This window comes from Papaver somniferum, unplaced genomic scaffold, assembly GCF_003573695.1.
Source record: "Papaver somniferum cultivar HN1 unplaced genomic scaffold, ASM357369v1 unplaced-scaffold_158, whole genome shotgun sequence".
Taxonomy (NCBI): domain Eukaryota; kingdom Viridiplantae; phylum Streptophyta; class Magnoliopsida; order Ranunculales; family Papaveraceae; genus Papaver; species Papaver somniferum.
In genome coordinates, this window is record NW_020625264.1 from 3,801,560 (window position 1) to 3,945,738 (window position 144,179).

The 144,179-nt window shown below is 35.7% G+C and overlaps 11 protein-coding genes and 1 long non-coding RNA gene across 21 annotated transcripts in view; 7 read left to right on the plus strand and 5 right to left on the minus strand.

Annotated features, from left to right (window-relative positions):
- The window catches only part of LOC113336999 (subtilisin-like protease SBT1.4), a 2,575-nt gene extending 2,309 nt beyond the window's left edge, over positions 1-266 (plus strand). Inside the window, exon 1 of the mRNA XM_026582699.1 lies at positions 1-266. This exon is cut by the window's left edge and continues 2,309 nt beyond it. Within this exon, the coding sequence (XP_026438484.1) occupies positions 1-60 (60 nt within the window). The 3' untranslated portion in view covers positions 61-266.
- A 25,384-nt stretch (positions 267-25,650) lies between these two features.
- Positions 25,651-28,569, plus strand: LOC113336988 (F-box/LRR-repeat protein At1g06630-like). 2 transcript variants are annotated; one of them, XR_003354070.1, is made up of 4 exons: positions 25,651-27,054; positions 27,177-27,341; positions 27,588-27,919; positions 28,170-28,569. XR_003354070.1 is itself a non-coding variant. In XM_026582683.1 (4 exons), the coding sequence occupies exons 2-4, from the start codon at positions 26,299-26,301 to the stop codon at positions 27,720-27,722; spliced, it is 1,056 nt and encodes a 351-aa protein (XP_026438468.1). In that variant the 5' UTR covers positions 25,651-25,883; positions 26,208-26,298; the 3' UTR covers positions 27,723-28,144. The 2 variants fall into 2 exon arrangements, 1 of the variants encoding a protein (XP_026438468.1); XM_026582683.1 differs by lacking the exon at positions 28,170-28,569 and having other exon boundaries at positions 25,651-25,883; positions 26,208-27,054; positions 27,588-28,144.
- Positions 28,570-32,202: 3,633 nt separating this feature from the next.
- On the plus strand, positions 32,203-34,759 carry LOC113337002. The gene is made up of 4 exons (XM_026582700.1): positions 32,203-32,599; positions 32,792-33,790; positions 33,925-34,089; positions 34,237-34,759. The coding sequence occupies exons 2-4, from the start codon at positions 33,521-33,523 to the stop codon at positions 34,531-34,533; spliced, it is 732 nt and encodes a 243-aa protein (XP_026438485.1). The 5' UTR covers positions 32,203-32,599; positions 32,792-33,520; the 3' UTR covers positions 34,534-34,759.
- LOC113337207 (F-box/LRR-repeat protein At3g58930-like) lies at positions 32,813-33,202 on the plus strand. Its single transcript, XM_026582908.1, has one exon. It carries the CDS (start codon positions 32,813-32,815, stop codon positions 33,200-33,202), a length of 390 nt encoding a protein of 129 aa, XP_026438693.1.
- A 9,143-nt stretch (positions 34,760-43,902) lies between the features above and the next one.
- LOC113337013 (guanine nucleotide-binding protein subunit gamma 3-like) lies at positions 43,903-46,907 on the plus strand. Its single transcript, XM_026582715.1, has 5 exons — positions 43,903-44,521; positions 44,840-44,892; positions 45,051-45,095; positions 45,185-45,229; positions 46,484-46,907. The coding sequence occupies exons 1-5, from the start codon at positions 44,300-44,302 to the stop codon at positions 46,857-46,859; spliced, it is 741 nt and encodes a 246-aa protein (XP_026438500.1). The 5' UTR covers positions 43,903-44,299; the 3' UTR covers positions 46,860-46,907.
- A 665-nt stretch (positions 46,908-47,572) lies between these two features.
- On the minus strand, positions 47,573-48,900 carry LOC113337153. 2 transcript variants are annotated; one of them, XM_026582843.1, is made up of 2 exons: positions 48,475-48,900; positions 47,573-47,859 (listed from the first exon to the last, which is right to left on the minus strand). In XM_026582843.1, the coding sequence occupies exons 1-2, from the start codon at positions 48,817-48,819 to the stop codon at positions 47,836-47,838; spliced, it is 369 nt and encodes a 122-aa protein (XP_026438628.1). In that variant the 5' UTR covers positions 48,820-48,900; the 3' UTR covers positions 47,573-47,835. The 2 variants fall into 2 exon arrangements, with proteins under 2 accessions (XP_026438628.1, XP_026438627.1); XM_026582842.1 differs by having other exon boundaries at positions 47,573-47,862.
- Positions 48,901-54,221: 5,321 nt separating this feature from the next.
- LOC113337208 lies at positions 54,222-56,685 on the minus strand. Its single transcript, XM_026582909.1, has 4 exons — positions 56,195-56,685; positions 54,996-55,532; positions 54,447-54,761; positions 54,222-54,369 (listed from the first exon to the last, which is right to left on the minus strand). Exons 1-4 carry the CDS (start codon positions 56,683-56,685, stop codon positions 54,222-54,224), a joined length of 1,491 nt encoding a protein of 496 aa, XP_026438694.1.
- A 2,027-nt stretch (positions 56,686-58,712) lies between these two features.
- Positions 58,713-65,452, plus strand: LOC113337127. Of its 3 annotated transcripts, XM_026582806.1 has the most exons (10): positions 58,713-58,825; positions 59,809-59,926; positions 62,080-62,197; positions 62,718-62,756; positions 63,615-63,705; positions 63,993-64,078; positions 64,176-64,243; positions 64,331-64,365; positions 64,885-65,036; positions 65,160-65,452. In XM_026582806.1, exons 5-10 carry the CDS (start codon positions 63,624-63,626, stop codon positions 65,184-65,186), a joined length of 450 nt encoding a protein of 149 aa, XP_026438591.1. In that variant the 5' UTR covers positions 58,713-58,825; positions 59,809-59,926; positions 62,080-62,197; positions 62,718-62,756; positions 63,615-63,623; the 3' UTR covers positions 65,187-65,452. The 3 variants fall into 3 exon arrangements, with proteins under 3 accessions (XP_026438591.1, XP_026438592.1, XP_026438593.1); XM_026582807.1 differs by lacking the exon at positions 63,615-63,705; XM_026582808.1 differs by lacking the exons at positions 62,718-62,756; positions 63,615-63,705.
- A 9,697-nt stretch (positions 65,453-75,149) lies between these two features.
- LOC113337209 lies at positions 75,150-75,608 on the minus strand. The gene has a single exon (XM_026582910.1). The coding sequence runs from the start codon at positions 75,606-75,608 to the stop codon at positions 75,150-75,152; it is 459 nt and encodes a 152-aa protein (XP_026438695.1).
- Positions 75,609-101,007: 25,399 nt separating this feature from the next.
- Positions 101,008-104,632, plus strand: LOC113337290. Of its 6 annotated transcripts, none has more exons than XR_003354165.1 (8): positions 101,008-101,344; positions 101,562-101,787; positions 101,890-101,988; positions 102,386-102,460; positions 102,603-102,701; positions 102,837-103,024; positions 103,764-103,862; positions 103,962-104,632. It is a non-coding gene; the product is annotated as an uncharacterized LOC113337290 (long non-coding RNA). The 6 variants fall into 6 exon arrangements; XR_003354166.1 differs by having other exon boundaries at positions 102,606-102,701; XR_003354169.1 differs by lacking the exon at positions 102,386-102,460 and having other exon boundaries at positions 101,562-101,632; positions 101,724-101,787.
- A 10,584-nt stretch (positions 104,633-115,216) lies between these two features.
- Positions 115,217-117,686, minus strand: LOC113337210 (subtilisin-like protease SBT1.4). Its single transcript, XM_026582911.1, has one exon. It carries the CDS (start codon positions 117,684-117,686, stop codon positions 115,320-115,322), a length of 2,367 nt encoding a protein of 788 aa, XP_026438696.1. The 3' UTR covers positions 115,217-115,319.
- A 10,486-nt stretch (positions 117,687-128,172) lies between these two features.
- Positions 128,173-136,823, minus strand: LOC113337212 (subtilisin-like protease SBT1.4). Its single transcript, XM_026582912.1, has 6 exons — positions 136,751-136,823; positions 133,475-135,764; positions 130,466-130,766; positions 129,327-130,094; positions 128,564-129,229; positions 128,173-128,460 (listed from the first exon to the last, which is right to left on the minus strand). Exons 1-6 carry the CDS (start codon positions 136,821-136,823, stop codon positions 128,173-128,175), a joined length of 4,386 nt encoding a protein of 1,461 aa, XP_026438697.1.
- Positions 136,824-144,179: the final 7,356 nt, after the last annotated feature.

Sequence of the window (144,179 nt, forward strand, 5' to 3'; positions counted from 1 at the left end):
GCTTTAATGTGGCCATCTCCAGCTGCTAATGCTTCTACCACAAGTTTGACTGATTCCTGATGTTTGCAAGAAACTCAATGAAATCGATCACTTATCTTGTGTGAAATAATAAAATTTGGCCAAGATTCTTCTTTGTCCCCCACATGACGGACCCCTTTCTTAACTACACCATGTGTTCTTGAATTTTTTGACTCTTTTCCAGATTTCGTGGGATCTTGAATTCCATAATACTCATTGAATGCCTTATGTTAGGTTAGTGGCAGCTGATTACCAGCTGAGTGCGCAGTGAGCATTGTTGGAAAATGATTACTAATGATTTTAAGGTTTTAATAAAATTATAATTTATTGTTTTTTTTTGTGAATGAAAAATTTATTAGTCCCATATTGTGGAAGTTCCACTTTTTAGTTGTTTTAAGAGACTATACAAGCTTTTTAGTCCCACATCGGGAAGTTCCTATTTTTAAGTTGTATTATTCCATTATATAAACAAATTTACTACTTTTGTAAAATTTAGGGGAAAAGGGTTGCTCTATATTTTAGAGGGACTTCTAAGGGAAAATATTTTATAGCGTTTCTTAAGCGTTCGCGATTTTCCTTAACGGTTTTTTCAGATTTGCCAAGCTCAAGTTGAGCATCTACTACATATGCTAGTAGTAGGTGTAGTAGGGTGTTTTATCCTGGAGATATCCGTCCTGTGAGGGCTATAGCATCACTCTTGAGTGTAGTCGGGCGCTAATGTCTTAAGGGCAACGTGTTGAACACGTGACTCACTCTGTTTTTTCAAAGTTTTGCGTTGTTGCTGTTGTGGAGATATGGGAAGCTCGTTCGTTTCATCAATCGATCACTTCCATTATAAATGAGCTAAGTATCAATAACTTTTGCTTATTTGATTTTTTCTTTATTTTGATTATTGCACCCAACAAGCATTTCCAAAGTTTAAACTACATAAGTCATTTAGCATTTAATGACCATCGGATTTCAAAATACCAATCCAACCTTAGCGGGATACCAATAAATATAAAACAAAATAATCGTGTCCATTCGATATCTAGATATCTAGATATCAAACCTAGAGGATGATAAAGAGTATACAAGAGAAAGTAATGCGACGTTAGAAAGTTGCGAAGAAGACATTGTTATTTGATTATTCATATTTCTTCTGAGCACTTCATTAGTTTAGCTTCACCTTAACTTACAACGATCAACTACTTCTCACGATAGATTTTATTTATATTATCTATCACATGCATGAAATAACCACTAACAATTCCAACAAACATCTTTAACAACCAGCAAAATCAATTCAAAATAAAACGTGACCGGAGGTGCAGGGTGACTGTCTCCCTGCACGCGGTTGCACGAACTCCATATTCTTCGGCCATTAATGTCCAGATAAAACTTTCTGTATTTTTCAGTAGCCTGTGAAATTGGGCAGAAAATTCCATGATAGTGATGACAGATATGTAACCTGATTTAAGTATCTGTTTGCAGAAAGAACACAGTACTTTTGTTTCGTAAAATCTCGTTTATTAACATGAGAAGGAGATCATGACTTGTCTCCCAATGACTGACTGCATCATGTCAGGGGTAGTACTTTTTTGTTTCTAAAATGTCTTAATTTTTAGATATGTATCCAATATTTCATAAGGCGGATGAAAAATTAGTAATCCAAGTAAACGTCACTTTCGAAGGTCCTCATTTCGTTCAACCTAGAGGTATACCGTACATAACAACCCATGATTACTATTTTTTAAATGGTTTATTAATTACTACCAAATGAATGAAGAAAACTGAAAAAAAAAAGCAAGAAAGCAAATGACACTACTACATGCAAATTAATCCTTGCTAGTGAGCTGCGCATTCTCTTTATTCCCCTTTCTAGAGACTAATCTTCAGATTCATCTATAATTTATAAAGCAAATGACACTACTACATGCAGACCACCCGCTTGTTGGCGCAATGCGGAAATGTGATGGGTTTTATTGAAATAATTTGGAAAGAGAGGTTGATTAATTGAAAAGTGAGGCTTTGATTAATATGAAAATGAAAATGTTACAAGAGGCTTGTGTAGCAACTTTGGCTTACACAAGTTGTTTACAAAGAGGTATTTTGGCTCTTACTCTAACTCTAGCTCTCACTCTATACTAACTCTTGTTTACTCACTTGAGTTTTTGATTTTTGAATACTCAAAATGAACCCATTGATTGCCTATTTATAGTAATTACTAACCAACCACTTATACTCTAGACAATTCTAGAGTGACCTACTAACACCAAGTAAAAGAAAGGTCTGGAGAAAGAATTCTTTAGAATTGTTGACTATGCTTGGAGGACCTAGATTAGTCTAGATGACTAGTTTATCTAGATTTCTCTAAATTATATTATAAAATCACAAATTAACCAATTTTTTAACACCCCTTCTTAATTTGTGATGTTAAGCTTTTCTCTAAAATGGTTGAACTTATCCTCTGTGACTGCTTTTGTGAAAATCTCCGCATTTTGTTCTTGTGTTGGACAGAATTGGAGCTCGATTTCTTTGTTTTCCACTAGTTCTCGGATGAAGTGGTGTCGTAGCTCTATATGCTTCGTCCGTCCGTGGAAGACTGGATTTTTTGTCATTGCAATTGTAGACATATTGTCACAGTATATAGTTGTTGGCTGATTTTGCTTTTGTTGTAGGTCGGTCATTATTCTTCTCAACCATACTGCTTCACATGCTGTACTTGTTGATGCTATGTACTCTGCTTCGGTTGACGATAGTGCCACCGTACTTTGTTTTTTAGAACTCCAAGAGATATCTTCTGTTCCCATACAAAAAGTATAGCCTGATGTGCTCTTTCGGTCTTCAATAGAACTTGCCCAATCGATATCTGTGAAGCCAATTAAATCATTATTTTTTCTCTTGTATCCTTGATGCCAAAATTCTTTGTTCCCTTGATATATCGGAGAATTCTCTTTGCGGAGGCTTAGTGTAACTTGCTTGGATCGCTCATAAACCGAGAAACAATGTTGGTTGCATTGACGATGTATGGCCTTGTATTTGTTAAGTAGATCAGTGAGCCGACTAGACTTCTGAATAAGGTTGGATATCAACTTTTGTCGCTCCATCATTTTTTACCAACTTCTCATTAGTATCCATTGGAGTTGCAATTGGTTTACAATCCATCATGTTGAAATTTTTCAGTAAGTCTTCCGCATATTTTTCTTGAGAAATGAATATTTCTTCTAGAGATTGTTTTACTTGAATCCCAAGAAAATATCGCATAAGTCCTAAGTCTGTCATCTCATATTCTTTCATCATCTCCTTCTTAAATTTTTCTGTCATCTCTTCTTTTGTACTGGCATAAATTAAATCATCAACGTAGAGACAGAAAATTAGGAAGTCCGTACCTTGTTTTCTGATGTAGAGTGATGGATCACTTGGACTTTTCTCAAATCCATTATCTCGGAAATAATTGTCGATTTTGCTGTTACATGCACGCGGTGCTTGCTTAAGACCGTATAGTGCTTTGCAGAGACGATATACCATTTTTTCTTTTCCTTTTCGGATATATCCTTGAGGTTGTTCAACGTACACCTCTTCTTCAAGTTCTCCATTTAGGAACGCCAACTTTATGTCCAATTGGTAGACTTTCATTTTGAGTTGAGCTGCCAAGGCTAACACCATTCGTATTGTTTCCATGCGAGCGACTGGGGCGAATGTCTCGTTGTAGTCAATTCCTGGTTTTTGGGAATATCCTTTTGCAACTAGCCTTGCTTTGTGCTTTTGAATTGACCTATCTTCATTATATTTTATCTTGTAGACCCTTTTCAGACCAATTATTTCTTTGTCAATTAGATGATTAACAAGCTCCCATGTCTTATTTTTCTCGATTACTCGTATTTCTTCTTCCATGGCGTTTCTCCATTTTTCTTCTTTTGCCGCTTACTCATATTTTTGAGGTTCTAGTGATATAAATGCACAATTAGATACATTATAAATATCTCTTAGGGAACGCACCTTCCTATGTGGGGCACTTGCTTCTGATGAACTTGGACTTTGTTATGTTTGACTAGGAGACCTCGGGCTTGCTGGTGGAGTACTTTCTTCTTGATGTGGCTGATCTGGCTCGTCTTCGATGATTAATGGCAACTCGTAGTTGTCTGGTTCATCATTCCAATCCCAGGATTTGAATTCATCGAAGATAACATCTCTTGAGATTACGAGTTCCTTTGTTTGTGGCTTTAGAAGTCTATAGGCTTTAGACTCTTCGTTGTATCCGATAAATATAAGCTTTTCTCCTTTTTCAACGAACTTTTCTCTATGTTGGGATGGAATATGTGAGTATGCTACGCAACCAAAAATTCTGAAAGAAGTTACCTCGGGCTTTTTCTTATGCCAAGATTCATATGGAGTCTTGTTGAGAACTGCCTTTGTTGGAGAACGGTTAAGGATGTAAACCGCTGTGTTGACTGCTTCTGCCCAGTAGCTATGGGGTAGCTTCCTTGCTTTTAGCATACTCCGATCCATTTTCACAATCGTACGATTTTTCTTTTCCTCGACGCCTTTTTGTTATGGAGTGTATCGAACGGTAAGCTCCTTCTTAATACTGTTTTCTTTGCAATAGTTGTAAATTCATTAGAAGTAAATTCTCCACCATGGACTGTACGAAAAACCTTTAGCTGATGACCACTTTGCTTCTCTTCCAACGCCTTGAACTCTATGAATTTAGTGAATGCGTCATACTTTTTCTCGAGAATGTACACCCACATCATCCTTGTATAATCATCAACGAATAAAAGAAAATATATTTTGTTGTTGAGTGAGTTTGTTCTTGTCGGATCGTAAATATCGGCGTGCACCAATTTTAGGGGCTTTCTTGCTCTCCACGATTTGTTTGTAAATGGAAGTCTACGAAACTTCCCAAGAATACAACCTTCACATATTTTATCTCCACCGCTGATATTAGGAAGACCAATTACCACGTTCTTAGATTTAAGAACCTTCAAGGATCTGTAGTTGAGATGCCCGTATCTCAAATGACATAGCTTGCATTCATCTATATGATTGGTACTCATTGCACAATTTTCAATTGATGGTATATAGATAGTGGAAAGACAAAATTCGCTGACATTTTCACTTTTTTCACCAATTAATTATTAATTTTATCGTAAATTGTGCATTCTCCGTCTTCGAAATGTAGTGAGTACCCTTTTCTTATAAGTTACCCAACACTTAATAAGTTTTGAGCTAGGCCAGGAACATAAAGAACATCAGATATGTATCGAGTTTTACCTGACCTTGTACGTACGGATATGACTCCTCTTCCTTCAACATTCTGGAACTTTCCATCTCCGAGCTTGACCGGTGGAATCTCTTGTTCCTCCAATTTTACAAAATACTCTTTGTTTCCTGTCATATGGTTGTTGCATCCGCTGTCGACATACCATATACCTTGCGCTTCTTGTTGTGAGGTGAGGCAGGAATAAAATACTTGATTTTGGGAATCATTTTTCTCGGAATAATTAGCTTCATTAAGCCAACAATCTTTTTCCATGTGATTTAATTTATCACACTTGGTGCACTTGTATTTGCAATTTTCGGTTGCATGGCCAAACTTTTTGCAGACATTACAATGGAGATTTGGGGAGTAATTTCTTCTGTATCTTTGGTTGTTGTTGTTTTTATAACCTCCTTTTCCACGTCCGCAGTAGAAATTTTTGGGACCTTGATTTGACGTGGATCCTCCCTCGTACTGCGAGTTGGATGATGATTCCCCTCTGGAGCTTTCTTTTCTGGCTTCTGTATTTTTCTTCTCACTGAAATTTATTTTTGATTGAAATGCCTGCTCAAATGGTTTCTCCGCGAACCTATTTATTCTTTTCTCGTGCGCCTCGAGTGAACCCATTAATTCGTGTACCGAAAGAGTCGATAAATTTTTTGACTCCTCAATGGCAGCAACGATATGGTCGAATTTAAATGATAAGCTTCTTAAAATCTTTTCTACAACTCTTTTATTTTCGATGGTATCTCCATAACTACTTATTTGATTTACTATTCCAGTAACTCTTGAAAATAAATTCTGGATAGTTTCATTTTCTTTCATGAGTAAATTATCAAAATCTCGCCATAAATTTTGTAGTTTAATGGAGATTACCTTTTCTGATCCTTGGAATGCTACTTTGAGAAAACTTCCAGGCCTCCTTTGAAGTTTTCGCTACCGGAATTCGATGAAAAATAGCTTTGCTTACGCCCTATTGTAGAAACAGTAATGCTTTAGCATCTTTCTTCTTATTTTTCTTATACTCCTTTTTCTCTGCGTCCGTCCATGACGACATAGTTTCTGCTGACTCTGGTACTTTATAACCTTCTTCTACAAAATCCCATAGGTCTTGTGAAATGAATAATATCTTCATTTGTAGACTCCAATAATCGTAACTCTCACCATCAAAAATTGGAATTAGACTTTGGACATAATTGAAACCTTGAATACTTTGGTTGATTGTCATGGGTAGAGTTTTAGGATTACTGGGTTAAGTTGGCTCTGATACCAAATTTGTTGGCGCAATGCTGAAATGTGATGGGTTTTATGGAAATGATTTGGAAAGAGAGGTTGATTAATTGGAAAGTGAGGCTTTGATTAATATGAAAATGAAAATGTTACAAAAGACTTGTGTAGCAACTTTGGCTTACACTAGTTGTTTACAAAGAGGCACTTTGGCTCTTACTCTAACTCTAGCTCTCACTCTATACTAACTCTTGTTTATTCACTTGAATTTTTGATTTTTGGATGCTCAAAATGAATCCATTGATTGCCTATTTATAGGAATTACTAACCAACCACTTATACTCTAGACAATTCTAGAGTGACCTACTAACCACGTAAAGGAAAGGTCTAGAGAAAGAATTCTCTAGAATTGTTGACTATGCTTGGAGGACCTAGATTAGTCTAGATGACTAGTTTATCTAGATTTTTCTAGATTATATTATAAAATCACAAATTAACTAATTTTTTAACACCGCTTTGGTATAGTTTTCCCACACGGTCTGTGCAACTGAAACGAAGACACCAAGATAACCGTGGACTTGGTGTCAAGTCAAGTGCAGTCAAGTCAAGTCACCTACTAGAAAATAGGATCAAGTCAGTTGTTAATCCGGTATTTTAGATATACTAGTTTTACCTAGGTTTAGTATCCTATCATCTATAAATAGGATTAACTAAAGCAAATTTAATCATCTCAGTAATCACATTAAAGATCAATAATATCATTCACCCTACGGGTTTCATTCGTGGACCTAGACGTTAGTGCCGAACCACGTTAACTCTTTCGTGTTTCGATTTTGTTTCAGTAATCGATGACCCTTCTAGGTACCCATAATTTATTACATGATTAACGAGTTTGCGCTAGTGGAAAATAGGATTTTTAAGTCTGTTAGTGTTTTATAAAAACGGCTTCCGTTGGATTTCTTTATACGTGAAGATTCCTAAGGAAGACGTTTTGTTAAGAAATGAAAATTGAGTTCCCGTAGCAGACATTATATTTAAGGTAATTTAGTAAATAAGGCGAGCTTCTAGAAGGAATAGAATGAAAACTTTCATAGAAACTAGTTTCCGTGGTCCTGTTTTATTGCTCTAAGTTATGGATTAAGTTCTGGGTTTTGTTGAATGGATTAAAGCTCTGATTGTATGCGATTTCCTGCCATTTTCTTTGTATGTTATTGATATTGTGTTGCTGTTTTTGTTGGGTTTGGTTGTGGATGTATAATCTAGTGGTGGTAAATGTTTTCTTATTCTGTTTTATGATTGTTGTCTCTTTTGCTCAAGTTATTCTCTTTTCCAATCATATTTCAACTATCTGTATTTTGAACTTTGATTAGCCTGCAGGCTTGTTGGTTAGAACGAATGAATGACTTAGATTTTCACTGATTTTGATTCTGTATATGCTTCTAATTGTTGGGTCTCTACGTGATTCGGATTTGCAGGGGACAATTGGCTATAAAAGGTGTTGGAAACATTTAGCAAAGGACATATCTGGACCAAGACAATCCTGCACTCTACTTGCTTCCATCCACCACCGTCACCACTTCATTCACATCATGTACACTTCTCGACCTTAGAGCTTCCCCTTACCTGTTTGTGAAAACACTCAACAACTCATCTCCAAAATTCACCGCTAGTTCACCCTCGCAACTGAATTCAGCCCGTCACCACCGTAGAGTCCACCTTCACAGACCACCAACACCTCCACCAATTCATCACCAGTTCCTTCACATCATCACGAATAAAATTCCGTATAGTTGAGGTCCCAAAAGATTAGTTGTGTCAAATAGGTGGTATGTTATTTTCCTTGACTTTGTTTAGAATCTTTTTTAAATTACCAGAATTTTTTGTTTTTTTCATTTGTTTGTAGTTTGAAATTAGCTTGTCTAATGTTGAATGTTTATATCCAGGCCATCAAAATGTTTACCGCTAGGAGGAAAATCGCGAAAGATAAGGGTGTTATCACCCATAAAAAGACAAACGCCACAAGAGTTCGTCTTCCTATCACATATTTGTTCCTTAAGGTGTTTTCTTACTACTTTTATTTACTTAACTAGTAAGAGTTCTTTCTCTTTGTCACTGCTGACGAACCAAAATTTGATGCCTCCAAGGAAAGAAGAAATCGTGTAACATTAGCAGGTTTCCTTTTAGCACATTCCTGTATTGCTGTACTGTCTCAAGCCAGGACTGCCATTTTTATTTCTGACCAAACTTTCATCCATATGTAGGTTGCTCAAATGGGTGGAAGATAACATTTACCTTACATGGTATGATAGCATTTCATTTATTTGCTGTCATCAAATATTGCCATTGAAACATATTTACTGCATGTTTTCTTTGAGCAACCACTGCCAGTTTGTATCTTTTTGATCATATGAACGCTTTCATAAAAAAAAAACTGTATTGAGGATGTTAAATAGTTTTCAAGTCATTAGTTGTGCTTTCAATGGATCAACTGTCTTTGTTTATTCAAGATGTCTTGTTGATCAACTGTCTTTGAATTTTACCGAGGAATTGACACTGAAATCATTTTGGTTTCATGCAGGTGCATCTCGAACCAAAAATATGACGTAATTGAGCATCCAATCGTCCAATGAATTTCAGAACCACAGAAGGAAATTGGATGGTGGGACTTACTCTGACTTGGAGGATTAGTTCAGCATTGCTCGAAAGGCAGAAATGATGGAAAATATCAATGAAGTCTTGCCTTCAACTTAGTGTCAATTCTTTCTGTTTGTTAAGCTTGGAATAGGACTATAGGTTGAGCATTTTCAACTGAGTGTTGAAGTTTCAGGTTTGGAACTTAAGGTATTTTAGGTAGTTTAAGTTGTAAACCGAATACAATTTTTAATATAAAAATTTGAATCAAGAGTGATTTGTATAATAAGTTTGGTTCTAATAATATTGTTTCGAATTTATTGTTCATTTCTATCATATTGGATTTTAATTTGAGATTTTTTAATTCTAGTACAAGATTTAGCTGAATCAGCTTAGGATTCAGCTGAATTAATTTATTTACTTTTATGAAATATGATCCAGCAATAGGCTGCTTCAATCAGCTAGATCAATGGACTTTTGACAGCAGTCGTAATTTAATAAATTTAAGGAGTCTCAGGCACAGTTTTTTCATAAATAAGACTACAATATTAGAGCCCTCATAAACAGACTTGTTTTATCTGTTTTAAGTTTTTTTCTGGCACTTTTTTTTTTAAAAATTCCACTAGTGTTGGGTGGTGTACAAGTTTGGAACAAAGGTGTGGATAGGTTCTTATTTTCCGCAATCTTAGTTAACGAGTGCCGACCAAGAGAAGCGAGGGAGGACTTTATATATGATGATTTTGTGTCAATGTGGTAGATAACTTTTTTTCCAAATTGAAACAAAAAGATTGGATTTTGTTTGGTGTTGGTAACCAAAATTTGGTGTCCCATTTGAAATGACGCGACCGTCCCTCCCTTTTAGTCCAATTACTATAACTCCTTAAATATCCTACTTTTTAAGGCGTATAATTAGAAAGCAAACTAGAATATAACATATATAAAAATATGTGCCTTAGAATTTTAAAAAATTTATCTCGTTGGAAAGCTTTAAAAGAAATCTACGCAATGAGTACAAACAACAATATTAAATTTAGAGTTTTTACGAAAAATTTGGAGGTGTTTATATTTTAGGCACAATTTTTGAAAATTGAATGCATAGCCATTATGCAAACCACCACTAAGGATGCATAACACATTATGCATCCATATTTTGGTTTATGCATCAACTAATTTTCCGTTGCAACTAAGAAAATGATGTGCTCCCTCCATTATAGGAGAAGTGCTATTTCTATTTTAGGCACAATTTTCAATTACATATCCATTATACAAAATTTAGTTTTGCACCAATTTTCTCGGTCGGCCGTCCAACCGTGACAACGGTCATCTAGTAATATCGTGGTTCATACTTCATATGATTGTATTGCTAGACGCACGCATATTCAACAAAAATTAAAAGTCAATATCAAAATTTAGATCAAAATGTCAACATGAAAAGCTGTGACGTTTCCTTGTTTTGGAAGCCATGGTACAACACTTTAAGCTCGTTACTATGCAAGCGTCTGAAAACCAAACTCTCATCTACAATTTCATGGAATCTACGGGTACAAATAAAATAGTTGGTGTTGTAGATCCACCAGTTCTATAAACAAATGAACCTCGAAGCCTCAAACTACTGACCTCAAAAATAAGAATTGGGTTAGCTCTTTAGCGAGATCAAGCTTTGATTTTGGATCTTAAAGAGTTTGACAAATTGCAAACTCAACAATAATAAAAGTCAAACCACGTTTTGGATCTCTCAAAGTCGTACACTTAAAGAGTAGCCTACAATAGATTATTGACTACTTACTCTATATATAGATGGACTGGATAGATGGCTCTAACAACAAAACGTATAGCAATCAAAATCACATCAGAGTATCAATCCAATTAACTAGTTTCAACATCGTCAAAACAAACAATCTTTCTAGATATAGATAAGCCGACCATTTCTTTGTCATAGTAGAAAATCCGATTTGTTCATCCACCTAGCTTAACAGAATCTTTGGAAAAGTTATCTGCGGTTGTCTCCCTGAACTTCCAAAAAATAAGCTCAACAGGTCTCGTAACTTTCTTCACCTCTGTTTCGATCCAACTCGAATTCTAGCCAATTTGGGTTCAATAAAACCACTGTATCAGGCCTGTTTAGGTATAAGAATTAAACCCAATCAATTTCAGCCCTTTAGTATTCTTAGAGCTCGATCGAAATCTCAACCCTAATTTCTGTCGTGAAACCATTATTTCCCGCCTTTTTTCTGTTTGAATTCGAAGAAGAAAGGGTCACCCCTTGTCCGAAAGCAGAATCCCTTTAGCAATTGGGGCGGAAATAGTAATTTCTGGGTGTGTATAGTAAAATTCCTGGGTGCATTTATAACTTTTCTGGTGTTCCTTTAACACTTGGGGTGCCATAGGGATAAATAGTAAGTGAGTGTCCCTTAGTAATTGTGGTGCCCCTTATCCAAATGAGGGGTGCCTTTAGTGGTTTTCTCCCACGAGCGCAAATACCGCTTTTCGAGCCAATTTTTCTGCACATGTTTATTTCTCCCAAAATACCTACAAAGAGATAACATACCAAAATAAGTACAAAAATGGGTACTAACAATATAGAAAATCGAGATCAAAATAGACACATAAATAAGTCTATCAGCAATGCTTGCAAGTTCGACCGGAGTATCAGTTACCACCTCAGCATCAGTTTCACCTCTCAGTCTATATCGATTAGCTTGTATGGTTAAAGATACAAACTCACTTACTTCTTTCTTAATTGTAGGAAAACGATTTTTTATGTCGCATAGAGCACGACGACTCGGATTATGGGTGTGACTGCAGAACCCGTCGTGAATAACCACCCATAAATTCACCCATGGATAGTTTGCTGAAGCAAGCTAAGTAAATAAAAAAACATAGTTTCTGCAAATAGATTCATCTTCTTTTTCTTTAGTATAAGGAGCGCGCCGAACTAAAAAGGGCCGAGACATGTTCAAGAATTGAAAAATTTGTTGATGTTGAAGAATTTATTTTAAGCTTAGAGAAGAGTAAAGAAGACTAGATGTGTGAATGTGAATTTGGAGTTGAAATGGAGAGTATTTATAAAACTCACAAATTATAGCAGTTAGATCACAAGATTTTTTAGCCGTCCAGATTCAGCTATTGGCGCTGTTACGAAAGGCGTCATCGTGTGAACTAACAACGGGCGCTGGAAAGAAAAGCGCCAGCGTTGTTGGCTCAGGCGCTAGCATTTTAGCAAATCCCTCCCTTCCTTTCATCAAACGCCCGCTAGATCTTCCGTCTCACTCAACAAACCAACAAATTTGTTGGTTTGAACATCCATTATTCATGTTTGTTGAGTCCATGTGGAAGCAAAATGAAAAAACTCTGAGTTTTTTCATTCCATAGGAGCTACTCTATATTGATGTGAACGGGAGGTTTGAAATATCGAGAAACATAATACATGTGGGAAGATACCATCATCTTTTGGGAGAGTGCCAGAACTACTCTTTCTCCCTCCTTATCTTCTTCCTCATATCTTAAAAAATATAAAAATTATAAATTAAATATCTTCCGAACTACTCCCTCCGTTCCATTTTAGAAGATGTTTTAGGGTTTTTTATATGTTCCAAAATAGATGAGAGTTTAGCTATTTTCTCTAAATTCTCACTGATTTACCCTGCTTTGGGATCACAACATAACATTCACTGCCTTTGTCATCAGTGAGAGTAGTTAATCTAATTTAAGATTTTAAATGTATTCTCTATTATCTTAGGATATTTGGTCATCCAAGTGGAATTACATGGGGATTCATGATTTATACTAGAATCCAGAAACAAAAAACTAGGAAGTTTAAAATTTTAAGAAGGTATTAATATGGGCAGATTTGGAAAAAAAATTACTTTCTTTGATGTTTCTTAATCTGCGTGAAAAACTCTACAACAACATCTAAATTGGAACGGAGTACAAGTTATAATTTTAAAATGCTTATAAGTTCTGAAAATTCTCTACGATATTGATACAACACGATAGTATCAATTCTTTTTAGTTTTCCAAAGCTATGATTTTCATGATATTACTTGATTAAAATTAACTACCGTTGATATATTAGAATAGTTATACTCTAACAGGGCTAGGGAGTCTCCAAAAGAGAGGGCAAACTCATTAGGAAAATGGGGATTTGAGGACTAAGGCCCATGTCCAATAGGGTATGTCCATGAAATAGCAAGGATAAGGATGGAATTAATGGAAAATTAGAGACTCATCGAAGTTATGGATCAAGAAGAAAAACAAAGTATTACACGCATATCATTTAGGTAGTAACCGCAGCACTAAAACACGAAGGCATGACTAGCAACTTCAGTCAATTGCACCAGACACCTCTATTTCCATCCGAGTACCTATGGACATTGTCGTCGTGTCTATCAAAAATACAGCTTTTCTTGTGGAAATCATTGACCGAAGGCTTTTCGACCTTCGACACCTTCCACACCAACATCCACCACCGATGCTACTCTGATCTGAAGAATGTTGTTGTGCTCCAATATCATGTTAATGCAGATTCTTGGCTTATCAATCTAAATCTAATTGATGAATTTCCGTGGTATTATGTACACCTCATGTACTTTAATAAATTCATGCTTCAAAAAGAAAAAAGAAAAAGAAAATGGTGACCATAATAGTAATGAGAAGGTTCCAATGACAAGTGGCATGATGTCATGAGAAGGAGAGATTTTGGGAAAGGGAGCTCTTTCTCTCGTACTATTCTAGGAAAAGGTGTAATCATTGTTGTCACTAGGACGTGTAGGACCAATATCATCTTTACCTCTCAACATTTGGCGACCGCACCCGGAGGGTCGTATCTCGTCCACCATGACATACCCATCAATTACCAACACGGGTGCGCTATAGGATCAATCAATCGACCAGCCTCTCAACCTCGATAGCGAGTGAGTAGAAGTTGGGCGTGGAGGAATGGTAAAAAGTCTGATTGTACAAGGAAGAAGAGCGGAGGTTTCACAAGAAAAGGACAAGCAACAAGCGCCGGGAACTCACCACCCATGCCACCAACTTTACAAGATATGCAAAGAGTGTTAGAGGATCATGTCAGAAGAGAGCAACAACTGGGAAAATTAATGAAGGCAGCTGAAGCAGAACAAAGCGTTGCTAAAGAAGCAATAAAACATGTCGGAAACGGAGAAGAAACGCCAACGATCATGTCACACGAGGCAATAGCAAAGTACCTGAAGACAAACTACTGAGTGGTGAAACAAGAAAATTATGATTTCTACCACCAATAGGCATCAAACAAGATGTAAAGTATTTGATATGCTACCACCAGTAGGCATCCATCCCGTGGCTACCAAGAAAATCATTTTGTCCAATCTTTGTCCTTGTGCTTAATTTTCCACGATGATAGTATGGCTAAGTTACATACAAGCAACTTTGTTTAATGTATCATATGGATCCTCGCCAGTTCTCCCTCTTCCGCACATTCCCATAGTCCAGCCACTGTAAGTAAGTCAGAATTCGAGGTGCTCAGCTTGGTGGATTGTACTCTTGAGGTAGCATAGTACTCGGTCATTATGGAGCCTTATAGTTTTCATGGATTCAAGATTCCCATGACACAAAAATACAAACCTGCAACCTACCGCGACTCGATTGACAAGCCTTAGACCACCGGATATGAGTTTTCCATCACTCAGAATCCCCAACTGTATCAAAACTCCTATTGCATAAAACAGTGACTTGCCTGAATGTTTGAACGAATATTTTTGCTACAATGTTAATGAATTTTGCAACAATTTTCGAAACAGTTTTTTATTCAGACTCTTAGTTACGAATTGGTATTCCAATTACCACCTAGCTCAGCTGGTCATCCCCGTCCCATAGAATTTTTGTGCCCTCTAAGAGGTCTCTGGTTCGAGTCCTCGATGACGCAATATTATAGAGTTTAGTATGGAAGGTAGAGTTAGCTTGTCCTCCTTGCGACATAACCATAACCCCCTATCCGCTTCGGCTCCCATAGCTTAGTTCTCATGAGGCTCGCTGCTAGGCTAGCATGGAAACCTGTTTTATCTTGTTAGGGAAATTCCTATGGCATGCAACAAAATTCTTTTTCTATTGAGCCAGGTGGATGAACAAACCGGGTTTCCCACTATGGCAAAGAAATAGGATGATCATCAAACACTCGTTCTTAAGAAAATCGTTGGTTGATAGAAACATTTTTATGTCTACATTTTCCTTATTTTTCTGTATTGTTGGTACTCGATTTTGTACTTATTCTGGTGTTTTATGTGTGTGTAGGTATTTTTGGGAAATAAACATTTTTGGAAAAATCGGCTCGAAAAGTTGTCTTAATGCACCCAAGGGACAAGTGTTATACGGACTCCAGCAACGGATAAGGGGAGACACTGGATAAAGAGGTGACCTTCTTCTCAAATTCAAAAAAATATTTTTCGCGGGAAAATATTTCACTTCTCTGGCAGATTTTTCGATCAGATTTTGGAGGAGTTTTTGTGTGATTCAATTGCTTAAACTTCATGGGTAGATGTGATATGTCATAAAAAAGCTGGTATGGGTGTTTGTTTCGATCAAATTTGGCTGGATAATCGAGTTGAAGAAAACAGGGGAGTACGTGGTTAAGAAAAGATATTCACGGGATTGTACGTGTTTTTCTGTGCATGGCGTGAGATGGAAGTGTGTGTAACTACATCTGAGGCGTGTACATGATGATTTGCAGCGTGCTGGAAGAATTTTAACGCGTGAAAATCAATATCAGTGATACAAATGGAAAGAAAATAACCCGAGTAAATGAATATCATTTGGTGTTAATGGAGGAGATTCAATGGTGCAATTACGTATAAATATGTTCCTAATTGGTTGTAGAGAGGTTGTCGAGAGTCTGTGGGGCTGAGGAGAGCCAGAGAAGAAGAATTTCAAGTTTTACCAAACTCAGTTTCTGCTGCTGCTGCTCCTGAACGAAGAACAACATCGTAGAAGGAAGAGAAAAGTTGTAGAATACCTATTACGACGTCCAGAGAAGAAACCGTTACCTATTCTTTCAAACCAACATCTTTTATAATAATTTTTCCACCAATTATTTAGAGTTCGCAACAGTTCTGTAAGAGTTTATTGAAATAGTGGGTTCTGTAACAATTATTACTGGTACAAATTCGCTGTTTTATATGTTTTCTCCTAATTCTTCAATGAAGACACCTTTTGATCCATGTATCTATATTTTGAGAGTGTTTTCGACATGAGGATCTAAACCCCAGCACTGGGACAACGGAGGTGACAGGGCGTCATACATGGATAAATTTACTTTATTCTCTATATGACTTTTGCACTTATTTAAAATTGATTTATGATTCAATTTAATAAGTTATCATTTTATTTGATGGGGCATGCTTACTTAAATGTTTCATGTCCCATGCTTACGATTTATAACAAATATTTTGAGAATCTACTTTGGCAAAATAAGAGTCCATATATTTTATATATTGAGCGATAATTGTTGAGAATAAATAATTGAGCCTTATGTTATAAAGATTGGTCGAATCCTTAGTTCCAGTACCTCTTGCACCACTTTGTTAATATTTTTGTATATAATTTTATTAAATTTAAAAACTCGAATCTTCACAAGTCTTAGAGTTCAAATCATATTTACCACTACCACAACCACTGTAAAAATAACATCAATTTGGCGCCGCCGACGCGGATTTGTCTTTAGGCTAGAGTTTTTAGATTTATTTTTTTCTATTATTATTTTTTGTTCCTTTTTACGTTTTTGGTTTTTATCTTTTGTCTACAGGTTTTGGAATCGTAAAGAAAGGTGAGCCAAAGAATTGTTGGTTCGTAAAGATAGTGAAATATTAAAGCCAAAGAACGGAAAAGAAGGCATATTTTTTAGTTTATCTTATTTTTGTTTTTTAGAATTTTTATTATTTTATTTTATTTAATTATTATTTTAGTTTACAAAAATATGTTAGGGTTTCTTTATTATTTTGTAATTTTTCTTTTCTTTTTGGACTTTTGGACTCTAGACATTATTTTTTTTTATACCCTACGGAAGGGTACCCTTAAATATAAAACTGTTTGCAGGGAAGGACGACGATTACGATATTTTCTCGGCCCCTCGAGTTCCTACATGACATAGGAGTCGTGGCCTCAGTCGATTACAACTGTTTCATCCCCCGTCTGGTACGGAAGGTAAGCTTCTAAACACCCACGAATCCCCTGTCAGCGGGTTTACTGTCTTCCTTAAGGTGCATATATGTTGAGGCTTTGAATACAGACTTTAATTTCCTAGTAAACGGCAAGGCCTGGCCAAATTAAGATAAGGACTCAGATTTCATCATCGTTTCCTTCTTGCCCGCCTTAGGAAAACAATACCAAACGCGAACCCAAGCTTAATATATTGACTATAAAGAGACCTATAGGGTAACGAGCTTAATAGGAAAGTCGTTCGAAAAATATTGGTTGCTCTTTTAAGCATACTTTGAAGTTCAGCAAGATTATTGTAAGTCGATTAGAGCCGCCTCGTAGCCCAGGTCAAAGAGGTGGGGGTATCAAAGATCCTCTGAGCTTCCCCTACTTCTCTTCGATTCACTTTATTCGGATCGATCCAAAGAGGTTTGCTTAGATTGCAACGTACTCCCTTTCGAAAGAGTTGAAGCTGGTCTAGAAACAATCTAAGTGGAGCCATCATGCTTGTTGTTTGCTAGAAATATTTAGGTTTGATTTGGTCGAGTCAGCCTTGTTTGTGATTGTGTAGAATTCCCTTGCAATTAAGAATGTCGAACTGGTATGATAGAATTGGATAGCCAATACAATGATTATCGACCTAAATTTGACTATGGACATCATCATTTTTATGACTATAGTGTGAATAGTGGTTGGGAACACCAAACTTTTGAAAGTTATGGTCCATATCAGGGTGAGCCCAATTACTATCCACACACGAATTGGTCTTACGAGAAAGAAAATCATGAACATTATAGTACTAGTTACTCGTATTTGGAAAATACATTCAAAACTAGTCCTTATTATGATAATTATGAACCTGTTCCATATCTAGAATAGTCTCTCAAGAGTTTCAATGAATCAATGGAGAAAATTCATAATATTCCAGAAGAGTCCATAGAGCAGTCAACTAAGATGTCTCTAGAAGAGACTCTCAAGCGATTTACTGAAAGTTCAAATAGGATGGTGGAAAAATTTGCTCAATATAGTCTTAAATTTCAATACAGTTTTCCCAGTTTCACCCTTGAAAATGAGAATAGTTATTATTCACCCAACAAAGATGATGAGGTTAGAATTGGAGACACTACTTTAGATGATGTTCATGACAATTATGATGAAGAATCTGAAATATGTAGGCATAGTGATCAGGAATCTATTAATCTAAATGATCTTTATAATGATTATATTATTTCTAGTTCAAATCCAAATAATTTTTATGATTATTCACCTATTCAAAAGGACGAGGATTTGATTAGGGATACCATCATTTTAGACGACGTAGTTTTTCCTTTTGATTACGAAGCCGATAGTGGTTTAGAGGAATGGGTTTATTCTGAAAATGTTGTTTTAAGTCTAGCGGCTTAGAAACAATAGTCTTAGACAAAGAAGATAGACCCGTAGATATGAGTAAATATGCACTACCTGATAATAACTTAGAAGAATCAATTGACCATTTCCAAGAATCTGATGATCTAGAAATTAGGGAGATTGTAACTAGTCTAGCTAGATATACTGAAAACTCTAAGTTTGGGGGTGATTATCACTTTCCTAGTGCCTTACCTTTAGCTCCCAGAAAGTCCTCTCACTTACGACTTGATATATGTGCATCGACCATTTTACAAGATTACCTTCATACACGTTTTCCCGAACCAAATGATTTCCATGAAGAAGATCATTCGTTAGAAACCCATCCTCTAGCTTATGTGGTTTGCCCAGACTATGATACCCAGATTGACTTTGTTTTCCCACCAAATAGTTTTCTTGCAACTGTGGGAATGTTTATATTCCAAATGTGTCGAATATTAAGTTGCGAGACTAAACCTATATGCTTTAGGAAATTAGAATCGACATACTTAAGAATGACCATCACTTTTATCGTGGTCCATTGTGTAAGTCAAATTTGATTGACTTTAAGGATCCTCAATTATTCAGGTTAATATTGTGTGCTTCTAAGTTTTAGTTGAGTTTTTCCAGACTTTTAAACCTGAACTTTTGGATCTTAGCTATGAGGAAATCCAACCCATGAAAATATTTTATCTAGATCCTTTCATAGAGCCTGAACCCGAACCACAACTAGATGTAGTTTTCTTAAACATGAAACTAGATAAGGGTATGCATCATGTGTTCATTTTCTTGGCTTTTTCCAGGTTCCTTTTATTTGTGATAGCTTTATTTGGTTTCGATAACCCAAAATTATTTAGGCTATGGCTATATGATTCGAGGTGACTAGTCCTTTCTTAGTCTGTCTGAAGACTTTAAACTTAGCACTTCTTGGGAGGTAACCCATGCTCATGCAACACGGTAATATATTTCCTTAACTCTTTTGCTTCAAATGGTAACAGTTTCTCCTTGCTCATGCTTTTAGTTTCATTTTTAGAACATTGAGGACAATGTTAGATTTAAGTTTGGGGGTGGGGTAGAAACTTTTTGTCACCTTTTTGTTGCAATAAATAAACTCCAGAGCCTAGAAATTTATGCTTATTAAGGATGTCACTAACCAATCTAAGTGGATGGAAGCATTTTGGTTTTAGGAGTTGAGGCCAATCTGACTAGATGGAAACATCTAAAGAATCTATTCATAAAAGCACGGAGATCGGGTGTTAGAAATAACATGATAGTTTCACCATATCTCGTTGAGTCCTTTTCACTTTTGTTTTTATTTTATTTTCTTTTTAAAATATGTTTCTCTAAGTGATTAGGTGGGGCTCACAATTCAAGTTGTTACCACTGCTAGGGTGAAATAGAGTGATTGAGATATATATAAAAAAACAAAAAAAAGACCAGACCAATCGGAATAAATATTAACACTTGGATAGCAATATGTGTGTTCTCCCTGTCTCCGTCGCCTAAACAAGCCTGAAATGCAGGGTCCACAGAATTACCATGTAATCTACTAACAAGAAGCATGCGCTTGGATCCACAAGATCTAATCATGTTGTTAGTTCTTAGAAATAATAATAATAATAATAAAAAAAAATGTGTGTTCAATAAATCGACCGTTGATTCCCTTGTATATGCCAGAGGAGCTGATCTAGAATTAGGATTATCGACCACTGGTTCCCTTGTATATGCTAGTTGTGTTGATATTAGTCAGACTAGTATCTCAGTCATTTAGGATAGGTTCATTTTGGCAGTGGCCTTCAGACAGATATGGGAAACACCGTTCACCTTAGTTAACATCAAAAGCATCTATGTTTTTCTCTATTTCCATCTTCATAATCTATCCATGTGATTTGTTTGATTTCGTCCGTAGTGAGGCTATCTGAGTAAAGCTCTGTCACTTATATATGAATTTAGTATGCTTGAGTGCAAACTCGTGTACAACAATTGGAATTTCGCATCAGGGTACTTCCTCACGTAATTAATAAGTATGCCAACCAAGGAGGTTCTTTAGTGTCATTCCAAGGTTCTACGTAGATAGCTAGGGTCTGGAGTAAAGGTTTTGTGGGTACAACTCTGGTAAACCCTCCTGAGACTATAACTCGGTCACTAGGGCCACCTAGTGAGTTAGGATTTTATTGTCAAGATTAGTTTTGCTCAAGAACTAGCAGATAATAAGTTTAGGGATATATTTGATAGACACATTTTTGTGTCTACATTGTCCTTAATTTTCTGTATTGTTGGTACTCGATTTTGTACTTATTATGGTTTTTTGTGTGTTTGTAGGTATTTCTCAAATTCAAAAAGATATTTTTGGCGGGAAAATATTTCACTTCTCTGGCAGATTTTTCGATCGGATTTTGGAGGAGTTTTTGAGTGATTCAATCACTAAAACTTCATGGGTAGATGTGATATGTCATATAAAAGCTAGTATGGGTTTTTGTTTCGATCAAATTTGGCTGGATAATCGAATTGAAGAAAACAGGGGAGTACGTGGTTAAGAGAAGATATTCACGGGATTGTACGTGTTTTTATTTGCATGGCGTGAGATGGAAGTGTGTGTAACTACAACTGAGGCATGTACATGATGATTTGCAGCGTGCTGGAAGAATTTTAACGCGTGAAAATCAATATCAGTGATAAAAATGGAAAGAAAATAACCCGAGTAAATGAAGATCATTTGGAGTTAATGGAGGAGATTCAATGGTGCAATTACATATAAATATGTTCCTAATTGGTTGTAGAGAGGTTTTCGAGAGTCTGGGGGGATGAGGAGAGCCAGAGAAGAAGAAATTCAAGTTTTACCAAACTCATTTTCTGCTGCTGCTCCTCCTGAACGAAGAACAACATCGTAGAAGGAAGATAAAAGTTGTAGAATACCTATTACGACGTCCAGAGAATAAACCGTTACCTATTCTTTCAAACCAACATCTTTTATAATAATTTTTCCACCAATTATTTAGAGTTCGCAACAGTTTTGTAAGAGTTTATTGAAATAGTGGGTTCTGTAACAATTATTACTGGTACAAATTCGTTGTTTACCACTACTACAACCACTGTAAAAATAACATCACTGGCGTGGAAAAATAAAATCGCAGCCATTGGATACATGACCGTTGGTGTCCGACCAACCAACACTGGCGTTTCAACCAACTACGCCAACGTTCGAATTTCCAACGCCTATAATTCAAACGATCGGCTTCCCTGAACCTATAAATTCCGGCCCCTGAATTCATTTTCAGTCACACCATTTTCAGAACTCTTCTTCTTCTACTAAAACTCTTCTTCTAGTAAACCAAAAAATTTTATACAATATGAACAACATTTTCAAGAAAGTGGCTAAAGGTATAAAGAATACAAGAGATCGAAGAAAAGAAGCGACACCACGGCCTTCCGCATGTGTCAATTTTTCTCAAAAGGAAGAAGAAATTTCTTCGCGGAATGTTGTTGTTGCACCATCGTTAGTCCAAGGTCATGTGTCGGCGCATCAAGATCGGTCTGAGGAATTTCATAGAATGAGAGGTGGATAAACAGATTTAAAGGTTGTTTATGAAGGTCTACCCCCTGCAGTCCGAGAAAGGGTTGACAGATATCCCTGGCGTGCGCTTTATGGTGTGAATCCTAGAAGACACAACAACAAAAAATCCGAAGACAGAGGTAGAAAGGTGGTGGCCGACAACGCACACATTCCATTTTTTGGATTTTGAAATCGGTAAGCTCGTTTAAATATATTTTTTAAATAATTATTATATAATCAAAAGACTAAATCATAATTAATATTGTACTTGTAATAGGAATTACGCCCCTTGATTTTTATTTCATTTGTAGGATCCCAAGTGGAATGGGAGATCCGCCTCCATTCAACCAAGACGAATGAATATCAAATAATAATTGGGAGAATCTTTTTCCCTCGTTTATAGATTCAACATTACGTGAAGATATTAAACAATTGAAAGGACATGGGATTATATATTCAACGTTGAAGTCTTTCCTTATCCAACCCAGAAACCCAGAACATGTAGATGATTATCTTGAAGTCGAAAGGGGGTTTATCTTATGGGTACTGGGTCAGATATTGTTTCCAAACTCAACTTTTTTTGCTCATGTTGTTTGCTTGAAACGTTAGAAGATCTTGACAAAGCACCAGATTATGACTGGGGATCTGCAATTTTTAACAGAATTATATCATGGGATGGATGTAGCGTCCATTGGAGGAGATAACTTCACTGGTTTTTGGGGCATCATAGAGGTAAATTTAAAAATTATTATTTTTAGTAGAAGAATACTTTTTATGAGCCAATGTAGATTAAATAAATATACTAAAATTATGAAATAATTTAAATTATTGGTGGTATACCTACTTCCATATTGGTACTCCAATCCTTATAGACGTTACCCCTGGATTTCCAATGTTGGAAATGTACGTCTCAACCAACTTAGCGAGGAAAACTGGCAGCGACATCGCGAGTTCCAGTTTTATTCAGAGGCTTCATCATATGACTCGGAGCCACAACAACCTCGTGTTCGCCCTAAAATTAAGTTTTCTCAGTATAATGGTTCTGTTGGAAGGGATGTTCTTGATTATTCTATGCGTAAAGTTATTTTTTACAGTCCGCAATCGGAAAAGAGGGGTTTGGTATCTGGGAGAAATAGTTCAGTACCAAATTCGAGGTATTTATGTAATTGCAATTAACCCGCACAACAGATGCAAACCTCTGAATCAGATTTTGATAGGCTGAGAAGAACTGGTTGGGAGAGGTATGAACTAAATACATAGAGGGATATTGATGAAGCGCAATATGTCAACTGGTACGAGTCGATTGTGAATCGTGTAGTTGGGACACACAACATGCACATCTATTGGTTTGATATCCCAGGGTTATTGCGCTTTTCCCATGATGCAAATGTCATTCCTAGCCAGCCACCTCCAAAAGAGCCATGCTTTACGACTTACCCAACCACGGGTGCAAGTTCTTCATCATCTTCGTCAGGTATGCCCGATTTGCTTTGGGAGATGCCAACTATTACTTCACAAGGAGAGACAACCAAGATCCCCGTTGTTTTCTAAGGTATGGAACGTGATTATCCTTACTAAAATGTGACAGCCAGTGACCAGGAGTTGCGGAGCCGACTGAACGATATGCATTGGCTGCTTCGGCAAACACATGGTATGCACTTGGATGCGTGTCGAAAATGGTACGAGACCTCAATGTTTAGATTGAGTCCAACTGTAAATGATGATGGGCGGCGTTCAAAGTCTTCTGATTCCGGTGGTGAGAGAAACAAAGCATGTCAGAATAGTGAGGACACATTGGTTGGAGAAACACAATATGCACATCAGGGTTTTATTGAACCAAAAACTGTGACTGTATCTCAACCTCAGGTGTTTCGGCTAGATCCTAGGCGCATTTCAACATCATTCTCGCCCTACGACCCAAATGATTGCTACAATGTTACACCACCACCACCACCACAACAACAACAAACATCTTATCTGCCTAGAGGACCGAGTGCACCGTTCCAACTATCGCCTGGTTCTTTCCAGACGCCTAATTTTGTTCAACCATCTTTGTCCCCTTATGAAAATTTATTTAATTTGTTGGCGAGTAGGGATATCCCAGGTCTATCCCCAGGTCTTGGAGGAGAATTCATGACTCCAGAAGATAAAAATTGGAGAGCTAGGGATGAGCGACATTAGAGAGAATGTTTGTAATTTTTAATTCTGCAACATTTGTAATTTTTTTAGTATTAAAAGTACGACTTTCCGAATTAAATGAAATTACATTATGTTTAAATTCAAGCGTTTTACATTAGCTTCACTGAATTACTACGACTACATTATCTTCAAAGAAGGGGTTGAAACTGTTCAACAGCTTAAGGATTTCGAAACATTTTTCAAAAGAAAAAAGCCACATTTTTCTATCTTCACCATTCAGCCAAAGATCTCGTTACCATCTCAGCATCAGTTTCACCTCTCAGTCTATATCAATCGTCTTGTATGGGTAAATATATAAGTGCACTTACTTCTTTCTTAATTGTATGAAAACGATTTTCTATGTCGCATATAACACGACGACTCGGATTACGGGTGTCACTGCAGAACCCATCGTGAATAATCGCCCAGAAATTCACCCATGGATAGTTTGCTGAAGCAAGCTGAGTAAATAAAAAAACATAGTTCCTGCAAATAGACTCATCTTCTTCTTTAGTATACAGAGCGCGCCGAACTAACAAGGGTCAAGACATGTTCAAGAATTGAAAATTTTGTTGAAGTTGAAGAATTTTTTGAAGCTTAGAGTATTGTAATAGAAGTAGATTTGTGAATGTGAATTTGGACTTGAAATGCATAGTATTTATAAAAATCAGAAATTATAGTCGTTGGATCAGAAGGTTTTTCAGCCGTCTAGATTCAGCCGTTGGCGCTGGAATGAAGGGCGTCGGCGGTTTAACCAAAAACGTGCGTTGGAGTGTAAAGCGCCAGCGTTGTTGGCCGAGGCGCTGGCGTTATAAGTTAAACCGTTGGCGCTTTACCTAAAGCCGCTTGTCCTATCATCAAACTCCCGCTACATCTCCCGACTCACTCAACAACCAACAAATTTGTTGGTTTGGACATCCGTATTTCATGTTTGTTGAATTCATAGTGGGAGCAAAATGAAGTTTGTTCATTCTATAAGAAGTGCTCTTAACTTTCAAATAGCTATTGTAATAATACTCTTTATCCAATAATTAGAAATATATCTTATTAAGATATTCAGATATGCATCTGGTTAGGATTACATATTGACACAAGACCAAAGTGTGTGCCTCACTCAGGTTTAAGGCCAACAATGCCATATAGGTGTAAAAGTGGTGTATATATAAAAAAAGTTGTTAGTAGTAGTAGACTGAGTGAAGTCGGCTCGGATGGAGTTTTAAGGTTTAAGCATTTCTATACTCGAAAGGGGCTTCCTTTTCCGTATTTTACTTCTGGGTTTTTCACATTCCACTTATTTCTCCAATTTTGGGGGTTTTGAATAACAAATGTTGCTCGGATTGAAATTGGGGGTTTAGGATTTTCAATTCTGCTCAGGATTTGTTGATTCATTCAAGAGTAATTTTCATCTGGTTGATTGATTAGAAATTCTAAAAGAAATTATAACAGGAAAGAAGACATTGTCTGCCATTTCTACACTCAAAGGTACTTCTTTTTCCATCTTTCACTTGTGGGTTTTTGAACTACGAATACTAATGCTGAGAAAATTAGGATTTTAGGGTTTTTGTTTCTGCTCTGTGACGATTCATTGCAAAAATTGGAGATTAGGTTTCTGAACTACAAATTTCAGGGATTACTTTTTAATTTTGTGGGTTCTCTTTACAATTCGGGGGTTTAGTTATCAGTTTAGGTTAACAATGGTGGAAACAAGAAATGCATCCCCGTATTCTAGTGGGGAAGATAGAATCAGTAGGTTGCCTGATAGTATAATTCATCATATCATGTCTTTCAATGATGCTAAATATGCAGTTCAGACTTGTGTTTTGTCGAAACGATTCATATCTGGAAGTCTCTGCCATTTCTGAATTTCAAAAGGAGTTTGTTTTCGGAAGATGAAAGCATGTTGGTAGATGATGAATCTGATATTCAGAGATCCGCTCTGAAATGGTTCAATATTAGATATGCTGATATAATGAAAAAACATGTTGGTAGATGGATGGTTGATGCTGTAAAACATAATGTTCAAGAAATTACCATACAAATCTGTAAAGATCATTCGGCATACAAAATTCCACATATCCTTAATTGCAAATCACTGAGAAAGTTGTCAATGCAATTGTATGGTGCTGTCGGATATGCAGATATTATTCTACCAAGTTCAATGAGTTTACCTCAGCTTAAAGTACTAATCAGACGTGGATTATCAATCTCCAATGTGGAATCATCCAAAAGACTCTTTTCAAGTTGTCCAAGTCTTGAAACGTTACACATAGTTGATTGTGATATACAAACTGATAACCAAAGAAATTTCACTGTTGATATTCTCAGCCTTAAGCAGTTTGTATATGGTTGTTCGTGTAGACGTCTTTTGCCGCAAAATGGTAATATGGCTAACATTATCAAGTTATGTGCTCGAAATCTGGAACTCTTCGCCTGCAGATCTTTCTTGGCTCAAGATTATTCTCTAAATATTTGTTTTCCAATATCTGAGGTAATTTTTCAAATGTTTCTCAAAGAAAACGAAGAAGATGAGAATGCAGAATCATATTCATATCTCTATTCAGAGGAAAAAGAAGTGTATGCTAAACGCGTGATGCAATTTTTAGAAGCGTTTTATAAAGTGGAAAATTTGAGCTTATCATCCGGATTCCTTGAGGTATGGGTGCATCAAATGAACATATATGCAGATGTGATTAAGATTTTTCTTGCCTTGTTTCAAATAGTTTTATTGCCTTGTTTCAAATAGTTTTAGTGATTAAGATTTTTCTTTTTCTGAAGGTTCTCTCACAAGATCTTGACTTTTTAGACTGTCAACCACCTCGCTTATGTGATCTACAAACTTTAACATTGGGCATGTGGTCTACAAGAGGTTGCTTGCGGGCTGTCATATACTTACTCAAGATATCTCCCTATATAACTCAGTTATTCCTTGAGTCCAAGGAGGTAATTGTTAACCAAGCTCTTTGTTGTTTAATTTGGCCTGTGACACCTTTCCAATAGTCATTTCCAATAAAAACAAAAATACCATTCCAATAGTTCTAATACATGATATATGTTTTTCACATGTCTCATTTGGCGACATTTTAATATTCTGCGTAACAATTTTGGAACCTCTGAGGTGTTTCTTACATGTACTATTTGTCTTTGTGACTAAATGACGTACCACTTGTTGTGATTGTTTGGATACAGTTCAATTTACCCGATGTTGGAGATGATTGGGAATCTGGATTTTCATTTCCAGGAATATTGTCTCGCCTCATGCTTGTCCATTTCGTAGAAGTGGACGGATGTGATGCTGAGCTCAAACTTCTGAGTTTTTGTTGAGAAATGCAAAAGTACTGAAGAAAGTTGTTATACACTTTCGTTCTAGTGGTTGCTCACCTGATAGAGTGAGACGAGTCGAAAAATTTAAAAATAAGCTAAGAGCAGTTTCTACAGCTTCTTCAAGTATTGATATGGCGTTCAAAACTTAGTACGGGACACTTTGAGCTTCACTAGGGCCTGCAACCAAAAGTAGCCAGGTTAGTAGTTATCAAATGCAGTTACTTAACAACAAATACTTGTATTATTCTATACCCAGTCAAGAAAGAAGATTAGCAACAGATGCATTTTGAGCAAGACGTCTCTTGCGAAATCAAGTAGTTTAGTTTGGTCTCTCCTCCTTGTTTTTGCAGTATACACGTCTTTTTCAATGAACTCCGAATGACTTTGTTAAATGCTATTGTTATGGCTGTGCTTTAACGCTAGTGATCTTATCTTTTTATTTACAAGGGCTTTCTGTATATGCTGGATGGTTTTCATGAATTGTTAAGGACCCATCCGGCGGAAGTCCGACAGCTTTTTTTTTCCGGTAATCGCATGAAGAAGTGCTCGATCTCTGTTTAGTCGTTCTTCGGATGACATCCAGAAACTGTAATGTTTTTTCTTTCTACAAGTGAGCAAATTGTTGTTTGAGTTTCATCATTAGAACTTGGACATCATAGGTAAGCCTAGACAGTGAGTGTGTTCAAGCATGGGTGTGTTCTTAGAATGACCCCAGCCACTGAGAGTAATATTGTCCAAATAATATTGTCCATGAATCATTTTCCTCTTTTTTATAAGAACAATTTTTTGGGGACTACTCCACAAAGGTGGGGGACTATTTTGTGATACAAATGTCCATCCTACATTATAAGTGGTGTCCTAAAAGATTAGGGAAGCCTAATCTGCCTTTATTTTAATTAAGGTTATAACTAACTCTAATAACTTACTAATCTAATCTAGGGCTGCACATGGGTCGGTTTGGGTCGGGTTTGGCCTCACCCACCACCCAACCCACTGATGGTGGGTAGCAGAAGTTGTCACCCACAACCAACCCAACATAACAATGGGTCGGTTTTCACCCGACCCACATTATAATGGGTTGGGTCGGGTGGGTGGTGGGTTACCCACCGTAAAATACACATTACAGTTACATTGCATCAAAAAAAAAAGTTACAGACTTACCTAAAACTCTTACATATGACAATTAAAGAACTGACCCCAAGTCAAGTGTAAACAAATGATAATTATAATCCAGAGAAGTAAGAAGTTGGTGCAAAGTGCATACAAGGTACAAGAAATGAGCTCAATTGTTCGAAGCTCAGAAGATAAAAGACTATTCAAGGAAGTGATTGAAGAAGTGAAGACTGAAGTGAAGTTAGCGATTTAGGTTTAGGCATTATATATCACTACTTCAACGGCTATGATTCATCTAGGATAGGTCATCTAAGGGTTAATATTAACTAAGAAATATTTAGGTGGGTAGGTGGGTTGGGTCGGGTGAGGGAAGCTTTGACCCATAGTCGACCCACAATACTATGGGTTTTGATGTTGTGACCCATAGTCGACCCGCTCCTAGGTGGGTTGGGTCGGGTGTGGGTAATTTCAGGTGGGTGTGGGTTGGGTCGGTGGGTTGGGTCGGTCGGGTTTGTGCAGTCCTAATCTAATCCACTACCCACTAATCTAGCCCACTAATTAAAATCTAATTAAAACCTAAATTAAAAGAAAATAAATCATTTTCATTTTCTTTTCTTCTTCTTCTTCTCCTCTTTTCCTCTTCTTTGTTAACATCGACGTTAATCGTCCATTCGAAAAAAAATTCATCGTCGATTAATCAATCTTTATAAGCAATGCGTGTCAAACAAATACCCAGACTTCCAGGATTGAGTCTGGGACTCCCACATATAGTGAATCTCCCAAAAGAATTGCTAATTAATAAACAACTTGAAGCACCGTTCAGAGGCAAAATCAATCATCCAACAACAACCAAGAAGTCGGATTCAAGTGAAATGCAAATCCGCGGGTAATTTTCTTCATACCCGTTCTTTTCAATTCGTTATTTGTTAAAGAAATCGATTAGAAATCATTAAAACCCATTGAAAATTGTAGTTACAGTAGATATTTCGGCTAGGAGAATTTTTTGTGTAACCCTAGAATTGCTAACCGAACTTCCAAAAATAAGAGAAGTTCGGTGTGCTCACAAAAAATAGACTAATATTTGGTGACCGAACTATGGCAAAAAAAAATATCTCGTAACCGAACTCAATTTTTCCTTTGAAAGAATGCGGTTTTGTCGATAATTTCTCTTTCTAACTGAACTTTTGAAACAGTTAGTTCGGTGTGCTTTCATAAAAAACTCTCGTAACCGAACTAAAATTTTCAAAAGTTAAGAATGAGTTCGGTTTTATCGATAACTTTTTTGGCTAACCGAACTTTTGAAATATTTAGTTCGGTTTCCTCGCATTTTTTTCAGGTAACCAAATTATAGTCTGTTAAATTTATTATTTAGTTCTATTTTATTTGATAACACAATATTCTCTTATATTTAGCTAATACTTTGGTTTTTGTTCATTAGGAACAAAGGAAAAAGATTGAGACTACACCTAGATGAGGTTTGAAAATTCCCACCCCTCGTGGAGCAAAACATTTAGATTTCCGAAAGCGTGGTGCCACAAATGCTAAACATGGAGGGGAGTTGTTACAGGAAGTCAACCAAGAGAATGTTCGTGATGTAATCCAAGATGTCAATGAAGAGGGGATAGCGAACCCATCCACCCTTATCTTCGTTTAAATTAAATGCAAGTTGGAATGGGCAATTAATCTTCTTTGAGAAAGTTTTGTTCTTCGTATTTGTCTTTCCTTTATAAACATAACCCTTCCTCTTGTGGCTTTTCTCGGGATCACCGCTTCTCTCACAAACCATTTCAAAGCGAGTTTTGCTTTCTCTCCCATTCAATACTAATACGCACATGTCTTTTTGTGCATGTTGTCTAGCCCAACTCTTTGCATCTTCCGGATTTGTAAATACCAAGTCATTCATGTAGTGATGGGATGTGTCATCATACAAAATACCAACTGGGGAAGGTTGGTTTTCCATTGGTTCAATTGGATCACATGGAACCTACAAGTAATAACACAACGTCAATACCATAAATAATTAACACTTAAAGTTCGGTAATCTAAATTTTTTTATCGACCCTACCGAACAACAAGTTCGGTTATGTAGTTTCCAGAAATATATTTGGACCTAACCGAACTCGATCTTTAGATTTTCTATGTAAAAGTTCGGCCATGAAACTGAAAAACCCGACTAAACCAAACTCATGGGTTCGGTTAGAGACGATGTATACATATATTCTGCGACATTGCCGAACAAGAAGTTCGGTAACAAAAGTATTAATATCGACTAAACCGAACTATGCATTGTAAACTCTATAAAAATAGTTCGGTTACATGTTCTGAAAAAACATAACCGAACTCTAAAAAAACACCATTAACATGTAGTTTGGTTACCTGCGTGTGCTAAATTTAGTAACCGAACTACACATTCAGTACGGTTCGGTTACCTCGCAAGCTAAATTTGGTAACCGAACTAGGTTGACCTAAGCGAATTTTTGCCATAAATTTTTGAGTTTGGCCAAAATTTTGCACAATTCAAGCTACATTAACTAAATATGAGGAATACCTGAGTACCCATAGCTTCATCTTCAGGTTGTGGCTGATAAAATCCATCATTTGTTTGGTTAGCTTGAGTTTGGGGAAAAAATCTTTCATCATCTAACAAATAACTCATTTCCGGATCATTAGAAGTATTGACAAATACACTATGAGGTGAAGGGGGTTCTGATTCCGAGGATGAGGTATCATCACATGAATCACCCAAATCATAATTACTAAACTCAAAAAAAGATTTTTTGGATTCACGCATCTTCTTCTTCATATTTCCTTCTTCTTCTTCTTATCTCTCAATAATAATGTTATAACAAAACAATCCCAGTAATATAACTCAGTAATCAATAATCACTAACTAATCAGTTACTAATCATATACTAACACTAATTAATCATCGCACTAACTAAGTTAATCATTAAGGGAAAAGTAGGTATCTTAAAAAAACAAATAAGGGGTGATTGGAAATTGCTACCAATAACCATCCCAAAAACTTAAGAGTAGTCCCCCATTTTCTGAGTAACCCTAAAAAAAATGGTTCTTTTATAATCAGCTGCCACTAAATATTCAAATCTATGTGGGAGTAAAAATGGATCAGAAAAGATCATTCCTCAGTCTCAAATGAAGTCTCACTCCCAATGGCAGTGAAAATGAAAGTTATCATTTTACCACAATAATAATCTAACAGATATAGATGATATCTAAAACAAAGCCCAATGGGTATGGTCTAGGCTTAAAACAATATTGGTGTAAGAGGGTGTAAGCATAATAATGTTTGTAAAGGAGGTTTTTCAAACTGTATATTTCTTCTTTTATGTATTTGGTGGTTCTCAGGAGCAAATAATATCGCTTGGGGGTTTAGGGTTTCTATTCTGCTCAAGATCGATTGGTTTGATTCCTCCAATCAAGCATTGAGGGAGAGTTTTAGCATTCAGGTGCTTCTTTGTAAGTTCAACTCAGTTTAGGTGGATGTTTTTCCATCTATTTAGATTTTGAAGAACACATTTTCCCATTTACAATAGATTTTGAAAGCAATTATAACAGGAAAGGAGACATCATCTTATTGTAATTTGGAAGCAGATAGAATCATTGATTAGAGTGAACTTGTCTCAGATCAGATGCATTGTATCAGAATTTTTGGGTTTTTCACTTTTTAAACTTGAAATTGGAGTTTAGGGTTCAATTACTGAACTTGAAGAGTTACTGCTCATCAGCCATTTCTAAACTCAAAGGTACTTTCCATCTACTAATTCATGGTTTTTAACTAAAAATTTTCTGTGTGTTCAAAATTCATTAAGCTTTAAATACTGTTCAGTTTAGGTTAAATGGAATTTAGGTATTTTGTTTTTGCTCAGTCTGATTAAAATTGGAGATTTGGGTTTAAACAACATATTTGGAGTTCTTGAAGTTTTCTACTTTTACAGTTTAGGTTAATCCCTTAAGGAATGAAAGAATCAAGAAATGCACCAGGGGAAGATAGAATCAGTATGTTACCTGGTGGACTGATTCACCATATTCTGTCTTTCAATGATACTAAATATGCTGTTCAGACTAGTGTGTTGTCGAAACGATGGATCCATATTTGGAAATCTCTACCTGTTCTGGAATTCAATAGGAGTTTGTTTTCTCGTGAGAATACTAAGAAATTCATAGAATTTGTTTACATGGTATTCATGTTTCGCGATGACACCGATCTTCTGAAGTTTAGTCTGGATTGGGACTCTGAGTATGATAATACAGTGATTATGAATGTTAATAGATGGAGCCTTTTTGCCGTCAAGTATAATGTTCAAGAAATAAGTTTAGTGATTGAGGAATTGCATAGTGGGGCATAAGAAATTCCACACCTACTGCTGAATTCCAGAACACTGAGAAAGCTGGAAAAACAAGTGTTCGACGCTGACGGATATGTAGATATAATTCTACCAAGATCTACGAATTCACCACAGCTTAAAGAACTGTATATATATGGATTTTCAGTCACCAACCTAGAATTATCTAAAAGATTCTTTTCAAGTTGTCCAGTTCTTGAAAAGTTATGCATATCTGGTAGTGATAATCTAAGGAATTTGAATTTGATTGTTGATTCTCAAAGCCTTAAGAAGTTTGTACACACTTGTTGGAAGAGACAGTTTTTGCCGCAAAATGATACTATGGCTAACATTATCAAGTTATGTGCTCCAAACCTGGAAGACTTCATTTGCAGTTTTTATTTGACACAAGATTATTCTTTAGAAATCTATTCTCCACCGTCTGCGATAAGTTTTCGCATGATATTCAGCAAAAAAGAAGAAGATGAGAATGCAAAAACATATTCAAAGCTGCCTTCAAAGGATATGGATGTGTATGCTAAACGCTTGGTGAAATATCTTGGAGCGGTTTATCCGGTGAAACATTTGAGATCATCACCTGGATTCCTTGAGGTATGGGTGCTTCCTCTCTTCCATTAATTATACATAACATTCTTGCGGAAACAGTGTAATTACATTATGTTGCCTAAATTCAGAAATGATATAATACGTTTTAGTGATTAAGATTTTTTTCTTTTCTTCTTAAGGTTCTCTCACGAGCTCCTGATTTACTAGACTTTCTACCTCCTCGCTTTTGTAATCTACAATCTTTGGTGCTGGAAACGTGGCCTACCGGAGGTTGCTTGCGGGCTATAAGATACTTACTCAGCATTTCTCCTAATATAACTAGACTTTTCCTTGAAATGAAGGAGGTAACGTTTAACTAAGCTCTTTATGTTTTTAATTTGGCTTGCGATGTCATTCCAATAGTTCTGAATACGACATCAGTCTCATTTGGCAACATTTATTTTTCTGTAACAATTAAGTGAGCTATTAATTGTGTTATTGTTTGCATATAGTCCAATTTATCGGACGTTGGAGATTACTCGGAAGCAGGATTGTCATTCCCGGAAATGTTGTCTCATCTTGAGTATTTCGAGTTCATAGATGCGGAAGGATCTGATGCTGAGTTCAGAATTCTGAATTTCTTGTTGAGAAATGAAAAGGTTCTGAAGAAAATTGGTGTAACATTTCGTTCCAGTGTTGCCCAGCGTGATAGAAAGAGACACGTTGCGCGATTCTCGGATAAGATTAGAGCAGGTCGTAAAGCTTCTTCAAGTTTCCAATTCGCATATAATTTAAAATTTACTTGGTGACTTTGTGATATTTACTTCGGTTCGAAACGGAAAGTACTCGGATGAGAAGCTATCAGGTGCAGTACGTCTTCTTTGTGGCCTTGCTTTACTGCTAATTGTGTTATATTTTGTTTTTATTGGAGATTGGAATCCTTCTTAGATTATTGTGATTTGTTTTGTGTAGTTTGGAGTGGGAATTATGAACCTATAGTGTTTCTAGTAGTTCAAGACTTCAAGTTAAAATTTGTTAGGAAACAATATTAGCAAGATTTGTATGATGTGGTTTTGCTGATAGATTTTGTTACATGATTTATCTGTTTTTGTGGTCTGCTCTATTTGCAATTTGTTACTTTGAATGTTGAAATGCCTTATGAAGGGTTTTATCTCTTTTATGATCTTCATCACTGTTCTGGGTATGAACATGCTAGCGCAATTGACTGTCAGGTGTAAGACTAAAACATTTTCAAGTGGAAGGTTCAGATAAATGGTGGATGTGGTATAAGTTTTTTCCACTGATGACATCCAGAAAGTGCAAGTTGTTGTTTGGTTTGGACATCATTTTTCCACGATAATATGGGTAAATTTTATATCTAACGACTTTCTAGAGCAGCCCAGACAGTGAGTGATCAAGTGGAATGACCCCAGCTTAAACTGCGACAACCTGCTACTCCTGGAAAGAGATTGATGTTGCATTAGCTTTTTTGCATAGCCGCGGTACTTTCTTTTTGTTGGCTACATCTTACTGTACGCGACACTTCTTCTTCCTTTTGACATATCTTTGTCTAAGGTCCCATGCACACCATATCTTACCACACTCTCTCTCTCTCTGAGTACAATTTCCTCTTGTCACTTCTGCAGATTTTCCCACCAACTTTATGACATTGTTGTCTTTCAGCTCAGTGTACAATATTTTTGCTCGATTTTTCCCGAAATGCCCTTGAAATTCTTAACAAACCAACGGAGAGTTTGCCTTTGAAGTTGGCCACCAGGACTGTTAAGCTAAGCTAGATTCCTATAGCAATCTGCAAATAGTCAATTGACCAAAGTTTTTTTAGGAGCATTCAACAGGAATTCGGAATTCAGTTATATAGTTTAGGAACATTCATAGGGGACCCTATTCTATTGGATTCAGGTCAAACGGATTTATGGCTCACTGCAATTGCTCAAAGTGTCAGGGTCAACTTGGTTTGACTCAGGTCTTCGATCTACCCAGCAAAAGGACTAGGCATGGTTGTGTTGTATTTCAAATGCCATGACATGAGACTAGACTTGTCTACCGTATTGACACGGGGTAAAAATAAATATGTATGTCTAAATAACGCGATTAAGAGAATAAACAAAGGAAAGCACGTCATGTCTATCATTATCATGGGAATCTATCTGGTTTAAACGACGAGATATTTTGACATATAAACCAAAACTGCCAAGTGTGAACCAATTTGGTTTACCAAATCGATGGATCAACACTCTCCGATATTATATTAACATATTAGGGTCCCGGTCCCACTAAGAGATTAAAATCCCCATCATGTGGTGGAAGAGCAGGTCCACCAATTGGTACGCCCCCAGACAGGTCGCAAATAAACTTCAAGAATCCTTATTTTTCACATAATAGGATTGGCAAAAGAAGAAAAAAATGATAATTTAGGATCCCTCAAATTCAATACAAGAGCTTCAAAGCAGGGGATCTGGTAACTCAAGGGAGCATTCTCTCATTGGAATCTTGGATCCAGGATATTATAAGGCTCCATATCTATAATGACTAGGTAGTTACTACGCCCTCTCTCGCAGGGCCTGCTCTCTCGAGTACTGTACACACTCCACCAACTCGAAATTTTCATTAAAGTCCGTAGACTCTGTACTTACTTGTGTTGCCATATCTATAGAATCCGGCTCCCCATAAAATTTTAGTTAAGAAATGTTTTTATGCATAGGATATGAATCCTACAACCTACTCCCCTGTATATAGTCTATATAGCTGAATACTGTCTCTATTTCACCGACTGTTTTAGCACTAGAATGCTGGCATATATAATTAACAAATAGTCACTTGGTAATTTAAATTTTCCTACCGATCGAAGAATCTTTTTACACCAATAAGTTGAGTAAGATCCTCCTAGTTGCTCGCTCGAGGGAGCATTCTCTCACGGGAATCTCGAAACAACCAAGAATCCCATATGACTACGTACCACCAAGTTGAGCAGCTCGATGTTTGAAATTGAAATGATGCCACTATGTACTTTTTAAGTATGTGGAAGCATCGTGGTCCATAGAGAGACATAAATGAAACTCAGTATTGGGGTTCAAGAACGAAAACTATACAAATACAAGGCTCTGTCGCAACCAATGTTATTGCTCAGCATTTTTACATCCTCGTAAAAAATTACCATGGACTCAGTTACAGTAGAAAATTCATTAATTAATACTTTATTGTTTAATAAACTTTCTTAAATAATGTTTTTAACCGGTTCCAAGTCGGGACAATGTGTCAAATTAATAATTCGATGAAATTATAAATTAATACGTTTTTTAATATCTATGTAGACCCCATATAAAATACTCCCTCTATTTTAAAAAGACCATCCTCTATTCCATTTTGATCTTTTTCAAAATTATGTCCAGTTTCTGTTTATAGTTATATTTTTCCAATGAACTCTCTAATACATCCTTAATTTTTTATATTTATAAAATCTTTTTTAATATGACCCAATCTAAAATATTAATGAAATTTGTGTAATTAAGGAAACAAATATATCCTTCATTCCTTTTTGTATTTCCTATTTACAATCCCATAACAATTTTTGGTAGTTTTTATTACTAACAGTTTTATTGCAATAAATTAGGCAAGTAATTAATGATAGACATGTAAGCTACTATGGTCTCCTTCATATCTTGACAAAGTCAAAGCGGACTGCCTTTTTGAAACAGATGGAGTATAAATTAATAATCCACTAAATTATATATTCTATAATACACTATTGTTTCATGAAGATTATAAAAAAATAAATTAGTTGTCTTCTATTTTTTGTTAAAATCAATATCACATTGAAGTAATTTTTTTATCATCGTAATAATTCCTAATGTTGTTTTCATAGTCCAGTGAGAAATTATTTAATGTGACTGTCTCTTTAACAACCTCGTTTCGAATGAGGATCTTTGTAGAACTCTCATCGTCTTTTTCCATCTTTATCGGTTCTCATAACGCTCTCAATTATTTCTTCATCAGTCAACAATTGCGTAACTTTATTTTTTTTCCAGATATTCAGGATATCTTGACATTCACTGAATTGAGAAAACCCAACTTTTCGATCAAATTTTGCAAGTCTTAGTGATATCATTGTCTAATTGTTCATCTGAACTGTCTAAACCTATGTTATATGTTGATCGAAGTTAAATTTATCTATAATTTAATAATTATTAATTTACCGATTAATTAACATCTCGCTTATTTAATAAATTATGATGGTCCCAACAACATTAATTTATAGAGTTTCTACTGTATTATTTTCAGTTGCCGGTGGACGGAAAATGTACGTCTGTCTGGCCATCCATAGTATCAAGATAAGTGACCTAACTTGACCCTGACACACTGAGTGATGGCAGTGAGTTAAATCAATCCATCAATAGATTTGATTTTTTTCTGGCCTTTTTCCCTAGAGGTGTAAAATGTGTCGGCCCAGCACAGCCCAGCCCAGGAAATCACGGGCTCCACGTGCTATTTGTCGTGTTGTGTTGTGCCGGAGATTATGACGTGATATGTTGTGCCGTGCTAGAAGGCGTGCTGGGCTGGGCTGTGCCAGAAAAATAAACTTATTGTGTCGTGATGTGTTGTGCCGAGCACATCTATTTATGTTTTGAAATATAAATGTTATCCAAATATTTTGGTATTATGTGTGTTATTGTAAAAATGAGTCAATATAAAGATAATAAAACGTCAATAATTTGCTAGAATAAAGGGTTTTTTGTGAAATATCACAAAATGTGATTTATTGTGCCATGTTTTGTAGTATTTTATACATATTATGACGCGCTTTCTTAACGTGTTGTGCTGTGTCGTGCCACTGGCTAATCCGTGTCACGTGTTGTGTTGGGTTACTGTGCCGATTAGTCAAACTCAGCCCTTCCCATGAAATTAACGTGTTATACCGTGCTGGACCAAGTCACGTGTTGGATTGGGTTGTGCCCCGTGCTGGCAAAGCACAATTTACACCTCTATTTATCCCTAAGAAACCTAATAATTTAGATAAGAAAATGGTTGCATAATTAGTTATACGTCTGCATAATGTGTTATGTATTTTTTTTGGAGGATGCATAATGAATATGTAGTCAGTTTTCGAAAAGTTTCCCTAAAACGATGATCACCTCCGATTTTTTCGTGAAAAACAAAAATTTGATATTGTTGTTGCTCTCTTAAAAAGATCTCCAACGATATAAAATTTGTTAAATTCCAAGGTGCGGTTTTTTAGATATGTTATATCCAAGTTGCGTTGCCAATTATACCCCTGAAAAATTAGGATGCATAACGAGTTATCCCTGAAAAAATAGTATGCATAACCCGTCATGCGGATGCATAAACCGTCATGCAGACATTTTTAATAATTTTGGATAATTATGGGTGTCACGGTATTTAAAATTAATTGTGGACCTGACAATGAGAATATTATTTTTTTGGGCCTGCGCCTATTTTCCCAAGCAACATTTTAAAAAGTGTACCAACTAAGCAAAAAATGAGCTTGAAACTCCATTTCTAAAAAAAAAAAAAAAAAAAGTCTTGGGAACCAGTTGGATGAAGGCTGTTTTTAGGCATATCCAAAACTTTCTAAGCATACCAAGTGAAGACAAAAAGGGATGTCAAATAACAAAATCAGAAAGCTCCTTAACCAATTTTTTTTTATAATGACAAATATGCCCTTTATATATTAGTGTTAATAATCTGGATTAATGATTAAAATTTTTGTTTAGTGATTAAGAAAGCCCCTTAACCAAGTTTTTATGTTTTTATTGAGGTTCGGCTTACTTCTATGAGCCGAATCGATCCCTTGATGAACAGTTCGGCTAGCTGAAACTGTTTAGGTATGCGCCGAACATATATTTTCTATTTCCAACCCATTTGCTAGACACTAGTTCGGCTTGTATAAAATTTTCCTAGAAAGCCGAACCTATTCCTGAGAGTTCTGGAATAAAAAATGTTAATGCATCGGCTTATACAATGAAAATCGCATGAGCCGAACATACCTTTAAAAATCGTTTGGTACAAAATTTGTTGATTGTTTGGTACATATTTAGAGTATCGTATAAGCCGAACCCACCTGGATATTGACAACTAATGAACAGTTCGGCAAACTGAAAGTGTTATTATTATGAGCCGAACCAACTAGTTCAGCTTGTTTAAAAATGTCATAATGAGCCGAACCTAATCCTGTATGATCTGGAAGAAAAATTATGCGAGGTTCGGCTTATATTGAGAAAATCGTAAGCGTCGAACCTTTTGGTAGTACATGGTTCGGCTATTTACATAAGCATTATATAAGCCGAACCTGATCATTTATATTCCTGATAATTGTTGGGGAAAGAATTTTGTATTGGTTCGACACATAATGTGAATACCGTAATAGCCGAATCTCGTAAATGTGCTAGGTTCGGCACATATTATGATTATCGAATATGTCGAACCCCTATGCATCTTTATCTGTGACTAGGTTCGGCTTGAAGTTTCACGAAATTTCATGACGAACTGTTCATATACACTTACATGAAGCTTTTGTGAAGAACAATTCGGCTAAAAACGCAACTCAATTTTGAGCCGAACCCAACACTGTAACCGTCATATAATCAATGAAAAACAACAAATATGAGATTGGGTTTGTAATAAAATGTACTTTCTTATCCTCGTTTCCGGAGTTGGAGATGCAGTTGGTTCAATTTATGGTTCAATTGGTGGTTGATTTTCAGTTTCTACACCTTCATCTTCAATTGGTTCTTCTTCTTCAATTGTTGGATTAGAAGACGATTTGGTTTGCCTAGTCCCTGCTTTTCTTTGTACGAGTCATTATGTAGTTGAATTTACTCGACGATCAAATTTTTGCGAATCGATAATTAATCACGGTGATGAATATTTTTTTTCGCGGGAGGGGAAGAGTTCGGTTAGAGGAGGAAGAAAAAAAGATGTTAAGGGAAACTGATTTTGATTTTTTAGAAAACTGATTTTAGGTTTTGAATTAAGGGTATATAGGTAATTGAACTACCCATAAGATACCCCTTATAAAGTCACCCAAGATGGGACTATTATTTAGTATGCCTAGAAAGATTTAGGCATGCCTAAAAACAACCTTCAATTGGATAGGAGTAACAACCGCACACCCTCGAGGCATGTGTGTTTCCACAAATTATCTTAACATATATGTGGAAGTGTTTTAACTTTTAAATAATTTTAGTGATTAAGAATTTTCTTTTTGTTTCTCAAGGTTCTCTCACGAGCTCCTGACTTATTAGACTATCAAGAGGTTGCTTGCGGGCTTTAGCATACTTGTTTAGCATTTCTCCTAACATAGACACAATTTACATTGAACTAGAGAAGGTAACATTTAACAAAGCTCTTTGTTTTATAAATTGGTCTCGAATGACGACATTTATTTTTCTTCAACAATTTTGGAATCACTTAGTGACCTATCAGTTAGTTTGATTGTTTTGGATACAGTCAAATTTAGCGGATCGTTGGAGATGATTGGGAATCAGTATTTGTCATCGCCAGAAATGTTGTCTCACCTAGACTATGTCCAGATTGAAGAAGTGGAAGGATGTGATGCTGAGTTCAAAATTCTGAGATTTTTGTTGAAAAAGGCAAAAGATTTGGAGGAAATTTCTACATTCTTTCGTTCTAGTGTGATGCAGTTGAAGAAGTGGAAGGATGTGATGCAGTTGTTGCAGCTTCTTCAAGTGTCGAACTGGTATTTCATTAAAACTTAGTAGTCGAATATGTGAGCAGTTGAAATGTTAAAAGATGCAGATACTGCTCCGTCAAGAAGCAAGAAATTACTGTGGAAGCCTAAATATGGGTTTATTATACTTTTCGAGTGAGAACCGAATTGTGACGATACATATCTTTTGATTTTTGTTGGCTTTCAGTATCTTTTTTTTAGAGCAGCCTAGACAGTGAGTGTTCAAATGGAATGAACCCAGCACTGAAATAAGTCATGTTATCACAAGCCTAGTTAGCAATTCGGGATTCGGCAAACGTACGGAACGGCAAACGTACGAGTAGTATACGGTTTTGTAAAATCCAGATTCGGTCCAAAATTCGGTCAACGGGACGTGATTCGTCATTAATTCGGAACGGCATACGTACGTGTATAATTCGATTTATAAATGTGAGTTCGGTTCTGAAAATTCGGTATCTATATATAACAAATAATTTGTATTTATAAGGTCATAGACCAATTTTTATGCATATGTGTGAGTTATTTAAGGAAAAAATAAACTCAATATGATGATATTAATAATATATATACAACATTAGTTATCCAAAAGGACGCCGTATGGTGGTTTAGATGCTTGGTTAGTGAGTTTGAGATCTCTCTCACCTTCACCTTCAAATCTCTTCAGTCGTTTTTGTTTCATAAAAATTACAACACGTCTAATATTCGGTCGTGTATGTTCGGGAGGCAGTAAAGCCCAAAAAGTGCAGTCTTTGAAAAGTAAAAGCTAAAGAATTTATGGCGAATTAAACGGACGTATCATTCGGGATACGTAAAATTCGTAAACGATTCGCGAATAATCCGGGAATGCCACATAATACGTGACTTGGGTTCGGAGTTGCAAACGTACGCGAATAAGACCGTAAAATTCGTGATACGGAAAAATTCGCGAACGATTCGCGAATCATTCGCGAACTTACTAACTAGGATCACAAGTAACACCACTTAAAAACTGCGACAACCTGCTACTCCTGAAAAGAGATTGATGTTGCATTAGCTTTTTGCATATCCGCAGTACTTTCTTTTGGAAAACAGCTTTGGTTGCATCTTACTGTACGCGACACTTCTTCTTCCTTTTGACATATCTTTGTCTAAGGTCCCATGCCCCCCCACCCACCATATCTTACCACACTCACTCTCTCTGAGTACAATTTCCTCTTGTCACTTTCTGCATATTTTCTCACTAAGTTTATGACATTTGTTGTACAATATAGAGACTAGGGACTCGCACTCTAAACAATTGTTTAACTAAATTTATTCATAGAGGACCCCATTCTATTGGATTTTGGTCAAAAATTGAAGTCTACTTATGGTTTTCATGCAATTACTCAAAGTGTGTTTGACTCAGTTATCCTGATAAAACGGAAAACTCTACGTTTGGCCATTCCCATCTTCACCCTACTGCCAATAATTTCTGTCTAGGGTCCGATATACGTTTCATAAAGAATTACTCCATATATCATATCATTGGAAACTGTATTTTTTTTTATTTTATTTGAAATTGGTTTTTCTTGCATTAAAAATAATAAATATTTTTTCAAATATAAAGAATTATTTTATTAAATAAAACAGTCGAATAAAAAAATTATTTTTTAACGAACCTTAACATGTATACGAGTATATGCATACCTACTCCCAGTAATCTACATAATCGGTTGTTGTCGCATTTTCATATCGGCTGTGTTGCACTAGGAATGAATCCTAGCTTAATGAACAATAGCTACTTGGTTCTACACTGCACAAACTATTCTATATTTTCACATTAACAACTCTGATCAAAGAAACATTGTGTATAGAAAATTTGGAATTTTTTACTATATGTGTAACTCCAAACCTTCCTTTTTAACAACTAAACTCTAAAATCTCTATTTTTGTGGGAATATAGGATCCCTCGATCAAATTCAATAGGAGTTTCAAACCAGGGGATTCTAGTTGCTCAAGGCCAAGGGAGCATCGTCTCATGGGAATCTCCAAACATGCAGCAAATATCTATATTCTAAAAAAAAGTGCTGTCTGTTTTGGGTAATAGACGGTCCTTGATTTCGGCAATTCATCGGCTTGGATTTATAATTGGGGAAGTTTCTATCCGTACGTCCGTCCATCCAAATTTGCTAGCATTAGCCATGGCTTACTCGTTTTCTATTTGAAATTGACACATAAGCTTATTCGGTCACTTCGAGTTCTCCCCAATTCGAATAAATTTTTCAGACACGAATCTCAAAACACTGTTTCCTTACAGATTTCCATAAACATTTTCTTTCAATTCAATTTCTTCTTCAGTCTTCACGTGTTGTCTGAAGTACTCTCTCTCCTCTGCAACTTGAGAGAGAAACAACAGAGCTCAGAGAAAGTAAAACTCAGAAATTATATATATATATATTTTTTTTGTTGCTGCAACTAAAAACCAAAGATAAAAATCACTGTTAATGGTTTTTTGTTTGTACGGACAAAATGGGGCAATTTGATTCTTCTTTCCCTTCTTCTTGTTACTCAAAGATTTCTAGGGTTTTAGCAGGGTTTTACATCATCATCATCTTCTTCTTCTCTGCAACAACAACGACTACAAGCAGCAGCTAGCATATATATCTAGTACTATATTTACTCCTTTTCTGAAGTTTCCTTCTGCAGAACTGTCATCATCAGAAAAACCTCCTTTATTACTCACTCCATCTATTCATTTATTCCTGCCCCCATTATAAATTTTTACAACCACTTTTTCAGTGAGATAAAAGAATAACAAAGAATCTCTGTTTTCTTAAAAAAGCTCTGTTTTATTAATCACCGGATTCCGGTGGTGGTGATTTTGACTGTTAATGGGTTCTACTACTACTATTAACTGTTCAACTACTAGTAATATCAGTTCTGGTGACGGTGGTGGGGTTGTGGTTGCTGTTCCTCCTCCGTCTTCTGGTTCTTCTGCTCATTTGGTATCATATCCTTGTCCAAGATCACCACCAAAGTATCCAGATATGACTGGGAAGCATAGACAGCTTGTCAAAGTTCAGAAATTGGAGAGGGAGATTGGGTTTTTGGAGGTAATCAGATCTAATTTCACAACCCCCTTTTCTGATTTTTCTGAAATAATCCTCAATTTTTCTGTTCTGGGGTTTAGGGTTTTGATAGTTGAGTGCGTAATCAGTCATTTTCAATTTAAAAGGTAGCAACTTTTTGGTTCCCAAAATGGTATTATATGAATTATGTCTGTGAATTTCAGATCTTGATAGTAAAATGTCAACTTTGTTGGGTTTTTAGTAGATTAGGATGAAAATGAAAACCCCCAAATTGAATTGGTGAAAAAAATTTCAGGGTGGAAGTGATTTTGGCCTAATTTTGTGTAATTTGTTTGCAAACAGGAGGAATTGAAATCAGTTGAGAACCTTCAACCTGCCTCTAGGAGCTGCAAAGAGTAAGTTTTTTTTGGTTCTTTTATGTAGAATTCTTTCCATGGGGGGTCAATTGCCCTACGATGGGCTGTGCTTCGTCTGCCACTGTTAGATAGTGCCATGTGTGTATGATTGTAAGTTTTTTCGTGTTTCATCTGATGTGTTGTGTGATACTTTACAGGGTTGACAGTTACTTAGCTGCAAATCCGGATCCGTTGATACCAGTGTATGGTTACTGACTTTTAGCCTTTGCATACCGTAAGATTTTGTAGGTCGCTGATGGGTAGATTACTTATGAATTTGGGTGTCTTGCAGTAACAGGAAGACACGTAGATCATGTAGATTCTGGAGGTGGCTCTGGTACATTTTTCTCAATCCCAATTCATAGTCATTATCTATCAGTTCTTTTTATGTTTGCTAATTGTTCCTCTACACTTTTCACTTATTAAATGCATGCATCGGAACACTAGGCTTAGATTAGGCCAATTTGAAATGAATTCATTTGATTTGCAATACAAAGCTTTTGGATTAGCACGTATGCAAACGGCATGTATTGGGCTTATTTGGGATGGCCAAGGTTCCACCTTGGCCTGATTAAAACTGAACTAATTGGGTTGAATTGCATAATGGGACTGTGTTTCGGGTTTGGAGTTTCAATTGCATCTTTAAAGGAAGCTACAATGTTTTTGATTCGAATTTGTCCCGTCTGTATATTTTCTCTACTAGAAGTTCAGTGAGAGAATATGGTCTTTTTTTTAGTTCACTCAGTTTAGGTAAGATAACGCTGTTCTTGGTTTCCGATGAATGTTTGCATGCTGTGAATGTTAAAAATGACTCAACTATTATGGATGGTTGTCAAGATTACGGTAGCATTTTGCGTTGAGCCTTTAAAGTAAGAGGCAAGAAGGCTGAATAGTGTGGGGCATCTCCACTTTTGCCTCCTTATTAGTGGTCAACGTTCAATCAGAACACAACTATTATCCTCGAAAGCCATTTTTCACATTTGTATCATGCGAATGTTCATTGGAAGCCAAGCAAAACTTAAGACAAATTTGTTGGCTAATTTACATGAAAGGTAGCGATATCTACTACATCAAATAAATTAGACTTCACTTCTCAGGCGCTCAAGATGGCACATTGAGTTAAGTTAATGTATATGCATAGTGGAGTAGATTATGACACTCGTTTGATTTGGCATCCAAATTCCCTAGCTGCAATAGTAAAGCTTTTATTCCATGCTAGATTTTAAACGATACTAGTACTTAAATGTCCTTAACTGCTATTTTGTTCTATGCATTCGACACTTTAAGTCTCAGTTCTGCAACTTATATGGCTTATAAATTCAATGTGCAGTAGGCAGTATCCAAGCATAAACAGAAATTCATTATCAGCACTTCGATAAAATTATTTGTGAGCTAACAAATGTCCCATATCTACTTATCTTGGTTGGGCATGCTGTAACATTTTTCTTGAAGTCGACATGCCAAAAGCCGACATGTTAAGCTTACATTCCCTAAATGAACGATCTTGTTTCCCTCTGTACTGAGAATATGATTACTTCATTTTCCACATGCCTTTTTCTTTACCTGAGTGTGTTTCGCTTTCTATGTGCAGTGGCAAGTCTTGTTTGAATTTGTCATGGATATGCTGTTGCTCCTGTGGTTGCTCCCTGCGTCTTACGCCGAAAAACTGTACATTATGTCCACAAAAAGGTAAGAAGAGCTGTTGCTCAGGCTGTTGCAAATCCTGTAGTGGATCTTGCTGCTGGCCCAGCTGCTGTTGCGGTGACTGCGGCGGTGGCTGCTTCAGTAAAAGCTCCTGTAGCAAGTGTTGTTGTGCTCTTCCAACATGCAAATCATGCACCAATTGCTGTTCTTGCTTCAAATGTACCTCTTGTTGTTCTTGCTTTAAATGTCCTACTCTGAAGTCTTGTCGTTGTTTCAGCTGTAAAAAGATATGTTGTAATCCATGCGCATGCCTCTGTTATTGAGACATTTCTATGTACACATACATATATTGTTATTTTAGAGTAATCCATATTGCCTCCCGTTTATCTGACTCTGACGTAATACTTACACTATTCTGTAACTCTGCTTTTGGCATTCTCTGCGCGCATTCATCTACATTTTGTTTTTTAATGAGGAGAGAGCAGTTTTTCTGTATGCAAGTCCTGCGGAAAGAATCAGCCTATGATTTGTTGTCTCTGACAATATTAGCCATCCGTTTTATTCCACTTGAGTTACTCTAGTTTACTGGCAGTCTACCTAGTTCCTTTGGGTTCCTTATCGGTTTCGCAGTTGGATGATGAACAACCTGAAACTTTCATAGTTAATGTCTCCTGAATTGGTTGAGCATTTTGTCTATGCCTCAAGAGAAGGCGGGGTTATTGAATATTTATCATCCAGTCTTGGTAATCTGGACTACCAATCATTCTCCATCGTGCCTCTGTAGATGTCAGTAAATTCCTGCAAGTGTGCTGTGACTGGTGAATCTTTTGAGGCAAATGGAAAAATGTAAAAGTGATTTTGACATGTAAACCATTCTCAGTAAAAGTTGCTATCACCGGTGCTACAAGCCAAATGTCAGTATAAATCAAGAAACTTAAAAGACGGCTACAATGCAAAATATCTAATCATAACAGCCAGAGTGCAAAAGATATTCTATTTTGTCAATCCTGAAAAGTCTAATAGCAGTATTACAGTGACTGTCATCCACAGCCACCAAAAAATTCATTTTGCAGTACGCAAACCAATTCAAAAACAAACACAACAAGGAAACATACACAAGGGGATAATGAAATCTGAGTTTTTGTAGAACTGGATGTCAGAGCAGAGAACTCAATTTGATTCAACTTCCTTGGAATGATGTTTTGGACGGACTCCTGCAGGAGCAAATGCAAATACCACATCTGACTGACTTTAAAAATTTCCAGTTGGTCTGCCTTGTTGCTAGCTGGTTAATTCCTCTTATTCAGGCTTCCTCAAATGAAGCTGCTAGAAACACGAAAGAAAGTCTAATAAGAATGGCCCCATCCAACCAAAATCTAGAGGTACTGCAAGTGCATCATCATGGAAAAGATAGAATAATAAGCTTCTAATAAATCTGGTGCAAGATCATAAACACCAAAAACAAACACAATTACAGCATATCTAAGACAACTAGTCCAAACTTCAAAGTGTGAATGTATATTTGATGATAATGAGTACAAACAATTACTTGGCTAAACTCAGTAGCCTAGAACAACTGAAAACCACAGATTCAATAACCTACAGTAAATGCGACTTTTCTATGAATTTTCAAGGTAACAAAAACATGTGAAGTTAACATCACACATACTTTTCAATCTTACGGTGCGAGTCAAACAAGATGGTATGCAATCATTCTTGGCCCAACATGGGTGACCAGTTTGTCGTACCACCGAGAAAGCTCTATGTTTCGTGTTTGTAACTGTATATTGTAACTAAACATGGTAAACATAGCAATTTCACATAATTAGAAGCTAACAGTAATTCAAGCTTTCAATTGAGTTGTGTAACTTGTGTTCAGTACGAGATTAAAATTGTTCTCTGATTTCTGTAATAGCAGAGAATCTGAATGAAACTTACCAGTTTATATTTATCTAGAGATTGGTTTCTTCCTTCTGCTCCTTTTGAGAGATAACTGTTTTCTGCCCCCCCGCTAGATCTTGCTCTTTCACCCGAATCCATTAGTTTCGTATCTTCTTCTCCTAGTGCTTTCAATGACACTAAGGTGTTCCTGTGAGGGATTCCAGTTTCATAATTCTTACCAAAATTCACAAGATATCTGGAAGATGAAGCTTCTGGGGGGGTAACTGTATACATCTTTATCACGACTATCGCGGCACAAAAGCCTACCACTCTTTGTAAAGGTGATAGGTAAGTTACACCATGGTAAATTACTAAACCCTTTACTCCAAATACATACATCATGATAATTTTGATTCTTCTTTAAAACCCATATGTCAAAACCTCTATCCTGCAGGCAAACATATGCACATAGATAATCGTCAAAAACATGTAGTTCAAAAATGGGTTGCAGATTTCCAATTCGCCACAAACAAGGCGGTGGTGGAAGTTCTCGGAACTCTTCATCGGCCAAAATAAAAGCGACGACAATTCCCCTGTTGTCCACCCAATGAATAGCTCCATCCGCAAACACACCAGATCGGTCCCTGACGTACAACCAATTCACATCATACTCCATCTTTTTCTTAACATTTCTCCACCCAATTCCACTACCAAGAGTGTACACCTGAACAATACCTTTACTTGTACTCATTTGTTGATGGAACGTAACCAAATCCAGTTAACAATACCTTTATTTGAAAGTCTGGAAGGACAACATATTCTCTAGTAACTGGATTACAGATATAAGCAGATCATAAAAAGGTTGATTGTTCATTCCAAGAGATGCATTCACACAAATTAATCCATTACATGAGCCAAGTACAAAAAAAGGATAAAATGGAGGTCTTAAATTCATCCTTATTCTTCTCATCATACTCGGTATAAGCATAGGGAAACAGTTCTTCATCAACATTAACTGGTTCATTTAATAAGAAACTCAATTTACCAGAATTAATATTATGATTGAGAAGATGGTTCAAGTGCATTTGCAAAAATGATGGATGTTGAATTACATTTCTCCGCGGTTTTGATACCAATTTGCAATCTAATATAGATTAAAGGGGTAAAAGAGAAAAAATTTCTAACATGACATCTGATGGGAGCAAATCGAAGTTCCCCATCGAAACAGGAGAGATTTCAGATTAATTAGGGTTTCAGGGAGGGGATTTGGTTTTGAGATTGAGACAGGAGACAAGGACTTAGAAATGAGATGGTTCTTTTCTGTTACTGTCGGGTTTAGATCTAGGGTGTAAATAATACCCGAAAATACTCGGCCTGCCTGTATCCGCCCGAGCCCGCCTGTACCCGAAGTAGTCCAAAGTCTGTTATGGCCCGTCTTGGACCACCCGGCCTGGCCTGGATTAATTTATTGGGCAGTCTCGGGATTTGCGATTAATTATGATGCCCGGCCTGATACTCGGCCTGGTGCCCAGCCTGAAAGCCTTTTATGTGTCATTAATCATTTAATATCCTCTTAAAAAGACTTAAAAGTTGCAATTTTATAATCGTCAATTTTGTGTCAAGAAAAATAAAATATATAATTGTTTTTTACTTATAATTAACCTTTTCAAAACATTAATGGTAATATATTTTCTTATTAGAAAGTTTATTGTACTCTAATTAATTATTTATTATAGGCTAAAAATAAAAATTTGTCAGTGTAATTTAAATATAAAATAATACTATCACTTATGATATGCGATGTTGGAAAGGAAAGGATATTGTATTTAATACCGTTCATTTGAAAATTTAAACTTAAAAAAAAAATTCAAAATAGTGGTCTGTCCGACCCGATCTGGCCTGCCCGTATAAAAAGCAGGCTTTGGGCGGTCTTTGGGTAGCAAAATATCTATTTGTGCCCGGCCTGTCCGGCCTGAATTTGTTTACGGGCTCACAAATATTAAGCCTGGCCTGCCCGGTCTGTCTTAGTTTTTGGGTCGGGCGGCCCGGCCTGCCCGAATTTACACCTCTATTTAGATCTACCCGATCTATGGAAAACGGGTTTGGACACGGGCTTGGACTATTCTAAATGGCCAATATAAAGGAAGTCAAAACTTGGGATTTTAGTCTTAGTACTCCGAGCTCCCCATCATTACGAGGGGTGGACAACCAAATACGTGGATTTTACCAGTACCAATCTACATTTTGGCGGGTGGACATTCGATCCATTTCGTGACAGACTGGACGCGAGTGAATTTTTGAAACGGGTTGTTTTCACAGATTGGACGTGTCTGGAACATCACCCATTCGTTGGACACCTAACCCTAAAGATAACGTTAGTTACACCACCTTGACCGTCGGTTCAAATTGAAACAGTTTAATTTGTAAGCAATGCTGCTGATACCTAAAGTAGTTAGGGATGTCAACAGATAAATATCCGCCGGATATTGGACAAACCGATAAGGTTAAGGGTTATCGGATATCCGATATCCGATAACATCCGACGGATATCAAAAATGCAATCCGATATCGTTAACGTTAAGCTATCGGATATTTATCCGTTAAAATCCGATAGCATCATTGTTGTTCATATTGGGATTTCTGATGACGAACCGGAAATGGAGTGGACGGGTTATGTTCGACAGAGGGTTTTAGCATCATCAACTCCAGATACAATGAGGACTGTGACACCTGATAGAATTATGCATAAACCACCTCCTCTCAGAGAGAATTCAAATCCACAGTCATCGAAGCATCTTTTTTACTTCCACCTCAACCACTACCGATGGTGTTACCATCAACACCTGCACAACCAGTGATGTCTGCTGCTCTTCATGTGTATCAACAAGCTGTGAAACAGCCAAAGCCGAAAGCTAAAGATGCAAATGAAAGAGATATGAGTATTGAGAAGGAGAAATTGGGTGAGATGTTGCAGAATTTACCTCAAGATAGGATGGATCAAGTCTTGCAGATAATTAGAAAGTGAAATGTTGAACTAGCTCAAGATAGGGATGAGCTTGATACTGATATTGAAGCTTTTGATGTTGAGACACTTTGGGAGCTTAATGGGTTTGTGGGTAATTACAAGAAGATGCTGAGTAAAATAAGAAAACAAGGTGAGGCTGTTTTACAAATTAAGATAACCCTTAAAATCCAAAATGAAGAAACAAAATCAGAAAATCATACGTTTTACAAATTAAATGACATGGGAACTCAAAATATTTATGAATAATGATGAAAACCTTAGGAAAACAAACAATTGAATCACATCGTTCTTCTATACACTACACTATTGAATCAAAATCCAGTGAAAAATACCTTCGTCGATCGATAAGATAGAAACCCGAAATGCTTTTGCAAGAGAAGTAGAGGAAGATGAAGCAAAACCAAAAATGGAGAGATACCGACACCATCGAATCTCTTTAGGTCGTCTATGTTGGGAACTTGAGGTGAAAAACGCTGCTTAGAGAGACTAGACTAGAGAATAGAGAAGATTAGGTTCTCCGACAGACCGATGGATAATACCTAGGGGTAGGAAATTACAAGTACATCCCTAGGCTATCGGATATCGGATATTAACCTAACGAAACAACCTATTCCGATATCGTTATCGTTAAGAAGAAATATCCGATATGTCGGATTTCAGAAATGGATATCGGATATCGGTTATCCGTTGCCATCCCTAAAAGTAGTGAATCAAATACCTACTACTGGCCAAGCAGCCAAGAAGAAATGTAAAGAACTAGAATTGTTGAAACTAGCATATTGGAAGATCAATCGGCTAAAATAACCATGAGCGGATACAATATTATAAGTTTATTCCTCTTGACCGAATCTGTAACCTTCATTAGCATATTTATTTTCTATGGTTTCTCTTATCAAACTAGAAGTTACGAAGGAACCATGTACAACATTAAATAGGGAACAACTGTATACACCAACTACGCCTAGCATGTGAAATTAATGGGTGCATAAGGATGTTGTACTCGGCCTGGAATACAATCATGAAGTTGAAAGTACCAGAGATTCCTAGAAGCATACTATCAAAAAAATTTCCTTGACCAATTGGGTAGATCAGTAAAACTTCGGTAGCAGCTTTAACAAGAGCCGAATACGCGACAACAATCCAAGGGTGCATACCCATATGGAAACTAAGTTCACACTCATGTCCTATATATGCAACAACTACACCAAGTAAGAAGTGCATAACAATTAGTTCACAAGGACCACCATTGTATAACCATTCATCAACATAAGCCGCTTCCTAGATAGGATAAAACTGCAACCTGATAGCTGCAAAAGTAGGAATAATGGCACCAGAGATGATATTGTTTCCATAAAGTAGAGACCCATAAACAAATTCACTATCAATATCTACATGAGGAGCAGCAATGAAGGCGATAATAAATACATAAGTTGCAGTGAATAAGGTAGGGATCATCAAAACACCAAAAATCCCAATATAAAAGCAATTTTATGTGTTGGTTATCTAGTTACAGAAACGATCCCATAGGCTTTCACTTTCGCTTCTCTCTAAAATTGGAGTCATGGTAAAATCTTGGTTTAATCAATTATCAGAGACTACCAAACATGCAAATTATCTATAATTGATAATTGATGGATCGTTATCTTACAATATGACATGACTTATATGCCCATGTCAACCAATATAAGATTCATATCCATACGGATAAACTCATTATAATGATTGGTGAATGAATAGACTAAAGTGAAAAAAATAGAGATCCATTTCATTTCTATTTTCCATCTGATATTTTGGGTTGCATGAGACTCGAATTCCCTTGTTCATATAGGAGAAAAATTCATCCCCAAACCGTGCTTGCATTCTTAATTACACAAGGCTTTCCTTATGTATACATCTAAGACTCAGTTCCTTAAAAAAGATCCTAAAAGAGATAAATAATAATTAAGTTGATTAAATTACAACAACATATGAAATGAATAAATTTTTTTTTTCGTCTTTTTGGTTTGAGATCAGTTAACAATCTCCTAACCGATTATGAATGATTGACTAGGTCATTGACATGAGAAATATCTAAATACAAAATCTTTTCTCTATAGAACTTCTGGGAAGAAGAAGCGCTTCAGAAGGTCAAAGGGAGAACTTGTTCTTCCTCTGTAAAGTATTCTTCCAACAATTCCGAACCTAATCTTTTCAAAAAAGGACGTACATTATTTATGTGTTTACGAGCCAAAGTTCTAAAGAACGGAAGTTTTTTTTTGTTTTGTAAAGATATAAACTCTTTTTTGTTTTTGGAAGATCTGCTATAATAAAGAGAAAAGATTCTACATATATGCCCAAATTTATCGAGAATATTAGAATATGATAAAATCGTCCCAAGCCGGCTTACTATAGGACGTCTTGAAATGTTACAAAATTTCGTTTTAGCCAATGACCCAAACATAATAAATAATTGGCACTTTGGTATCAAACTTGTTAGTACAAGTATTCATTATAAATGTATTTTCTATCATTCGACTCCTTATCATCGAGGGGTTAAGTCGTATAGTTGCAAGATAGCTCAAAAGATCGATGAAATGCTTGAATAATTTATTTATATTAATTCTATGTGGTTGAGACCACAAGGAAAAATTACATTGCCATAAATGCACAAGATTTCATTTCCATTTATTCATCAAAAGAGTACTTCCCTTTGAATCCAAAATTGATTTTCCTTGATATCTGACATAATGTATAAAAGGATCATTGAACAACCATAGGGGGTCAAACATAGTAAAAAGCATCAAAGCACGGGGAAAGTAGCTCTATTATGGTGACCATGGGTGAAGAACTTTGTGCACATCATAGGTCTCTTTTGCTTCTCCCAAGCATTCTTGAAACGCTGTGCTTTTTGTCTACCAGGTGGAGGAACAGGAATAGGAACAATAATCCTATAACTAGGATCATAAGCATGCGGCTTGTCATAATTGGGGATTGACAAGATGATCTCATGATATGTCTTGTTGACCATTCAGTGGTGAAGTATGGCTCGACAAATGAAAAGATGTCCTCCCTCGTAGCTTGAATGGCACTACAAGCATGTGCACAAGGAAAACCATTAACTCGCCACCTGTGACATGTACAAGTTTTCTGCAATGGATCTACAGAATGAGTCGGGGGTGATGCGACTTCATACAATCTTTCCATGGACTCAGTAACAGTCCAAGTACGACCAATGTCGATATTTTCCTTTAGTAAAGCCTCAAATGTGGGAGTGAGCCTGGTTTTGAAAGTTTCTAGACCTTCTACCCTTCTCGTAGAATTCATCTTCATAACCTTCAAACTGACATAGTAAAAACACAAAATATAAAATCAAAATATGATACAGAAGGAATACAGATAAACCATGTGTACAACAATGTACACACAGATGCAGAATCATAGATAAAACATGAGTAAAAGTATCTACAGATCAAACAAATCCATGTGTGCGACAATGTAAACAGATAAACATGCTAAAGGAAGATGTACACATCAAAGAAAAAATAATGAATGAAAGACTAAAGATAAAACTCACCGTATCGCATCGAGAAGAGCAAAAACTTGCAAATTTTTGAAATCAGGAATCCAGTTGTTGAACGACTCAGAAAAAGTTGAAGAGTGAGCACTATACTTGCATATAGGGAAAAATACATTTTCCCATTTCTGCTTTGGAATATTCCTGATATAGTTAGCAACATGTCCACATCCAATTGCATGCATACCCCTCAAAGCTTCTTTAAAGTTAGATGTTGTGTAAGAATAAGCCGCTTTATAAAACAAATCACTAACAACCTTTGAATTCGTATCACCCGATCCAATGGGAAGATTGCACTTGATGTGGTAAAAGCAATAGCTGTGATATGAATCAGGAAACACTCTTGGAATTCCCTGCAAAAGTCCTTCGTGACGACCACTAAGGAAAACAATCTGACGACCATCAACAACTTGTTTAATATTCTCCAGAAACCAAAACCAATTGTCTTTGTTTTCAGAAGAAACAAGACCAAAAGCAAATGGGTTAAAACCATTGTCTCCATTGACATATGTTGCAACCATCAAAGTACCCCTGCATCTACCAGTAAGACAAGTAACGCCCAAGTAAATCATGGTCCTGAGATACTTATAGGCTATGCTTGCAAGCACCGAAACAAATGAATATCCTCTGAAATCTGCTGGTTTCATCCTCAACTTCAAACTTCACATAGCTATCAGGATTAGTTTCTTCAATTGCTTTGACACACCAACTTAAATCGCTATATGACTTCTCATCATCACCAAATTTTTCTTAAAATATAGCTTCTTTCCCTTTAAGGGCATGGTGATACTTAATATTGGACCCATAAGTCTTCTTAAAAAGTGACATGATCTGTCCGGGTTTTATACTAGGATCACCCTGTATATTGTCAGCGATCAGATGCTTGACTAACTTGGTAGTCACCACAGGACTCTTCAACCTCAAACCAACACCACATCTACAAAAAAAAATATGGAATAAGTAACGTGCACCACAATTTACACCTAATAAGATCTCAAAACAAACATCACATATACAAAAAGAAAACACATACCAATAAAGAATATGTAATTTACACCAAGAGAATGTAATCTACAAAATGTGTGACCTAAAAATATTACAACAAGGAATGTGTACCACAATGTACACCTAAAACAAGTCCACATATAAAAGCCTAAAAACAAGAATTCGTAATGTGGACTAATATGAACACCACTAACCTGTGAATAACATTAGAATCTTTCAGCACGAACCGAGAAATGTCACCATTGACAGGCCTAAAGTGAATCCTCCAACCACAATGATTTTCAGCGCACTTTGCAGTAAAACGAGTCTTGTCATTTTTTAGAATAATAATCTTGTGACCACTAGCCATCTTGTACTTATCAACTGCAATTCTAACAGCTTTAACACCACCCATAAATTCTCTGCCAATTTTGTCAAAAACAAATATCCATTCATTACAAATCAGAGGCTTGGCCTGGTATGCATCATGATCTACCACCCTTACCATCTTAGGACTATCAGTTACACAAGAATCTGCAGTACTAGAACCAGAACTAGAACTACAACCACAATTAGAACGAGAAGTATGATTCCGAATCACGTCAACATTCAAATAGAAATCTTCATTCTTAATAAGAATAACAAGAGCAATCAAACCTTGCAATTGTATATCACCTTGTACAAAAAGTAACATATCATTATCCATTTAACTGAAGCGTGTACTCCCAGGAGACAAATACCTCTAATGCTTGCATGCAAAATGCTTCAATTCATCTACGGTTGTCAAAGTATTAACAGGAAAAGCAGCAGAATGCTCACCATGACTCAAAACAACATGGATAACCTTCTCAGACATATTTGATAGCCCTAAATATTACAAAACAAATGATAATAAACATTTGAAGCTTCAAATCACAATTTCAGATTTGAATAACCTAAAACTTAAACAGTATATAGGAAGTACACATTTAATAAAAGCCAGAACATCAAACAACAGTAAAACTAAATCAAATACTCTTAAGAATCTTACTTGAACAACATAATTGAATAAATCATAAGCTTATGATCTAATGCTTAAGAATCTTACTTGAACAACATAATTGAATAAATCATAAGCTTATGATCTAATATTAGTTTGATTTCTTAACATGCATCATAAAACTAAAATCATCATCAAAAAACAGTAATCAAAATCAAAAGATAAAATATAAGAAAAATAAAAACAAGAACATACTAATAAGAAGTAACAAATCAAATTCATATCATCAACTCATAAAATCAATTCATAAAATCAAAACAACTAACCTAAAACTTAAACAGTGTACATGAGAGTACACATTTAATAAAAGCCAGAACATCAAATAACAGTAAAAATAAATCAAATAATCCATCGATTAAGCTTAAAAATCTTACTTGAACAACATAATTGAACAAATCAGAAGCCTACGATCTAATATTAGTTCGATTTCGTAACATGCATCATAAACTAAAATCATCATCAAAAAAAAAAGTAATCAAAATCATTTAGCGAAAATTAAAAAAACTAAAATATAACAAAAATAAAAACAAGAACATACAAATAATAAGAAGTAACATATCAATTCATATCATCAATTCATAAAATCAACTCATAAAATCAAAAAAACTAAATATCGGAAAAGAAATACAACGATGAAGCAAAAAGAAAACTAACTTGAAGAGAATTCTACTGCAGAAAAGATCAAAAACCTCTATGAATCTGTTAAATAACCTCTGCAATTTATCAATCGCCTCAAAAATTCTTCTCCAAAATTCTCTCCGAAACTGTTTTTGAGATCCAAAAATTTCGATTTCAAATACTGCTTATATATGTGAAATCGGCTAAAGGGTATTTACGGGATATTGGCAGTCGATAAAATTGGAATCGTGGATGGGTTTTGGACTAACTCGTTCATATTTGGGCTAAACTGTGGGAGGCGGGGCTTTTTTGGATTAGAGAATACTAGGCCTGAGATGGGTGGACTAAAGCGTTCCAAGCCCAGTAACTTTGGGACTAAACGTCAATTCTTAGGTAGAAAAGAGGGTTATTTGATCAAGGACTTTAACATGGAAGATTGGAATCCTGTAAGAGCAAGTCTTATGGTGGAAGAGTTCAATCTTCCATATTCCACGCCACCTCAGCATTTGAAACTGTGGATGGAAGTGCAAGTCTAGTGGTGGAATAATAGAAAAGCTAATCAGAATAGCGCTAAAAAAACGCTAATCAGAATAGCGCTTTTTCTCTCAGCCATTAGATTTTCAAGAGCTAATCTTAAATCTACGGATAAAAAAAAGCGCTAATCAGAAAAGCGCTCAAAGCTATTCTGAATAGCGTTGAGCGCTATTCTGATTAGTGTTTTTTGTCTTCTACTGCGCTATTCAGAACAGCGTTCCACCATACCTTCCACGAAACCTTGGAACCCTGCTTGGATTTTCCATGGAAAACACCAATTTCGAAGCCATTAGATGACATTCCATGGTTTTTCCACGCTTGGAATTGCTTGGAGTCCAACATAAAACTTGCTCTAAAGGGCGAAAACCAAAATACTAAAATGCATAATAGCCGCCAATTTAACACGTGTTATAATCTAATCTTATCAGATTTAAACCATCAGACGGCTCAAACTCAATGATGTTTTTTCTTTTGGTGCACCGAAGTTTGTCTCTACTACATGACTTGCGTTTTAATTTTTTCTTTTTCAATTTTTTTCGTCACTTGGTTTATTCAATTGATCTTTTATTCTTTCTCCAGTGAAAAGAAAAGAAAGGAGAACAGTGTCCGCAATCGAGGCGAATCGAAGAATTGGAGTGATAATTCGTCCAAACATGTAAGTAAATCGAATCATTTTCTTATTAAATTATAGTATTCTTAGTGTCAATTTGTTAATTGATTGAATTTTGAATTCTAGGGTTTATAGGGTTTCTTCTTAAATTGATTGGGGGTTTTGGTGTTTAACTGTGATTAATGTTGATAAGGTTTATAGTAGTTTGTTAATATGATTAATGTTGGATACAGCTGGTCTGTACTGCTTTCTTATATTATATTATCTTTTGTGTTAATTTGTTAATTGATTGAATTTTGAATTCTAGGGTTTATATTAGTTTGAGGGTTTTGGTGTTTAATTGTGAACATGTTTCAAAGATTGTGAATGTTTTATATGATTAATATTGGATACAGCTGGTCTCTTAGATTTTGATGTGTGAAACTCTCATGGATGGTTTGATAGAGTTGTATTAGCAGCAGGGGAGCAAGACTAGATTTCTGTAAACTCTCTTTTATTAGCATTTCTTGCTCAAGTTTTACAAGGATAGAGCAGTGCCTATCTATAGGCTTACAATTGCCGACCTGGACTGTACCTAGATTTTTCTAGAGACACTGCTAACTTATCCTTTTGACTGACCTTACTAGTTTTACTCAGCAGACTCTAGTATTTTCTTAGACGACTTGGTACGTGCTGGAATTATCCAGATTTCAACCTTTCACGTTAGAGAACTGACTTACACTGGCTAACCTATAGATAATTCCATTAACTCCCGCATTTAGACAACTAACTAGATTCTTCCAATCTCATTTTGGACTTCATTTGGACATTACCAATTATGACATTCCAACATGGTCTCTGTTTATTTTTTTCGTTGTTGTTTATTTGTGATTTTTCTTCAAGTTAGATCACTCAACAATGTGACCTGAGCATGGATATAATGCCTTCTTTTGATCCATTCCAAATGTTCTAAAAACCTGTATTAATATTATGTCCACTCAAATTGCTCCAATTCTCATCGCACCTTGGTCGTGTTGAAATTTTTGCAGATGGTAAATAGAGTTTGGAGGCAATCCTACTTCAAGGAAAACATTTCTGCTTGAATCCAAGGTTGTCCAATCATTTCAAAGAGAGTGAATGATTGTATTTCGAAGATAGACAATCTTGGTAAGCACGACACTAACCTTTTCTCTGGTTTTGTAACCTGCTTGTGGAAGTTGTTTTTGTGCTTCTTATTCTCTTGCGAAATAATTATTTAGATCACCTTTACCTTAGAAACATAAGAATACCAGCTTTGTTTTGTTCTGTATTCGAGTCATCTATTTCCATTCTAACATGGTCTAGGCAGGATATGAAGTTAATGTCGTTGAAAATCTTAGCTCTTGTATCTTTGGACCATTGAAAGAAGAACCGGCTTCTTTACTTTTTTTTTTTTTTTTTTATTGTTGCTCTAATTGTTCTGTTTCTATATTTCATTTCATGAAACAGACGTAATGTTTGTACAAACTATAAAACAATTTTGCTGACTCAGTGCCTTAGATTTATACTGGTCAGAATCAAATTTTAGACGTTTTGTTCTATACTTAATGTCTGATTTGTCTTTCCGTCCAAAGTTACTAACTCAAAGAATTCAGACTAGTAAAACTAATCTAAACAGCTAGAAATCTTACTCACAAGTTCAGCTAGAAATCTTACTCACAAGTTCTCAAATTAGAGTTGTCAACTGACTAGAACATTAAGTTCAGGAAATTGGTGTGCCCGCCACTCGGAGAAAACACTACTAGGAGAGTTTCCATATTGGGAACATAGAGTGGACTTATTGTACTTTTCATACCAAGTGTACAATCAATGTTCTGATACCAAGGATTTTGGTTGGTGATTAATGTTGATTTTAAATTCACTAGACTATAAACCAAATCATGTTTTACATTTCCACCTATCAACGAGAACACATACTTAGATGCTATAATGCAAACAGAAAGTATATGAATGAATGTGGCGATAAAACGGACTGCATAATCGCATTCGCCTTTACAGAAATTTTACGTATTTAGCTAGGTAGAAAGTTCAAATGATTCATTAGTCTATTCTATGAGTCTGACCAGCTTGACCTAGGGATAAAGTAAAGTGCTCTAGACTTGGATACTACTACGGTATACTGGATGTTGCCGTCCACTATTGTCACCTTGCATCAGATGCAATATTAGACAACTTGTTTCTGGGTCAATGAGGAGTTCCCTTCTGTGTGGCTGCAGCAAAAGGATCCTCATAATGATAAACTAGGGTTTATTACTCTTGCTTCATTCTTGGAATGAACTGGTCTTACTGTGAGTAATCACTCCCTATGATGTGTAGTTTATATGCGTATATAATTGTTGGCATAGAGGAGAGTTCAGTTGTTGTACTGAATCTATAGATATAGAAAGGCAAGTTGGTATACAGAAAACCGTAGCTACAATTGCAGAATAAATATTCCTTTCAATCCGTTGTATTCTATTGGGATTGAATTGATTACAGAGCTTGTCATACATGCCCTGGTCAGCTTTGACTTCATATGCTCAACATATTCTTTCTTAGTAGCAATCAATATCTAGGTTACAAATTATAGCAATCAATATCTAGGTTATAAATTAGACATAGATTAACATCACACACGGTTCAGAAATGTACTGTAATTTTTTTATGGTCCCGTGGCATCATAAACAACAAGACCTCTATCATTCTAGATAAGTAGAGGCTGTAGAGCTTCATGATTGACTCGGTATAGCACATTGTCAATTTTCTGTTCGTGTTGGGTTAGACTGTTTTTCAGCAAATCGGTTGCCTTGCAGTCATGGTCAGAAAAACTGTCAGCTAGTCTTTCTGACTCTGTGAACAGATGTTCAACTACTCTCAGTCAGGTGGCAAAACTAGACAACTAGTCAGGCTCTTTGGTTTGCAACATATTTTTCTAACAAAGATTGTCAGGCACCCAGGCTCTCAACTTAGAATTAAACACAACAGTATAGCTTTTAAATGGAAGACCCACTTTTGCATTTACTATCTTCTCTATCTCTCTCACCTTGTTATCTGTGATTAATGTTGATAGGTTTATAGTAATTTGTTAATATGATTAATGTTGGATACAGCTGGTCTCTACTGCTTTTTTTTTTTGTTTTTATTTTGCTTAATTGTGATTTTTCTTCAGATTAGAGCACGGATATAATGATTTCTGTCTTCTTTTGATCTATTGGAGTTGTTCTAAAAACATGTATTATTATTATGTCCACTCAAATTACTCCAATTCTCATTGCATCTTGGTTGGGTTGAAATTTTTGCAGATGGTGAATACAGTTTGGAGGCAATCCTGAAACTGCAAGGAAAGAAAACATTATTGCTTGAATCCAAGTTTTCCCAATCGTTTCAAAGAGAGTGGCATTTAGAAGATAGAAAATCTTGGTAAGTACGGTACTAACCTTTTCCCTGGTTTTGGAAGGAAAAAGATGAAATTGTTCAACCTGCTTGTGGAAATTGTTTTTGTGCTTCTCATTCTCTTGCGAAATAACATAAGACTACCAGCATTGTTTTGTTCTGTATTCGAGTCTTCTCTTTCCAATCTAACATGCTCTAGGCAGGATACAAAATTAATGTCGTTAAAATCTTAACTCTTGTATCTTTTGCACTATTGAAAGAAGAATTGGCTTCTTTACATAGGTTGTTTTTATTGTTGCTCTAATTGTACAAAGTATAAAGCTATCTTGCTGACTCAGTGCCTAATTCTTACACTGGTCAGAACCAAATATCAGACCTTTTGTTTTATGTGTTTGTTGTGTGTGATTTGTGTTTCAGTCCAAACGTTTCTAACTCAAAAAATTAAAACTAGTCAAACGAATATAAACAGCTAGAAATCTTACTTACAAGTTCACAATTAGAGTTGTCAATTAACTAGAATATTAAGTTCAGGTTTTTTTACTTCCAGGAGAGAAGCAAAGGGGAAGAAGATTGTTGCTTTGGGAAGGTATAATCTTATCTCATGTACTGTTTATGTACGAAATTAGGTTTGCACTTTTTTCTGCACATAATCTAGAGTCTAAACATATTGGTATTCGATTTATAATGTTTATAATTCGCTAGACTTTAAACCAAATCATGTTTTTCATTTCCACTTATCAACGGGAACACATATTTAGATGCTATAATGCAAACAGAAAGTATATGAATGAATGTGGCAACGAAAGGGACCCCATAATCACATTGGCCATTACAGAAATTTTATGTATGTAGCTAAGTAGAAAGTTCAAATGATTCATTAGTCTATTCTATGAGTCTGACCAGCTTGACCTAGGTATATAGTTGAGATGTTCAAGTGCAGACGAGATATTAGATAATTTTAGTTTACAATTTTTTCCCGTCCGAATTATTTTCTGGCTTAGTGAGGAGTTCCCTTCTGTGTGTCTCCCTCAAAAGGATCCACATAGTGATGAACCAGGGTTTATTACTCTTGCTTCATTCTTGGAATGAACAGGTCTGTAGTGCGAGTAGTCACGCCCTGTGATGTGTAGTTTATATACCTATACAATTGTTGGCATAAGGGAGAGTTAAGTTGTTTTACTGAATCTGTAGATATAGAAAAGCAAGTTGGTAAACAACAAGACCTCTATCATTCTAGATTCTACTGCAATAAATAAGTAAAGGCTGTAGAGCATCATGATTGACTGGGTATTAATCTTCCCCGATGAGTTATTGATTGTCGTCCATTCTCTGCTCATGTTAGTTTGAGACAAGGCACTGAGCAATAGCATTGTCATTTTTCTGTTTGTGTTGGATTAGACTATTTTTCTACTCTGAGAAAATTGATTGCCTCTTCTAATTGCAGTTTATTTTCATGGACAACAAAACTGTCAGATCTTTTTCTGTCAGTCTTTCTGACTCTGTGACTGAACAGATGTTCATGTACTCTCAGTCAGGTGGCAAAACAATGCTTAATTCAGTAGACTACTAGTCACTAGTCAGGCTCTTTGGTTCGCAATGCATTTTTATAACAAAGATTGTCAGGCACCCAGGCTTTCAATTTAGAACTAAACACAATAGTATGGGTGTTAAATGCAAGACCCACTTTTGCATTTACTGTGTTCTCTATCTCGCAACTTGTTACTTGTTAGGGTTAGTGTTGAGTACCCAGAAAAATCCGTATGACTTTTTAGTTCCTCAATGTTTTATTCCTATGATCTTTAACATGTTTCGTGAAATCTAGGGAGACTTAAAGCCATTTTTTGTGAAAGCATGGAACAATCGGCATCTATAATTGGTGACATCAAACTGCTTAAGAATGAAGTTGTGGTAAGAATTCTGTTTTGTTTTACCTTGTTAATCAATTATTACTACTATTGATTTTCCTTAATGCTCTAAAAGTGCTGTAATGATTTGATACTATCAGAGGGGATCTTTATCCAAAGAACAAATAGCGGAGAGACTTCATCTTATGGAACTTTCTCTTGCATACTTGTAAGATATCTTCTCCCTTATTGGTTAACCTAATCTAGTACTAATGACGATAAGATTCTGACCATACTTGGACTTATTTTATTTCAGGAAAGAGAAAGAGAATGAGAAAGAGGCCAAGGAAGGTAACTATATTTTTCTCTTTCACTCGAGGCTTAATTTTGTGAATTGTTAAATGGATGCTTGTTGTTACGAGGATATATCAAATTTCATTTGTTCGTGTAACTGTTGATCCTGTAGAACGGAAAATGTTGGAGAAAGTTAATATACATGCTCTATAGAACCCAAAAATGACTAACACAAATATATGTCGGTATAGTTGGGAGGTTGAGGAATTAGTTCTAACTGGCCTATTTGATCAAATGTGTCGTTGCGTCCAGCTTAATTTGTTAAGAGAATGCTTATAAATACAATGCATTTGCTTACTGCCGTGATTTTTTTTGGATATCTGAATACTGAATAAGGACTTTTCGTCCATTCAGTATTATTTAAGCGGCATGTCTCTTCATTGTATTGACTTCGAAAGATGAGACTTACCACTGTCCGACATACTTGTATAATTATGTTACTAAATAAGATATTTTTTAGCTTATAAGGAAAGCTCTATTTAGTAAGAATCTCTTTTTATTTTAATATGTTTTCAGAAGTTGAGAAAGGGTTAAGGCAACGCATTAAGAATGTTAATGAGGATCTGGAAAAAATTGATAAATCAGAAATTGAGTCAAGGAAAGACACAAACACGTCTTTGGATGATATCCGATTGAGGAATATGATGTTTCAAAGCTTCGTATTTGGGGTAAACTTATTCTCGGAGTCTCAAACTTTTTGATGAAAAATATGATGATTTTAAGTTTTCATTAATTTTCTTGATTTTCACATTCCTTGCATATATGACGCGTAAGTTTTCATGTTTTTTTAGGCGTACCAGGAAGAAGCAGAAGTTTAGTGCTTTGGATTTTCACGAGGGAAAGAGTTTCTGGTGTTGGAGCTAGTGGCAGTTGAGGCATGAAGCTTGCGACGGCAACACTTTGTTTTAGAATGAGAAAGAGATGTTGTTAGTTCAAGTCATTGAAAACTTTGTTTTTCTTGCTTTTGATCCTTATTCAATTGCTTCCAGATTTCTTAAATTGATCCCATATTCAACACTTGCTTGGAATACTGGTTTATTCTCTGCATTTTAGTAATATAACACGCCAGGAACTTAATTGTTACTACTTGTTTAAATAACGTAACTGGTTGGAAACAAATCTACAGAATCCTCTACTAGATTTGAAGTTAAGACTAGACGAACACAGTTGACAAGTTACTGTGTTCACAAGATGTTGCAGTACAGTGATGATACCAGTGTCCTCAGTTGACATGTTAGCCAAAAAATGTAGATATATTTTTTAACTCTACTGCACTAAATCTAAGGGGCTCGCAGTACCTGTAATGACATTTTATCTACGGTTCTCTATCATCTTCATGGTGAATTTTTACCACTATACTACAGCCTCGTTTCTGTTATTCAAATATTCAGCTCTTGATTTATGTCGTTGACTAAAAAACAAATCGTGAAAAAAAAGAACGAAATAAATGTGGCCGCTGGGATTCGAGCCAAAGTTTAATGAAGTTTGGTTGGTTCGTAAACTTCACCATATTTTGCGAATCAACTGAACTGAGCTTATATATGCATATATGTAATTAGGCAAGCGTTCGGTTAAAGTAAAAATTTAACAATTTTTGCGATCCAACCGAACTGCACTTGCAAATGCATATACAGAATTAGCCCATAGTTCGGTTAAAAGTATTTTTTGCGAATGAACCGAATTTTTTGCGACGAAACCGAATATTTTGCGACGTAACCGAACTAAAAGTTCGGCTGAGACATTTTTTTTTGCGACGTAACCGAACCTGTCTATGGAAAAAAAAAACTCCATTAAACCTCTCTGCAACTTCCATTTTTAACTCATTTTGATGATTACTTCTCATTTTTCAACCAAAAACGAATGACAAGCAATGAGTTTGTGAGAATATCTTTGTTAATGATTTAAATTAAGCTATATATATATAGGTGGTGGTGGTTGGTGGTGGTAACCGGAGGTGGTGGTGGTAATCGGTTGTTGTTGGTGGTGGTAATTGGCGGTGGTGGGTTAATGTTAATTAGGGCAAATGTTAATTAGGATAAGGGGAAAATTGGCAAACTCATGACTTTAGGACACCCCTTATCATTGTAGGATATGTGGCCTTAAAAATCAATGGTCCCAAAAAAAAAAAACATAGGTCCCCAAAAAATGATTGGAAATTAGAAAAGAAGAGTGTTAAGGTAAGTTCAATAAAATCAGACTACAACAGTACACAGAGACAATTTCATGTTGCAGGGATAAGGCTTTGCTGCATATTGGAAGGACTGATAACCAAAAAAACAGCGTATTCCAAAACTCGCCTTTAAATTGAAAATTTTGCATATATATAACATTTACCAGATTTAAATAAAGACTATGCATTGTCTGCTCAGATCTACCCAGTACAATTATATAGATTTAACTTACAAAGGAAGAAGTAGGGGGCTGGAGTGTCTTACATCTTACAACAGAAAGTGCGGTAGTATCAGAAACAAAGGAAGAAGAGAGTTCCTGCCAAGAGTAAGAAACAAAGAGACCACAAAAAACAAGACAGAAAAACAAGACTAGATTGGAGGGCAGAATTAAAGCAAATAAAATTCCCATATAACAATATAATGCAGATATAAAGCAGTGTTGAGTTGTGGATGGACCAAAAATACTGTTGAAAAGATAATTTCCCATCTAGCCTCCTAATAAAAAAAGGAAAAGAATTTTGAAAATTAATTAACTGATCGTTAGAAACGACCACTAAAGGTTATCTGTCGCATGCACAAAATTGCACGCTGCAAAAGCTACGAACAAATTTGTAAAGGGAACATTACTTAAATACCCTTACTATAGGGCCCCTTCCGAAATACCCTTATCATCTTTTACAAATATCTCTAGGCATGAAAAAACCCAAACCCGAATTTCAAGTTTACCAAAATAACCTTTAAATAAATATAAAGAATCAGGAGAAAAAAACGGTCACCCATTAATTCATTTCTTCTTCTTATCTCCTTCTCTCACTCTCTTTCCTCTCTCATTCTAGATCGAAAAAATTGAAAAAATTCAAAAAAAAAATGAAAAAACTGCAACAAATCCACTACAAAACTAGAAAAAAACTGAAACAAAACCAATTAATTGTTATAGAAGACAACAAAGAGTAGATTAGTTCAGAGATTTTGCAAAAATCTAACCACAAAAACGAAGCAACAAATCAACAAAAACTTTCAGAAGAACAAATGAAGGTAATCAAAGATTCGATGTTTGAATGAAGTTTGAATTTCAGTTGATTTCAGTTTTTAGGGTTTAATACATGATTTATCTTCAAAAAAAGAGTTCGGTTCATTTGATTTCAGTTTTGAAATAGTTCGATACTGATATCTTCCAGATTCAAACTGATTTTCTTTGATTTTGTTGCACGTAATGAAAGAAAACAAAATCAACTGATTCTGTTGGTATTATTGATACTAATTTCATTCAATTTGATGTTGTATGTGATGAAAAGACAAATCGAACTGCTTCCCTCTGTTGGTGTTTAAGGAAATGTTTCTGCTAGTGAAAACAAATAAGTAAAGGTAATAAACCTGCTGGTGATACTAATTTCATTCTATTTACTTTGTTCTACTTCATAGTTACTTTGTTCCATTATGTTGAAATAGAAATGTAGTTAAATAATATTCCCTAGTTTATTTTGAATCTCTGAAATCATTCTATAGGAAAAAGGTATTTTACTACATATTTGGAAGCAGCTGGTACTAGTTGACTTTGTATGTTTTTAATGATGACTGAAACATGTTATTAGTCCATTTTGCTAGTTTTTGACTTCATTTATAGGCAAATCCTTCTAGTTTATCCCATATTTGGAAGCAACTTAAGATAGTTATCTAGTTGTTCCCATATTTGCAAGCAACTGGTAGTAGTTGCCTTCACATTTTACTACTGGTTTTCAACTAATGCTAGTTGTTCATATATTTTGAAGCAACTGGTAGTATTTGCCTTCATATTTTGAGTCAGTTTTGCATCTATGCCTTATAAGTTGAAAACTAGTACTTGTTGTATTCCTTTGGAATGCCTTATGAATGCAATGGAACATGTTAAATGGTTCTGAAGACATCCCGTACTATTTGTTAGTGGACTTATGCTAGTTGTTCCAATTATGTTCTGAAATGAATTGTGCTTTTGGAAGCAACTGGTACTAGTTGCCTTTGTATTTTGGAGGCAACTTATTCTAGTTGATCCCAATCTTTGTGATTGTACTTCTTCTATGCTTTAATATTGTTTTTAAACTTGTTTTTAAATTTGTTTTTAAACTTGCTTTTAATGATGACTGAAACATGTTATTAGTCAATTATGCTAGTTTTTAACTTCATTTGTAGAGGAAACTCCTTCTAGTTTCTCCCATATTTGGAAGCAACTTAAGATAGTTATGCTAGTTATTCCCATATTTGGAAGCAATTGGTAGAATTTTCCTTCATATGGTTCTGAAAAACATCATGTATTAGTATTTGTTGTAAGCTGTTGAATGCAATGGAACATGTAAAATGGTTCTGAAGACATCCTGTACTATTTGTTAGTGGACTTATGCTAGTTGTTCCAATTATGTTCTGAAATGAATTGTGCTTTTGGAAGCAACTGGTACTAGTTGCCTTTGTATTTTGGAGGCAACTTATGCTAGTTGTTCCTAGTCTTTGTGATTGTACTTCTTCTATGCTTTTAACTTAATCTAAGAGTCATATTTTTGAAGTTCCTCCTATATATGGAGACAACTTGAATTAGTTAGTTGTATTGAGATATCATGCTAATTATTTCTATTGACTGAATAACAGTAGCATGAAGAGGACATCACCAAGGTTGAAGGCAATGCCAACCAACTCTGCAAAGAATGCTCCCAGCAACGAAGCAACGAAAACTGCTGATATAGTTCAACACGGAAAAGGTATGAAAAGAAAACTTATAAATCTTCTTTTAATTAGGTATCTGTATCTGAGTAATAGATGTTAATGGGATAGCTTGCATGATTGCAGGTAAAAAGAAGAAGTTAGAAACAACATTAGCATATAAATCTGGATTATTACCATTGTTAGATATGAGTTACTACTTGTATAAGTATTGAAAGACAAGCCAACACATGTGAAAGCCTTAAGAGAGTCTCCGTATTGGGGTTTATTTGAACCATTCTTCAAAGAAGAAGAAGAAAACAGGCCTTCAAAAGACGTAACATATGAAAGAGATGTATACACTAAGATTCCTCAATCTATAGAGATGCTTCTCAGTTTCCATGATAGTGTAGTAGTGAGGAATAAGGTGGAAGTGGGATTTGTTTTAAATAAGAAGGTTTATGTTCCAACAGTAGATGACTTTGTTGTTTTCTTCAATGTGCAAAGAAGTCCTGAAGATGATGAGTGGAAGAAAAAATTAAGTAAAGTAACTAAAGAGCACATAAATTTATTGCATAAACATTTCCCCCCAGTAGAAGGCAAAGAATACAAAATTACAAGGTAACAGATCGATATGGTGTTGAGAAAAGAAGCTGAAAATGGAAAGGACCCGGCTTTGCTTCTGATTTTCTTTGGCATGTGATTGTGCACCGTGTTCTTCTTCACGGATACTAGTGGAGGCTACTTTACCCATAGATGGTTGCCATACTTGTTCTCCATGCATAGAGTGTCGTGGCCAGACCACATAATGAAATATCTGATGGATGATGTAAATAAACCAAAAGGAAAAGATGGTCTTAAACGTGTACCTGGGTGCATACCACTTTTGTTGGTAAAAAAGAAATGAAATTTTTTTGACAAGATAATCTTGATCTAAAATGTTTTGAGAAACTTGACTAACATTTTAATTTTTTTTTTGCAGTATTGGTTTTTGGAGCATAACAACTACCTAGCAAAGCGACAAGGATTTGAACATTCCACTCCAAGATTCACCAGGTGGCACCAACTCGATTTGTGCAACAAGTTGATGGTAGAAAGGAAAGATAAAGACGGGAATATGGTATTCCCAGGAGGATTTACTGTAAGTAAATATTCTTATGCTACTTTAGTGAATCTCGGAGTTGAATATTATGAAACAACATATGTGGAAGCAACTTGCTCAAGTTGTCTCCATAAAATGAAAGCAACTTGATCAAGTTTGCTCCATAAATGAAGGAAACTTGATCTAGTTGGTTTCGGAAGTTGAAGCAAAAAGTTTTCTCAAGTTGTATATTAACTTGCGACTGATTTTGAAGGAAAAAATGCAGACTAATTTGGAACTCTTCAGTTTACAGATGGCATTCGAGACGAACTGACACCACATGAGCAAAGACTGACTCAATTGAGAGAATTGGTAGAAGAATTATAAATAGAAAAGGCATTCAACAACCTGTTGTACGATTTACTTGAAGAAGAGAGGCCAAATGCCAAATTCCCTGAAGCCGAAAATTTCTTACTCCAAGAGATCTACTATAGGATTAAAGGGAGAGATGAGTTCTTAAGAAAGTTCATTGCTGACAACAACTTCCTTCGGAGCGTTTATGAAGCCAACGAGGATAATATTAATTTGAGAGATGATCAAAAGCAACAAATGGTTGACGTTTACAAGAACTTTCAGGATTGGGAGGATTTGAAAAACACACAAGAAAACATCTCAAGGGAGAAGAAGTACAAGCAGTGGAGCGCAATATTTTATGGTAGAAGAATCAACCGACAGTCTTCCGAAAATGTAAACGAGGAAGAAGCTAATGCAGGAGACACTTCAGCAACATAAAAAGTAGCTGAGGAAATCGGTGAAACTGATAAAGAAGATAATGTACGTGACAATGATGGAGTCAATTTAAATGCTGATGAGACAGTGCAGGTGAACGAAGAAGAAATCGCTCAAGATGATAGACAACAAAATGAAGTTGTTCAAGATCACCAACAGTTATCAGGAGATGAATCTGAAGTTCCTAAAGATGATTTAGTTGAAACTGAGAAAGAAGAAGATAAAAAAGAAAATGAAAATCACCACATGAACCAAACAGAAAATGAGGAAGAATCTGTACCAGAAAAGGAGGTTGTTGAGGAAGTCAAGGCGACAGAAAATGCAGATGAGACAATGCACATGAGCGAAGAAAATTCTATTGCTGAATCAGCAACACCAATAACTATAGTAAAGCCAATATTTGACATAAAAGATTCAACTGAGGTAGACATGCCCGATAGTTTGGATGAGTTGATGGAGAATGTGGATATAAACGAGATAACTCAAAAATATTTTGCTAACATAAAGCAAGAGCAAAGAAATAGAGAGACACAAGAACCAGTTAGAGAGGAAGGAGAAAAGAGGACTCCAGTTGCACAAGTTGAGAAAGAGCATGCATCCGAAAGGTAAGATGCATTTACTTTAGTCTTATGTTACTTTAGACTTGTTAGAGTAGATTATTATTTAATGCAACTTGTTTGAATTGTCCAAGTTTATTCTTGAATGCAACTTGTTAAGAGTAGATTATAATTAGCACATGACACTAGAATGCAACTTGTTTTATTAAATACACGTGAAAGCCAAGTTTGCTCAATATGTTAAAGCAACTTGTTCAAGTTGTATTAACTTATGGAAGAAACTTCATGAAGTTGCTTTCAGTTGTATCAATATATTAGAAGCAACTTTCTCCCAGTTGTGTCCAAAATGTGGGAGCAACTTCCTCAAATTGCCCCAACTACTTGCTTTCGAATGTTTGTTGTGTTTTAAATGAAATTTTTAATGAATTTGCAGGGAAGTAGCATACACTCAGACTGCACCAAGCAAGAACAAAGAATGTGCACAAGACAACTCCAATGAAAAGACATGTCCAGTTGAAATGGAGGAAGAGTAAGAAAAGAGAAGCACAAATGCAATGGAGGAAGACAAAGTTGAAAGAACAAGTGCAGTTGAAATGGATGAGGAACCAGTTAGAGACGATAAAGAAAGGACAACTCCAAATAATCAAGAAATTGTAACAGAAAGGTAGATTCATTCATTTTTAAGAGTAGATTGCTAAATTTAGTAGTAAATAATTCTTGGATTGAAGCAACTTGCTTCAAGTTGTCTCCATATGTGGAAGCAACTTGCTCATGTTGTCTCCATATGTTTAGGAATCAACTTATTCAATTCGGAAGCAACTTGCTTCAAGTTGTCTCCATATGTTTAGGAAGCAACTTGCTTCAGGTTGTCTCCATACGTGGAAGCAACTTCCTTAAAGTTGTCTCCTCTACTTTTTTTTCAGTGTACTATGTTTTTAATGAATTTTTTCCTTTAATCCAAATTGCAGGCAAGTAGCATATTCTACCCAAGAGAATGAGGGTGCTAAGAAAAAAGCAGATGAAATGGCTATTGTTCAACACACTCCAACATGCATGAAAAACCAATCCTTTGAAGGTCCAACTTTTGATTTGCATTTGGATTCTCCGGAAGCACCAGTCCCATCTTCTCAGATAATTGAACAACCAAAAGCAGACAAAGAGAGTGACTTATCATAAACTGAAGAGTAAGAGGCTGAAGAGAAAGCTGAAGAGAAAGCTGAAGAGAAATCTGATGTTGGTTCTATTATTAAAAGAGTTAAGAACGATCCAAGGGATAGGAAGAGGAAGGGATTAGGAGATGGATTCATTGGAACAGGTTTACACCGAAAGAAGAACAAGAAACAACATGACAATGGAGTTATTGTCTTGGAAACAATCGAGTACATCGATCCAATACCTCCTCAACAAAAACCACTCAAGCGTGCAAAAAGTCTTAAGCTTTGGGGAGATTGCAACAAAGATCAACAAAACATACTCCATGAATTATGCGAGGATGCCATGGAAGGGTAGAAAACACTAATCCTTTTATACTTCTAGTTTTAGTATCGACTTTGGGTTTTATTTCTCGCAGTTACTTCAATTTTTCAATATTGATGTTTGCTGCTAGTAATGCAATATTGATGTTTGCAAATCTTAATAATGATGTTTGTTGTGTTGTTGGATTATGCAGGAAAACGGCTTATGGTGATCCTAATAATGAGTATCACATTCAGAAACAGTTCATCCAAAATCTATTGGATGATCTCTATATCGATAGTGACATCGTAGAATTCTACAAAAGTATTCTGAAATAGAAGATGGAAAAATTTTATGCCGATAATCCATACAACAAGCATGTAATATTAAATACCAATCTTTTGGTAAGTCATGTTTTCATCTGATAAATTACACACTAGTTAGTATTAACAGATTGCATGTTATTTTGACTTGTAAAACCTTTTTGCAGAAATAAAATGTATGTATCTTTTTGTTTTTTAAAAACTTTTTCAATGATGCAGAGATACGTGCAATTAGCCATGGAAAACAGGGACGATAATGCAATAGAAACAAGTTTAGTAGCAGATTATGTTAGGGCTAATTACAAGTTGGATTCCAAGAACAAAATGATGATGTTTACACTGTGCATGAACTCCCACTGGGTGTTGCTGGTATTACACGAAGGAGTCTGGAAGATATGCAACTCTATGAGTCAGAGTCCATTGTTGTCACGTCAGCTGCATACACTTACAAAGCCACTGAGAAAAGTTCTAAATGAGATTGGACATCGAGAAAAAGGTGGTAATGAAATTTTTCATACACTGAAGGTTCCTAAAGTGCTTCAACAACAAGAACACCCTGACTGCGCAATATTTGTTTGTGTTTTTATGAAGATGTTGGTGAAATACCGAGAATTCGGTGTTCTGGAAGGAAGAAAGAAGAACCAATACATTGGCCACTTTAACAGAAAAAGGATCAAGATGGCATTCTGTATACTGGATGCAAATGATGAATGAAAGAAACCGAAAGGCACAAATTCGAGTCAGATTGTGATATATTCCCAAAAGTACTAAATGACAGAGACAACTTGTTAGTATTACCTAGAATTATCTGATTGAACCACATTTGTTAGTATTATCTAGTATTATTCTGATTGAACTACAGATTACTATTGGTTGTTAACATTATGTTGGTATTATCTAATTAAAGTACACTTCTTAATATTGTCTAGTTAAAGTTTGAATGGTTTGATTATTTCCCTTGATTATGTTAAATGTTGCAATATTTCTATATGGTTACAGGTTTGCATAGGTAAAAAATACAGAGAGACAACTTGCATAAGTTTTTCCCAGAAAGGAAGCAACTAGAACAAGTTGTCTCCATAAAATGGAAGAAACTTGCAAAAGTTGTTCCCAGAATGGAAGCAACTAGAACAAGTTGTCTCCATAGAATGGAAGCAACTTGCAGAATCTGTGAACATAACCAATAAAGAAAATAATATTACAGACCGAAATCATTTGTAATCCCTTCCATTCTTGATTATCTTCAGTTTTGTAATGTTTCTACATGGTTACAGGTTTGCATAGGTAAAAATTACAAAGAGAAAACTTGCAGAAGTTGTTCCCAGAATGGAAGCAACTAGAACAAGTTGTCTCCATAAAGTGGAAGCAAAATGCAGAATCTGTGGACATAACCAACAAAGAAAATACTATTACAGACAAAAATCATTTCATAACAACTGCAGAACAACTAAGAATGTAACATTATCAATTAATAAGTCAAAACCAAGTTCACATAAGCATGAATCACAAGTTCAGTAAAACATGAAAAAAAGGTTCAGAAAAACATAAAACAAACTGGAACAAATGAAAAAAGATGACAAGACTAATGCAGTTGAGAGATTTCATTGGACATCATCCTGTATAACCTTCCAATCCTAGACTGGTTCTTGAATATTGGTGGGAGAGGGGCCAATGGAGCACTACGGCATGTTCTACGATTATGGTATACAAGCATTCCACAACGTCCACACTTTCTCTTCTAGCGAAATTTCTCACCGTAACTGCATTTACGAACAAAGTTTGTTCTTCCAACTTGTGTTCCAACAGGGGGAGGCATGACATATTTATTACGAGAAATATTATCCGTCTTGTCTCCGTCAGGAATGGGATAGATAGGTTTTGAGTAAAGACCTCTGCAGTATTCGGCAGTGTAGTAAGGAGTGATGTGCTTGTATACCTCTTCCTCATCAATCTGCACCGTAGCTTTCATGGAATGACTGCAGGGGAAGCTGTGTTTTTTCCACCACTGAAAAGTGCAAGTCTGGGAGTCCAAGTCTACAGTATGCTTCCCGGTATTAGTTATGATCTCAAATACCTTTTCACTGGCTCGAAGCACCTTGTATCTATGACAATCAGTAATCCTCTTGTCTAACCTTGCTTGCATCTTAGGGGTAAGTCTTGTAGTCCATCTGCTAGCTGCAAGCTTCCTCTTCCACATTGTCTCAATTGTCCGATAACGAATACATTCAATCAACTCGATCGCTTTCAGTCGCTTTTCGTGCCTAATCAAGCTGTTAAAGCTTTAAACTACATTGGATGTAAGTTCTCCATACCTTTCCCCAAGAAACTCATGAGCAGCCCAGTTCTTTAGTGGGATCTTGTTCATCTACTCAATAATAGAGAACAACTTCAGATTGACCATGCTTGAAACTGCCTTCAAAAATTGCTCCTTGGTGACAACACTGTAGCATTGCTCAAATAACTTGATAGTAGTTTGTCTACTCTTGCCTTTGCTAACTGGAATATTTCCTTTCACATGGTACGAGCAATATGAGTGAAAATCATCCGTAAAGATTTCAGGAACAGTGTTCAAAAGTCTAGTTCCACGATCAGATATGATGGTCAACGGACGATCAGCCTCGACAATTCCCTTCAAATTTTCCAGAAACCAGCGCCAATTATCACTATTTTCACCAGAAACAATCTCAAAGGAAATTGGAAATATCTCTTCAAATAAAAAGAAACAAGCATGTTTCGAATTACACAGTGGAAGAAACCACAAAAAGTTGTCTACTGAAAAAAAGGAACCAACTAGCACAAGTTGTATCCAAAAATGGAAGCAACTTGGTCAAGTTGGTTTCAAAATTCTGAAAGTTGTTTCACAAAAATCTAAACCTACAACAACATCAATCTAGACAAGAAACTTAAAAACAAAAGTATACGGTTGCTATAAATTTTCTACCAAAGGTTTCTCTCCATAATTTGAAACAAAAAAATGTAAAACCACAGATAAAAACACAAAAAATAAAGAAACAGATCATAAAAAAGAGAGGGAGGAAAGAAAATGCATGATACCTTGGTTGCCAGTTTTCCCACAAGCTACCATAAGACCACCCCTGAACTTTCCAGTAAGAAACGTAACATCTATTATCAGCATAGGACGACAATACTTATTGAACCCTGTAATGCAAGATTCAAAAGCAATAAAAAACCTCTCAAACTGCCGGTTTTGAGCATTAAACTCAAAGTTGATGAGGCTTCCAGGATTATAACGCTTCACGGCTTCTTCATACCACAGGAAGACAAAATACGACTTGATATCATCTCCCCAAATATATTATTTGCAAAATTTCAGTCCACGATATGCTTGATGGTAGCTGAGGTCGACTTGATACTCTCTGAAAAACAAATCTTGAATGTCAGTAGCTGATTTCTGCTTAGTTGAAACTCTAATATCATCTTTTATGATTTTCTTGATAAAAGTCTTCGTCATTCGAAGTTTTTAAGGATCAGAGCACGCCAAACCACAATAATGCGCCGATATAAAAGAACTTGCACTTAAAAGCAAGGCCTTTTGGGAGTTCCAACGATGAGTGGAACCTCCATTTACATCCTTTTTCTTCTTTGAAAAAGCAACAAACGGTATAACGCTTCCGATCACTCTTCACAGGTTTGAATTTGTGCCCACTCTCCACTTGATACTTCATAATGACATCACATACTTCTTCGTTCCCTCCCTCAAACTTCTGACCAACACCGATAATAATTCTAGCCCAAGCATCACACTTCCTTGGTTCTCTTATGGATAATTGATTCATTGAAACATCTCCAGTCGTGTCTTCAATAAAATCCAAACTGTCAGTTGAAGCACAACTTGAAGAAGATGAAGAAGAAGCAACACATGAAGAAGACGAAGAAGGAGTTTCGAACTGAACATTTAACTTCAAAACTTCTATTCTCTTAGATTGACAGTATATAAAAAGAAAATTTAAATCTAAATCAGACCGAACAGTTTGAAGTACACCATTAACATCAGAAAGAATCGCAAATGGGACTTGAGAAAGAATACTCCAAGAACGTAACACAACAGTTTGCAACTCCTTGAAAGTAGTTGATTCTGAAATAACACGAAAGATGCTTAAGTTGCAAAATTTAATCTCTGCGACAACCATATTTACCTGACAAAAAAAAAGAAACTCACTAAATTGCAAAGGATACAAGTTGCGAAAACCATATTTACCACCACAGGTTGTTTGGAGAAAATATTGAAAGAAACCAACTAAACTTGTTTCCACAACTAGAAGCAACTAACACAGGTTGTTTGGAGAAAATATTGAAAGCAACCAACCAAAGTTGTTTCCACAACCAGAAGCAACTACCAATAGTTGTTTTCAGAAATGGAAGCAACTTGGACAAGTTGTCCTGAGATTCAATATGTGTTTTCAATAACAACGACATTCAATATAAACACATTGACAAGCTACGTTGCTTGTATTCACTAACACAATGTAATCAGGTTTGAACAACTACATGTCCTGAGATTCAATATGTAATTCAGTATGTCCTGTAGCTTAAAATTTGGTCATGACGCAAATCACTCAGGGCTACGCCCCTCGTGAGAAGTATATTCAGGGCAATCAGTGGAAAAAGTTTAAAGTATACACATCAAAAACTATATTGTTGTATATGTAACAGGTTCAACAACTTTGTATCAGAAAAACCAAAAACACCAACAATACACATCAAAAATTAAAAACATGACCTAATCTTTGGTAATCAAAAACTAAAAACAACTACATTGTTAGGTTATCAGTTTCATTGTGTTTCAAAATGATAATCATAAATTGGAAAAAAGATTTATTCAAAAGTTACAAATATGTCAAATTCACGATTAATATATAACAAACAATTTCTATATTACAAAAGTAAATCTTACATGTTAACGAGATTGAACTTGAATAATGAGAAGAAATCAAATCGTGTGATCTCTGAAAATAAAGAATCAAGCTTCCTAATATATCTGCAATCGATGATTTAATCAAATCCAATAACGAATTAAGCTTCGTAAGATCTATGCAATCGAAAACTGAAGTAGGTCTTCAGATTCAATGATCGAATATGCAAACACTTCTGATTTCATTTGAATTCAAAACCGACTATGAAATGTCTTTTCAGTTGAAGAACAATTATTCTGGAACAGAATTAATGGAGAGTCTTCTTCGTCAGTGGAGAATAAACCAATCTTACTATGAAACTACTTCACTGATTTCAATTGATTCAACCACATTGAAGATTCAAATCTGCATGTTTCTTTTTCAGTGGAGAATAACCAAATCTTACTCTGAAAACTGGTTAATCGATTTCGATTGATTCAATTCTCAGCTTTCTTTCGATTGATTCAGTTCTCAAATCTTACTCTGAGCTCTTTCTGAAAATTGTTCTCTCTGAAATTTTTTTATTTTCGAAAAAACTGAAAACGAAACCTATATATGTTCGGACATATTAAATGTTGTGGAGGTTAAAAACGGGCTTTAACTTGTTAAAGATATTCATCTCATTGTGAAGTTGCCCCTTGAGGATGTTCGTGCTAAGCCCATGGACACCAGGGTAATAATAACATTCCCACATTTGTAAATCGATAAGTTGATCTTCCTTTTATTTTTGTAAAATCTATAAAGTGTACAGCTCCCATTATGTAAAACAAGAAAGAAATATCACTGAATACAAAAGTCTTTTTTAATTCAAAATTTCTGCACAGATTGAGTAAGAGATAATTGCATCATAATGGTTGGAGTGTAGCTCGGCCTCGGTCTAAGTGATTATGGGTACAGTTGGAATTCATGGTTAAGTAGTCTTATAATACGTCAGTTTGGTGCAAATCTGGAAGGTGCACTTGGATACAAGTCTAGTAAATCTGTAAATGTGTTGGTTTAGTTAAACGAAGAACAGGCATACGAGGACCCTTCTCAATTGCTCAAATTTTATTTTTTGCTCCAACCTCAGGAAGAGTTTAGAATAAAAGTTTTGTCTAGCAAGAAAGTTGATTAATACTCAAAATAAACAATAAGTTGAAAGTTGATTACCATTTATGTTCTCAGCTCTACCACTGAATTGGTATAACCGAATCTGCTGCATCCAAAGAGACAAGACTATGAGTATGAATTGCTATTGTGTATAGATGTTTCTCAGATGTCTCCCGTTTAAACACCTTCCAAGTACGTAAACGCAGACTGTAAACATACCATTCGCCATTTAAGCTGTGCCAAGGATATAGAATGAATTCTGCCGACTTCTTAACGTAGTCAATTATTCTCAAAGAATTCCAATACTTGCGAACTGGAGACGACGTCATTAAGTGTTTTTTATCCCAACGCTTGGTATTGTAGTCAAAGACCCATATGACTGCCAGTTCAGGGTCAATAGACGACAAAGGATCAAATAAGCCTAATTCGCCATCCAAATCAAAAAGTTTAAAATCTTGGCATGACTTATTATATGGCATAACGACTTCTATGGTACTAAATTCCTCGGTTTCTAAATTGAATGATAATATATAGTTCGCCGGGCTAGAGTAAACATCGTTCTCCACCCAATACAAGGCACGGTTTACCATCCAGTAAAACGTTCTGTTAACAAATACAGGTAATCTACTTCTACATGGAGCATAAGAGCAGCTACCAACACTTCTTCCCTGCTTAGTTCTTAAATTAAGAATCTGATAGGCCCAAATCTTCGTACCAAGTAACAGATGCACACAAATCACTTCGTACTCCTTTTTGCGTGGATGGAAGTAAAATCCACAAACCCATGTTTCTGGGTCTCGACGGACCGCCCACAGTTCGCTAGATGCTGGAATAAGGCCTGGCGGGGAATTCACAATAACTTGTTCCTTTGTAATCGGATTCCAAATACAGAAAATCGCTGGATCCGACACTGTATTGAATAAAAGGAACCCATCGTATGAACCGCAAATAAAAAGTCGCCCCTTGCAATTCCATGATCTAAGATCCAAGCTTGTGGCCTCCTCAATATTACTGCAATATCTGTTACATGGAATAGCATCAAAAAGGAAAAGTTTGATGTTATTGTCAATGGATGAACGAGATTGCGCAACAATGGTTGGAGTAGCTGGGCGTCGGTCTAGGTGGATACGCCTAAAGTAGGGATCCGTGGTTAATTGATATAATAAGCCATTTGGATTAGTTTGCTGCCAGATCTGGAAGATGGATTTTGCTGGAAGCCGACTAAGTATGTTGGAGATGATATCAGAAGGAGGATGAGGGATAGGACGACTCTTCTCAATTGCTTTAATCAATTCAGGGAGTTCTAAAAAAGAACGTCTATTAAGTGTGTTGGTGATGATATCAGCAGGAACATTAGGGTTCACGACAAAATCCTCTTCATTTTCTTCAACACTATCCTCGGTTTTATTTTTTGTTGACGATAAATCACGATACTTAATCGGTTGAAGACAATCCTTTGATTTCTTTGAAAATAATTTACAACACTTACCCCAAAGGATTGGAACCCAAGCAATACATGGATGTTGTTTACCCATGCATTCATCAGTTATATAAATCAATCCGGAAAAGATTGAAAAAAACAAAAGAAAGACGATGAAGGACAAGAGATTTTTAACTGATATTCCAAAAGATGGTACACAACACTATATATTTATACCTCTAGACTTTGTGTTCTAAAAAGATTCTTAGAGTCCTCAAGTGCATTAAACGCTTACACTTGTTGGCAATAATCCTTCTCTCTTATTTGGAAAACACAAACACAAACTCTAAAAATAAAAACCAGCGAAGAGCAAGTCTCTAGAAAATTTCAAACCTCTCAACAACTAGCTCACGATAGACACATGGATTATATTACATAAGAATCGGAAAAAAAAAATTATTGTTGTCTAAAAAGAATCTCTTGAAAGTGATCACCGTAGGTTTGGTGCTTTTCCCTCTAAGAAAACATATCTTGTTCACGAAGCACGTAACATCATATGTTATGCTTTTAATTTCTTTGTTTAATGTCTTGTATGTTTGACTACGTGAGTCTTGAGTTTCTTTTCATGTTTGTTCACTTCTTGAATGATTCTACGGAAGAATGGTGAAACTTCAGACTACAAATAAAATGTGATCGAAGCATGCATCTGTGAATTGGTTTTCCGTTTCCGTTCATCAAGTTAGTTTGCGCTTGAAGGAATTCCCTGAAGTTGATCCGCGTACAAGGTTTTCTCAACAAAAAGAATTTCTAGTGTGTTTATGCTATATAATTGTATGTTGAGAAATTTCATTCACATATACTCCCTCCGCTCTTTTTAATAGGTCAGTTTCTATAAATAAAAGTTTCAAAAAAATAGGCCAGTTTACTAATGGGGAAAGTCAAATGTTATTTTAATTTTTTGGGACCACTTTTCTCTTAACTTCTTTTGATGACAAGTGTCATGTGGACCACTTCGCTTTACTTCTTTTGCTAACAAGTGTCACGGAGACCATTTCATTTCACTTCTTTTATTGACAAGTGTCATGAGAACCACTTTCAATGATTACTTCTCTTAATTTCCTTAAATTTCGCTAAAAACAAAAACTGGCCTATAAAAAAAAACGAAGTGAGTATAATTTTCAGGCGAAACAATAATTTTGGCAAAAGAAAAGATAACAACATACCATAAGGTAGATGTTAAGAATTGGTATAATAATTTGTCGTAGCTTTCTCATTCATCATATTCATATTTATACATGACCAATACTTGGGACTCAAGGAATAATAACCCTTTCCAAAGACAGACCGGACTGAGACCGTGCACAGGGGTCTCAAATTAGCAACTGACCCTATGGGTCTTTATCATTGTACTGATCCTATGGGTCTTTATCACTAGACTGACTATATGGGTCTCAAGCCCATATATGTCGTATACATCTTAATACCCTCCCTCAAGACGGAGCATGTAGGTCACAAATGCCCATCTTGGACAAAAGACCATTAAACTGAGCTTTCCCTAATGATTTAGTAAAAATATCTACCAATTACACTGTTGTTGGAGTATAAGAGGGTGATATAATCTTTCTTATGATAGCATCCCTGACCAGATGACAGTCCACTTCTATGTGCTTGGTGTGTTCGTGAAAAACTGTGTTTTGAGCAATATACAATGCTGATTGACTATCACAAAGAAGTCTCATTCCTTGTGTATGATGAACTCCCAAATCTCCAAGTAATTGTTTTAACCATTTTAATTCACACGTAGCTGCCGCCATGGAACGATACTCTGCTTCAGCTGAGCTACGAGAAACAATATGTTGTTTCTTAGTCTTCCAAGACACCGGCGAATCTCCAAGAAGAACAAACCATCCTGTCAAAGAACGCCTAGTTAAAGGACAACTTTCCCAATCCGAATCACACCAACCTTTTAAATTTAGACTACTATCAGAGCGCAACAAAATTCCTTATCCATGATTCTTGTTCAAATACCGAACCACACGTAGAGCTCCCTCCCAATGCTCCAGTCTTGGTCTTTGCATAAACTGGGACAAAGTATTTAATGAATAAGCTAGGTCTGGTATAGTGACTGACAAATAAATCATACGACCAACTATCTCCTATATTTCTTCACATCATTGAGCAAATCACCTTTTGCCAAAGCAAGACGATGATTCGTCTCCATTGGAAACTCTGCAGGCTTTGCACCTAATAAACATGTTTCCATGATAATATCCAACGCATATTTTCTCTGACACACGTAGAAACCTTGTTTACTACGAGCCACTTCCAAACCAAGAAAGTATTTTAATCTTCCCAAATCTTTCATCTTAAATCATTGACCCAAGTATGTCTTAAATTTTTTAAGCACAACTAGATCATTACCTGCAATAATCAAATCATCAACATACACCAACACATTCAGTTGCATTTTACCCTTGATCATAGTAAAGAGAGAATAATCTGAGTATGATTGACGAAAACCATAATTCTTCAATGTTGTCAACAATTTTGCAAACCAACACCGTGGAGCTTGTTTTAGGCCATATAATTATTTATTCATCCGACACACCATATTAGGGTTACCTTTAGCAAAACCCGGCGGTATCTTCATATACACTTCTTCTTCCAAATCTCCATGGACAAAAGCATTATGTACATCCATCTAATGCACTTCCCGCTGTTTAACTGCTGCAACCACCAGAAACATACGAACAATCGTCATCTTTGCCACTGGAGCAAACGTCTCATTGTAATCCAATCCTTCAACTTGATGATTTCCTAAGATCACCAGTCTTGCCTTTAATCTGACCAAATGTCCATTCTCATCATGCTTTTCGGTGTAAATCCACTTACTTCCTAGTGCCTTCTTCCCCGGTGGTAATTCCGTCAGTTCCCACCTTCCCTGTTCTTCCAGGGATCTTATTTTCCGCCATTTCTTTCCTCCATCCTGGATGCTTCATTGATTCTTTGAAATTTTTAGGCTCAGACTTCGCAGTTATAGCCGCAAGATAATTTTTATGCAGTGCAGAAAATTTATCACAACTAACATACTTTGTCAAAGGATAAGGCGTACCTGAGGATGATGATTGTGTAGATTGAGTGTGGGCTGGACTATTTTCTCTTATAGTGTTCCTCACAAAACCCTTGAGCCTTCTCGAAGGAATCTTTTGACGCTTTGCTTTACTCATCTCACCTTCTGATCCATTGTCAGCCGTGACATCATTACTAGCAGCCGCATTATCTTCCGGCCGCTCTTGAGTGGCGTCAGGTAATTCTTCAACTCCACAAGCCGTATCATCTAGTAATTCATCATTCCTTGTTACTACTTCTTCTCCTTCCCTTTCTTCATCATCACTCCAACACACATCATTACTGAGTTGAATATTACTGGGTTGAATATTACCGGGTTGAATATTACTGGGTTGAATATTACTGGATCTGTACAGAAGCTGATGCTCATAAAATTTCACATCCCTAGACACCAAAAACTGTTTTGTGTCTAAATCATATACTTGCCATGCCTTCTTACCAAAAGGATAACCAAGAAATACACACCTCCTACATCGACTTGCGAACTTATCTCCTTTACTGTTTTGATTATGAACATAACATAAACATCCAAACACCTTCAACTGATTATATGGAGGTAGCTTCCCAAACATAATTTCATATGGAGTCTTATTGTGTAGAACTGGTGTAGGCGTACTATTAATCAGGTATGCTGCAGTCAATGCACATTCTCCCCAAAACCGTATTGGAAAATTTGCTTGAAATCTCAAAGCTCTTGCCACATTCATTATATGTTGGTTTTTTCTCTCAACTCTTCCATTTTGTTGAGGTGTACATACACACGATGTCTCAAAGACTATCCCATTAGTCTTAAAGTAGCCACGCAATGAATTAAATTCAGTTCCATTATCACTTCTAACAATTTTGATTTCTTTGTTGAACTGGCGTTTCACTAGAGCAACAAAGTTATGAATTATCAATTCAACCTCAATTTTGCTTTGAAGTAAATAAATCCATACACCTCTTGAAAAATCATCTACTATTGTCAGAAAATATTGAGTTCCACAAGACGAAGGTATCTTATAGGGACCCCATAAATCAATATGAACTAACTCAAAAATACAACTAGATTTACTCAAACTATTAGCAAAACAACTTCTACGATGTTTAGCTCGTGGAAAAATATCACACGCATCATTATTCTTTTTTATTAAGCTACTCACACCTTGTAGCTTTTGTAAAACTTTCTCTGAAGGATGTCCTATACGTCGATGCCATAGATCATATGTATTTTCACCAACCGCCATAACTTCAACATGAGGCACACCACAGAAAATATATAGTCCACCTTGTCTCTCATCCACTCCAATCATCTTCCTCGTCAACTGGTCCTGTATAAGACATAAACTGTCAGTACATTGAAGCTACATCTCATCTCATCAATAAGTTGTGTAACCGAAATTAAGTTACAAGTTATTTGAGGCACATAAAGCACGTTATCAAGCCTCAAACCCCCAGGAAGAATAATAATTCCTATTTTCTCAGAGTGCGCAGTTTTTCCATCTGGCAGTCCAACCGAACATGCCCTAATATTTGTCACATTTATCATGTCATCTTTTTTACACGTGACATGATTGGTTGCTCCTGTGTCTACAATTCAAGGTGTTTTATTCTTCTTACCTTGTAGATGTGAATTGGACTTTCTTGAATTCAAAAACTCAAGCACCTGCTGAACGTGTGCCGTTGTAACTCCCACCAATCCTGATCCATCAGCGGAAGTCACGCCACCATGCTGATTTACTGCTGACACATGCAAATTGTATGCACGTACGACGCTGCCACCTTGCCCTCTTCCTTTACTTCCGTTAGGAAACCCAGTGCCAGTACGTCCTCTCACAGCACCAGTGCGGCCTCCTCTTCCATATACGGTTCCAATCTTTGTTCGGTCCCCCCACCATTCAGGGTATCCAATAATTTGAAAACATCCATCTTAGGAATGTCCTTGTCTACTGCAATGTTTGCAGTATTTAGTAGGATCATATGAACTCAGACGCTGATCATCTTGTACTTTGAATGCCATAACATTCTCTTGTACAACAGCAGACACACCTTCCTCTCCAATCCTCAGACGCTCGGAGTTGACAATTGTTTGATATGCCACATCTATTGACGACAATGGATCCCTAGCCAGAAGTTGTTCATGCAAAGAACTATAAGAAATCTTCATATACAAGCCAGGCCAATCAAAAAATAATGTAAGAAATATGCTTCTCTTAAGATACTTACCTGAGTTGCAATATTACAAGTGCACTGTCCACACTTGCACTGGGGTATCTTCATATAAGTCACCAACTCATCCCATATTTTATTCAATCTTCCATAATACACCGCAACTCCTTCTGTTTTCTTTTGTTTGCAATCACTCAGTGATGTTTTTAACTTGCATATCCTTGTTCCACTCACAACACATAACCTATTCTTCAAGTGTGTCCACAACAAACTTGCATCATCATAATCTCACAAAGTTGATCTAACTGACGGTTCTAACGTATTACTGATCCAGGACACAAGCATTGAGTGAACCGCAATCCAATCTTCTAACTGATCTGGTTCAACAGGTTCTTTAATGGTTCCATCAATGAAACCGAATTTTCTCTTGGCTAGCAACGACCTCCTCATGGCTCTAGCCCATTCATCATAATTAGTTCCTTTTAGAAAAATTGGTGTTATGATGAATCCCGGTCCATCACTAGATCCCAGATGATATACTGGGTTCTTCTTATGCGTATCATACTCCACTTTCTTTCCTTTGGATGATTCTATATCATCTCCCATCTTCTAGGGTTTTAAAGTTTCGTTTTTTTCTTTTTTTTTTTTAGGGTTTCAACGTGCTCTTGCTCTTGATGCCATGTTAAGAATTGGTATAATAATTTGTCGTAGCTTTCTCATTCATCATATTCATATTTATACATGACCAATACTTGGGACTCAAGGAATAATAATCCTTTTCTAAGACAGACCGGACTGAGACCGTGCATAGGGGTCTCAAATTAGCAACTGGCCCTATGGGTCTTTATCCTTGGACTGACCCTATGGGTCTCTATCACTAGACTGACTATATGAGCCTCAAGCCCATATATGTCGTATACATCTTAATAGTAGAAGTTAGAAATAAATAATGAGTTAAGAATTCAGGCAGGAGATTTATTTCCTTGCTCAGTTGTAAGCTCATAAATTGCGTGTTTGTGTTCAGGAAATAGATGACATAGAAACCAGAGACAAGGTAGATGAAGATGATTTATTAATGATCTACGTCTGATGTTCGGAGTCTCTGGACCAATGGAACTGCAAATTTACTTATTGGTCCTGCCAAACTTTTGCAAAATTACAAGTGCCAATTCCTCCAAGAATCTGTTAAATAATGGTTCTAAATATCTTGATCTTGCTGTGTGCAACATGTTCTATGAAAAAAAAAGAAGAATATCAAAAGAGCCTTGACAGTGGCTTGCCCATGTGCCTGGTCAATGTTGCGGAGCCTTGCAGCATCATGGCCTCTGCATTCCACTATAATAACCCTCTCTTTAATTTCTTCCTCTACAAGAATACAGTTATTATAGTTAAGCACAAAACTCAACTATGAGTAGAGAGAAAACAAGAGCACACACCAAAAATTTGAAGATGGTTGTCGATAATTATTAACTATTTTTAAAGCGATAATCCTCACCTCTGCTGCATTCCATTTTACACGCAAGTTCTTATAAACCATATAGAAAATGACAATGATCTCTTAACATACATAACCAGGAAGCTGAATGAAGTGTCCTGATATGGATCCAGATGGGGATGTGTTTGCTCTTTGTATATCCAAACTTTTACTCATCTGAGGGTCAATCTTTCCTACCATGTTAACGCATGCATCTTCTTCTGAGTAACCACTAACCAAACTTTTCAGGAACTTTTGGAAATGGAACATGCTGTTTGTGTTGCTTGCAAATTGGACTGCCATGAACTTGTAAATACATAAATCCATTAAAGTATATTTGTATGGCAAAGAGAATATGTGGAGTAGGTAACTTCATATTTTGCTATAAGTAAGAAATTACAAGTATTTTGTAGTCTTAACTTCTCCCCTTATAGAGATGTTGCTGCTCAAGGAACTCACGTGCCTGCCAGATAACATCAAACACTTAAATCACTAGATATCTCAAGTTTGTTGAACTTTTTGATAGAGGAGGCTAAAGAAGAAAATTCATTCTGGTTGCACTGATGGCTGGAAATTCCATTGATTTAAGTAATGTATTTGTGTATTCATTCAACATGAACTTCTTGTGAATTTTTTGTATATTCCTTAATTGCCTGTAGTGGTAGTTAAAGTTCAGTTGGATGACTCAAATTTTTAGCAATAAACTACACCCACATTTGTGGCATTAAACTACGTTTATCAGATACACCCAAAATTAATACTCCAACTTTTTTTTTGTTTGAAGTAAAACTCCAACTTTTTTACCCAATGCACATGATTCAGCTTTCAGAATAGTTTCCTGCTATTTTTTGAAGTATCTAGAGGAACAAATCAACACCAGCACACCATTGTGTAAATTTTTGGCGTAGTATTTGGGTATGAAGTGCAGCTGAAGTTCAGTACACAAATTGAAATTGAGAATATACAAAGTTAAAACTAGAAAAGAAGAGTATTACAGGGTTCCTCATATTGAATGCTTTCATATAATTAATGCATGGCCTTTACCATCTTTACATACAGATGATACATTATCTTCTCAGATCTATCCTGTGCAATTACGTCGACACTACATTGGAAAGTGAGGTTAGTATTAGCAATCTTTTATCCTGCAGATGGAACAACCCGCACTGCACCAGTGGCTCATGCTTCGGATCTTCCTCAATTCACGGATGGACAACGCCACATGATTGCACTATCAACTTTCCGAGTTGTATGCCTCCGACTTCAGAGTGAAAATCCGACATTGTACAACCATCGAAAGGTTGAGCCTACAAATATCTCATTCTTCCAATAAATTTATTGGATCACAGTTGGGAACAACACCTCGCTCCAGAGCTACCACGTACACCTCATAAGCATCCAACAATTGTTCCCTACAATTGAATTCATCAATCAACATGCTATAAGCTATCTTTATTATCCCCCTATATTTCCATTCACCAAAAGAACCAACACAAGAAAACCCCTCATCAACCATACCCTTCTTGCGCAGGGTTCTCATAACTGCATTAAACTGTAAGAGTATAATATCGCACATAACAACAAGAATGCGAAGTGGAGATGTTCTGATGTTCTGACGTGCGAAGATTATCGCACACAACAAACTCAAGATGATGAACTATATGATCTCAGCAAAGTCACGAGTAAAGTGTGATGTTCTATGCGAAGTATAATCCGTGCGAGAATTAGTGAATGTACATGAGCGAATGTAGCGCACAGTAATTCCGAAAATAGTTGATCTCTTAGATGTCATCCACTGAATAATCCTATATAAAGAAGTCTCCATATCTAGGGGGACATGTTTTCTGAGAGTGCTAGACAAGAAACTAAGAGAGAGAAAGTAATTTTAGGGAGGAAATAAACATTTGTAATACTTAGATTAACAATTGTAATCCAAATAATCAATAAAGATAGTTCAATTATGATCACTTGATCTCTTTTAGATATTTTGAGATGTGGTTGTAAGATTTCTTGCGACTATATTTTTGGCGCTAGAAACAACTTTTGGGTGATAAATCCTAATAGTTAATTCATAGAATCTTGGAGAAGTTCAAATCTGAGAAGTATGGGAATATTACGAAAGAGCAATAAAGAATCTATGGGAAAAAAAGAATAATTATAGTACAAGGAAGAGTTAGAAGAGTACAGTGTAATTCTATAACTAAAGAATCGATTTCTGATGCAGAATTTCAAGCAGGAATAACAGGCAGAATTCACAAGCGAAATCATGAAGGAAAGAAGATAGAAACGCTGGTAGAGGAGTCTCCACTAAAATATTTGGAAAAGGTGCGGATTACGTTTACAACAGATGAAATCCCAGAAGAGAATCTAAAACAGACAAATCCGTTAGTAATCACAATAGCAGCTGTGCGAGAAGAAGATGATGTCATGAAGAATAAATTAGAAATATGGGCAATCGATAAAACATTGATAGATACATGAAGTGGATTTGATATCTTATTTTATCGCACATTTAAGGCGACGAAATACGAAGATGCGGAAATGACATGTCCAACTTATAATACATGGATTTAATAAAGCGGTAACGAAGCCAAGAGGAGACATTTTTGTGCGAATGCTATTAGGAGAAATGGAGACAAAAACAACACTGTGTGTAATCGATATAGAATCTCCATACAACATGTTATTGGAAAGACCGTGGGTGCACGCGATAAAAGCCGTAGCATCAACATTACATCAGTGTATCAGTTCTCCAACGCCAAGTGGAATAGGTGAAATTAAAGGAGATATTCAGGGTGCGAAATTCTGTAATCAAATAGATATACGAGATTATGAAGGAAGAGCAAAGAAGTGAAAAGATCGCTGGAGAAAAGCTAAATAATTGAAAAAGGAAGAAGAATTTCAGATATACATGATCAGAGCAAAGGACGAAAAAGGAATACCAGGCGAAGCATTAGCAAAAGAAGATGAAAAAATCAAGGAAACTAAAGAACCAACACCAATGGTGGAACTGAAAAAAAATTTACTGCATAAGAACCAACAAAGGAAATAAATATCAGATCAGAAGAAGAACCTAAAAGTTAAAAATAGGGACCAAAATGGGTAAAGAAGAAGAAGAACAAACCATAAAAGTCCTGCGAGAATATAAAGATATCTTCGCATGGAGTATGTAAGAGATGCCAGGGATAGACCCATCAGTCGCATGTCATAAATTAGACATTAAAAAGAATATAAAACCGTTTAAACAAAGAATAAGCAAGATTTCTATTGATTATCATCCTCAAATAGAAGCAGAGTTGCAAAAGATGTTAGATGCTGGGATCATAAGGGAAGCAAAATACCCAGACTGGATAGCAAATATGGTGGTGGTACCAAAAAAGAACAAAGGGATCAGAATCTGCATAGATTTTACTGACTTAAATAAAGCATATCCGAAGGACAATTTCCCTCTACCAGACATCCCTCAAATGGTAGAATTAGCATCGGGTAATGATAGAATCTCAACACTGGATGGATTTAAAGGTTATAATCAAATTCCTTTGGCGGAGGAAGATCAAGAGTATACTGCTTTTTTCGGACCAAGAGGTCTATAATGCTATATGAAAATACCATTTGGATTGAAGAATGCGGGTGCGACATACCAAAGAATTAATAGTGGAAAAGGTGTTTGAAAAGTGGATACATAAAACCTTAGAGGTCTATGTGGATGATATGTTGATTAAAAGTAAAGAAGCGAAGAACCATTTTGATGATCTGTGCGAAATCTTTGAGAAAATGCGAAAATTCAATATTAAAGTAAATCCAGGAAAGTGTGTTTTCGGTGTATCATCAGAGAAGTTCTTGGGTTACATAGTTTCAAAAAAGGGAATAGAAGTCGATCCAGAAAAGGTACAAGCAATTAGAAATATGCCTCCCCCTGCAACAGTGAAATATGTTCAAAAACTAAATGGGTTAATAGCTTCATTGGGAATATTTATCTCAAGATCTTCAGATAAGTGTAAACACTTTTTTAATATATTAAAGAAATGGACCAAGTTTGAATGGACAGAAGAGTGTGATAAAGCATTCCAGAGCATAAAGAATCATTTGGTCCCATAATCTAAAACTTGGACCCAAGCTGTACTTGTAAAAATCCACGAACCATAAACAATATAACATAATTTCTAATGCTGGAAAATTGTCATTGTACTTGTAAAAAATCAACAAACCATAAACCATAAACATAATCGAACCGTGGAAATTAAAAACACTTAAAGTGCAAGCAATTTCATAACATTAATTAACCACATATTTTTTTTAGCATTACGTACATTAAAACGGACGTAAAACATTTTTTACTCTTAGGATATAACCAGAAACAAAATCCAAATTTGTTATAATGGAAAAGTTAGGAATACAAGAGCAACACACAAAATTTCTAAAGAAAAGTATTTGTTGCGTTTTATGCATAATCCATCTACTATTTTTATGGTTGAAAAAGAAAGTAATTGTCTTTTATGTAAATCTAAGAAAAGGGCCCGTAGGAAAACTAAATATGTCGTGCCACTTCCACACAATGTCGACGAACACGTGTTTACTCAGTCAGTTTTTTTTGTTTCTTCCATCTTCCCAAACCCTAGATATTCTCTAGATTGAGAATGAAATATTCCATATTAAGAATTTTTCGTATCCTCCTCTGCATATAGATGTCGTCAGATTGAGTAACAATCTCCGATTAAAGCTGAGCAAAATTAATTCTTTCCTGCTGTCGATTTCATACTCCCTCCAAAATAAATCTAGATAACGATTCTCGTAAATCAATCAACTAATTTGCGAGGAAATTGAGGTTTTTGCGAGGAAAATGAGGTTTTAGTTTCTTTTGGCGGGATGTCTCGCGCTATTTTTTTTTTGGTTTCAAATTTTATCCAAAATTCAGTCTATATAAACCCTAAGGCATCGATGGAACATTTACATCTCATCTTCTCAGAAACTTATTTCTTCAAAATCCTAAGGTACTCATTATATGTTTTTCTTTTAGATTACATTTTTACAATTTTCTCTAATTCTTAGTATTTTTTTTTGGTACTTTGATTGTGAGCAATAAAATCAATTCAATGCCAATATGTGATTATGGTTGTGGATGGGTTCCTCTTCCATGGAATCAAATCAATTCCAATTAGTTACATCTGTCTTTTTGTTTTTGAGTATGGTTGTGGATGGGTTCCTCTTCCATGGAATCAAATCAATTCCAATTTGGTACATCTGTCTTTTTTTTTTTGAGTATGGTTGTTGATGGGTTCCTCTTCCATGGAATCAAATCAATCCCAATTACTTACATCTGTTTCTTTGTTTTTGAGTATGGTTGTCGATTGGTTCCTATCACATGGAATCAAATCAATCCCTATTACTTATATCTGTAATTCCCTAAGAAGATGTTGCTTGTTATGATATTCCTAATGGTACTTGTAAGTAGGCAAGAAGGAGTGAATATGGTCACTAGAAAACTGTAGCATTATTCTAATTTTATTAAGCACATAATAGGTTAAGGCGTTAAGCTAAAGTAGCTTAAAGGGCAGCACTTTTATGTGATAGTGCATCTATAGGATTTGCAGTTGTGATGTCTCCTAACAATGTGGTTGTTCACGTTTTTCTAAAGTATTGTCACCCAACTTTTATAAATGAAGCATGACCATGGTTCAGAGTTTGAACATATCTTCTCGTTTGTGGATTGCCTTGGCCATGTGTCATGAAAATTTATTTTTGTACTAGTGCTGTTCAGCATGATCTGCCTTGTACGATCAAATACAAGAGGGTAATGAACACTTCAGGTCTCTAGGCTATTAACATCCAATGCAGGATCAGTAGTGGCTCAAATGAGACCTAGACCTAGTTTGTCATCTTCAATAATTGTCCCCTTTTCATTTTCGCTCTCCAAGTAGACCTAGACCTACTTGTTTGGATATTTTGTTGGTATCTATTGTGTATCATCTTGCACTTTTGTTAGCTGACTGGTGTGTTGAACCTTAGTGCGGAACCCTATATCCAGTTTTTTCTATAATAATGGACTGATAGTACCCTCTAGAGTTTTAGTCGACAACGTTGTGTCATTGTTAGAAGTTTTTTGCTGAATGCACCTTCTTTTGTATTGTGCAAGTTTCAGTTATTTGCGGACATTCTTCCAATGTAAAATGATATGTTTTCTTGAAATTTTCTAGGAAATCTACGTGCAGTAATGTTTTCAGAAGGTGGATTGGGTTTAGCTCTATGGCATTACTAAATTGGTTATATTAATTTATCTGGTGGCATTCTTCCAAATTTGATGCTCTTAAAATGATCAAAATAGTGAGATTGGAAGGGAATTATATGTTTATTCCGGCTGTTCTCCAGATAACAGTCTAGGACTGGATTATAGATAACTGATAGGAATGGCTTTTGGATTGCTGGGAAGTGAAGTGTGCTTGTAGGGTGGATATGGTTGGTTTGAAGACGCTGCAGACGAAGTCTTCTGTTATACGCTTCAAGAAACACACTACAAAAAACTTGAGCATTGGCAACCAAGCTAGTTTGGTTGCCGAATATGAGTTTTTAGTTGCCAAACACATTGGCAACTAATGGTAGTTGCGGAGCCTAAGTTGTCGTATGGGGTGTTTCCAAATGTAAAGGCAATTACTAAAAATACATAGTTGCCATGGTTTCATTTGGCAACTTATGTTACAGGAGCCAAATACGTTACTTAGTTAAATGCAATTAATTAAAACCACAAAATTTTGCAGTTGTTCTAGAGTTGCCAAACATATTAACAACATAATCATCGTAGTTGTCGGTAACTTTCCACATAATATGGCAACTAAATTAAAATCTTGTTGTGGATTTATTTAGCAATTAATTTGGTGGTAGCCAAATACTATGATTTCATAATTTCAATAGGTATAGACAATTAAATTGAAGTTGATTGATAGTTATCGAATCGTTAAACAATTAAATTTACTAGTTGGCATATGGTTCCCAAATCATTCCGCAACTGTGATATTGTAATTATAATTCCGCAACTATGATATTGTAATTATTTTGGGTGTATGCATGGATGATATTGTAATTAATATTGTAATTAATATCACAATTAATTATTATATTTATATGGTTTTATCTTGTAATTAATATCGTAATTAAACTCAAATAATTATCATAATTAATATGATAATGAAAATATCGTAATTAACCTCATAATTAGTTAATTACTATTTTTGATCATATCCTAATTAACAATTTTTTTTTGTATAATGTATGCATTGACAAAACAAATTAATAAAATATGCATTTCATTTCCAGAACCAAGAGTAAAAAGTCATAACACCTTGGATGCTCGTTATCATCCTCCCTACCCTAATATCCTAATACCTGAAAAAAAAAAAAAAAACAAGAAAAAAAAAAAACACAAAACAAAATAAAATAGAAATTCATGCATCACTCGCTGGCCCACTCCCAATTGGAATCCTCCACGTCAATCTTTCAAATAAAGAAAATAATTCATCATCCATGGCACCTTCCACATTTCGATCCTCCATATCAGGATAGTCACGGATGTAGTTTTCATCCTCTAGGTCATCATAGTCATCCTCATCATTTTGACCTTCCACATCAAGATCCTCATCTCGCCCACTGACCTCTGCATCATCCTCCATTTCATCATCTGATACATCTGGTACAACCATGGAAGGATAATGTTTAGAAAAAAAAACTATTAATTAGATCAGTAAGCCGACGTGTTTCTCTTCTCTGTAGCATGTTTTCTGTCTGTAGAGACTCAATTCTTCAATTCAACAATTGTATTTCTTTTTCCCTTAAATCAGCCAAACTCTTGTGAGTGTGAGAAGCTTTGCGACCACGTTTGTTAAGACTCCCACGTTGTTCATTATAGACAGTTTCATATATGTCAGATGGAGTTTTACTAGATTCTCCTCGCAGTGTTGCTTCTTTCATGTCCTCCATTGTTTTCTACATAAATTACAGATAGCTATACATGATCATATACTGTTGCAGAGATATATTTAGACACAAAATTCTAAGTATATTTGTAGTATGTCTTACTTCATCTCCTGACATTTCGGTGGCAATTTTTTAGAACCATGGGTTTCTGAAAAAAATCACTGCATCACAAGGCTTGTTCTCCGCAATCTTTGAAGCAGCAAGCAGTTGCAAACAAACCAAGTAAGTTAACACTACACGGTATATAAAACACGGATTCGAACCAACATCAGTAGACAAAGAATGAGATACAATTAATGCATACCAAATCATATTCTACGCTGGCAAAATTCTGTTGCCCGCACTATGATTAATTTCCTTTGCTTTAGCAGCCGCAGTCCCACATTTGTTTATTGTAAACAGATTCTCCTCGCAGTGTTGCTTCTTTCATGTCCTCATTGTTTTCTACATAAATTACAGATCAGTACTGTTGCACAGATCAATTAACACACATAAAATTCGAAGTGTAATTGTACAGTATGTCTTACTTCATCTCCTGACATTTGGGTGGTAGTTTTTTAGAACAATGGGTTTCCGGGAACAAAATCACCGCATCACAAGGCTTGTTCTCTGCAATCTTTGAAGCAGCAACAAGTCGCATACAAAAGAAGCTATGTTAAAATTACACCATATATACAACAAGGATTCAAAATAACATCAGTAGAAAAAGAATGAGATACAATGTAATACCAAATCTTATTTACGCTGAAAAAACTACTGTTGCCTGCACTATGAGAAATTTCCTTCGCATTAGCTGTGACAATCCCTCGGTTTGATTTTTTCTTTCATTTAAACTCCACCATCTGTTAGCTTAAGCAACTCTGCACATCAAGAATCAGTTCAGAAAAAAAACAATCAGCAACAAAATTGAAGAACAAACATGAATCTGTTCTGACTCGCTCGAGTCACAGAACATTTTGTGGTTTTCAGAAATAAATCATACTTCCTATGTGTATTAATTAAGCTTATTAGCAAAGGGTATTTGTTATAAGAAAAAAAAAAAAGAAATCATATGAATCGGTTCAGAAAATAAACCCTAACTCGGCTAAGAAAACAAAACCCTAATCAGGAAATCAGTGACGAATTATTGCAGAAATTAACGAATTCAAACACAACGAAAATGAAAATCTAATTATATACAGGAAATCAGGTATCAAACAAACAGAACATGAAAATAAATCTGTACATGTGAGATTTATACCAGAGTTTGATGTTGAGATGTAAATCGGCGTAGTTTAAGCTGAGATTTCTTGAGATGAAGTTGGGGTTTAAGGTGAAGTTAGGTTTGAGGTGATGTTGGGTTTGATGTTTATCAGATGACAGAGGGTTGCAGATAGAATTTTTAGAGAGATTTTTTGTAGATCAAGAGTTTTCTAATTTGACGGATACCATAAATTGGGGTTTGAGGTGAAAAGAGTTTTTATCTTTCTGAGTAATTGATTAACTCTTTTGATTTGATTTTTTTAGATGAGAAAGAGTTAGGGTTTACATAGAGTTTTTCTCTTTCTGAGATGAGAAAGTGTGTGAGTTGAATGGAGAAAGAACCGAGGGAGACCAAACATGTGGTGGTCCTCAATTCTGAAACATGTGTGAAGAGTACGTGTGGTGGTTTTCGATTTTTTTATTATCCGAAAAATGGAAGAGGTGACACGTAGCTGTTTCTAGAAGAATGAGGAAAATTTTGACGGGATGTTTGAGCGGTATTGTGGTGGAATTTCCTCAATCCGCATGATAATAATAAGAGCCGTTAGATTAGTTTTTGTACAATATGATTGGTTAAGATAATAGGTTACGGATTGAGGAATGTGTTTGTTTTTGTCATACCAAACAAGGAATTGTGACCGTTAGATAATTTTTGTTTTTTTTTGCTTAATTTTAGATCGTCGGATTAGAAATTATAACTAAAATACCATCAAAAATATGTTACCTTTTCATAAAATTCGATACTGCACCTCGTCATCATTGAACAACTATGAGTCGGAAACTTCGAGAAATGAACCTGGCTCCTAAACCTCAAAGAGACCCCTTTTCGTCAACTTCAAGGGATGAACCTGGCTCCGAGTTCGAAACCTGACGTGAGTGAACTACTATAAGTAGGAAACTTCATAAAAACGATAATTTCCAGCCTCCTGTCTTGCTCTCTCTTCCTCCATTAAAAACACGAGACTAGTAGACACGTTCAAAACATGGCACTTTTTATGTAAATGTATACATTTATCAAAAATAAGAAATATGTAAATGCATACGAACTTGGATGTTAAAATGAGCACAAACGATCATTTAAAAAAATGGTCCACGAAACTAATCATTTGGTAGCATATACTAGCGTGTAAAATGTATCCTTCAAAAAAAATACATATAGTCCATTGGAATGTGACACGTTAAATCTAGTCGTTCTAAAATTGTCAATGATGCTTTGGTTATTACTCATTTCATAAAGCTTTAATAACGGCTTAACCAGCTTTTCTGTGATGCTTCATCTTATTGATTTCCATTAATGGATGCAAACAAAATTTACACTTGTCAATTTAAAATAAAAATACGTATCTTTTAGAATTTGTGTGACTGTGAAATACGAATAGCAGAACCAGAAAACTTTTTCCTCCTCTCTCTTTTATCCATTCTAGACATCAACGATTTCCGTCGAGGGGAAAATATTTCCGGCGAGCTCTAAACTACTCAGATTTCCTGGAGAAAATCTGAGCAGTATAAGTATCTAGATTTTATTATTTATTGGTTTCTTTTGGATTGGAAGGTAGGGTTTAGATTTGTGAAGGTTTTTATCGTTTTCCGACGATATATTCTTCCAGTCATCTGTAGTTTGGTTGCATCTTTATGGCATTTCTATTTACACTTTTAAGTGTTTCTCCTCTAGCTTTATTAGTTATTGTACTTTAGTTACTAGAATTTTGAAGATCATCAATATGGAGCTCCAGTCGCCGGATTATGCCTTTTTTTGGTCAAAATTTGTGCAAACTACTCCATTGAAGATGGAGCATATCTTTCTCGAGAAGAAAATACATCAAATGGTAGGGTTTTGTCCTAATATCACCCGTCATCTGATTTCATCGGATCTTTTGTATTCATAATTAGTTAATTTCAATATTCCTTTTCTCTCTAGTCGTAATATTTGCCCATGTACTCCTTACAATTTGTTCTTCTTGATACTCAAAGGTTCTTCATGTTTAAAAATTCTATGTATCCTTGGATTTGACATTAATGAAATTGGAGCTTTTTATAAATAAATAGAAAAAAACAAACAAAAGCAAAACCATAACAAAAAAAAAAAAAATTTGCCCACATGCAAATGAATGACCGCTAAATAAATATCAACTATATAATCTCGTTGGTAATACAATAGGGTGAGATCTATCGATTCTAATAGATTTCACATGTTATCTATCAATCATGTCTAATATTGCATGATCTCACTCAATTTTAACATGTTGGGTAGCAATATTATCCTAATACCGCTCTAGCTCACTAACTTCTTTTAGATTCGATAGGTTTATCTATATGGTTACTTACCTACCAATTAAAACTGAATTACAATAAACTTCACTTAATTTTGGTTTCTACACCTTAATCAATGTGGTTAGGTCTCACTGAGTTTTTCTCGAATTACGTCGGTTTATCCAATTATCCATCATTTAAACCTCATGTCCACCCATGTTAGGAAATTTCACTCGTTTTTGATCATTTTTATCCAATATCACTCAACCTCATTATATTTCTCAAGTATTCCATGGGTTTATATGGTCACCTAGTGACACAAACGAATTTCCATCGTCTTCACATGGTTTCGCTTGTTAACTATCAAACTTACCCAATATTGGTCAACACAACCCAATTACTCCTTGATTTCACTGATTCGTCCAATTATCTATCATATTAATTGAAAGTCCATGAACCTTAGTCAATTTCATGTTATTCATCAATGTGTTTTATATCACCTGACCTCACGCAACTTTTTCTAATTCCATGGGTTTATATGGGTATTTATCAATTCAAATCCAATTTTGATCAACTTCAATTAATTTCACTTGTCATCCATCATCTTATGATTAGATAACATCCATCCTTACTCTTTATCCCAGTTCTACTGGTTTCTTCAGTTATCAGAAATTTATCACCAAATGTTCATCAACCTTAGTTAATTTCGCGCGTTTAAATCAATCATATCCAATACCGCTCAACTCACTAGATTTCCCATAGATTTCATAGGTTTATATGGTTACATATCAATTCAAACTAAATTTTCGGTCGACTTTACTCGATTTTGCTTGTTATCCGTCAATCTTATTCAATATCGGTAGATTTCTTCTCTCGGATTCTGTAGGTTTCTCCATTTATCCATGATTTTAATCGAATGTCCATCGACCTTACCCAATTTCATATGTTATATATCCTCAATCTTATCGAATATCGCTTGATTTTATTGGAATTAGCTTGGACTCCATGGGGTTTTACCCATTCAAACCAAAATTTCACCAGTCTTACCTAATGTCGGTCGACCTCACTCATTTTCTCACGGATTGCACTAATTTTCTCCAATTATATATTATTTTAACTTAGTGTTCGTTTGTAAAAACGTTTTACCGGTTAAAGAGTAAAATGGTGGAGTAAGCAGATGCCAGATTAAGCAAATTCTATTAACCTTTAAACAAATGTATTGCACGGGAGTATTTTGAGTTCGAGACGCCAATTTGTAAGACTTCGGCCTATACCAAGAAATAACCGCTCCAAATGCATGTGAACTAAAAATACAAATGATTGTCTTGGAATCAACTGCATTAGATTTTACACATTTATCCACCAATTTTACTCGATTTTTAATTTGGTCATGTTTAGTTTACACAAATTCCAATACCAAACTCATAATGAGAATAATATATGAAATTTGAGATAGAACAATTTGAAGTTTGAGAGAATGAATCGACAGTGAATAAGATTCTGACATTAAAATCGAATATTTTTCTAAAAATATATTTTTAAATTATGAGGATTTTATCAGGTTAACCCTTTTTCCTCAAACTCAACTCGCTCCTCATTATCCACCCATTTCTTGTTATCTATTGATAGTCGCTACAATTAAGATCCCAATATTTAGCAATGCAAATTTCGGGTTACACACAAGACACCACACCAATACACCATAGCTAAATATACGCGATCCAGCCTGATATATATCCAACCAATAGAAAATTAGATTTTTTAATCCTACGGCTATCTACTAAAACACAAAAGGTATAAGGATTGCCATCTTATTCAACGGTGGCAAAAGAATTTCAACCATAATTTTTATGTGGCGGGAAAACATTTTGGGGAAAATGATTTGGCGGGAATGCTGGCGCCTTTTTTTGGGTGAAATCTAAAATTTCAATGAATTTTTCTAGAATTCTCGACTAGAAATTTTTTCACAGCTCCTATCTCACCCTTTCTCTTTCATTCTCAGTATCAATTATTCTAAAAAAACATTGATCTCTCCCCTATCTCTAAGAAACTAAAACAAAAAGCAAAACTTGTTTCCAGAATTGAAACTCAGATCCCCCACATCTCTAGCTCACAGTTTAAAAGAAACTCTCATCCTTCTTTTTTTCTCTCAGAAATTCCAAATTGACCTTTTCCGGCCAAACCAAATCCAAATCAGTTAACCAAACATTTTCACCAAGGGAAAATCAAGGCTAAAAATAAACTTTAAAACCACGAGTTTATGTGGTGCGAGAAAGGGAATGAAGTGGCTGTTAACGTTTGAGGTTTGTTGTGATTTCTCTCTGTATTCTTCGAGAAAGTTGCAGTCGATGCTATATGTTGTTCAGATCTTAATTTTTTTTTTTAAATCTTTGAGTCAATTATCTTTCCCTGTCATTTCCAGGGTTTTGTAAGTGTGGGATTCGTTTGATTTTGGGGTTTGTTGACCGATTTCATTTCTTTTGGGGGGTTTAATCAATTTGTTATTTCGATTTTGTGCAGTTAGTGTTGACAATTGATTGATTGAAAAAAAAATTCAAGAAAAATTGTTAAGGAAGCAAGCTGAACTCATGGTGATTGAAAGTTGTTCTTGTCATAATCTTGCAACATTTTCTCCAACAGATCTTTTTCTGATTGGCATTAATGGGCTTGCTTCTGTTATAGAAGCGAGTTTTTGATTTGCAGTACTGTTGAGAAAGGTGGTGATAGAGGTTTCCCTTACTCAAAGGTAAAATTGAGTTGCATCTTTGTTTTTCAAGTTTCTTATGATTCACATTAGTTTCTCAGAGTCTTTTGTTGATATAAAGAAAAAATATTGATTTCTTAATAGGGTTTTCATTTTGTTGGAGTTGGGTATTGGTTTTGGTTTGTGTCGGGGATTTAGATGTTTGGGTATCATTTAGCACCTGAAATTAATCATCAGTTCGAGGTAATTTTCTTCTTGTCTTTCTTTTCCCCTTCATTTGAGCTAATCTTAGTCATCATTTTGATATGTATTACCTGTTTGAGATATTGTCTCACTTGCCAATGTTATGGATTGCATTCTCAACAGTAGTTATAGTGGTGAAGAAGAGGGTGCTCTGGTTTGAACTATGAAATCTCTGTAACTAGAAGATTCTTTTCTCCAAGCTAGTTCAAAAATGAGATAAGAGTCCAATATTAATTTGCCTTAGCTACGCTTCCTATTTCTTGGCTTTATCTCTTTTTACTCATTTATGAAAACCCTTTTTTGGAATGGTATTAGTTTTCCACAATTTTAATTTGTAGTGGGTTTATTATTTATGATTAAAGAGTGTGTTCATTGGGTGTTTTCTTGGGTGATTTAGGTTGGGTCGTATAGGCTTGATAATGATCTAATGCATCAGCAATTTGCTCTAGTTTATGTTTTGCCGACACGGATGGTAAAGACCATTTACTCTTGGCTTCTTAGGGTTATGTTAGTTTGGATTCGAGGCTTTTCTTTGTGAATTAGTGTGTGTTTTCTTGGTATTTTACCTTCAGCAGCACTAATTGCAAACCCTCTTGAATCTGCATCCCCTTCAGCAGCACCAATTGCAGACCCTCTCATGTCATCAACACTAGAACCAGCACCAATTACCTGGCTTTGGGAGAAATGGAATGAAGTGGCCGTTGCTTCATGAGGTTTATTATACCTGTTGATCTTTGTGTTTGCCTACAATAGGGTGTTTTCTGAAGTCTGTTCTGTGTTGAATTTTTTCAATACATTTAGCTTGGACCCCAAAGGTAAAAACTGATTTCCACCACTTCATTTTGCAGGAGAAAAGAATTCAAGATGAAATTCAAGAGCTTAACCCGTTAATTGCAAATTCAGGAGGTTACAGTCATCCATAATACAATCGGCTTGGCGGAAGCATTCCAGGTTCATTTCAGAAGCTAATTTCCCAAACATATCGAGGAACGTCAGATAACAGATTTACTCCAAGAATTACTAACATCATCAATTGGTAAGACTTCACTCCAAGAATTACCAATTCATGAAAACATGTTAATAGGAAATTTACCTGTAAGTATGGGAGAGCTCACAAGTCTTGAACGTTTGCACTTAGAAAAAAACCGGGTAAAACTCCTTCAAAGTTTTGGAGATCTTATGAATCTTTTTGAAGCTGATCTCTCTAGAAACAGCTTGTCTGGTCCCAGTCCTACTCAACTAGTTAAGTTAACCTCAATGTTAGTACACCTAAAATGTGGTCAGGAAATACACCAATATCTTGGTTATTAAAAATGAACCAATTTTTCACTTATGTTTAGCTGTAACAGGGTTAACAACTTAACAGTGGCTTTAAGTCAATATATCCGTTTCTGGCAGGGGTAGGGGCACAGAGTTTTGTTTCTTCTTTCTTCTGGCTTCTTTGTAATGAAGAATTAGTCTTCGAACCACCATGTAAGAAAAGTGGAAATGGAGTAGACTGTTGTATATTTGCTGTATATTGCTTCTGGATAATGCGTAAACTGTCCCAAGCATGTTCAATTTGTGAATTGTCACCTGAGATGAACTTTAGTTGTTCTGTTGCAGTGATTTCTGAATTGTCATTCTTATGGGGGTGAACTTTAGTTTCCACGAGAAATATGCTTGTTCTTCTGACTATTACTGTATCTATTTGGTGTACCTTTCTGTGGATACATTCTCATTCTACTCCATAACTCTTATTGTGTATTTCCTATTTTCTTGTTGGAAACAAATAGGAGCATATGCCTTGTGTACTTGGATCACGCAGTTACTCCTGGTTGCCAGCAAAGGATTGAGTGCTCATTGATATCCCCAAATTTTATTTACAAACCCTGGTAGGTAACTCCTTCCAATTACTTCAATTTAAGCTTTGGTAAACTTTCTTTTGTGTTCCTATGCACTTTTTCTCATTGCTTCTTCGGTTTACTTTTCAGGTACATTGCGGATGAGTGAACTTCCGTTCGTCCTTCTGCAGTTTCTTCAAGCAACTACTTGAAATGTTTTCTCTGCAGTTGGCTCACAAGTTTTAATTTCATGACTTGTGCTTTAGCTAGATTTTATCCAATCAATCATGGTTTTGGTTTAGTACAAGTGTCATCTGGTTGCTTCCGAAAGCAATTAAGCAGCCATATACTCCGTAGGATAATTATCATTGCATCCCCCTATCATGTTTAAAATATTTTGACTTTTTCTGCTAAAATTCATATATCTTATACATGTATAGGAACTCCTGAATACCATGATGCATTTACTAATTTCATAGATACAGTCAATGGGAAACTTGGAAATCCTGAAATCATATTTAGTTGTCCTTGTGGTGATAGTAAGAATCTCGCTGTGCGAATTCATGGGGAGCCGGCTAGCTGCTAGCATTTCTAATTATGTTCACCAAGAGAGAGCAACACCCAGTGTATATCAGGTGGATCTTTCATGTTGCAGATGATGCTCTTATTGATCAGGTTCATGAAATTAGACACGCTCGATGGGGATTCGCAAAGCTGGTGGAAGATACTGACAGCACTAGTTGATCTTCTTATCTATTTGAGTTTAAGTATTGATTTTAACTGTACATTTGTGATAGCAATTTGCACTACTTCTTCCATAATTTACAAGTTAAGGTCAGTGAAAAAGTGATCTAATATTGTTAAAAAGACTGCACAAAGCTTACAAATCGGAACATTATTGAGGATGGTTGATGACTTAGACTTAAACCCGCAATGCTGGAGTTCAAGTCGCCACATAATCTACTTGGTTTTGTGTTTAGAAACTAATGGAAACAGTAGTTGTGATTAAACTGTTGCCGGAGTACTTAAGAACTAGCAGTTCTAGTAGTTGTGTCTGCTTTGTTTCAAAAGCATTAGGCTACAAGCGTATGTTTTGTAGTTGGCCTACATTAGTTGGCCTACATTTGTTAATTTTTTTGGAAACTAACGAAAACTGGAGTTGCGATCAACATGTTGCCGAAGTATATAGGAACTACAAGTTTCCTTTGCCTAGTTATGGAAGCATTAGGTTACTAGCGTATATCATGTTGTTGGCATATGTTTGTTGCTAAAGAGTTTAGAAACTAATAAAAACAATAGTTGCGATCAATTTATTGCCAAAGTATATAAGAACTACTAGTTGCAGTTGACTAGTTCCGAAAGGCTTTGGAAACTAATTTTTTTGTGCAGTTGCCAGATTTTAGTGGCCTTTTCTCGGGTTTTTTGTAGTGACACTTGGCATAGCATTGCTCCTTCGTGGACTGCTAGGTAACCCTCGTCGACTGTAACTTTATATAACTCCATTATCCACTGCTAGATTGTAATTATCCGTTCATTTAATAAATTCATGCATTTCTTAGGTGCTATTTTTCCTATGAGGCTTTGATGGAGAAACTCTATCTTATAGCCTATAGGAGGGTAGGTTCAAATTTAAGTGATCCACATTCTTGCGATATGTATGATCCATCTTCAAACAGTTGGACCTTTCACTCGGATCCAAATATTGTTCCTGACAACGAAGAATCGTTCGTTCTGGATGGGAAAATCTACCTTTGCTGTGGTGTTTCTTCTACAATGCCTTCAAATGTCTACCATTGTATGCAAACCTTCTAGTGGCACTGTGAGCGTGCAAATAAAGATTAGGTTTTCGGCTTGTCTGGGTCTTTCATTGTTGTAGAAGGTAATATTTATATGTTTGATCAGAGTTCAAGTAATAGATTAATGATGTGGGAAAAGAAAAGTAGAGAATAGGTTGTTGTTCGAGGACTTTCACCATAGCTGACAAGGCCACCTTGTAGACTTGCTGCAGTTGGCAAGAGCATCTTGTGTAGTCTTCGGTACAGTTGGGTTTCGAATGGAAAGGTACCTTTGCAGCGTGTTCCATGATTTTTTGCATCCTAATGTAGACGGTAAGCAGTGTATTGAGTCTCAAACATTAATTTTTGTGTTTTCCCCAAACCCAAAAATCATCTGAATGTGTCACACGGGAGATTTGGACAGTGATACCGATTTCTTTCCTTTGTGAAGACACGGTGAAGAGTTTACTAAAACTCTATATTCTCTTGCATCTGCAACGTCAAAATATGTTCATTTCTAGATCCCAAGGTAAGCTCTTTTCATGAAATTGGTGTTTCTGTTCCTAGAGGCTTTGAACTTTGCAGTTAATCTTGTTTCAAAATCTCTTTTAACAGGCTGTTCCTGACAAGGGTTCTGAGGAAGTACCACTCAGTGCATGTAAACCTTCACAATATTCTCCATTGTATGACAAATTTTTGACTAATACACTACAGAGTTCTCAGGGATTTCCATTATGAAGAAGCAGAGATGACTCTTGTTCCAGCTACTGCTCTCTGCATACTCCAGAATAAGTATAAAGGATACGGCAACTACGCATTTTCTGCCTAGGTTTAAGCATGTTTACCCTTAATTCTGATAATATGGACACCCATTTTCTGCCTAAGTTTCTTACTTTTGTAGATGTCAGCAACTAGGAATGATGGTATTTTGTACTAATGATAATATGTTATTGTTGGATCCTCCAAAATTTGTATATAATTAGTCCTGGTGCGTGATATTACCTTTCGTTTTTGTACAGTCTTTGTACCTCTAGATGACGATGATTGAGATTATGAAATTTGTGTGCAGTTGATTATTCCGTTTGTTTTTTTACTTAGTCACTTCATATTGTTGCATCCGGGACAAGTCCAAACATCAAGCTAGCACTCTGCTGGTAGTGATATTTCGAGAGTATTGTTGTTGCTTAGGAACCACTTCTAAGGATCACTTTGGTGAAAGTATGAAGTGTACCACTAAATTGTTAACCCAGTTTATTGAATTGTTACATGTTTACATCTGTTTTTTTCACTTGAGAAACTGCTTTATCATGGTCATGCATTATATTTTTAGCCCTTATATTTATCTTTTAGATGTGAATCTTGGAATGGATTCGGAAGACGGAAAATCTCTCGCTTCCAGCAACAAATGTTTCATCACGTATTACTGTGGATGCCAGCATACTCGAAGCAACATCACCACTTTCCTAAAACTGAGCAGACTAAATCTCAAGCAGTCACCGAATATTCGGATTTACTGACCACAATTTGTCTTCCCACTACATAGTTTTAACGGCTAAGTTTCAGATTTGATTCATATTCATTTAGATGACAAATCAATTTTTGTCTCCACAATTTGTCTTCCCACTACATAGTTTTAACGGCTAAGTTTCAGATTTGATTCATATTCATTTACATGACAAACCAATTTGTGTCTGTATAAATAGATATAAAGACAAAAATTATACGTTGTCAGCAATAGTGTTTTCGGAGATTAATTTTTCTCCGCCGGTAAAAAAACAATCCATTTGCGACAAAAATTTGTTTGGATACTAATAGATCTAACGGCAAAATCCTTATTTGACGGGCATTCATTTCGGCAACAAACTAATTTTGTCAGTGTAAGATACATTCAGGGACAAAAATCTCGGATTGTTAGCAATAATATGTTTGGAGACTATAATTTTCCTTTGTCGCTAGAAACCAATTTTTGACTGAAGTAATTGGTCACAAAGAAATATTTAGAGGCGGAGATATGATTGGTCACTATATTTGGTCACAAAAAGAATATTTTGATACGAAGACACGATTGGTCACTATATTCGGTCACAAAAATTTCTATTGACAACTTTAAAGACTAAATTTACCGTTTGTCGCGGAAAAAAAAAATATGGTGAAATTATTTCCTAGACAGCTTCAAGGGATCGATTTCTATTCAGCTTCACGGATCGAAGTATAGACGAGGAAGGATTATTATACACTGTAATTAACATACAAAGATACAAAATGACATACTGATCTGGAAATATTGATTTAGAATCTATGACGTTTCTTTATACTCAAAGTTCGAGCGGCAGTTATCTGTACACAAAGTGTAAGGATTTAGAATGTCTGAATCCAGTTGTGTAGGAGTGACTGCGTGTTAGAGTGTGTCTGACTGTAAGTGTGTTTATCACACGCTTTTTCTACTTTTTGTTTTAATCAATCACTGAAACCGACAGATTGTCCTTAATAGACAATACAGTCTGTCTGTAACATCCTTTATAAGGCTCTCTCTTTCTTTGTATATTTTCTATCAAAAACTTAATAAAGATTTCACTTCTTCTTCGTTACAAAATCTTTCGTGGTATCAGTTTTCTAAGGAAGATCTTGATTCTTTCTTCTTTTTGATCCTCAATTCTAAAAATTAATTCTGATGTCCTATTAACCTCTACAATTTCTTAAAAATTCTAGTATCAATTTCTACGATTTCTTAAAATCTCTATCAACTTCATATGTGATTCTAGATCTAGTTTCTTTAATCAAGATTTAGAACTTATTCTTTGATTTCTTTCCTATTCTTTCTTTCTATTCAACGGATTCTAATTCATCTGCTCTACCTTTTCAAAACATCACTAATTTTGTCTTAGTGAAGTTACAAGATGATGGATCTAATTATCTCAAATGGAAAAATCAGTTCAAGTTGATTCTCATCACCACAGATTTGTATGAGTATGTAGATGGCAGTGTTAACAAACCAGATGAAACTATTGATCTTGATGGTGATATAATACCAAATCAATTATACTTTCATTGGCGCAAGATGAATAGGTTCATTATGTCATGCCTGAACGCTACATTTGATGATATGATTTCTCGCTGGACAATTGGGTTTTCATCTGCGAGGGAGATTCGGGTTTACTTGAAGAGGAAATTGATTCAGAAGTTCTCAACCAAGAAATTTCTTCTTCATAGTCAACTTCATTCGATCAAGAAAGGTAATAAACGTATTTCTGCTTACTTTGCTGAATAGAAGGACATTACAGATTCTCTTGATGCAATAGGAGAAAGAGTAGATGAATCTGATGTGATTATTATGCTTTAATGGGCTTAGGGAAGGAATATAGATAATTTGTGATATCTTCTCATAATAGAGACACTGAGTTTTCACTTCATGATGTTCTGTCAAGGCTTTTACATCATGAACAATGGATTAAAGAAGAAGATAAACGGTCTTTATCAATTTTTGATACACAAAGTTCAACATATTACACAAAGAGTCATACCTCTAATAATGCATCTACTTCTAAATCTAAGAGTGATGGTAAAAACAAGAATGTTGTACATGACTTTAGTCAAGTTGAATGCCAAATTTGTATAAAGAAAGTACATGCTGCAAAAAGATGCAATTTTAGGTACATTCCAAATAAAGCTCCTTCTGGGAATGGTAATAATGGTCCAAGTACAGATAAGCGAAAGAGCAACGGTGCTTCAAACACTCTTCAACAAGCTTTTTCTTCAATGCAAGTGAATTGTGCACCCTTATCTAGCTCAGATTGCAATATTGGTTCAGTTTTGTTACCTGACTAAGGTGCCACCAGTCACTTAACTGAAGATATTCATCTACTAGACAATGCAAAAGTCTTTGATGGAACAGAAAAAGTTATGGTTGGAGATGGCACTATGTTACCAATTGAGAAAACATGTAATATTGTTCTTGATACTAACTCTAGTCAGTTTCAACTGGATGATGTTTTGTATGAGCCTACTATCAAACAAAATTTATTGCTTATTTCTAAGTTTACAAGAGATATCCAAGTTTCAGTAAAGTTTTTGATTGGAGCTATGAGATAAAATATGTGAAGACTATAAAGGTTTTGGCTGATGGTAAAATTAAGAACAATCTGTATCCAATGGAGGGTATTACTTCTTTTTCACTGACGACTTATTTTGTTACATCAAATACCTCTTTGTGGCATAACATACTAGGTCATACTTCTGATTTGGTTCTCAAGAAGATTGACAGTACTTCATCCATTGCAGTTACTTCCGCAAATACATATTTATGTGAAGCTTGTCAGAAGAGTAAGAATCACAAACTTTCATTCTATGATTCAAAGAGGACTACAACTTAACCACTACATCTAGTACACTGTGATATCTGGGGTCTAGCTCCAACTGTCTCCTACCTGGGTTTCAGGTATTATATTTTGTTCATAAATGATTATTCTAGGTATCACTGGATTTACCCTATGAAGAGTAGGGTTGATAGTTTGTCTTATTTTCAATATTTCAAAGCTACTTTAGATAATATTTTATCTTTTTCTATCAAGTACTTCCAATGTGATGATGATCTTGAGTTAGTTAAAGGATAATTTAAAGAGTATTTGGATCAGTATGGAATAGTCTTGAGAGTTTCTTATCCTCATCTGCATCAGCAAAATGTCTTGGATGAAAGGAAGCACAAACATATAACTGAAATCGGCAACACCTTATCTTTTCAAGCCTCTCTTCCAAGAACATTCAGGTATGATTCTTTCTTAACTGCAACATACATCATTAATCGACTTCCTACCAAAGTACTTAATTTTAAGTTTCCATATGAAATTCTTTTCAACACACTTCCATATTATTCTTTTTTTAGACTATTTGGATTTTGTTGCTATCCTAATATGGAGCCTAATAAAGCAGATAAATTGATTGTCAAATCTACAAAATATATTTTTTTGGGTTACAGTCCTATTCATAAAGGTTATAAATGCTTTCAATTAACCAGTAAGAAGACATATATTTCTCGCATGTGAAGTTTGATGATGCCTACTTTCCTTTTGATGAAAATGCAAGTTCAATTATTCCTCACAATTCAAGTAAAGTCTCAGAAATACAATTTAACATGTGATCATGTCAGTTCCAGCTACTCACAATTTCAGGTTAGATATAAAATTAGGATTGGGATGTGGTTGGGATTGGTGTGCAATTTCCCACCCATGCTTAAAGCTAACTTCGCCCTCATCTCTAGGATCTAGCTAAAAGAAGACAGGCATGGAGGCACCACATGTATATCTGAGCTACACGATCAGGGGTGTCACTTCCATTTTATAAAAATCACTTCGTCCATATTTGGAAATCACCCGTGTCGTAACAGCACCACATGAAATGAGATAAATTTTAGTCATAATGATTTAAATAAATACTACCAATTATGATAAGACTTATTTCGACCCATGGGAACTTGTAGCTATGAAAACCTTACATATTTGTCATCCAGTTAATTATAAATTTGGTCAAACTTGTAATTTATTAAAATAATAATTTCTTATAAAAATGCCAGGTAAATTGTTTTATTTTTCCTTAAAATAATAATTTTTAGTCGATCCCAAAGATTGGTGGTCTTTGATATTGTTTTATGTTGTATTCAGACTATTATATATTCTAAATCTTCATCAATATTTGGAACCATTTTCGGGTGAAAATATAACACCACTTTGCACGTTTTTCATATTCAATATTTGCGACACAAAAACAGGAGTTGAGAAGCTGGGGGTGAATCATGATAATAAAGAAGGATTTGGTGATAGTAATGGATTAGTAATTGAAGGTTTAGATGAAAATGTTCAATCGTGTTGTCATGGAGGAAAAAAATCAGGATCCAAAAGATCAAAAATTATATTTAGAAGATGCAGAAGAAAAAAGAAACTACCCGAAAATTCAGGAAGCTTTGTGAAAATTATTGACGTTTTATTGTCAGTGTAGCTTTGAAAAACGATGTGATTCCAAGCTAGACTGTCACCCGATTTGCAAGGCCAAAGAGAATGCAAGCTTGCGAGTTTACACGTCATAGATAACTCAATTATAAGCTTTAAAATATCATTTTTTCACTAAAGTTAAAATTAGGTGTATGATTGAAGTAAAAAATTTTGGTTATTCGTTATCAGGATATATTTCAATCGTATATATTTATTTTTATTTTTCAGTTGTTCCAAAAAAGAAAAATTTAGTCAAATGAAAACTAATATTTTGTATTCTTAACATAATGTTCTTTCCTCTTTGCAGGTTGATGAAGGACAATTTTTTTAAAGGAAAAAATGAAGGTTTTACGTATTGCAACCGCAAATGTTCTAATATTCTTTGTAGGTTGATGAGTCAATTTATTTTTTTTAATTTTTAATAAAAATTATAAGTTATGAGTTTTACATAGTTGTAGCATTTAATTGGTAATACTTATTTTGTTGCGCGTTTTTTTTTCAACTGGTGAGGAACTAATTATGAGGGTTATCAACGGATATATCCATAACTGGAGGTTACAAATATTACATTCGTTGGATGTTTTTTTCTGAGATGAGACTGAGATGGTCGGATGCGATCACTATTGGAAAATAGAAGTTAAACCACTGCCAGGAAAAGAAGTAATATCCATAAATACGACTGTTTTTGGCCAATGTTGAATTCTTTTAGAAAACCACTTACTTCAACAGTACTGAAACTTACTGATGGACCCAGTGGTTTTACCGGTGATATTTTATCAAAAAAAATTGATATTGATTCAGCTGAATCCAAAGCTGTATCAACTGAATTACTAAAAGATGAATAATGACTTCAAAACTGGATCTAACAAAATTAAATTGATAATGATTTTAGAACTCAATTTGTATTAAAAAGTGTATTCAATTTACAATTTCAACTTTCGAATACTGCAAGTACCAAATCTGAAAAAGTTGGAGACTAAGTTTGAAAGCCATGACCAATATCCTATTACAATTTATGCAATTCGAGCACAGACTCACCACTAGATTAGAAGTTGAACCCAGTGTTCAATATCCTCTTCATACTCAGAATCATTTTGTCTTTCTCTTCAAATCTCAGATCGAACTTCTTCACAGCTTGTATTTCAAACTCAACAGTAGCAACAATTCAATTAATCGCACCAACAATTCCATCACATACTCGAGTCCATTTCTTTCTTTTTTCTGATTCATTACTATCTTCAATGAACAAATTTAATTCGAACCCCAAAATTCAATTCTTTCCTTTATCTGTTCTTGACCCAATATAACACCATTACACCACTATACTCCACCACTTCCAGATCTTCTCGAATTTTATTCAAGTTTAGTTCCTTGTTTTAAAAACAAATTCATCATAATCCATCTTCGATTCCATTACAGCCATCTCTTCTCCGTGTACTTCAACTAACGGTCACCAGTAAACCTTAATCTTCTTCGTGTGAATCTAATAACAGTTTCACCACATTCATGAAACAACACCAAACTCAAACCCCTTAATCATCACTAACTTGCGATTTTTGATGTGAATCCGATGGAGTAGCCACAATTATCTTCTCAACCATATCAACAGTTTCTCGATATGATTTCACATAATTAGTTTTGGATTGTGGAAACTAAAATTAGAAATTTGGCGCGTGAAGAAATTCATAGTAGAGAAGAAGAAAAGGAATTGAAGAATAAATTGACGGTAGAGAAGAAGGAAACAATTTTAGAAATTATGGGTGTGACGAAAATTGTAACCCAGAAAATGGGTGCACGCCTGAACTTTTCTTGTGGTTGGTTTCTTAGTGTAAAAAATCTGAAAAATGGGTACGGTATTAGTTTTCACTTGAAATCTTTAGCGAGTTTGGATACAAATCTGCTTATGACTTCAGCTTCTCCATAAGTCGATGTCAGAAGCAGAAGTCAGAAGCAAAACTATTTCGCTTAACAAAAAGTTAACTTTTCGACATCTAGAAGTCGTTCTGAAATCAACGGCCAAACTAACTTCTAACTTTTCGACTTCTAAAAGTCGAAAAGCTACGTCTGGTGTGTTATCCAAACAGATTGACACAATTATTTTTCCCTTTTAATCCAATTACTATAACTCTTTATGTATCCTATTATTTTAAGGGTATAATTGGAAAGCAAACTTTAATATAACATATCTAAAAATTCGTGTCTTGGAATTTTATAAATTTTATCTCGTTGGAAAGGTTATAAAAAAATCTCGCAACGAGTACAAACAACAATACTTTAGATTTTTCAAAAAATTCAGAGGTATTTATCATTTTAGGCACAATTTTAGAAAATTAAATGTATATTCATTATGCAAACCACCACAAACAATACATAATACTTTATGTAGCCATATTTTGGTTTATGCATCAATTAGTTTTCCTTTGCAACTAGTAAAACGATGTACTCCCTCTGCTTCAACAAAAGTGATACTTTCACTTTAGGCACAATTCTCGAAAATTGAATGCATAGCCATTACCCAAATCACCACAAAGGATGCGTAGCACATCGTGCAACAACATTTTAGTTTATGGATCGACTAATTTTCCATTTCAGAAATAGTGATACTTTCATCTTTTTTAAGAAAAAGTGATAGTATCATTTTTGAATATTAATTTTCCGTTTACCAATACCATATAATTATAACAATACCATACAGTTTTACACATGTAATTTTCCCTCATTGTCTTATTGGGATAGTATCACTTTTGCTGAAACGGGGTGAAATATTACTTTTGTTGAAACGGGGCGAAAGTATCACTTTTTCTGAAATGGAGCGAAAGTACCACTTTTTCTGAAACTGAGCGTAAGTATTACTTTTTCTTCGGTCGGCCCTCCCACCGTGACAACGGTTGTACTAGTATTACTTGTGTTCAACATTTATCCGTTTTCGTTTATAGATTTTTATATCCGGAAATTCATTCTCATTCATTCCACTTATCCTCTCACTCGCAGATGTCACACCTGACGGGTAATAGGACGTGGATAAAAATCTCAAACCGCTATTTAGATGGATTGGACACTGGTGATACCAAATCCGCGTCCACCCATCGGTTTCTCACCCCAAAGTTTCCCTACAAAGTCAGCTGTAACTTGAAAGGCCCGTTAAAACAGGCTCCTACGCACCTGAAATTTAATGAGTGCCTGAAGCCCAAGCTCACATATTATTACCTTTACTGGTACATATTTATCTTTTCGGAAATTGGATTAAATGTCCAAATATGCTTAAAACATGGTTCAAATGGACGAGTAAAAATTAATATGGGTGAGATGGACACTAAAAAAATAGTAAGGATGAAATTGGACTCATCCTGGCTTAAACTTAAAAAATAGTGAGGATGGAACTGGATGCATCCTGATGTAAATTAAAAATAAGAAAAAATATTTAAAAATGAGCAGGATGATACTGTTTACAATTTTTACAATTTTTACGATGGCTATTTTTACAATTTTGTCCATTTAAACAGTATCAAATCTTACATGTCTTTTTCACCCAGGAATTGTTGGTTTTGGTCTTTTTAACCAATTTTGTGTTATCTTTTCCTATATCAGAAAGAGAGATGAATCAAAACTCAAAATCTGCAATATTGGTGCTAACGATGCAGTTCCGGTTTGCATTGCTTGCATGCGCATTTAAAAGAAGCTTACAAACATGGTTGTAGATGATCAGCAAGAGATTGAAATTAAGAATATTACTACAAGCTAATTTGTAAACATTAAACAGAAGATGTAAAGCTACTGGTAGAAGTAACACCCCACCTAAATGCAGTAGGACTCTTCACAACATGAACTCCATCATACCATTCAATCGACCCGAATGCCTCTTTTATGGTGTCCGTATCCGTTAGCCTTGACTCGAATGTGATTTCATAAGGCAAACTCGTCTTGTTCATACTAAACACTAGTCTGGTTGGGCACACTCTTATCTTAACAAATGATGTAGGAGCTCTAATTTTGACATCGTAAACTGCATTCACTGAACTTCCAACATTCTTAACCACTCTCTTATACTTAACCGTATCAAACCCGGATTTGAAAACAACAGAAAATGATGGATAGTTAAGGTCACCCGGATTAGATAACCCGATTGACTTGCAATCAACCTTCTTATCTTTAATAAAAACTCTAATCTGTTTTGCATCATAACCAATGGAACAGAAGAATGCTTCATAATCACTAGGAATAATATCGTACACCAAACCCGGATTAAGTGCTCGGTTCGGGTCCACATGGCCAGACCCATGTTGGAATGGTGTTGAAAAGTTTCCTGTACCAAATTCAGCAATAGACTTACCTGTAGTGTCAACAGTATAAGCAGTAGTCATTAGAGCAGATCGGATTGCAGCAGGAGACCACTTAGGATAAGCCTTTCGAAGCAGCGCAGCCAAACCGCTGACATGAGGGCATGCCATTGAAGTACCAGAATCTATTTGGAACTCTTCCAAAGAAGTAGAGTCTGAACCATATCCTGTATAAGCAGCCAAGATATTTACGCCTGGTGCAATCACATCTGGTTTAAGGATCTCTGGTGTTATTCGATTTGGGCCACGGCTAGAAAAGAATGCAACCTTAGGAGCAGGGGATGAAGAAGAACCAATTACGGTTCCTCGGAATTTGATTGTAGCGCTTGGTCTTTGACCGTGTGGATGATGATTATTAATATACTCTATGATCTTTGCACCAGACGTCTTACTTACTTGAGCTGCTGGAATTGGATAAGGTTCAGCAATCAAATCCTCCCCATTCCAGATATAAATCATTCCTGCACCACCAGCATTTTTAACTACAGTCCCTTTACGCTCACCTGCTCCACGACCATCACAGATAACAATTTTACCAGCAACTTCTGTAGAATTTAATGAACCCTTTAAGCAGTTTGAGCTGCGAGGATGATCACCAGCCGCATAAACAATTTCTATGTAAGTATCATTTGGTATTACAGCGCCAGAGTACAGTGAAGCGCCAGGAAATACTTGACCATCGCCTAAAATTACATCCGCAGGGAATTCTCTATCAACTGTGGACGCTCCAACAGTCAAAATCCACGGTGCAATATTAATCGCCGTCATTGGGACAGGTCCTGAGTTTCCAGCTGCACAAGAAACTATAATTCCTTTCTCCATAGCCGCAAAAGCAGCGATGGCAATCACATTTTGATAGTATGGATAAGTGTTATTCTCAACACCAAACGATATAGTTATCACATCAACTCCATCTGCAATAGCTTGATCCATGCCAGCTAGAATATCAGAATCAGCAATCCCAGCTGTGAGATAACCGATCTTGTAAGCAGAAATTCTAGCTTTAGTTGCAATACCTCTGGCTTCCCCAACAGCATATTTACGAAACCCCGCATTCTTAACAGAAGACCCAGCCGCAGTTGAAGCACAATGTGTACCATGCCCGAATGTATCCCTGGGGGATCTAGATTCTGTACCATTTGCATCGACCTTGTGTCCTATCCGTGCTTCTATACCTTTGTAATATGCCCGTGCACCAATTATCTTCCGGTTGCAAGATGTTTCCGGAAAATCCGGTCCCGTCTCACAAGTACCTTTCCATCTTTTTGGTATAGGACCCAAACGAGAGTCATTAAAACTTTGTCGTTCCGGCCAGATTCCGGAATCTATAACACCGATTATGACATCATCTCCATAACCTGAGTTATGCCATAGACCAGAATGATCACTACTAAGACCCAGGAACTGGGGAGTATGAGTGGTATAGAATTGGTGATAACGCTCAGGGATGACTGAAACGATCCCTGGTCGACTCCCAAGATGTGAAGCTTCAAATGGTGTTAGTCTTGCTGCAAAACCAAGAATAGCATCGTTATAAGTATAAATGATTTCTCGAGACGATCGTCCACTGTCTGACGACGAGGATAGTACTGAAGATGGAAGAGACTGGAGGGTTGAGGTATACCAATCTACATGAGAACTAAAAACCAGCGGCCTCTCCGATTTCGAAACGTGTATTATGAAGGTTGCTGCTTGTTGCTCATGATCTTCATGAGAGAATGATATTACAGGGATGATGAACAGAGTGACAAAGGCAAGAAAAACTGTAATTTTCTTTAACATTTTTGTTGGATAATGATGCTGCTTGATCTTTCTTACTATATGTTTTTAATCAATCTCAAAAATTGAGCAGATTTGATTAAGAAAAAATTATTCATTGGGACCTGTAGTCATGATCCTAGATTCCTAGAATCCTGCACTATAATCTAATTTGCTGTTGCTGATATTGCACATGCAAACCGACGGGAAACTTTTTTGCCAGACAGTGATCCACTGAATGTGCAATATTATATGATATGTCCCTGGTGAATGTGCAGGGTGCACTCCAATGTGTCAGTCTGTCACACAATTTACTTTTCTTAAGAATACTACTTAATACCAATATTTAATTTCTGAGAATTTCGCTGTCTAATTTGCACCGAGTTTTTGTACTAAAATTAAAAGAACTAAGTTTGTGCAACTCGTAGAAAGAAATTGGATCTCAAGACAGTTCAAGGCTTCACGCATATTATTACCATAAATCCTCAAAGAAGTACTCCCTCCGTGCTACGTATATTGACGAGGGACCGATTCTTTTAGATTAAATAATTTTTTGATTTTACAAACATCCATGTTTTTTCCTATTTTGTTTTTTGTTATATTTTCTATGTTAAAAACATAAATCTAATTATAATGATAACCAAACAACATAAATAAAGATAACATAGTTGAAAGCGATTTAATCTGCCTATAAAATGATACAAGAAAAAACAATAATCCACCTATAAAATGATATGGAGGGAGTATAGTTTTACCCTCAAACTTCACGCTGTTTTATATTTATTTATCCACAGAATATTTGGTGTTGATAAGTTGGATCTCAGGTCATTAATAATAACATACAATAACTTTTGTACCTGAGAAGATTAAAAACTTCTCTACATCTCCATCATCCCGTAATCTGATTCTGATCTTTTCGAGTACTGTACTATTATATTTTAATTTATAAACTTGACAAATTTTAAATCGATATTTCTACGTATCAGAGAAAAACGAGAACAATAAAATATGTTATTGAGATCCCATCGGAAAGCAGGTATTCTTGGTATCTGCTGGAAGCCTGGAACTGACATCATCACATGTTAAAGATAGCTATAATTATAAAATAAGATCACAGCAGAAAATGATCATCTCTACTGAAAAAAATAAAATGATCACAACTAAAAAGAGATTAGAAGGGAAAACAAATCGTAACAGAGATTATAATGAGTTTAATCTTCTCAGATCTGCTCCAAAGAGTAAATCTGAGCAGAAAGGGCTCAGGCACATGTTTAAAGTTCTTTTCTGGATTTTCTTCTTGTTTCTTAAAGATAAAACTGAACTCGTTGACTTGTATATACAGTTCAATACCCCCTAGCGAGCGTCCTATCAAATAACTTCCAAATTACGGAGTTACCTACGGGTAGTTTAAGGGCATCTCCGGTGGGAAATGTGACATTACTACTTGGGAGAAATAATAAAATATCCATGTGGGAAAATGAATTTAATAAAATGACAAAGCTCCAACTAGGTTACTTGTGATCTGACCTGCATACTATAAATTCATCTGAAACCCATTAGGTGCAACCAGAAAACCCATTACTTGTGATCTGACCTGCCTACCACATCATAATTGATACTCCCAAGCAAATCCAGATTGACAGATTTTATCGCTGCAATCTATAAAAATAATACTTAAATCCAATTTGAGGTCGTGTATAGGAACCCCCAAATCTGTTGTTGCTGTTGGAACGGAAAAAAGAAATCTACAATTAACCATCTTTACATCTCTGGAAAATGAGAGAATAAACAAAAAATCGACTCATCAAACCGCAAAAAATGTTTGTATCGCAAATAACATTTTTCATTCAATCTAAAACTCTATATATTTGAGCCGTTGATTAACCAAAGAAAAGATGTGATAGATGATAAACGATATTGGGCAGTTTAGTAATTGTGCTCACCAAAATCTCATCTCGGAAATTGACCAAGTCCACGAGATTTTACTGATTAGATGGACCGGGATGGAAAAACAAACAGTATGGACATTAAATATATTATGAAAAAAATGTGGGCATCGTTTAAAATGCATTTCCCCACATGGTTACATTTTTAATATTCCTTTTTATTTTTATAGAGTATGCATGTTATCCTTAAAAATCATCTCCAACAGTAATCAAAAGAAAAGGTGTGTTGCTTATGTGGTAGGCTGTTGGATTTACACCCTCTAGCCCATCCTCTTACCTTGTTCACATCCTACATTAGGTTTATTTTTCATGGTTTGGGGTCGGGCAACAACAAGGGGAAACGGGAAACCTACCCCTGGTTTTTCGTGTCCTCTTCATAGCGAATATAGTGGGAGGTGAGGGCCTTTGAGGGACATTAGCATAAAAAATTGGGTTTCGTGAGAAGCAGTTTTAATTGGGTCGGTCTATGTAGGAGGTGAGCCCCTGTCTTACAGGTGTAAAACGTGTTGGCCCAGCACATCCCATCCCTCAAAATCACGTGCTTAGGGTGCTATGTGTCATGCTGTTTATAATGCGGAAATATAAAGTAAATGACATAGCAAGATTTTGTTAACGAGGAAACTGCAAATGCAGAAAACTCCCGGGACCTAGTCCAGAATTGAATACTCTCAAGATTAAGCCGTTATACAAAATATACACCAACTTCGTATAGTTGAGACCAAACAACTACCTCTAATTCACTCAATTTCCTATGTATCCCTGTGCTTCCGACTTCGATGAGTCATGCTCTGGTACAATTCCTTTTGATCGTATTCCAAACAACAAAGGAACAACAAATCTGTTTGATAACAATTCTATTGATTCTTTCAGATAAACATATCTTAAATCATACGCAAAGGCTCTTCCGTTTGATCTAATAAACTTCTTTTTCTGGTTAGATCAATCTATACAATAACTACCAAAGTAGTTAAATTTAGATTCACAATCAATCAGTATAGATTTCAAACAAAAACTGTAAAGCGATGCCACTCTCACGTAACTAATCAATCGAAATCCCATTCTAGTTGGATCCCAGCCGATCAAGGTTTATGCGCACACAAAGATATGAAAACCATTGAGAAATCTTTTTTGTCTCTAAATCTTCTTTAATCTTCAATAATAACCTGCACAACACCACTTGAATCTCTTGTGATCACACACACACACAGAACGGAGTCTATTAACAATGGATTATCACAAGATGTCTTTAGATCTAACAACAGTTCTAAAGATCCCGTCAATACTTCGATCTAGTTTGAGTGAATTTTATATCAGAATAGAAGATTCTGAAGAATAAACAAACTAGGTGCAATCAAAGTTTCAACAAACGTTAATCAATCAAATCAATCGAAAACTAATAACACTATAATTATCTAGTTTCTCACCAACGGTACTCGTAGAGCTTCTTGATCCCACATAAGTCTTTAAACGAGCGGTCGTAAGAGATTTCACCTAATCAGGATACTTTCCTCCCCGATTAGACGGCTCCACCAGAAACAACAAAAAATGAAGTTAGCCTGGCTCTAAGGATAGTTTGCTAGAAATGCAGACTTAGGTATTTATATACCAAGGATGTTTGGACATTAAGGAATTTCCAAAATCGAAAGTATTCTCAAGATATGCAATGAATGAAAAATTTCGGTTTTCCTAATTCCAATAAATGCTTGTCCAATATTTCCGAAATCTCTCAATAGAAAATCTCCAATTAGTAAATGCACATTACTAATTTTTAGTCTTTAGAGATATGCATTTAATTGCTGGTAATTAAAGCATATAAAACCAAAAACCTTAATTAGAAGATTCTTAATTTATCTTGGCACAGGATCTCCTTGAGTACTAAGGAATATCTTTGAACAATAAATGATAAGTTATTGTAAGTGTTCAAAGTATGTTGACATCATTTCACTGTAAATCCTTATTCATATTCACATGGATTTATATTCTTGGAATCGGTTATACCACATTTCCAAACCAGTTTAGAATTGGTTTTCCTGTATTCCAAGACAACTATGTGATTGATCAAATATCAAAGCACATACATGGGTTCAATCGGTTCGACCGGATCGGTTATACCTTATTATGGAAATAATTTTGATCGGTCACACCAGTCACTAGGATCGGTTACACCAGTTACAAGGATAGGTTCCTTATTACCATGGTATTGCTTGTGACCGGTCACACCAGTTATCAGGACCGGTTAGACCTGTGACCAGGACTAGTTACCAGTTACAAGGATCGATTACACAACACTTGTGATCGGTCACACCAATTACTAGGATCAGTCACAACAATTACAAAGATCGATCATACCATCACATGGTATTACTTAGGATCAGTTACACCAATTAATGTATGTACTTCTTTTAAACAAATGTAAAGCATTGTTTCCTATGATGCAATCTTCACCATAACCCATTCACATAATCATAACAATATATACAAGATTATGTCGATGTCATATCTACGAAGTTTAAAAGATAAGCGTTATAAACACAAAATTGGTCAATTAACCCAATAACGACAATTCCTGGGTGAAAAAGACATGTAAAATTTGATACTGTTTAATGGACGAGAATGTAAAAATATCCAGGATGTAAACAGTTTCATCCTACCCATTTTCAAATGCTTTTTCTTATTTTTAATTTACATCAGGATGAATATAAATTCATTCATGCTTTTTTTTGTGTCAATTTCACCCATACTAATTTTTACTCGTCCATTAAAACCATGTTTTAAAAACATATTTGGGCAACTGACCCAATTTCTCAAAATTATACAATATGTACAGTATATACAGCTTCGCAGTAATGTTTTCAATATAGCACGACTTGAAAGTTACGTTAGGAATGAAACAGTTCAAAACAATATTACTAACTTCAAGTGGAAGGATGATGTCGTCGTTGTAGTTCGTTACTTCTTCACATTCTTCAGGTCTTTAGAGTAATACTTGTATGTATCAACATTCCTAGACTTTCTAGTCTAACCTAAACGAAATTGACTCTGGTATATAAATAAGCGACTTTAGATGAGTTTTGATACACTAAAATATGACAACCAAACTTGATATACCAACGCATGGTGAGTTCAACCGAGCTATGCTCAAACAACACCAATACTGATAGCAACAAGAAGAATTATATCAAAGCCGACAATATTGTATTCTAGAGGTTTATTGAATCTAATTGGTCAAGCTAATGGTTCAAATTCACCGAGTTATCGTATCTGTATCCATATCAAATCCTATTTCTACAACTCTTCCACTTCTGCGATCATGTTTTTTACCTATCAGTCTGTATAAGTAAATTTTAGTTAATTTGCTAGGTATGAAATATAATATTCTCTCTTAAGAAGTATGATGATCTAGTTCGTCTCTTTCTAATTGTTTCTCCCACTAAATTCACCAAAAATATCTTCGCTTGAGTACGACCTCACTTTTCTATCATAGTTTAAAATGGTATATCGAATTTGTGATTCATGTAGCCCATCACTGTTGGCCAATCTATGGGTATTTGGATTGAAGTTTACTTGTGTGGTTGATACTTTAACAATGTTTCTCCTTGAGCCTGATACTGTTTTTGGTGGTTTCTGGCATCGTGACAATTAGTTCGGGCTTGTAATTTCTAGAGATGTTGTAGATGTGGAGGCCATGAAGAAGTAAATCAACTCATAGTGCAAAAGTCTTCCTAGTAACCTTTTGTAATTTTATATATTGATGTTGTCCTCTTGGATGTTGTTTGGATAAATAATTCATATGAAATTGCAATTTTATAATATATGTCAATTTAGTTTGAAGTTAAAAGTGTTCTTAACTTTTATTTACAATTTAAGCAACATAAGAAAATATTATTTATATAAATAATTATTAAAAATAATATATATTGGATGTTAATTCCATTGTGGGGTAACTGACAGGTGATGCCCGTCAATAATTATTGACATGCTAAGCTCGTAGTTTATTTCTGATAATTATTGACATTTCACCACTATCAATTAGTGTTTTTGACAGCTTAAAAAATGACAAGCCATTCGACAGACAGGGTCTGTCAATAATCTCTATTAACGACGGATCTGGCATGTAGAAAAAGGTGAATTCTGGCCTAGTGTTTATTGTCAAGGTGAGACCGGGATGGTTTCTTTTGTTTCTCGGAATGTTATTTGGTTGTCGTTGGCTCAAACGCCTATGATGTTTTGTAGTATAGATTTTATAACTCATGGAACTTTACCTACTTATCTTTTATAATAAGGATGACATATCTCATTCGACATAAATAGATTGGTTTAATGATATGTTAGTTATAATTAATCTAATTTATAGGGAGGTAGTCAAATGAGATTTCAAATGACTACCTGAGAGTTTTCAAATCTATTGTTATTCCATTTTGATTTTTGTGGAGTCTCTTAATGTCTCTTATTATTGGTTAGAGATTTTTTAAAGTCATTTAAATTTTATGAAACTTCATGTTATTGGATTAGGATTTCATAAGAGTCACTCCAACACTCCTGTTACTGCAAGGAAATATGAAAGTCATTGATTTGTTTTTTCAGAGATTTTGAGAGACTTTTTTTAATGAAAATAGGCATGGTAGAAATCTCTCCCCAAGAGATGATATTTTGGGGGACTTGGAAATTTCGGAAATGTTTGTTTTGGAGAGTAAACCAATTATTCTTTTGTTGGTTTGAGCGAATGATTAAGGAACGGGGCATTTGAGCAGTAAACTAGTGGCGAGATAGCATAGAAAATAAAATGTCGGGTGAATGGAATAAAGAGAATGAAAACTTAGACATATGACATCATTGAGATTTTTTTTGACAATAAACACATATTTTACTAGGTATTCCTGGTACTTTTATTAACATTATAACGTGCATAATAAAATAATTGGTAGAAGTTTTGAATTTTTGATTAGATATTTTACATTTTTTTGCCTCTACAAATCACAAAAACTCTTTATAAATCTCATCTTTTGGTCTCTACAAATTACAAAGACTTTTTATATACTCTCATAAAATCACTAAAAAACTCTAGATTCTCAGAGAATCTCCGGGAGTCACTCAAATAAAAAATCTATAGAAATCTCATTTGATTAATCCCCTATTATTTATTTTATTGATAATACTAAAAATTTATTAAGAAACGTGGTTTTATTTTGCAAAATCATTTCTTAGTTGAGCAACTTGATCCAAGAACTAATCCCATCCCATGTTAATAATTTTCAAACTCATATATAATTTTTTTTTTGGTAAACAACTCATACATAATTGTAACGGAAGTATTAAGATAAGTCAAGTCAGATATGGTCATCACGTACTTACCAAGTCCATCTGTGTTTCTGACCAAAGAAAAGAAAAGAAAAAAAGAAGAAGTCCATCTGTGTATATGTCATTTATATATTTACATTCAAGATAATATATGTAATAATAATTTTCATCAATAATAACAAAAACAATGTTACAATAATTTTCTCATGGTATCAATCGGGACGATCCAACCCAAAATTTTCTAAAATCTTTCTATCAATTCATAGTTGTAGTTGTGATTCTATTTCCACCCTACATCGGTCTTTTTCCCTTTTTTCTTTACCAAAATTATATTAGATCTTTCTCCTCCTGCTGCTTCTATTTGTTTCTTGTATTGTTTTTTTTTAATATCATTCACAGCGATAACTAGAAGTAAGGCAAATAAAAATCAACATTCACAGAGTGTTTGGAATCACAAAAGCAACTCAAGATCTTTCGCTGCTGTTAATGGTGATTTAGGTATTCCTTCAACAAAATTTTCATTACCTTTTAATAATATCAATAATTTAATTTCCCAGAAATTAGATTCTTCTAATTTCTTGCTATGAAAATATCAAATTGAGTTGATCTTTATTTCCACTGATTTGATTGGTTACATTAATGGAGGGATTAAAGAACCGGCTAATTTTTTTGTAGAGAGCGATGATATAATTACAAATCCTAAATGGTTGTATTGGAGAAAAGCAGATCGGTCTGTTCGACCGATCAAAAAAAAATTATTAGTACTTTATTGATAGGGTAAAAATGAGATAGGAAAAACTAATCCCGATCACATCAAGTACTCCCGAAATAAGGACGGATTAAGGGAGAGAGAGAAATTAGGGATTCCTTTTCAAGTACCTTTCCTTTTCTTTTATACTAATCTCTTTTCCATTCTTATGGATAAGTGCCTCCAAACCGAACATATTAATTACCAAATACCATTTTCACTCGTTTCCATTTACCTGTTAGCTCTATATCTTTTATGAAGAATCTCTATGTGCTCTATGCCTTTTATGAAGAGTCTCTATACCTTTTATGATATGTGCGTAGTTCAAGTTTTCGCCCCATTTACCAGGGACTTTTTTTTGGTTGTTTTTGACTATCACTGCTTGCTAACATCCCAAGTTATTGTTGGGCTAAAAAAAGACTTCTTAACTAGAAGTTAGGCCAAATTCCTCTACTTGAAACTTTGAGTTCCGATAGCCCATCACCTCATAAATGGGCTGGTCTTAGTCCCCAAAGTCCCATCTTTTAGAATGCATTTTTGGGGAGTACTTCCTTTTCGGTGGGGGATTACTATGGGTGGATAGTGGAAGTAAACTTGGGTCATCCCTTATCCTAATTTTTTGTTAATACCAAAAAAGTCCTTGAAACTCAAATTAGTGTTAGTGTAATGATTTCTTAGTGTTAATGTAATAATTAGTTAGTGATTAGTGAGTTAATAATATGATAGGTTTGTTAGAATCAAAATTATAGAGAGAAAGAAGAATAAAAAGAAGAAAAGATGAACAAAAAGAGGGGTGAACCCAAAAAAACTTATTTTGAGTTTTCTAAATATGATTTGAGTGATTCTTGTGATGATAGATCCTCATCTGAATCAGAACCTCCTACATCTCCTAATGCATTTGTCAATCTTCATAAAGATCTGGATATGAGTTATTTTTTAGATGATGAATGCATTCTTCCCAAAGTCAATGTGACGAACCAAATAATGGATTTTATCAACCACAACCAAAAGATGAAGTTATGGGTACTCAGGTATGGCTCAAACTTAGTTAATGTAGCTTGAATTGTGCAAAAAATTGGCAAAATCGAAAATTTCAGGAAGAAATTTCAGCTAGGTCAAAGTGGTTCGGTTACCTAACTTGGCTTGCGACGTAACCGAACTGTTTTGAATGTACAGTTCGGTTACTTCATTCAGAAGATGTAGGTAATCGAACTCCGTTTTAATGGAGGTTGTTTAGAGCTCGGTTATGTATTTCCAGAAAACGTTGCCGAACTATTTGTTACAGAGTATACAAATAATAGTTCGGCTAGATTGTATATAAGCTTAGGTAACCGAACTTATAAGGAGAAAACTAGTCAAGCTTAGTTCGGCAAGGTCGCAAAATATTTCTAAAGAAATGATAACCGAACGTTTTGTTCGGCATGGTCGATAAAATTGTTACATTGCCGAACTACTCTTTGTTTCTTGTTTGTGGTTGCAATTGACGTTGTGCTGTTTCTTGTAGGCTTCATGTGATCCAATACTAATGGAAAATCAACCTTCCCTAGTTTATATTTTGTACGATGACACATCCCATCACTACATGAATGATTTGGTATTCAAAAACCAGGTAGAGGCAAAGAGTTGTGCTAGACATCATGCACAAAAAGACATGTGCGTATTAGTTTTGAATGGGAATAAAATCAAAACACGGTTTGAAATGGTTTGTGAGAGAAGAGGTGATCCCGAGAAAGATACTTTTGAGGGAGGGTTATGTTTATAAAGGAAAGATAAATAGGAAGTACGAGAAGGTCCTATTGTTATCTAGTTGGATTAAATTAGACGTGTAATGATACTAAGTATGCTCTGAATCATACATTACATTTTTTGAAGTGTGGTATTATTTATATTCGGCAAGGTATCTATATTTTGCGAGCTAACCGAAGTACGTGTTCGGTGACCTCTTAAAATTTCCAGGTAACCGAACTAATCTCATGAACCTTCCATTGTTTTACAGAGAGTAGTTCGGCAATCTGAGATATTTTGAGGTCACCGAAATCCTCCTAAAATTTCCAGGTAACCGAACTAATCTCCTGAACCTGCCATTGTTTTACAGAGAATAGTTCGGCAATCTGAGATATTTTGAGGTCACCGAACTGTTAGTTCGGTGCCCTGGTCAGATTTCACAGGTTACCGAACAAATAGTTCGATGACCTGGTTAAATTTCACAGGTTGCTGAACCTATTGTTCGATGACCTGGTCAAAAGTTCCAGGTCGCCGAACCAAGTTTCGGTTGCCTGGTAATCTTTTCCAGTTCGACAACCTTCTTTGAATTTATGGCTAGCCGAACTCTACCCTGTAGCCTTTTCATTCAAGATAATGTTGCACGCTAGTTATGAACCAAATATAAAATTGAAACACAAACCCAATTTAAATAAATATAAAAGTGTTATACATACCAAACTCCCTAACTAATTGTTCAAAACACACATAATCCATAACTAAGATGTTTTTTGAAACTAAAACCAAAATAAGGGATTCAACGACTACTACGACGAACTCTTTTACCACGAGTGTTGTGTTGAACTCCCTCATCAGTTGGGGATTGAACTCCACCGGATCCATCTCCTCCACGAGCGTCGCAGCTTGAACCTTCTCCTTGTTGTCGACCCCTCTTGAATTTCTTAGACCAACTCTCCTCCACCATTATTTGAGATATAAGTTCCTCCCATTGGCCATGGATCACGGGTTGTTCCTCTGCCGAAATCGAATCTCCACTACGGATTCGAGTCATCCATTTCTTTAACAAGTTCTTACCCTTCTTCACCTGATTCAAATTTTAACCACAAGTAAATATATTTTCTATACTTTGTAACAAATTAAAGTATAAAGCGAAGAAATTTTCTTACCACATTATCTCATAACCGAACGGCTTCTTCTCCACAAATAGGCATCTCCTTCTGAGCTCTCTTAGCCTCCCTGTCCTTTGCCTTCGCCTTCGCCTTATCAGTACGAGATTGTTGTTCTTTATTAATCACAAAAGGATGATTAATCTCTTGATGCCACTCCATGTAATTTTCTTCGCATGCATTTACATCTTCACCACAAGGTACATAATCAGCTCTAGATATGTAGTATTTCTTTAAATTATTCCAATGTTCCACCGTGGGAGTTGGTTCGTATTTTGGGATAAAATAGTTCTCGGTGTTCTTTGTTCCTCGAACCTGCAACTCGAAATTTTCTTTCTCCACATTTGGATCCATTTGAACACAAGAAAGTTGTCTTAGTACTCTCCTTGGATTATAGATTGCGTAGCCGTTAGGATACCAAATTGGTCCATAGTAACCCGGGACGACTAAGTAACCTTGCATGTCGTCTTCAGGTACCTCTTCATCATCGGGTACCGTGTATGGGTGAAACACCACATCGATCACCATCAAATTATCCAATTTCTCCCTCAACGAAGCCAACTGCTCTTCTTTAGACTTCTTTAGTGCATCCAAAAACACCCATTTTCCTGCTGTAGGTTGGCCATAGGGATAAGGTTTCTTTTCCGTAGCCAATTTCAGTGAAGTGAAGTGGTCGTAGATCCAAACCTATGCGAAAAACAAAAATGTTAAACACATAGATGAAATTGAATTGGAAACAAAAAATCTTAGCGAATAAGAGTTAAGTAACAATGTTGAAGGTCACCTGAATAAGAGTTAAGTAACCTCCAATTTGAGTTGTCTTAATCCTCGACCCTTTATCCATCTGTCCTAACACAAATGTAAGCACCCCGGTGGCCCATGAGTAGTTGTTAATCTCATCGAGATTCTCCAAAATCTGTAGATAATGTGCATCCACCTTATTTCCAGAAGTGTCAGAGAAAATAACAGTTCCTAGCTGATATAACCAATAAGCAGTGACATGGTGCTTAAGATTCTCCTCGTACATCACCAACCGTCCACTCTTTACCTTCTTAGTTGTATCCGCAAATGCTTCCTTTAACCTTACCAGCTTGAATTTCCTCATCATCTTCTTCGAAGATCTATTTTCTTCCTTTGGATTATACTCATCTCCACGTTTAGGTTCCTTCACGGAACGTCTAAACTCACATTGGGCCTTTCCTGAATCCCATCCTAGACACTTTACAGTCAATGCCTCAAGAGCTTCATAACTCATCGATTGGTTGTAGCCTTCTCGAAGACATTTACCTTCCACTGGTAGGATGGTGATTCTCATGCAATCATCAGGAGTAATTGTCATCTCTCCAAATGGAATATGCATGGTATATCTCTCCGGATAATGCCTCTCTAGAAATGCAGAAACGACAACAGTGTCAAAGTCCTTATGTGCCAACTCAAGGGCTCTCCATAACACGCATTCTTTAACCTTGTCCTGAAACTCTTGACTCTCCTTCGAAAGATCCCAATTGGAAGCCTTTTGACGATGAATAAGACGAATTGCATCACGATGATCCTACAAATAACATCACACTATTAATACTTAACGAAACATATGTCCACAAAATCTTAAACTTGTTTTACTAGTTAAGAATGAACTTAAGAATACTTTTGTCGCATAGATCTTCGCGGCCAATGAGTGTTTGTAGCCAAAAAATGTTTCCCTCAATCAATTGGAGTACCATAAGTTGGGCTCACTGGTGCCAAACACAAATCATCAGGGGGAATGTGTGAATATCTAGGACCCGACAGATTCGGCTTCCTTTTCTCTTCAACGAGAATAATTTGTAGATCTTGTATATCTTCCTCTTCTTCTTCCTCTTCCTCCCCTTCTTCATCTTCTTCCTCTTCCTTATCTCCCTCCTGTCCCTCCTCTCCCTTATCTGCATCCCCTTCTTCCTCTTCCTCTTGTCCTTCCTCTTCCAACTCCTCTTCTTCTGCATCTTCAACTTGTTTTCTTTGTTTTTCAACCTCTTCATTTGTAGTGGCTTCATTTCCTTGATCTTCTTCATCATCATTTTGTTCTTCATCATTCTCCATCATCTCTTTATTAACATCTTGGATTACATTACTAGCATTTTTAGCATTTTTAGTACCACAGTGTCGGAAATCCAAATGTATTCTACCACGAGGGGTGGGAGTTCTCAAATCTTCATCTAGATAGGGATTAGTTCTCTTTCCTTTCTTCCTAATGAATGAAAACCACAATATTAGATAAACACAATATTTTATTATCAAATAAATCAATAACATGGGACTAAATCAAACACAAGTTGTAAACAGATTAAAGTTCGTCAAGCTTAAATGAGTTTTTTAAATAACCGAACTAAAGGTTCAGTTATCTATCATGAGTTGCGAAGTAACCGAACTACATATTTGGTGTTAACAGACAATATTTCGGTTACCTATTGGAAATAACGAGCTAACCGAACTATGCTATACAAAAGTTCGGTTACCTATATAATTTATCGACTAAACCGAACTCAAATTTCCAATTCTAAACAACAAGTTCGATTAGGAATATCTAGGGTTTTATTTTGCAATCTAACCGAACTATGCTATACCAAAGTTCGGCATAGTTTATCAACTACACCGAACTCAAATTTCCCATATTAAAGAAGCAGTTCTGTTAGGAATATCTAGGATTTTGTTTTGCGAGATCACAAAACTATGTTATACCAAAGTTCGGTTACCTATATAATTTATCGACTACACCGAACGCAGATTTCCTATACTAAAGAAAAAGTTCGGTTACAAAAGATTTTATTTCCAGCTAACCGAACTACACAGTTCGGTTACCTAAAAATGGATAAAGTTTGCGACACTGCCGAACTGTTCTTCATATTGAAAGTTCGGTTACCAAAAAACTAGGATTTTCAAAATTTTCCTAGCCGAAATGTCTACTGTAACTTCAATTTTCAATTGGTTTTGATGATTTTTAATCGATTTCTTCAACAAAAAACGAATTAAAAGGAATGGGTATGAAGGAAATTACCCGCATATTTGCATATCACTTGAATCAGACTTCTTGGTTGTTGTTGGATGATTGATTTTTCCTCTCTTCTTTGTTTCAAGTCTTTTATCAATTGCCAATTCTTTTGGGAGATTTGCTATATGTGTGAGTCCCGGACTCGATCCTGGAAGTCTTGGCGTTTGCTTAGTACGCATTGTTTATAAAGATGGATTAATCGACGATGAAATTTTTTTGAATCGACGATTAACGTCGATGTATACGTAGGAGGAAAAGAAAAGAAGAAAAAGAAAGTAATAGAGTTTTAGTTCTTTTTTTAAAATTGATTTTAGGTTTTAATATGAGTTAGATTAGTAGGTCATGGTTAAATTAGTGAGTTATTAGGATTAATTATAACCTTAATTAGGATAAGGGCTGACTAATATTCCCTATCTTTTTAGGACAGCCCTTAAGAATTTAGGGTGGACACCCCTATCAAATAGTAGTCCCCCACCAATTTAGAGTAGTCCCCAGAAAATTGTTCATCTTTTAAGAGGGGTCTCCAGTCTCCAGAGGATTAAAAGAGACTCCCTTTCCAAGAGTAATTAACTTCATGTACTAACATCCATCATCATTAAGAAGATGCCATATGCGCAAGTCATGAAGACATAAATAATAATCTGACTTGGTTGGGTATAGGAATGGAAATGGGATGGCTTATGTGATTTACATCAACTTTATCAGAATGGAACTCCAGATTTTGTTCAAGGCTGATTCACTTGGTTAAAGAGGCGTTGACATGTTATGAAACATTTCTGTAAAGTGGATTTTTAAAACAGATACGATTCATTACAAGGAATAGATAATCAAAAGATCTTCTAATAGATTTCAGTAACTGTCCTTCTTTCTTTTGATGGGGTTTTTGGAAGTTAAAGCTGCGCTCTCTTTAAAATTCAGGATCCTAACACTTTAAGAGGTTAGAAGCACATTATGTTTTCCTAAATGAGTCACACATCCATCCATCTATTTGGAGCTGTCTGAGAAACTTTCACTGAAATATCGAAAAATGTTAAAGAGACATTGGTCAGGAAAACTGGAGCAACAAAAGGTTGTTATAGGTAGGAAATTGAATTGGAGCACCAACATTATACAGATCATGTATAGCAACAATAATATCGGACATTACTAACTTCATGGCCATGGGAGTACGTCGCACCAAGATTTTTCATGTATCAGTTTCTTTTTGTTTTCTTTTTTGCACCGCTTTTGTGTTGTTTTTGAATAGACATATCACATATGTCTGCTTGGTGGTATAGATGAGCAGATGCTTTTTCAAGCAAAAAATTCGTTTAGTTCAATATTTTTTATGAGTTCAATATGTTATTACGATCCAAAAACCCGGTTAAAGGAAGACAATTGTTTCATAATTATGATCCAAAAACTGGGATTAAAGGAAAACAATCTTTATGAACCGGAAAATAAGATGAAGAGAACCTTGTTCTTTATATCCTAAAACCGTGTAATTCAATTATGTGCAGTTCTTATTACTCCCTGTACTACTCACTTGGATTATTTGATGTTTACTAGCTAGGAGGTCTAGTGCTGAGAAAATTCGAATGGTGGTGTTCGACATGGAGCGTTGGTCTATTCCAGGAACAGATGGTTTTGCTCCTGGATTCTGCCAAGTTATGTGGGACATAGCGGAAAAGGATTTGCAGGCATTTGTCGACTATTTAACAATAATCAGGAAAATGGTATTCACCAAAAAACTCAAATCAGTGAAAGTTGTTTTGGATAACTAAACTTCCTGTTAATATAGCCGTTCAGTCACTTGAGCTACAAGAAAACATAATTTACACAAAGCAGCATCTTGGACCCATTTTATTATTTCAGACAACAGAAGGATCGATATCAATGAATTCCAAACATCAGAAGTCAATCAATACGAGGAAATCAAACTAGTGGTAGAGGCCTCAGCAGCTGGAGCTGGCCACATTACAGCAACAGGGCTGCGCACGGTACCATGCACAGTACTAATCCATTCGATTGCCCCAAACTCCATCTTAGTAGTATTATCATTTTTGCTCAAGCTTTTGAATGTGACTTCATAAGACAATTTCTGGTTTGGCAAGGCGAATATAAGTAAGCTTGGCCAAACACTGATTTTAACTGATGGTGGACTTTTTACCTTCACTCTGTAGATTCCAAATGCCAGCCTCCCAACATTAGTGACCACTCTCTTGTACTTGACAACTGAGTCATTCGGTGACTTGAAAACAACGGAGAAGGATGGGTAATTCAGATCGCCTGGACCTGCAGCCAATTTGTGTAACCCGCAATCGACCTTTCTATCCTTGATAAAGAGCGCCATTTGTTTTTGATTGTACCCCATGGAGCAGAGGAACGCTTCGTAATCACTTGGTTGAATGTCGTATACCAAACCCGGATTTAAGGCTTCGTTGGGGTCAACATGTCCAGCACCATGTTGGAATGGATTTGAAATGTTTCCAGTAGCCAGATCAGTAATTGGTTTACCTGCGTTGTCTGAGTTATACGCTGTAGTCATAAGAGCAGACTTGATTGCAGCTGGAGTCCAGTTAGGATAAGCCTTCCGAAGCATTGCAGCTAATCCGGTCACGTGAGGGCATGCCATGGAGGTACCAGAAATAATGTTGAACGCGACCCGTCTTTTATCGAAATCTAAGCCTTTTGGACCAGTAGCGCCAGTCCAAGCAGCCAAGATATTAACACCTGGTGCGATAACATCCGGTTTGAGAATTTCTGGTGTTATATGGTTAGGGCCACGACTAGAAAATGAAGCAACTTTAGGAGCTGAAGGAGAAGAACCAGTTACAGTTCCTCTGAAGACGAATGACGCTACTGGTTTTTGTTGTGATTTAATATAGCGCACAATTGCAACCGCATCATTGAAGGTCACCTTAGCTCCTGGAATTGTAGGTGAATCAGCAGTCACTCCATCCCCGTAGTCAATCCGGTTGGCTGTAATGAATCCAACACCACCAGCTAATTTGACTGCATTTCCCTGGGCAACGGAATTACCATAACCACAAAGAACAATCTTTCCGGCGGCTTGGGTTGAATTTAGCTCCCCCTCTGCGCAAGATTCCCCAACAGCAATATCACCAGCAAAGACTAATTCTGTTTCTATGTTTTCAAGTGGCGTGCCAGAATATAATGAAACACCACTAAAAATCCTACCGTCGCCTAAAACCACATTACAGGGAAACTCTCTGTCGATTGTAGATGCTCCAACAGTTAGAAACCAAGGTGCGATATTAACGGTTGTAGAAGGACCAGGACCTGCATTGCCTGCAGCCGCAGAAACTAGTACTCCTTTCTCCACAGCACCAAATGCTGCAATTGCAATTGAATCTTCATCATACGGAACTGCTAATCCGTTGGCACCAACAGAAAATGAAATCACATCCACTCCATCAGCCACAGCTTGATCCATTGCAGCCATAATATCAGCATCAGCACATCCATTGCTCCAGCATATCTTGTATATAGCAATTCTGGCCTTCGTTGCCATTCCTTTTGCATCTCCAACACCGTATTCATAGAATCCAGCCTTCTTAACAACAGATCCAGCAGCGGTAGATGCTGTATGTGTTCCATGTCCTTCTGTATCTCTTGGTGATTTTGTGTCTTTCTTCTCGTTTAACGTAATTCCTTTGTAATATGTTCGAGCACCGATTATCTTTTTGTTGCAAGATGTGTTGGGAAAATCAGGTGCAGTCTCACAGACACCTTTCCATTTCTTCGGCACAGGATCGGTTATACCCGAGTCATTGAAACTCTGACTTTCAGGCCAGATTCCGGAATCAAGAACTCCAACGATGATGTCACTAGCGTATTTTGAGTCAGCCCATAGACCAGAATATTCATTCAGACCAAGGAAATTTGGAGTACGAGTTGTATGGATTTGGTGAATTCGTTGAGGGAGTATCGAAAGTATTCCCGGGAAACTACGAAGATAAGAGGCTTGAGAAGGTGTGAGTCCAGCAGCGAAACCGTGGGTAACATGGTTGTAAGTATACATGATAACCTCTCCAGGATGGGACAACAAAGAAAGATGAGGAGGAAGGGATTGGAGTGCGGAAGTATACCAATCAAGGTGGGATGCAAAAATGGACGGTTTGTCTAATTTAGAGACATGAACAATGTAAGTCTCTTGCTGTTCATCATAATTATATGATGAAGATGATGATGATGATAGTGTTTGAGAAAAGGAGGAAGAAAGTAGTAGAGATAGTAAAATTGTAAAGAAGTTTATGATAGATGGAGTAGTAGTAGTCATGATTGAGATTTGAGATTGTTTGATGCCTGGTATTCTTCAACATCATGGGGTATATATATACAAATTCTAATGCTAACTGATAACATTGAAACCATATTTTAATTTGGGATTACTTCTAATAATTTGTGATCAACATGCATATCTTGAATATTAAGATATAATATTCAAACTGATCACAATAATTGAAATGAGACAAGTCGGCCTTCTAAGTTTTAATCTATCGAACTTGGCAGGGGATACAACTATTTTCAACTATTTTCAGGTAAATCCTTTTTTTTTACTACCGCGTACTTGCTCTTTGGATTGACCAATTTGTGATGGAAATCGTCATGATTAATGGGTAATGTTCACCATCTAATAATCAAATCTCATGATTATCATGTGAACTGACACCTACTTAATCTATTTTTAAAATAAAGCCAGGCGTATCACATTTCAGAATACTTAATTGGTTCAATCAGTGATCATATATTAGTCCTACTTCGTGGTAAGCTCTTGATAATCTAAATTATTTTGTTGGTAACCTCAAAAATTAATTATAAATCGTTTGTCTGACATTGCCACAAAAAAAAAAAATCTATTTGCAACTTGATCCAAGATGGAATCTTACAACATGTTACAAATCTCATCACATGTTAATTATTTTCGAACTACCGTGGTTGTTTATACTTTGTTTTAATTTTTTAATTTAGTTTCATCTAAAAAAAATGGGAATGTAATAATTACCCTTCATATTGAAGGATCTGGGATAAATACCCTTAAATAACTTTACAAATGTTCCTGATGGTATAGTTGAAAACTTATTTAAATACATAAGTTATTCAATTCCGTATTTAGCCTTCTTCTCTCACTCTGATTCTTCTCTACTTTTTGTCACATTAAAATATCTCGTTGCTCCTACCACCATCTACATCTCTCTTACCACCACCTCCATCATTTCCGTCATCACTACCACCACCATTTCCAACCACCATCACTATTTCCATCTCCACAGTCAACATCATACTTATTTTACTATCTCTGCTGCCACCACTCTAATGTTATCCAAATTCCACCACCGCAACAATAAATCATAGGTATTTTATCAGATTCAGCTACAAACGTAACCTGAAAATATATATTAGGTTTTATTTTATTCAATTCAAGACAGTTTAAAAACCTAGATCGATGTCAACATCGTTTTTCTTAAAGATTTACTGTGAAGGGAAGAATTGATGAGATTCAAGATCAGTATAATTTGAAGGATTCATCTTCAAAAACGATTGAAAAGGTAAGTCAATCATTATCCTTTTAACTAAATCGAGAGTTTCAATTGGTCGATTTCAGATTTGAAATTTCTGAAAAGTAATTTTAGGATTTCAAAAACTTTATGATTGAACTTGTAGGGTCAATAATGGCGAAGGTTGGTGTTTTAGTTGTGGACTGATGGTGGGTGGTGGTGTTGTTGCAGCGGTGGTGGTTGATATCATTGTCAATAATTATGATTCAGGGTTAAGAAAAGTCAAGTGAGTTTCTGCCAGGACTTATTGATGGTTCAGGTACAAATTATTATTCACCTTTTACTGTACTCAAGACTCTATTAAAGTTTCTGTTGTGTTTTGATTTTGTGCTTTGACTATAATCTCAACTGTGTTTTGATTTTGTGCTTTTAAACGAACGCGCAATTGAGGGATATGAATTACTATCCCCATCCAATAGTGTCTACTAAGGGGTGATTTTTGGGGGTGGAAATACTAAAATACCCTTTGGTTAATTAAAAAACATTATGAAAATATTATTATACCCTTCCCACAAAATAAAAAATAAAAACTTTAAATTAAAAACCAAATTCATATCCCTTCATTCTACACCATCATTTCCGACACTCTTAGGATTAGGTTTTTGAAAAAAAAATTCCCCTCATCGTTCTTCATCGAAGATTAATCGTAGATTCAAAAATTTCTTCGTCGATTAACCTACCTGAATCCATAACCATGCATCCACGAAAGAAATCAGATCCCTAAACGAAGTCAAAATCGATTGCGCAACAAAACTTAGAACAATGGCTTGCTTTGATTTCTCAATAGAAACAACAACAAGAAGAAGAGGCTTCAGACGATCAACTTCTCGTAAACATGGCTTCTGTGAGAAGGTAAGTGATTTTGAATTGTTTTATAAGTATTTGAATCGATTTAAAGCATTGGGTTTAGGTGAAAATCGTGAACCCTAACTCAAACAGTTGAGTTTCAGTGAGTTCCAGCATTGAAATTTGTATGAATACCATGCCAGTAAATTTTTACTGCATAGAAAATAGTTTGAAGACCATGACGTTTGCAATTTCTGGCATTGAATTTAGTATGAATACAAAGCCGTCACAGTGCCTAAAATTACAAGAAACTGAATGTTTAGTCCCGGCATTGATATTAGGTTGATGTTGACGCCGACACTGTATACCAACACTGGTTTTAAACTTTCGATTATGCCGGCATGCCTCTTTAGGGATCCAGGAAGCCCCTTAGTATTACCAAGGATTACCGGCATTATCGGCGTTTTTCTTCAATGCCAGCAGTATGCCCCGACATGGTTATGTTTACAATAGACGATGCCATCATTTGGTCCCGGCATGACCATGTTGTCGATAGACAATGCCGGCTTCTGTGTTTCCATGATGTTATTCAATATATTTGTGCCCGCATCAGATATAATTGTTATTTTTCGTCCATTTATTTCGTATGCATTTTGATAGGGCTAAAGCCAAGGAAGTTAAAGCCAAGGATGCTAAGAAAGGAAAAAGTATAGATGCTTGCGTTAAGAAAACAAAGAAAAACAATCTTGGCACTCCCATGTCTCTTCCACCTCGAGGAAAATACTTAGGTCGCAATAAGCGTTTGGGGGCAGGCTCTGCAAGAGGGAAATTTTGGGATAGTAGGGACCGCAGTAAAATAACAATCCGTGAACATACTGGAGAAGTTGATGCTGAGAACGATGAAGAGGAAGATGATGAGGTCCAGCCAAGTCAACAAGCGAGCCGAAATGAAGTTGTAGAGGAAGGCATTGGGAAAAGTCAAAAACTGACACAAGGTGAAGGTGAAGGCGCTCAACCGGCAGCGGAAGAACAAGGGAATAAAAAATTAGTCAAAGTCAAAGTAAACGGTTAGCACCTTCCTGACCCTAATGACATGTTATCAAACCTTAGTGGTTGGAATTATTGGGGCGAACCTGAGAAACCGGCACTATTTGGCTACAAGGACTCGTGGGGTCATACTATCTATCAAACCTATGTAAGAATCTTTATCTTGTGTGCATATGTATTGTGTTGTATTTTTTAGAGAATTGCTTGGTCGAACTCGCAAGAGTTGCTATCTCAAGCTTGTTTGTCAAGTTTAGTTGCCAAAACTATAAGTCTTGATTTTTTAGACTACTTAGTTAAGTCTCAGATTAGGATATATTGTGTAGTTGAGCCTTAGACTTCACGGCGTTCATCGATTGAAGTCGAATAACTACTAAGGGGAGCTTGTGGAACTTCATCAATTGGTACTATAAAATTAAGATTATTGTGAGGTGATTGATAATACTAGGCTGTTCTTCGGGAATATAAGTCCGGTTTATCAATTGGTTCATGTTTACCTTGATTTATCAAAATATGGAACAAAACTCATAGGTATTTCCGTGGGATACAAATTTATCTATCCAATAGACTTTTCTGCGTGAGACAACTTTGTTTATTAAAGTCTTCGACTTTGGGTCATAGCAACTCTTAGTTGTGGGTGAGATCATCTAAGGAAACCAAGTGCGTACCTTGATCAGTGTGAGATTGATTAGGGATCAACTACATTCCAGTCCGAAGTAACTTGGAGTAGGCTAGTGTATGTAGCATCTTAATACAATATGGTGTTCAAATCTGGACTAGGTCCTGGGGTTTTTATGCATTTGTGGTTTCCTCGTTAACAAAATTTCTTGTGTTTGTGTTATTTCTTTCCCGCATTATAGTTGTTTATATAATTGAAATATCACATCTTGTGCGTAAGTTTAATTAATTAGATAATCCAATCTTTGGTTGTTGATATAAATTTATTGACACTTAAACATTGGTATTTGGTACCGTTCAAGTAATTTCTTATATTCAATCGGGTTCGCAAATTTTTAATTGTTTGATTGCAAATTGAATTGAGAAATAGAGATACAACTCTTGGATATATTTCCATTGATTGAGTCTGACTGTCTAGTTGATTCTCTTGGAATTATATTGGAGTTTGTCCATACAAATTAGTAAGCGAAATATTGGGTATGGTTGTTAGACCCCCGTTTTTCAGTATTTATGTAAAATTCCTAATTGTGTTGTCTCCTAATTGTAGGATCATAATAAAATCGTTCTTGTTTGCGGACACTAAGCCGCGAGTCATTGGGATTTGACTAAGTAAGGTGACGAGGTCCAAAATTTAGTAAAGGAGTCTGGGATATATCCTTCGGTTGAAAACTAGGTGAAGTATGATTCTGTTACATTTAATTGTTTTATCGAGAGGTATCATGGTGAACCTGATACCATGCACTTTCCATTTGGGGAGATGATCTTGATCCCCGATGATGCTCAGAATATTCTAGGCTTATGAGTCACCGACAAGTCAGTTGCAGAAGGAGATAAATGGCAATTCCTTGAATGGTCTGACTAACAAGTTGTTTGGCTGGGATTACGAAACTTCTTTGGAAAGCTTCTAAGTAGTTAAGACTGTTAGGACAAAGACCATCAAACTCGTGTATCTTAAGGAGAAGTTTGAAGATACCAAGAAAATAAGTTTGGAGGATGGTTGGGACCCCAAAAGAATTCGCTATACAGTCGCTGCGTACCTGTTATTCATCTTGGGCACTAAGTATTCTCTGACGCTAGTGGGAACAGGGTGAGTGCTAACCACCTATAATACTTGGATCCATTGGAAGATGTTGCTGGTTATTCTTGGGGCACCGTGGTTATGACACATTTGATGACGGAAATGAGAAAGGCCTCTCAGGCTGTTACAAACCAATTTGTCGGCAATTTCACTCTTCTTCAGGTATTTTTGTTTTTCAACTTATTCTCTTATATATTGTTCACATGTACCCTTATCATTATTATTAGAAACAAAATTAGTCCTTCTAATTTTTACCATTCCCTATTGGCATATGTGTGGGCTTGTGAACACTTCCCAACATTGTTCAAGAACTACAAATCATTGACAATAAAAGAAATTTTCGATCCTGAAGCTCCTAGAGCTCGGAGATATGAGTTCAATAATATTTCGAAGCCCGGCTACAACGGTCGACTGACAGATATGAGATTGGCACTGAACGCGATGACTACCAAAGATGTTGTGTTCGACCCTTACAAGGATGCTAGAGATAACCTCCACTATCTGAGGTATTATAACGTTGCATTTTATAATGGAACGTTGTTCCACCCAAAGGGATACATTATGTCGGATCCCAGAAGTTTGATGCGGCAACTTGGATTTAAGAATGGAACTTGGTTGCATACATATGATACTGAAAGGTACAAACTTGACTTTGATTCGAGCCTTTCAACATCCTTAAAGTGGAGGGTAGTGCATACGCCAAATCCAGAACCAACACATTGGAGGGATAGGGAACCACATCATTTGGTAGATATTAGTAAATGGGAGATTGCGAGAAACGGTGATGAAACCCATCCCGACTACATGCATTATTACAAGGAAGTCTCGAATCCTTTTGTTGTGAGCCCGAATGACGAAGTAATTCCACCCTAGAAAAATGCTCCCGTTCAAACTCCTACAGAGGCACCACATACATTTGCCTGACTTCAGAGGCTGTCATATTGCTAGTAAGTATTTCTTATATTATTATATAAATATATACTAATTATGGGTTGGATGTATGAGACTAGCGACGTCGGCTTGCCAAGAACGAGAAAGGTGAGGTGTTATCCTCCGAAGAAATTAATGAAGTCGAGGAAAAATTTGATAAAATGGAAGACCCAAGTGCAAAAGCTTTGTTCGGGAAAACAAGGAAGGTGTTAGCCAAAAAGCAAAAGACTAAGTGATAGTATTTGTGGTTCTTCATTTGGAATTGGTTGTTAGGTTTTGAACTATGTGGAACATGTTTTTGTTTGCAACTCATGATACATTCTTTACTTGTTTGGTTTACTTTTGGTTTTTGGTAGCTGGTTTAAGAACATTTCAGTTGTTTGATTTATATTGAACACGTTTAGATTTCTATGAAAAACTGATTTTTTCTAAGTTTTCTTCCCATAGTTGGTTATGCACCGACATTGAAAGTTTTATATAAATCAAAGCCGTCATTTTTATCGGCACTGTTATATCATTACATATCTATGTCGTAACTGGTGCCGGCATTCTAATGCTTTTATGAAACTATGACGGTATTTTGGTATGCTAGTCACACATTTCCTTATAAAAATTTTATCGGGTATTACAATATTACTTTATAAGATGATAATATTCTTAATTACCAAAAATATATGTCATAAATTTTTTTTTCATTTGAATAAGTAATGTTGGGGTGAAGACTACAAGCCAAGATATTGAAGTCCACGGGATTGCCTACTTGTACCGAAATGATGTAGTCATTAATTCACAGTGAAGACTACATGCCAAGATATTGAAAATAAAATCTTACAAAAACAAAAAAAGATGATCACAATTCTTAGCAACAAAAACTTGTAAATCAAAAAACTTGATCAAACAAATGAATTCAATCAAACTGATGATTCTGGACTCTAATCAACCAATAAATATACGAAAGAAAAAATTAATAAAACGGTTGACAATCTGATCTAAGAGAATTATATACATAGCATATGGTCTTTACTTTTTTATTAGTTTTTTTATGGATTTCTAATTTATTGTTAGAAAAGAGGGAACACTCAATGATTTAGCTAAAAGAAACAAGCCTCAAATTTGTAATTATTTTCTGGTAGAAACGTTTCTTAGTTGTTCTTCGCTTCTGTTTACTACTAGGCTAAGATTTAAACACCATCGTAGACATGTCACATATACGTGGTGAATTATTTTTGGGCCCCCTCTTATTCTTGGGCCAAGGGAAGTCGATCCTTTAGAAGCATGTTTTTAGGCATACCCAATAATTTCAGGGCATACCAAACACTAGTCCTAACTAGGGTGACCTGATAAGGGGTACCTTATGGGAGTTCAATTACCTAGATGCCCTTAATACAAAAATATAAAATCAGTTTTCTAAAAAATCAAAATCAGTTTCCCTTAATATCTCTTCTTCTTCCTCCTCTACCCGAACTCTTCTTCTTACGTTGTTGGGTTCGGCTAAAAATTGAGTTGCGTGTTTAGCCGAACTGTTCTTCACAAAAGCTTCCTGTAAGTGTATATGAACAGTTTGGCGTGAAATTTCATGAAATTTCGAGCCGAACCTAGTCCTGTGTGATCTGGAAGAAAAATTATGTGAGGTTCGGCACATATTATGATTATCGAATACGCCGAACCCCTATGAATCTTTATCCGTGACTATTATGATTATCGAATACGCCGAACCCCTATGAATCTTTATCCGTGACTAGGTTCGGCTTGAAATTTCATGAAATTTCACGCCAAACTGTTCATATACACTTACAGGAAGCTTTTGTGAAGAACAGTTCGGCTAAACACGCAACTCAATTTTTAGCCGAACCCAACAACGTAAGAAGAAGAGTTCGGGTAGAGGAGGAAGAAGAAGAGATATTAAGGGAAACTGATTTTGATTTTTTAGAAAACTGATTTTATATTTTTGTATTAAGGGCATCTAGGTAATTGAACTCCCATAAGGTACCCCTTATCAGGTCACCCTAGTTAGGACTAGTGTTTGGTATGCCCTGAAATTATTGGGTATGCCTAAAAACATACCAAAAGGTTCGCCGCTTACAATTAGCCGAACCCTAATGCATAAAGGGCAGATTTGTCATTATAAAAAAATTTGGTTAAGGGGTTTTCTGATTTTGTTATTTGACATCCCTTTTTGTCTTCACTTGGTATGCCTGAAATTATTTGGTATGCCCTAAAAGAGCCTTCATCCTTTAGCCCTATGCCGAAAATGGCCTTGGATGATTCTTAATAGAAGGGCTTCATCCATGATCTTGATGTCTATTCTGTTGGTTAGGGGATGTCCTAAAATTATAGTAAATGTCCAAGTAACCCTTTCATCAATTAAACCTAAATAATAACTAAAAGAAAACTCTTTAATTCTAATCAATAACAACCCAAAATTAATCATCATCGTCGACAACCCAAAATTAATCATCATTAATAACCGTTCCATCAACCAAACCAAAAAAAAGAAAAACCAACATAATTCTCTAATTCTAATCTACGACCCAA

Excerpts from the sequence above, each read along its gene's own strand:
- LOC113336988 (XM_026582683.1), top strand. The coding sequence starts at position 26,299 with ATGTTGGTAGATGATGAATCTGATATTCAGAGATCCGCTCTGAAATGG. Across the intron at positions 27,055-27,176 it reads TATCATCCGGATTCCTTGAG|GTTCTCTCACAAGATCTTGA; the intron begins GTATGGGTGCAT and ends CTTTTTCTGAAG. Across the intron at positions 27,342-27,587 it reads TATTCCTTGAGTCCAAGGAG|TTCAATTTACCCGATGTTGG; the intron begins GTAATTGTTAAC and ends GTTTGGATACAG.
- LOC113337207 (XM_026582908.1), top strand. The coding sequence starts at position 32,813 with ATGAAAGAATCAAGAAATGCACCAGGGGAAGATAGAATCAGTATGTTA.
- LOC113337002 (XM_026582700.1), top strand. The coding sequence starts at position 33,521 with ATGGCTAACATTATCAAGTTATGTGCTCCAAACCTGGAAGACTTCATT. Across the intron at positions 33,791-33,924 it reads CATCACCTGGATTCCTTGAG|GTTCTCTCACGAGCTCCTGA; the intron begins GTATGGGTGCTT and ends TTTCTTCTTAAG. Across the intron at positions 34,090-34,236 it reads TTTTCCTTGAAATGAAGGAG|TCCAATTTATCGGACGTTGG; the intron begins GTAACGTTTAAC and ends GTTTGCATATAG.
- LOC113337013 (XM_026582715.1), top strand. The coding sequence starts at position 44,300 with ATGGGTTCTACTACTACTATTAACTGTTCAACTACTAGTAATATCAGT. Across the intron at positions 45,096-45,184 it reads CCGGATCCGTTGATACCAGT|TAACAGGAAGACACGTAGAT; the intron begins GTATGGTTACTG and ends GGTGTCTTGCAG. Across the intron at positions 45,230-46,483 it reads AGATTCTGGAGGTGGCTCTG|TGGCAAGTCTTGTTTGAATT; the intron begins GTACATTTTTCT and ends TTCTATGTGCAG.
- LOC113337153 (XM_026582842.1), bottom strand. The coding sequence starts at position 48,819 with ATGATGTATGTATTTGGAGTAAAGGGTTTAGTAATTTACCATGGTGTA. Across the intron at positions 47,863-48,474 it reads CTCTAGATAAATATAAACTG|CAGCTTCATTTGAGGAAGCC; the intron begins GTAAGTTTCATT and ends TCGTGTTTCTAG.
- LOC113337208 (XM_026582909.1), bottom strand. The coding sequence starts at position 56,685 with ATGGATAATGATATGTTACTTTTTGTACAAGGTGATATACAATTGCAA. Across the intron at positions 54,762-54,995 it reads GCTCTTCTCGATGCGATACG|TTTGAAGGTTATGAAGATGA; the intron begins GTGAGTTTTATC and ends TTACTATGTCAG. Across the intron at positions 54,370-54,446 it reads CCATACTTCACCACTGAATG|GATTATTGTTCCTATTCCTG; the intron begins GTCAACAAGACA and ends TCCTAGTTATAG.
- LOC113337127 (XM_026582806.1), top strand. The coding sequence starts at position 63,624 with ATGGACAACAAAACTGTCAGATCTTTTTCTGTCAGTCTTTCTGACTCT. Across the intron at positions 63,706-63,992 it reads GTTCATGTACTCTCAGTCAG|GGAGACTTAAAGCCATTTTT; the intron begins GTGGCAAAACAA and ends CGTGAAATCTAG. Across the intron at positions 65,037-65,159 it reads TTCAAAGCTTCGTATTTGGG|GCGTACCAGGAAGAAGCAGA; the intron begins GTAAACTTATTC and ends ATGTTTTTTTAG.
- LOC113337209 (XM_026582910.1), bottom strand. The coding sequence starts at position 75,608 with ATGTGGAAGAGGAAGCTTGCAGCTAGCAGATGGACTACAAGACTTACC.
- LOC113337210 (XM_026582911.1), bottom strand. The coding sequence starts at position 117,686 with ATGTTAAAGAAAATTACAGTTTTTCTTGCCTTTGTCACTCTGTTCATC.
- LOC113337212 (XM_026582912.1), bottom strand. The coding sequence starts at position 136,823 with ATGGTGGTTGGAAATGGTGGTGGTAGTGATGACGGAAATGATGGAGGT. Across the intron at positions 130,095-130,465 it reads AGGAAGAGGAAGAAGGGGAT|GATCATCGTGATGCAATTCG; the intron begins GCAGATAAGGGA and ends TGTTATTTGTAG. Across the intron at positions 129,230-129,326 it reads GTTACTTAACTCTTATTCAG|GTTTGGATCTACGACCACTT; the intron begins GTGACCTTCAAC and ends TTTTTCGCATAG.